At 49.1% G+C, this 122,344-nt stretch overlaps 1 protein-coding gene across 2 annotated transcripts; it reads left to right on the plus strand.

Annotated features, from left to right (window-relative positions):
• Window positions 1-20,542: 20,542 nt before the first annotated feature.
• On the plus strand, window positions 20,543-112,370 carry CALN1 (calneuron 1). 2 transcript variants are annotated; one of them, XM_062012519.1, is made up of 6 exons: window positions 20,546-20,663; window positions 58,587-58,730; window positions 71,205-71,317; window positions 105,211-105,364; window positions 107,307-107,309; window positions 112,243-112,370. In XM_062012519.1, exons 1-6 carry the CDS (start codon window positions 20,546-20,548, stop codon window positions 112,368-112,370), a joined length of 660 nt encoding a protein of 219 aa, XP_061868503.1. The 2 variants fall into 2 exon arrangements, with proteins under 2 accessions (XP_061868502.1, XP_061868503.1); XM_062012518.1 differs by lacking the exon at window positions 107,307-107,309 and having other exon boundaries at window positions 20,543-20,663.
• The last annotated feature ends 9,974 nt before the right edge of the window (window positions 112,371-122,344 follow it).

Genomic DNA, 122,344 nt, shown 5'->3' on the forward strand with positions numbered 1-122,344 from the left:
TAATGGGCAGAGCAGAGAGCTGCTGTGCACTGAACTCATGTCTGTGCTGGTTTGGGTCATGCCCCCCTGAAAGAAAGAGCTGTGAATAGGACATAAAACATGAGCCTCGAACCTCTGAACCAGCTTTTGAGTCTGTGAGGTGGAGACTGCAGAGCAAAAGCCGAGTACCTTAGACCTGCCTGTGACACCTGGGTGAAGTGACAGCCAGAGAGCCCTGGAGCATTTCCAGCCATCCATTAGGACTGTGCTCTCAGCAAGATTACAAATGTGTCCTGGAAAACTCTCCTTGGAGCTGCCAAGGAGCCGTGGTCACTTCTGGGCTGGGGAGCGGGGCCTGTGCTTGGGCAAACCTTGCGTGGAGCAAGATGGGGCCCAGCTGCCCCAGGGTGCCACGTGCTGGGAGGTATCTCTACTGCAAAGCATGGGGTCCATGCCTCAAGAGCTCAGGTCTGTGTGCTCCCACAGCCATTTTTAGGGTGAGGTCTGTGTCCTGTGTGTCCTTGGCGTGGGGAGGAGCAGGCCATGTCCCCTCCCTGAGCGAGGTGTGTGGCCTGACCTTGTCCTGCTGCAGCCTCACCAGTGAAGGTGCAGGAAAACACGTCTGGAGGCTCTCAAAGGTTTGGGGCCTGTGTGGTTTTTGTTTGGAGGCCCTTCTGTTGTTGAGTGGCTTAAAATTGTTTGAGAAGAACCTGAGAAGCAGGTGTGTTTGGGTTTTTTTTCAGCCTGGCTGGCTTGGAGGGCCACAGGCCCCGTCCTGAAATCTCCTTGGATTTGATTGATAAAGTTTCACATCCCCCCCCAAGTTTTAAGCTGCAAACTAGAAGGAGGTGTAAGACTTTGTAAACCAACCCCAGATCTATTCACTGACTGAAAAAGCATCTTCTTTGTTTCACTTTGTAAAAGTGAACTGAATTCTCCAGGGTACTTCAAATAGCCCTCACATGTTTGCCTCGGCGTGGAGAGATGTGGGTTGGCACTTGGACGTGGGAAGTTGGATGTCTCCCCCTTTGTTCTACCTGCTGCATGCCTGTTCCATGGTACAGAAGCTTTCTGGGGCATGAGAGAAGATGATGATGAGTGATCCTGGGACCTTCACATGTTCTATGTGCCCCAACATGTGTCTGGTTTTGCTTGGAGTCATCCTCCTCCTCTCTCTGTCAGATCAGACCTTGGTGCATCCCTGGGAGACCCCACTTGTGGCACAGGGCACTGCCCTTCTTGGTAAGCCTGAAAATCACTGCCCAGATCCTGAATGACATCCTGAAGTGACAAAAAACAAGGAAGACAATCTCTCCCCAGCAGGAAATTTGCCTATTAACACCCCAGACACAAAAGTCTCAATGGAGCTTTTCCCCTCCAAACCAGCTAAAATATCTCACTGGTGGGAAGTCTAAAAATAAGCTCCTTCTCCACAAACAGCTTAAAGATGTTGAAAATGAAAAGCAACAAAGGCTGTAGAATGTATGAGTCACTAAATTACAGGGCTATCTTTCTAAGAGCAAAACAAAAAACAACTTCCCCCCCCTCTCCCCTCCAAAATTCATTGTGAGTGTTCTGGGGTTGGTTTGGGGCCATTTGCCCTGCAGGGCCTGGCCTGATGGACATCTTATTTCTGTGGGCAAACAAAGGGCTGAGACCTGACCTGTTTTTACTACAGTGTGTCAGAGCTGCTCTGTTCAAGGGATATGCCCATAGCACATGGACATTTCTGTTGATGTTCTTGGCTGTGAACCCTGTGCATGAGCTCGCTGGGTGTCAGGCTTTCTGCTGGGGACGAGTGTAAGCATGCATTTGTCTTTACAGCCATGTCCTGTGTGACTTACTCTAGGTGGTCCTACTCTGGCAGAGGGGTTGGACTGGATGGTCTCTGGACATCCCTTCCAACCCTTAAGATTCTGTGATTGTATGTTCTTCTGGCCCTGGCTAAGCCAATAGTGTTGGGACTCTCAGTTGGGAGAAAGCAGGTTTCTGTGGGTGTGATCACATTTGTCTATAGCTTTAATGTGTTGAGATAGTATAATTAAAAGGAGTTCTCTGGTTGGGGTTTTTTTTTGCCTCCCTGAAGGTCTTGTTTCATGGTGAGCTCTGCTAGGGTGGACTCTGTTGAAAAACTGAAGCTTTTTCAGCATTTGCAGATGAGCTGGAATCAAAATCTTGGCATTTGAGGCAGCAGGAAAGCGGATGGACTGGCGCCAAACCTATGCCTACATCTGATGTTTGCAGCCAGCCCCAATCTCTCTAATAGCCTGAAATGAAACCTTGGATCCAAGCAGATGGCAGGGCTGGAGATGTGACTCTGCCAGTGCTGCCACATCTCAGACCTGCTGTTAAGAGTGTGCAGTTCCCCTGCAAGAGTCTGAAGGAGCTGGAGGCTGCCCCTTCATACCCATCACCATGGGCACCTGCATCCCTCCTCTTCCTCACTGTGGCAGAGGGAGAAGAGCAGCAGCCCCAGGCCAGGCTGTCTGAGAGCCCTTCCACAAGCCCATTGTGACAGCCAGCTGGCCCACTCCCAGCCCAAGTAACCCATGGATCAGTAAATCAGTTGCCTGAGTTGGCAGGTTACAATAAAGGCTGTGCACAATGATCATAAATCCTGTGGCAGAGCTCGCTTAGCAGTGATTTAATCTAGATCCTGAGTTCTGAAATACACTAATTAAACTTCAGGATGAAGCATCCAGTGCAGAAATGAGACTGAATAAAAAGGAATAGGAAAAGTTTCTCCTGGAATAATTAACCATCATTAAAACATAAAAATCCAGGCTAGGGAGCAATTGTATGTCTTCCACAAAGTGCTTCATCAGAAATAATGGGATGAAATTAAGCACTACACAAATGTAGGCTGAAAGTGGGACAACTTATCCCACTCGTGAGGACTGTTACACTCTGAAATGTTTCCAGACCCTCCCTGGGGAACAGTTGAATGTGTATTTCTTAGGATATTTAAAACTGGGCTGGACAAAAGCCCCCTCCTCAATGCTATGGGGGAGAATTGCAGACTTGTTCCCTTCAATGGGCCTGACAGACCTCCTTGAGTTTTAATTTCATTGGGTCATCCCTAGCTGAACAAAGCTCTTCAATTTCAACACTCTCTTATCTGAAGGACCTCGAAGTTTGACCCTGTGGGCCTTACATCTAGATATTATAAGGGATATTTTTAAGACACTAGCCTCTTCTTCTCCTGCACTGGCTTGCCCTGCCTTCCCTTGGATGTTGTGTTTATTGCTGGCCTGTTTATTGCATCCTCACCCAATGCTTTCCTCGGTCTCAGAAAAAGGCACCTGAAGCAAAATGGAGACCTTGCCAGTGCCTACACAGCCGTGGGTTTGCTCAGCATCTCCCTACGAGCTGGGTGGTACCCAAATGTAATCAGTCTGACTGGTGTACAGCAGCTTGAGAGCAAATTACATCAAGTGATAATCCACTTGTTATTAGAGTGACAGCTCAGCGCTGACAGTGACAACTATCCCCGGTCCCCACCAGGCAGCCAGGCAGGTCTCTGACAACAACCTTCCCTGCCTTGCTTAATTTTCCAGTGCCTTTCCTTTGGCACATGATGATTATATTGTCTCTTGCCGTGTCATTTTCAGGAGGGGGAGCGCTGGTTGCTGAGGGAGTCCTCTCCCTGCACGCAGCACGGGCTGCCATCGCCGCTGCAGGGCTGCCGTGCCACCGGGGCCACCTGAGGGACAGGGGGCTTCACATCAGCACCTGGAAAAGAGCAAAGGGCCACTATCTGCTCTTGTTTGTGCAGACACAGGTTTGGAGATAGTCTGGATGTATGTAGGGATTGATGAGAGCTCGGTCTTTGAACAGTGTTTAGTCAGAACTGTGTAAGGTCAGTGGATTTGCCAGCTACTGTTTCCAGCCAGTCTTCTTGCCTGATGTCTTCCAGAGCTGAATGAAAGGAAACAGACTAAAGGCAGGGAGTAACATTCTGCAAATGAGGGGCTTTACTCCAGCTTTGCTCACTGTCATGGTTTGACATGACAGCCGTTTCTGGGAAGGGAAGGGGCTGTAAAGATGGTTCCTGTAACAAGTTGCTCAAAACTCTCCCCAGCTCTGAGCCAGAGATTTGCAGTCTGTACAGCTCCTTCCCCCTTCCCAGAAACAGCTGTCATGTCAAACCATCACACTCACATAAGCAGCCCAGGTGAAGCTCAAGGGGTCGTGGGTGGAAGTTCCCTTATGGATCAAGATACAAAACATATCAATGGAGATGGGATTTCTAGTTTGCACAGGGAGCAGTGGAAGCAAAAACGCCTCTGCCTATGGCTCCTGAGCAGGTGATGGTGTTCCTTGTGATGGTAAAATCCCAGCACTGACCAGTGAGGCTTGAAGGGGAGAGGAAGGATTTTACATCAGGAAAGTACAACACTTTTGAGCCATAAAATCAATGCTTTGAAGGCTTTGTTCAATGCTTACTCCAAGTGGGAGTGTTGCCAGAGATGTGAGGTGGCTCTTTGGATCTAACCAGGGCAATTTTAGTTGAGAGTTGGGTTCCTGTTAAAGCAGCCAACTGCTTTCACCATCAGAACATCTCTCCTCCTATTTAGCCTGATGTGTCTTTAGTTAATTTCATCCCACTGATGTACCCTGGCCCAGCTTTCCCCAGCTGTGGCTGTTTCAGTGGGTTTGCTGATCCAGAGCAGTGGCCAAAAGCACGTGTGCCTCTGGTGCATTCAGAAGGGGAACTGGAGAGACAAGCTCCACTGCAGTAAGGAGAAGCATCTCCTGGCTCATCTGTGCTGGTAGTTTCAGCTCAGCTGAGAAACCTAAGGAGATGCTCAGTGAGCTGGGAGAGGTGCACCCCTTCAAGCATGTGTGTTTTCACTCTGGAGAAGTCAGGACCCCCCTGGAGCTGCCAGCATTAGTGATTTGGAGCTGCCAGCTCTGCTCCTCCAGCTTCAAGTTGCTCCAGGAGAGGTTCAGGCTGGATGTGGGGAGGGATTTCTTTGCTGCCAGGGCTGTCAGGCATTGGAACAGCTGCCCGGGGAGGTGCTGGAGTCACCGTCCCTGGAGGGGTTTCAGAGCTGGGTGGGTGTTGCACTGAGGGCAATGGGCTGGTGGGTGATAGGGCTGGGACACAGGCTGCACTCCATGGGCTTAAAGGGCTCTTCCAGCCAAAACGATTCTATCAACGGGGGTCTGGCGTGCTGGGCTGGGACCCTGCCTTGGGGCACACACGTGCAAGGATGGTTTCTTCTCTTCCATCGCTGTTTCTAAAAAAAGAGCCGACAGCTTACACACGCCCCCTGCAACCCCCCTCCCCTGCCCTCCGCGCTGAAAGGAGACCCAGACAGCATTCGGGGAACCAACTTTCTAAGGGGCTCAGCCCCACGTCAGTGCTTCCTTGGACTACTCGAGGTCGTGCTCATCCCCAGCCAGCTCCGGGAAGGAGGAAGGACGGGCGGTGGGAGCTGCCGGAGATGGAGCAGCCGCCGTTTGCCCCCATCCTCCCTCCCCTTGCCTTCCTCCCTCCCTTGCGTGCAGCATCCCTCGGGCTGGGGGGGTGGCTGGCGGCGGGTGCCGGCGAGGAAGGGGTTAGCGGGGCCCTGCGGCAAGGTGGCCGCGGTGGGGGCTACCGGGGGGCTACCGGGGGCTCGGCGGGGCCAGGAGGCGCTGAGCTGTCTCAGCACCCCTCACTCAGCCTTATTCTTCAACCATTTCTTTTTAGCGCTGTTGTCACTGGGGCTTTCTTTTTCCTTCCCCTTCAGATTCCTGTGCTTTATTGATTCTTTCCCCTTCGCTCCGCCATCCTCAGCGCCCAGCTCCCCCCGTGCCTCCTCCCTCCATCCTCCCTTTGAATAACGCGGCCAGGAGCGATCTGGAGGAGGAGGAAGGGGAGGGGGGGCGGGGGGGGGGGGGAAGAGAAGCCAAGCAAACCTGTGGCAGAGGAGCTGGCTGGTGGAGAGGTGAGTTGAAGAGGGGCTGAGAAGCCGGTGAAGGATGGGGAGCAGCAGCAGCCCCCCACCCGGGGAATGAGGCGGGGTTGGGGGGTGTTTGAAGGGAGCCGGCTGCGCGTAGCCATCTCCCTTCAAACACCCACCCCATCCCTTCCTCCCCGAGCGTGGGGAGCAGCCGCTGATCCACGGGCAACCGACCTGTTGGCCACAAGCCGGGGCTCATGCAGCCCCCTCCTCGGTTTGCTCAGAGAGGGTTGCGGCGGAGCGGCTCCTCCGCCGGGTGCAGCGGGGACAGGGGATGTCGCTGAGGGATGGATGTGTGTGTGTGAGGATGGATGCTCATCCCCTCCACTCTCACCCATGCCAGCCCCTCCACGTGTGCGGCTTGTTCACGGGTGGGTTTTAATCCTCCTCCTCCCCCCCCACCCCTCACCGTGCCGTTGGCTGTGTGCGGTTGTGGGGACACACACACACACACGTGTGTTTGTGGAGAGGGGCATGCAAGTTGCCATGGAGAGAGGTGCAACAGCACTTTTGCTGCTCAGAAAGCCTTTCCCTTCATTTGCAGGGCCTCTCTCTCTCCGGTAGTGCTGTGGGTGATGTAACGAGCGCTCGGTGCCGATGCGGTGTCCTGCTCGTGGGGAGTTAGCTAAGGAGGATCCCGGAGCAGAGCGAGCAGCCCCCGTCTGTCTGAACTGACGGCTCTTAGTGAACCTGTCAAAAATCAACACAGGGACAAGGTGGAGGAATTTGGCCCCAAACCCCTCCTGATGCAAAAGACTCCCAAAGACTCCTGCCTGGCCCCCAGGTGCCTCCTAATAGCTTTAATGTATTCAGCCCAGCCTGGGTTTTCTTTCGGCTCTAATTTCAATCACCAGGTTTAACAGCTGATTTGCAGTGATTGCCTCCTGATGTACCCACTCCAACAGCACAAGGCATGCATTAAGGAAGGCTGAGCTGCTGTGCTTTGCTGCTGTCCTGAGCTGTTTCTCCCGTTACTCACCAGCAGCTCAGACCTTTTTCCACCCACCAAGTTTTACTGTTTTCCCTGTAGCAGCTGCATCCCCCTTAGCGCCCGCCGCGCCGTGCCGTGCCGCGCCGTGCCGTGCCGTGCCGATTCCCCGGCGCCTTGCAAGCTGCTCTCTGCTCTCGGTGCCTTTTGGAGCGTGTGGCAAGTTGCTGGGATCCGGACGGGCTCCGTCGGGAGATGAGAGCGGGACGAGAAGGGCTCTCTGAGGGCTGCCTGGGCTGCGGCTGCCTGTGACTCCGCCGGAGGAGAGGTGCGTGATCCCATCTGGCTCTGCTTTGCTGGACCCACCAGAGGATCTCCCCATTGCTTGGGAAATCGGGGTGTTTTTTTTCTCCCCCCTCCTCCCTCCCCGTTGTTCAGCTGTAAAATAGCTACCCAAGGCCGTGATTGGCAAAGGACTGGCTCACCTAGTTTGCTTACATCACGTAGGCAGCTGCCACCGAAATGACACACTTGATTGAAGGCCAAAAGAACCATATACGTAACTGCCTGTGATTAAGCTCCATATGATGCCTCAGAGCAAGTAAAAAAAAACCCCTCCTTCATCTCATCTTGTTTGTAACGAGACGACCGTTGCAGGGATATCATTTGAGTCATGATGTGGCTTTGGGGGGATTTTGGGGGTTTGGTTTGGGTTTTTTTTGCTTCTGGCTGTAAACTTCCATGACCTGCACCAACCTGCCGCTGCACCCTTGTGTGATGCCCCATGAGAGCCTGGTGCTATAGGTGTGCCTCTAGCTGGGAATACAGATTCTTACCAGGTAAGAGCTCCCAATGCCATTCTTTGTGTTAACCAGGAGCATTCCAGCTGCCTTCTTTTGGGGGGGAAGAGAGAGGGTCTCTGTACCCATCCTCGCCTCGCTAGCTGCATGTGTGGCTGTTTATTGCTGGGAAGGGTTTGATTGGGGAAGCTTCATCTTTTCAGTTTGTGGAGTCTTTGTGGATGCTGAACTGTTTCCCCAGAGCATGTATTGTACCTGTAGATAAATCCTCTCTGCACTGCACCTGTAGATAAATCCCTGGCGCCCGTGAGTTTGTCTGTCTCTGGGCAGAATCCGCTCGGGCCGTGAGGGTGGTGGAGCCTGGCCAGACCCTGCGCTGGGTGAAGCTGCCAGGTGGGGTGGGGAGCACGGGGGTCTCCTGTGGGAAGGCTCCTGCCCTGGCCCTCTGGCAGTGTGGAGGCCTCAGCTGCTTCTCACACCACCTTCCCAGAACTTTTTTGGGTAGAGCAGGATCAGGCTGGGGCCCAATCCTGCAAACTGATGGATTTCATCGCTGAGGAAGAGCAGTTTGCAAACATCTCCCTGCCATGGAATCCCAGGGCCAAGCTTGTCCTGCAGAAAAAGAAAAGCCACTTAAAAAGGAATAGTTTGCAAAAATGTGAACTGAAACAAAATCCTTTCCCTTTCCCTCTGCATGGGGAGTCAGGGTCCTACCTCCCCTTTCCACTCTCACACTCTCTCTGGCTTCATTATCGTGCAGTTTTTGTCCAATCATAATGTGCTTGAGGATTATGCTGATGCAGCTTATTCCTACCATCTCATGATGTATGGGTATATATTAATATAGATGGATATCTAAACAACATTTTTGGGGCAACTTGTCCAGGCTTTCCTTCAACAGACTAAATCCCAGCCCAGCCACGTTTAAATGGCTGGTCCCATGCATCTCACACAGCCTCCAGAAAACCTTCCCCTGTAAGTTACAAGGCAATGCAAGTCCTCTCATTTTCTTTTTCTTTCAATGACCTAATTTCTCAGCAAAATCATTGCTTGACCAGTAGCAAGATGATAGTACTGTGCATGTTTTATCTTCTGGAGTTATCACAAGCTGAACAAAATACCCACTGAGAAAGTACTTGGATTAGAAATACCAGCAAACATCATTTCAGTCGATTTGTGCACGTATAACTTTATTGATTCAGTGTGAAATATGGCAGGCAATCTGTTAGGAGATGTAAAATGAACCAGGCAGAGCCTTTTCAGAATGTGTTGGTAATGTGGAATGGGTCTGAGCGTGTTCATTTGAGCCAGGTGGCTTGCTGAGGGAAACTGAAATGATTTGTTACGAGTCCTGTAAACAATACCAAGTCGGTTTGATTCCCTTTTGTGCAGTCCACAGCTAAAGATGGATTGGCTCAGCTGGTAACTGGGGGGATTGTTGTGTATGGAGAAGCTTTGCAAGTCTTGGGTTAGGCTTTAATTGTGTTTCTAACCTGTGAATGTGGTCAGTGTTAAAAGTGTAAGCCAGAGACTAAAGTCAATGCTGGCTATTATGCAATAGTGCTTGGGCTATCATGAGAAGAGGGCAATAGAAACAAGCTGGTTTCTAGGTCTGCTTTGAATTAAATGCAGCCTAGTTTGATAAAAGCAGGGAAATGTGAAAGTGGTTCTTGGCATAAAGATGTAATTAAAGCCATAGGGTGGATTTCATCTGTTGAACCTGAAGCCCATGTGCAGGACCCAGAAAATGGATAGAAATGCAGTGGGTGCTTCTAAAACTGCCCTCTCATTCCTTCACCTTAATACCTGCTTGTGGAGCCTTACTGGGCATCCCTGTAGCTACATTTTTACAGCATGATCAAAGAAAGCCTTAAACATCTGCACTGCATGCTGTCATTAGGTCTGTTGGTAGCTGGAGCTTTCAGGCAGCATCCACCTCCCTTTGCCATCCATTATTGAGCCATTTAGCTCGGGTGGAGGTTTAGGATCCACGCTGTTCGTTGCCTGTAGCCATACCCTGCTGTGTTGGCATCTCAGCAGCTCCTGTGTGTGTCTGCCCTGGTGCAGGTGCTGCAAAGTGGAGTGCCAAGGCTCAGCAGTGCCCATGTTCATCTCTGAACCCCCAGTAGTGAAACAGTGCTCAGCAGCACTGGGGATGGACGTGCTGGTTTGGAGCTCTCTGAGCTGTCTCTTTTCCTTACCCTCCTGTATTTCCATCTGTGTTTATTAAAGTTCTTCCCCTGTGATACCTGCAGATGGGCTTTGAATGTTTATAAATGCAGTAGGGGTTAAAATCAGCCTGCTTCCCCTTTTCCATCAGGCATCAGCAGAGACTGGGTTTACCTGTGGTCACTTAGTGTCCTGAGGATGCTTGTGTGGGCTGACAGAGATGACAGCACGGTGCATGCAGAGAGTCTGTGTGCAAATATGTGTCTTGGGATCTTTTATCCTTGATGCTGGTGAGTTAAACACTAATGTGAGTGAGCCTGAGAAGCTGGAAGCTTGTTTGGTGGAGGGAATGGCCACCACTGATACCCTGCACAAACTGCAGTTTGGCTGAACTCTTTCCCAGCCTCAAATCTCTTTGTACTCTCTTCCTGCCTGGGGCCTGATTCTGCAAAGAGGTCAGTAGGGTAGAGCCTCAGTGATGCTAATGAGTTGCAGCAAGCTTGTGGCCAGGCCAGGATTGAGCCACTTTATTGAGGTTTTCTTCACCCTCCTCTGTTTGCAGGCCCATAGCTGTTTGCATAGACACAAGCCATCGTTTTGAAGGGTTACCCAGTCCCTCAAAGCCTTATGCAAACAGCTGAGCCCCTTGGCTTGGACCTGCACTGCTGATGCTTGTCCCAGCACAGGTAACTGGAGTTTTACTGGTGTCTCCCATGATGTGGCCTCCTGAGGGGTTCTTGCTCTGTGTGCACACTTTTGAAGAGCCAGATGTGTTTGTGCAAGTTGGCAAGCTTCTCACAGGGCTTGAGGACATATCTAGAGGCTACCAAGGATGTCACACTAATGTATTCTCTGAGATCTATTTCTGTATTCATCCTTGACCTTAGACACTCTGTTCTGACACCTTTTAAAGCCTGCAGTTGAAGAAGAAATACCCTCTTTATGCTACTTTTTCCCTGCATAGTGTTGACCTCTGCCAGGGCAGCGATTTCCCCATGGAGAGCTGTCAGCACATCAGCCATTATGCAAATGAGATTCCAAATAGTTAATCATCCCTGCCAGGTATTAAGGTTGGGAGCAGCCAGCCCAAGAGCAAATCCCAGGGAAAACAAGAAAAATGAAGTCTCCATAACTGTTTTCAATTACTCAGCCTCACTGGTTCTTGTGTTTCAAGAAGAATCATGCAAATCTCTCTGGGTCTAGCCTGTTTACAGAGTGCTGGTGGGTTTAAAATACAGCCAGCATCAGATTTCTGTTGTACATTTCCTTCAAGTAAATACTGAAATAAAAATAAGGATGCTGTAATTTGTGCCACCCCAAGAGCTAAACACTGTGCTCCAGCAGGAAATGATCATTTTGGTTTCTTGGAACAGCTTTACTATAATCTTCCAAAGACCAGTAGCTCACGAAGAAAGTAGCACAGACTTTCTCAAGGCAGCTCAGCTCTTCCTGATAGGATCTGATTTCTTATGCATTAAGGCCTTGGAGGCTGAGGCACAGCAGCACGTGCTCAGATCCTGCTGAGGTCCAGGGATGCTTCGTCTCGTGGTGGCGTTGGAGCTCCAGGGCTTACCCCAGGAGAGGGGCCTTGTTGTGTGGTACAGAGGTCACTGCAGTTTGGCATCTCCCCTTCAGCTAAATGGTGAGGTGGTTGGTGTTAAACAGCTGCTCTGGGTGGGCAATGCACTGGTTGGTGGGTGCCCTGGATGCTTTCTCCAGTAGTGCCACAAGTGCTGTGTGTCCAAAGGCAGCTGGTGCTTCCAGTTCCCTGTGGGAAATAGTGCCATGAGCTCACCAGTCTCTGAACCCTTTCTCACCATAACCTGTTCCTGGCTTAACAGCAGTTCATAATCACCAGCCTGGTGGTTCTGTAACCTTCTTGTCAGGGTTGCTCTTCGTTTGGGTCACTTGATCCTCTCCCAGCAAGCAAACCAAGATACCCATTGAGTCCTGTTTTAGAGCTGGGCCATAGTGTGTGTTTGGAGCCACTTTCCCGAGGAGACCAACAGCCCTGAACGTTTGCAGTAGGGAAATGCTTGGAGTGTGTCTTGGTTTGGCTCTTACACTATGATCCACCTCAATTTAAGGGAAAATGAGTCCAGCCTTATGGCTTACCCTCACCTCTTTAATCACCTTCTGGCTCTTTATGTATGTTGATGGCTCCAGTCCTCAGAGCTCTTAGGGAACTTTCTGTAGGAACCATCAGCTATTGCTTTTCAAAATGAACCCTCAGCAGATGTCCAAAAAGCCTCTTTTAAAGAAGAGCCCTGGCATAAGTCACATTTATTGGGAGTAATTAATAGTCCTGTTAAAAAGCCTCAATGTTTTGGCATGTCATTAATAACACATCATCAAGCAAGGGGCTGTTTGTCGTGTGTTGCTCTGCTCAGGCTGCTGTGAAAGTGGCCCTTATTGATAGGTTTCATGTTTGTAATTACTCATCTGTGACGCACTCAGGCTGGGCTGAATAATCCACTGTATATTGTTGTCTTAAATGCAGTGCTTACTCAGTGTGCTGGAGAGAGCCAGGAGTCACTGCTTGTGATGTCTTCATGGCTGATTTATGCCTGTGAAAGTGAAGGCAACTGGACATGAGTACATGAAGAGAAGCATGCTAGCAAAACTCTTCTCCAGACACTCTGGATAAGCAAATGCTCAATACTTGGGAGTGAAGGAGGAAACAGTTTAAACAGGGCAGGGCAACATGTTGGAAATATATTGCAGGGGGCTAAAGATGCATTTCCTTGCTGTTTTCTCTTCATCTCAGATAAAAGCTCATATTGCCAACAAGGACTTTGTTACCCTGGGCCATCAGCTCTGCAGTATCTTCTCCTGTAGTATCTTTGTGTTTGAATGGCAGGGACTGTTGGGGGAGGTGGTGTAATGGTGTGAGCAGATGCAGGTGATGGTACAAAGCCTCTCTTGCACCCCTGAGCTGCCAGGAGTGCTCAGCTACACCTCCTCAGGGCTGACTTTGTCCCTACCCCCCATCCCCTGAGTGCTGGGGAAGCAGATTGCTGGTGGGTGAGCAGCAGAAGCCCCCACTGGGTGCTGGCTGGGGGTCACTGGGGCAGCCACAGCCTGGTCATTGCTCCTCTTGGCAGTAGGGACTGGACAGGGTTGGTAGGGGAAAATAATGATGTGGAAGGCACCTGGGACAGGACTGAGGGAGCTGGCAGGTCTGTCAGCTGCATGTGTGCTCATCCCAGCACCGACACTGCTCAGCTCCCTGGGCTGTCTTCACAGGCTCCTGGTTTATAAGGCCCAGGAGGAGTGTCAGAGCATCTAATCTGGGGAAAAAACATCTCCCAAGCCTGTTAACTCCAATACTGGGCTCGTGCTTGACTAAAGCGTCTTCCAGGCAGACATCTGGTCTTGTCTGAGAGACAGCAATGTGTCACTCATTCTGGTCATTTGTTCCAATGGTTAATCACCTTCCCCATTAAAATCTCATGCTTAATTTCCAATTTGCATGTTTATAGCCTTCAGCTTCCCACCACAGAAGCCCTTCACCTTGTAATTTCAGAGCTTTTTAGTAGCCTGCATTGTTTTCTTCTCATAAAACTCTTGCCATGTCCTCAACCAATGTTTTCTTGGATGATGCTCACCTTGGGTCCTGTTGTCTTGTAGAGAAACTGAACCCTTAGGAGGGGACAGGAGGCTGGTGCATGCACACTGCAGCCTACCCTGGGATTGAAGCTCCATTTCCAAAGCGATTTTGTCATGTTTCCAGGTGAATTATTAAGAGGGGGAGGAGAGGAAGGTTCAGAGGTTTTTGTTGTGTTGTTGGCTTTGACCTTTTAGTATCACTTCAGAAGCTTTCAAAAAGCACTGTGGTTTAGATGAAGATGGAATTTCTTTGCTAAGTCTGGCTAAAGTCAAGCCCTGCAGCCAAGGGCTGGAGGCAGCAGGAGCAGAGGGAGAGGGCAGAGAAGAAAGCTGAGGCTTGCTGTCTGCAAAAAGTGAGGCTGGGAGTTTGGATGATTGGATGAAATGCTGATGGGTCAGTGACAGTTCTCTAACTACACAGGTTTAAGCCTGTTGGGGAATGGACAGGGATCTTTATCCCCTTAGTGTATGATGTGCCTGGCCTGGAGATAGAGAGCTATCAGGTCATTGCAGTCCTCTCCTCCTGGCACTTGAAGCTGAGGATCAGCCTAGGCCATAGTTAAAAAATAACAAACAACAACTGTGGTTTTAAAGCTGTCTCACTGTGTTCTCACATGTTCAGCTTTCAGGGGGAAATGTGTGTATTTGACACTTGACCTGGCATCCTCAGCTCCTCCTGTCTGCCCTGCAGCACCCACAGGCAGCCGTGGAGCATCACTTGTTTAGCAATGGGATGTCTTTTAAAGTGACCTTCCTCTTCTTTTTCATTTCAAATGTTCTGGGGAAAGTAGGTGGGGAGGAAACAGCAAAAAAAACCCCCCCTGAAGCTCCTGTTGCTTTGTAGTCCTCAAACCTGGAAGTTTGTTGCTTGTGAAGTGCCTCTGTGGCACTGCATCCTTTAGGCTTGTCACTCAGACCTTCATTTCTGCATTTCAGAGGGCTTTTTTCTTTCCCAGCTACATCCTTGAATGCTGAAAATGGTTTAAGGTTTGTAAAGTCCTTTTATCTGTTCATCACCATGGAGAACATCATTGCTAGAATCCCAACCCACTGTGTACCAGCACAGAGATCTCCATTTCCCTGGTTGCTGCCTGAAACAGGGAGTATTTCCTTATCACATGCAACATAAATGCTGTGTGCAGTGGGATAAGGGTCAGGGCATGTGTGGGGATGGAGGGACAGGACTGAAAGTGGTCCCCAGGGCCAGTTCTAGTCTGTACCTGTATCACCACCAGCAAATGCAGAGTGAGCCTCAGGTGCATATCTGTGCACTGTGGATTAAGGTTTGCAGTCCAGACATCCTTGTAAAGGGTGGGAAATTAGTCTGGATGGGTTAATTTGCTGAAAATATCACATGTGTCAATGTTGTGTCTAGTTTCTGGTAAGCAGAAAGTGGGAGCACTCCTGTTTTCCAGAAGTTAAAGAAAAACCCTTTCAGAGGAAGCTTTAGGGCTCACCTGCATTCACAGCTCCATGACTCTGCATTACAGTCTGAGGGAAATTGGTTCCAAAAATGCTCCAGTGTATTTACTGCTCTGTGCAGGCTGCAGTGGTGGGCTGGGAGCAAGGGAGGCTCTTGGCTTTCTTTTCCTGCAATAGGTCTGTTTATATATAGCCCCAACGTGCCTTTCCATGTGTTTTGGGGAATTTGGCTTTATTGACATCAATACCCAGCAAATACAAACTTCCTCAAAGATTTTCCTCCCTGGGAGGATTTATTTGAGGGCTTTGTTTTAAGACTCCCTATGCACCAGACCTTATTTTTCCCAATCCCAAAGCTCCCTTCCAAAACCCACTTCCATTGATTCTGTAGCCACAGGAAAGCCATGTGCCTGAGCACTCTTCCTTTCCTGTGTCTCCTTACACACCTGGCTTGAGACTGACCAAGCAAGACTTCTGCACTGTATTGCAGCAGCTTAAATCCTCACACCTTGTTATACAGCTCTAGGTGTGCTCCCCTCCTCTGCATCCTCAGACCTCCTCCCAGTGCCAAAGTGAGAGCCTCTGGGCCCTCCAGACTTTCCTTTGGTGGCTTGGACTCATATTGCACTTGAAGTGCCAAGTTTTTGCACAAATTAACTTTAAAAACAGTCCTTAAAGCTATTGTTAGCAATGGTGAGTGCAGGTGACAAGGGACAAAGGGACTTAGTGCTCTTCCTAGCAGAAGGATTCTGCCAAAGTCATGGCTCTGCAATGGAACACTTGACTTGTCTTCCACTAATGATGCTGGCTCCAAACACTGACTCAGGGATTTAGTCCAGCTCAGTGGCTCCCAGGCTAGAGAGCACAGGCTAACCACAGCCTTCCTCCTTGGGAGAGAGGGAAGGGGCTAATGCATGGGCAGCAGTGAAAGGACAATGTACCAGCATTGCAGTGAAGACTCCCTGGGAAGTTGGTTGTGTCCCCTGCCTGATGTGTTGTGCCCAGAACACAATGGATTGAATAGCCCAGGAACTTCCAGGTGATACTCAGGAGTCTATTTGCTCTGCTCTTCCCTTTGGATCCAGCTAGATATAGTACAGTCTGCCTGAGAAGATAGTGGCAGTTGTTCAGCTCTGGGGAAAAGGAGGTAATTCCTTTAGAAGTCACTGCTCTTACTTGCCTTCACTGTTGTAACGTTGCTCTGCCCAGGGAGAGGCATCTTTAACACCCTTACTTCAGTTGATGAATCTTTAAAGGATTTTAGAGCAAGCTGGGGGACTTTACAGCTACTGTTCCAGTACCATCTGCTTGCTTCTTGGGTTTTATGTATTCCAGTATATTTTTTTAGCCTGGTTTCCCCAGAAAATGGAGCTCACACTGTTGTGCTGCACTCATGTGCTTGGCCACCCATGTGTGGTCCCATACTACCAGCCTGAACTCTCTGCTCAGTCTCAGCTGGCTTTGTGGGAGAGATGGAGATCTCAGTGGTGCTGTTTCCCTCTGTTTCCTCACCAGCATGTTTCTGCCTGGTCTGGTTGGTGCCTGTGGGGCAGTACCTGCAGGGCTGGTCTGAATCTAGGATGTGTTAGCCCAGGTCACATCCAGCCTGCTGGGCAGCAACCAGAATCCAGCTACCCAGAGAAGGCAAATGCATGTTAGTAGCCAGGCATTAACAACCAGGCAGTGCAAATGAGTTGATGTGTTTTGTGCCTGAGGCTCTAACACCAGGCTCAGCTCCTGGGCATGTTGCACTGCACAGAGCAGGAATGTGAGCAGGAAATCATTTCCAGATTGGTAACTACCAAGGGAGATCCAGGATCGATACAAATTGATCCTCATTCCATCTCCTTGACCGATCCTGAAGCTAAACCTTCCCATCTGAGAGTCGTGTGGCTTTTCAATTGGCTCTGAAAGCCTCTTTAAGAACCAGATCCCCAGAGCTGGTGAGGAAAGCGAACGGGAGCGAGCGGAGACGTGTGAGCAGCGTGGAGCTGCCTTTTTGGGTTTTTTTCCCTGACAGCAAATCACTTCTGAGCATCTTATCCATTTCACAAACGTGGTGGTGCTGAAAGGCAGGAGCCAGGCTGGCAGTGCCGCTGCCGGGCAGTACGGGGGCTGTAACCTGCTGCTGAGCTTGGCACGGGGACCGAAACCTTGGCAAGGTACCATGGTAACATTTCCACACACATGTTTATGGGTTCTTTGAGGGCTTTTTTGGTTAAATGTCAATGTTTTCATGATATTATCCAGGAGATTTCGTTGCTTCAAAATCCCACCATGCCTTTGGAAGCTGCTTTCAGTTTGCAAGTTGCTTGGTGGAGAATGTGTCTGTCTCGAGTGCTTGGAGCTGGAGAGCAAAGCTCACTGCTGAGCTGCCTGCTCAGAGGCTTGTACAGCTCTGCAGAATGGGGCATCCTCCCCATTCCCACCCTGTGCATCCTCCCCATTCCCACCCTGTGCATCCTCCCCATTCCCACCCTGTGCATCCTCCCCATTCCCACCCTGTGCATCCTTCCCATTCCCACCCTGTGCATCCTTCCCATTCCCACCCTGTGCATCCTCCCCATTCCCATCCTGTACAGCTCTGCATCCTCCCCATTCCCATCCTGTGCATCCTCCCCATTCCCATCTTGTGCATCCTCCCCATTCCCATCTTGTGCATCCTCCCCATTCCCATCTTGTGCATCCTTCCCATTCCCATCTTGTGCATCCTTCCCATTCCCATCTTGTACACCTCTGCATCCTCCCCATTCCCACCCAGAGGAGATGAAGGCACATTGCTGCAAATGTAACACATTGAAGAGACTGAAGCTGTTGAAGCTGTTGTCTCCCTGCACTCCTGCACCGAGTGCCTGGGAAGGGCATCCCCATGGTGGGATGGATCCCATCAGCACCACCACTTCTGATTTGACTATACACTGGGTCTCAGCTGGTACTGGAAAGTGCAGCCATAGCCAACCTTAAGGTTATTGTGTCTCTAACACAGACATTGTGGGCAAGTTCCAAAGGAGCCTGGGCTGACGTGGCTGTGCTAGGGCAGAACTCTCATTCCCAGCCAGGCTGTATATTTCCAGCAGGTTTTTTATCTATTCCAACATAGGATGCTTTGAAAAATGTGGTGATCCCTTATGATCCCTCTCACAACCTCCAACAGCTTGTGCTGCTCCTTTCTGCCCTTCCCTGGGCCCGTGCAGGGTTGGATTTGGCAGCAGGATCCGTCCCGTGCCGCAGCGCCGTGTCCTTCTCTGGGCATCTGGGGCTGCTGCTGCTCTGGGTTTGAGCATCTCTTGTGAAAACTGGAGACAGGCTGAGAGCAGCTGGATTCCAGCAGCTCTGCAGGGTTTCTGTTGAATAATATTGCCATTTAAAAAGAGGATAGCTATACCTAGGCAGGAGAATTTGAGCCAGGATTTGTCACTCTAGGACATTATGGGTCCTCCTCACAGTATAAAAAAGCAGTAGAGGATCCCAGGTGGGAGCTGATTTGAAGCACTTCAGCCCTCAGGGGAGAGGCATTCTCATTTTTTTTAAATGGTTGTAGAAGCAAAGGCACAGAGAGTGATTTCTGAAGTGTGCTAAATCCATGGCTTGCAGCTACTCTGGCCATGGGTGAGCTCAGAGAGGGTGAGGGGCTGAGCTCCCTTCCCCCAGGGCATGCAGGTGCTGGTATCAGTACCCAGCCCCAGGGGCTTATCCAGACATGCTCACCCTGTGGGGCTCTGCCTGGGCCACTGCAAGGTGTTGGAGTTAAAACACCTTTAATTTGACAGTGTTTTGCATTATGGCTTTTCCATTGGGCAGGTGATTATCGAGAGAAAACACAGACTGATGGCTGCCTGAGCACCCTGTGCTGGGACTGCAAGCTCATGATGGTGGTGCAAAGGGCTGCAAGCTGCTGATGGTGGTACAAAAGGCTGGAAGTGTCTCTCCAGCCCTGTTTGTGGGTGCCTAGAGCAGCACCAAAGCCTTCATCCCATCACCTGTGCAGCTCCCTGGGGTTGGTACCGTTCCCCTCTTAGTGCTCAGCAACACGTTGGAGCGAGCAGTCTGTCAGGGTGAAAGACATTAATTGGCAGGTGCTGGGAAATTACAGATATGCTTAATGAAAAAGAAACCCTTGTTTACAGTTTCTAATGTGCTGCTGAAGAAACTGGCTCCCAAATAAAAATACTTAAAGTTGCCATTAGTAGTTATTTGCATAATTACTGGCAAGAGAAACTCTGGGTACGTGCTAAGCAGTGAGAGAGAGACCTGATGGCTTCTCTTCTTCACCTCCCTGTATCTTGAGGTTACTTGGGGAGTGTATTAAAGCTTTTGCCACCTCAGTGAAGCAAGAAGGCATTTGTTGCAAGATGAATGCATATAGATGTGTGTATGTATTTGTTCTATTGACTGTGGTAAGAACATATGGCTGAGTGAGAGCCAGATCATCCTTGTAATTGTAGTGTTGGCTGGAGAACGATTCAGTAGGTGGCACTTAGCTCTTTTTGGCAAAGCAAGCTGCTGTCCCAGCGTGGCTGTAGTGAGAGTGCCCTTGGAGTTTGTTTGCAAGAGGCTGTGTCCCCCACTGCTTGGAGTGAGATCTGCCAGAGTTGCCATAGAAGTTCCTATTAATGGTCTGTTCCAGGCCGTGCTGCCCAGCGTGTCCTGGCCACCTTCCAGCCCCTGCCGAGCCCCCGGGCCAGATCCAAGGCTGATGTCTGGGTGGTTCTGTTGACTCTGCTGATTGATATCTGCTGGAAGTGTGCAGTATAAAATGCAATAGGCCTGGGATGGGGCTGTGCTGATTGAAACCAGCCAAGGGGATGACAAGTCTTCCTCTTAATATTTCAGCCGACTTTGGCAAACTTGCCTCTATCTTGTGGATCCTAAATCAAAGTGTAAGTGCTGCTGACAGTAATTCCCACTTTTGTCTCTGCAGATGGCTGCCCTTCACTAAGCTGTGGTGTTTATACCTGCTAAGTTTGCAAACACTTTTCTGCTCCAGCCTCCCATTGAGCAGTATTTTTCCTTAGCTGTCAGATTTGGGAGATGAAAATGTTCTTTGTTGGGCTCTGCTCGAATATGAATTTGCTTCTTTCAGGGAGGGCCACTGAAGTCTGGAGCAGAGGCACTGGTGTGAGATGTCTCCCTCAGCAAGGATGCTCTGAGTGGGGCTGGGGTGAACCATCAAAACCCATCTGGATGAGTTCCTGTGTGCCCTGCTCTAGGTGGTGCTGCTCTGGCAGGGGGGTTGCACTGGATGAGCTTTCCAAGTCCCTTCCAACCCTTAAGATTCTGTGATCATAGGGGTCTAAATGCTCTGGAGTTGGGTTGGGCAGCTGGTGTCCAGACTCTTGCACAGCTTTGAAAGTTGTAGCACTGGATCCTATGACTTACTACTTGCATCTCTAGGCTGAAAGCTGCAGTATGAGTGACAGAGACTCTTGTTTTCCTAAGGCACCACTGTTCTGACTCTACTGACTCTTGTTGGGCCTAAAGAAGCAGCTGCTGCTTTCTGTTTGGTTGGTTGGCTCCTGTGGTTGCCATTAAAGAGAAGCTGCAGTTCCTCAGTGATCCACCCCATTTCAGATGCGTTCCCTGCTGTAGGATGCTTTAGTCCAGCTACTCTTCCAAGGCCAGGCTATTGTACTGCTCAAATCAAGACAAAGAATTAAAAGAAGCCTTTCTTTTTCCTCAGGGAGAAGATGCCATTCCATCATGTAACAGCTGGCTTGTTGTACAAAGGCAACTACCTGAACCGCTCACTCTCCGCTGGCAGCGACAGCGAGCAGCTAGCGAATATCTCCGTGGAGGAGCTGGATGGTGAGACACATCCCTGAGGTTTTCCAAGGGAGGGGCTGGGGCTGGGGAGAGGCTTGTTTTCACCTTCTCTGTAGCTGTTATCTTGTGCAATAACCAGAGATCTTCTCCCCATGAAGCAAGGAGCAAAAGGCAGGTTGGGAGTGAGATTGCTCAGCAGATCAGGGACGAACAAAGAGCTCCCCGACCAAAGTTCTGCTGAGAGCTGTAGATGGATTTTAGCCTCAGATTCTGTCCTTCTGCCTAGAAATAAAGGCAGCTTTTTGAAAGAGTAAAGCTGCTTTTGTGGATAAAACTTTGCAAGAGGAAAAGTTAGGCTAATCTCTTTTTATAAAGCTGCCTTTAGCCTTTCCTGGGAAGCTGCAGGGCTCAACCTGCCTTCCTGGCAAGTCTTCTCATTTGCTTTGCAGCCTTTCAGAACTGAGGCTTCTCTCTGTGTTTCAATATAACAAGATGCATGGAGGTGGCTTGTGGCTTAAGAAGCTGGAAAGAGCTTTAACATTCCCTTTTTCAGGTCAACGATGGAGAGCACAGACAGACTGGCCTCAGGGTGCCAAAGGCTACCAGGAAGGTCACCCACATCTGCTGCCTTGTAGGCTCCTGTGATTTCCTCTCTAGAAGCTGGTTGATGTTAATCCCTTCTGCCCTGCAGATGGGATGTGAGGCAGGTAGACTCCCAGTCTGGTTTGTGGTGGGAAAGTCTCTTTTGTAGTCAAGTTGTGGCTCCCCAGGGTCATTTTCTAAGCAAATGTTAATATTGTTGACAGATGGTCTTTAAGGGCTGTGGAACAAATTGAAGCTCTTGGTTTGCTTCCCAGTGGACATTTGGTACAAGCCATGATCATAAGCAGTGGTCTTGATGGAGAACTTGATGAGGGAATGATGCAAGGTGGAATCAGACCTTCCAGGACAGGTTAGAGGTGTTTTGGCAAAACAGAAGGCCAACATTTCTGCCCACTGTCTCCCTTTTCCCATGTGCCTTGGTGAATCAGACTGTGGTTTTCAAGCCTTTTAAACTTGGACCCTTTGGATTTGGTTTTGTGAGCTTTGCTTTAAGTGATCTTGTGTACAAGCAGTGTGCTTTCTGTGTATTTGTAACTGCTTCCTTTCCTTGCAACGAGAGTGTGCTGAATGCAGCTCAGGTGAGAAATGCAACGTGAGAAACCACTTTCACTGCAGCTTAGCCAAGGCATCAGGAGCACAAGGACTGCAGAGGCATCTTCTGGGCTCTTCTCCTGGGTTACTGGAGCTTTGCTTGGAGGTTTGAGTTGGTAGGCAGAACTGAACTGGCTTAGCTTCCATGCATGATGACAAATGATGTTGTGAGGTAGAGCTTAGCTGTTGTCACTCTGCAGGGTGACAGGGGTTGGCTGAGCAGACAGAAGGATGTTGGATGAGGTCTTGCAGTTTATTTCAAATGCAAAGAACAAGGGATTTTCTACTGTGCCTACCCTGATGAGAGCACCTCTGCTTTCATTGCCATTTTGATTTGCAGACAAGTGTCAAGAGCTGATACCAGTGGCATCAGGGCTGCAGCCCACTGTCAGAGCTGTCCTGCTGCATGAGGGAAACTTGTCCTTGATCTGTTTTCTCGCTGTTTGCATGGAAATGGTCTGTGGTTGGATGTGGGAAGGAAGCCCAGGCTCATTTCCATCCCCCCCTGTGCCTCCCTGCTGTCAGCCCAAGCCCCATGGGGTGGTCTGTGAGCCCTCAGCATCGCTTCCCACCACGGGTGCCAGAGCAGGAGGCAGCAGAGCACAGCCCACAGCCAGACCCTCCTCCCCCAAGGAGAAACCACCACTTGAGAGGCTGAGGATCATCTCTGTTAATTAACAGCAAATGAAATGAATTAGGTGTAGAGGAGTTGCCTTTTGAGAAGGCAGCAGCTGAGTGCTGCTAATGTGAGTGCTGCATCCATTTAATGTGGTCACTGCCCCATTAGAACTATGCCATTCAACTGGAGAGCAGCACAATTCATTCATCTCTGTTCACAAAGAGTCTCCCCCTTGTTGGTTAGGGCTCTTTAACTAATCAGCCATTTCTTCTCTGCCTGTTAAGCACAGGCTTCTTGTTAGAATTTAGTTGTTTTTTCTCTGACAGCCTTTTGCTTTTTCCTACACTTGTTTTCCAGGGCTTTGTGTCTGGCATGAAGATATGCCCCAGTTCTCAGCCTTAGCACACAAGAGCTCAACCACAGGCCTTTTTTCCCCCCACTTGCAAACATGGAAGTGGTTACTGAACTGATTTGTGTCTGCTCAAGCCAGAGCATCATAAGGAGCTGGAGATACTTTTGTGTGCACCAGCCTAGCCACTGGGAATTCTGTGTAACACCAGGTCAACAGTCACTGTCTTACTGTGTGTTGTCACTAATACTAGACCAGTCCCTGGGTGTGCTGGCAATTGGTGAAGGTATCACTGTTCACTGCCCAAACCAGAAATAGTCTTTCTGCCTTTTTAGCATAAACCACCTCAGGGTGAGTAACAAACTGTTCTTCCTTGAGTAGTTAATGTCAGTGTATGGGGAGCTTGGTGACTGTAGCAAGCTGTGATAACTCGATGCCAATAACATATTTGCATTTAGTATGACAGAAAAGAGATTCCAAATTCTCCTTGGTTGCTTTTTCAATGAGCTTTTGGTCCTGAGGGACTTCCAGCCTATTGAGAAATTGCAGTCACACATAGACAACTATTAAAGGTTTGAAGCTGGGGATGTGGCTGGGAATGTTCTATAAGGCTCCTTTGCACTAAAGGCTCCCACAAGTGCCTCATCTGTTGGGTTTTTCCCAGCAGATATTTTTCTGGGAAGGATTTCTGTCAGTCTGGGCTCCAGGGTGCTGCAGGGCCAAGGTGCTGCATGGCCCAGCTGGGCTGCAGCCTGTCTCCTCTTGCACATCCCTGCAGGGAATGCCAACAAAGCCTCTGTGTTTGCAGCCTGGGGATGGAGGGTAATGTGGAGATAAGGGAGTGAAAAACATCTCTGACTTGAAGTAGTGTAAGGGGGAAGGAGTCTGGGCTGTCAGGTGGATGTGTGCCACTCAGAGAGGGGTGTGCTCAGGGTGCTGCTCTGCCTCTTCCCTGACTGCCTATTTTTCTCCTATAACTTTCCTGACTTGCATCAGCCATCTGTCAGCTTCAACTCCACTCTGGGTTTTTTCCACCCTGCTTTCAATACTACACTGGCAGCAAAGAAAGAGGTTGGAGAGACAGCAGGTCACTGTGCCCATGGCTTGTCTGCTCCTAGCTGCCCTCTTTGCAGTTCTGTAGTGGTTTTTAGGAGGGTTTTTAGGAGCTGTCACTGTCACAAAGGGAATTAACTGGCAGAAAGCTCTATTAGGTGATGCTTAACTTTGTAACAGCAAGGAAAGGAGCAAGTCAAAAGGTGGCAGGTCGTTCATAACCTGTCTCTTAGGGACTGTGAGTACAGGAGGGTCTGAGATGAATGTTATTGCCATATGCTTAGTGGTTTCTATGCATGGTAGTACAAATTAAGGCTGGGAGGAGCTGTTTTACATATAGATTTTCTGGCTATTGTTGCTTGACATGAAATCGTGGCACAGTTTGTGCATGCTCTGTGGGTGCCACATCCCTTTCTAAACCAGCTTCTCTCTTCACTTTATCAACTGCTAGGCTTATTTTTAATAAAAAATGGTAGATGGAAATGATCATGTCAGGCTTGAGTCATCCTCCTCCATAGGCACTATGTAAAGGGTATTGTCAGGAGGTAAAAACATTTCCATAGTAGGAATCTGACAAATATCACCTGAAGGGAGGCACATGCATTATAAGTAGGCTTTGCAAAAAAGCCTCTGTGGCATGCATGCTTGTCAGTGTCTTGCAGAGGAAACCCAAGTGTGAAGCCCAGCAGAAGCTGTTTGTCCATTAAGATGTTGTGACAGACCCTTAGCTGAGCCAGGTGCCTTTGGAAGCAGCAGTGCCTGTGCAGGGGGAGGCATTGCTGTGTGGTGGCAGGACAGCTAATGGCATCTGGTGCCTTCAGCCACAGAGTCCCTGCCCCAGGTAGGGTCTGGGGCATCTACAAGGGTTTATCTGAGAGGTTAATTTGTTCTTGTGGTTGTGGATGTCAGCATGGCCAGCTTGATGCAGTCCTGAACGTTGAGGTCCAGAGTGGAGATGTCAGGGCAAAGTTGCTGTCTGCAGGAGCTTGGGGTGCAGGAATCTGGGGACTTCCCTCACTAGGGGACTTCTTTCTGTCATTAGAGATGGTACATCACATTGCAGGATATGCTTTACCTGGTTTCTGCTTCTTGCCAGCAGCCTCCCTTCTGTCACCTGCAGAAGCTCTTAAGTGGGTCACCCTTCCCTGGGCTCCTGAGGAAAGGTCAACCATGAACAGCTTCAGTGTGCTGGGGAACAGCTCCTAAATTAATGTATTGGGCATGGGTAAATGATGCTCCATATGGATTTTAACTGACCAGTTGTCTCCCTCATGCCAATACTGCAGGCAGTGCCAAGTGGCTGAAGGTGTGTTGGGGCTGCAGCCAGTTGTGGAGTCCCAGAAGCACGGTGAGGTGGGCAGTCATGGTGGCACGCTGGGTCCCTGCTGAGGGGGGCACTGGGTAAAGCAGTCCCACATCACAAACACAGCCATGCCATCTGCCTCTGGAAATAAGGCCAACATCAGAGATGCTCATCCTCTTCTTCATGTCTGATATGGTGATCCTTGGATGTTGGAAGTGCTGGGAAGGGAGGCCCTGCGATGCTGCAGAGCGCTGTCACTGTGCAGACCCATTTGGGGGTTGCTATTTATGAGAAACCCTGTGAGCCAGGAGGATTCTGGTTGATTCATATCTCACTTCACTCCTGTGGTATCAGAAAGGTTTGATAAACAGTCCCTTGCTTGCTGGCAAGTTGGGGCTGCTGTGCAACTCCTGGAATGTGTCTCCAGGTGTTGATTTTTGCCCAGATCTGCTCGTGTGCTACCAGAGATTTTAATCCTGCTGATGGGTGTAGGGAGCAAAGGGACAGGCAGAGTCCCTCCAGCCTCAACAGCCAGCTACCTGCACCGTGTCACTGCCTGAGACTGATTATCTTTGCTGTCCCAAGTGAGATCAAATGGTGTTTTGGAGAAGCAGTGTGCTTGAGGAGACAAACCCAGGGGTGAGAGAGGCATTAGTCACTTGACTGACTTATGTAGCAGCAACAAGCTGAGTCTGCTCTGCTCAGCTTTTTGTCAGGGTGGAGAAAAACACATTTAAAGTGGAAAGAGAAATGAAGAGAGAGCATCCTGCTGGCATGCAAGAGCTGCAAGGATATTCTCCTGGGGTAGGAAACCATAGAAAGGGACCATGCACTGTTTGTAGGTTTGTGCATGGGTTCCCAAGTCCATGCTTAGACTGCAAGCAGCCTATTAATTAAGTGGATGAAACTGTATAGAGCTCATTTTCTCTTTTGCAGAGAGGTTTATCCATTGTGTCTCTGCTGTGAGTGATCAGGGCTGGAAATGGAATAATTTATGTCTTATATTGGGCTTCAATAGTGTTTCATGTCTCTGAATATAGAACTGCAGCAGCGCTGTGGAGATTCTTTTGTGGACAGGAGCAGCTGCTTCTCTCACTTCTGCTGAGCTCCTTCTGCTACTTTTCCAGCTACTTGTTGTAATTGTGGTATGGGTTTCCTTGAGATTCAGTAGCCTCAGGTGTGAAGCAGCCTCCTTACAAGAACTGCAAACACTGGTGCAGTGGGAATGTCCTGCACAGGATTCTTGTATTGCAGCGTGCACCTTCGCTCCAGGCAGTGCCTATCTGGTGAAGGAGTGGAGCTGCTGATGCCAGGCTGCTCTCAGTGATGGCCAGTGATAGGACAAGGGGCAATGGGTACAAGCTGGAACAGAAGAGGTTCCAAAGCAACACAAGGAAAAACTTGTTCCCTGTTGAGGTGAGGGAGCACTGGCAGGGGCTGCCCAGATGGGCTCTCTGGGGACATTCCAACCCAGCTGGATGAGCTCCTGTGTGCCCTGCTCTAGGTGGTGCTGCTCTGGCAGGGGGTTGCACTGGATGAGCTTCCCAGGTCCCTTCCAGCCCTTGAGATTCTGTGATTGTGGCTGCTTGTCCCAGGCTGTGTGTGGCCTGGTCCCACTGAGCTTTCAGGCAATGCACCGAGGGGAAGAGTTACAGTCAGAACCGTGGGCTGGCCCAGCCTCATGAGCAGGCTCCAGGTGTCAGCCCCTGCCCCTGTGCAGTGTGTCAGGAAAGGCCCAGTTCCCCTGTACAAGCTTTGGGGAGCTTCCCCTTCCTTGTCCCCTGGGCCTCAGACAAACAGACTTCCATCCATCCAGCCCCAGCACCACCAACCCTTCTCTCTTGGCCTCCCAGGATAGCTGCTGCAATCAATAGCACGTCTCCCCCCTCCCAGGCAATGCTAATGTTTAGACACCTGAAGTGGCTGAGCACAGGGAGATCTGGCTGCTCTGTGTTTCACCAGTGAGGAAGACCATGTTGTGAGTGTTTTAGCTGGTGCATTGCCTTAGGGACCATCAGGGCTTGAAGATCAGCACTGGGTTTTCTCCAGCATCCTCATCAGGAAGGGGGCAGAAAGCTCTGGTTTGGGGGCAAAACTCAAAAACCAGAGAGTGTTTCCACCTTCCAATGCTTTACAGCCCTCCACAAGGCACCAGTACTTTGGCAGGTTGGCTATTCAGGGGGACAACCATTCTTTTGGGTGCAGTCTTTGGGAAGAGGCTCTGCCAAGGGGGGATGTGTCACCTGAGCTCCCTGTCCCCAAAATACAAGGACAAGCATCAGCATCATCTCTGAGGAAAGAGTCCTCAGAGCAAGAGAGTATAAATAAAATGAGATTGGCTGCCAACAAATTAGAATTGCAGGGACACCATCTGGACAACAATTAAAGAGATTGTTTGAACTCCAGCTATGCTGATGTAGTGATAGGAACTGACTGGCAAGGGAGAGAGTGACTGGTGGTGGATATTCAGTTACCCTTGGCCAGAGGCTTGAGGGTTTCTGCCTTAGTGCAGGGGAGAAAGGAGCCTCTTCAAGCTGGAAGAAGGTGGTTTTTGGGCAGAGGGATGCAGGGCTGTGTGTTCATCCAGCTCCTTCCAAATGTGCTGGTTTGGCTTCTCACTGCAGAGCTGCTGCTGAGGCTTTGGTGCTGCCTGATGTGCTGGGAGTGGAGTGGGGCTGGTGCTGCTCCTGGTGTCTCAGACACTGCCCCTTGGCTCGTGGCTCTCGACTAACTCACTGTCTGCATCTCTTCAGGCTGCAGGAACAGAGCAAAGGGAGCTGAGGAGCTAAACATGCTTTAAAAGGCTTTTCAATCTTGCTGTGACACGTTTGTACAGATTTTAATATGGATTTTTAATTTTTCATGCAAGCTTCTAGTCTGGGTCATTAATTTTCCAAGTTGCTTCCATCCCTTGCCTTGAAACCCTGACTTTAGCAGCTTGCTCCTATTCCAGGCAGTGTTTCTGTGTAGACTCAGGGGTCTCATCCTTACCTGCTACCTTATTGCTCTGCAGATGTGTTCTTTAGGACTGTGGCTTTTAGCTGAGGACAGGAGCCAGGGTAGGGTCAGTGCAGCCCAGACCTATAAGGATGTGACACACAGCCTGGGATTGGAAGCAAGGGAGACTAAATTCCTCTGCCTGCTCCATTTTCCAGATGAAGGCACAGGGAGCTGTGGATGCAGTGGGACATTGGTGTGTTGGACACTGCACATCCAGCCAAGTGTCTACCTTTGAGCACACCTCTTTGTGCTGGTCCAGCTCCCAATGGGTTCCTTTGGGATGCAGTCAGTCTGTCCAGAACATCTTTCCCTGAGAGAGGGAGACATCAATTTGTGGCTGAAGTCTGTGGCTTTTGGGGCTGAGCAGGGCTGGCAGTGCTTGTTTTGACTGAGTCACAGAATCTTAAGGGCTGGAAGGGGCCTGGGAAGCTCATCCAGTGCAACCCCCCTGCCAGAGCAGCACCACCTAGAGCAGGGCACACAGGAACTCATCCAGCTGGGTTGGAATGTCTCCAGAGAAGGAGCCTCCACAGCCCATCTGTGCAGCCCCTGCCAGTGCTCCCTCACCTCAACAGGGAAGAAGCTTTTCCTTGTGTTTCTTTGGAACCTCTTCTGTTCCAGCTTGTGCCCATTGCCCCTTGTCCTACCATTGGCCATCACTGAGAGCAGCCTGGGAGTGTCTTACCCAGCCCAGAGATGGAGGTGATGGTGCTTCTTTATTAAAGCAGATAGGAAGCTTTTCTGCTGCCCAGCTCTGTCCCACACCACAGGGCCAGGCCACTCAGCTCTGCAGAAGTCACAGCAGCTCTTGAGAGACAAGCAGTTGGTCTGCAGCTAAAAACTACTCTCCTAAAGCCATTTCTTCTCACTTAACTACACAGAGGCACACACAGATGTACACACAGAGAGGCAGGAGTGCAGATACCTATTTGTAGGTCTTTGCTGGAATGTTTTGTCCATCACTGATCCTTTTGTGCCTCTGTGTCCATAGCAGCAGTAATACTTGTGAAGGAGCAGGAGGGCAATACATCCAGCACTGCCTGGGGTGCTGCAAAGCCTCTGGGTCAGGCATCATCTGTGGAGCTTGCTCTCCATGAGCAATGGCTTTGCTTTGACTCCCCAGTCCCTGTGCCACTGTACCTGTGGTCAGAAATGAGTCTGCTGGTGACCTGGGAGGAGGACTGGCACAGAAGGGCACAGGCTTGGCACAGCACTGCTGCAAAAATGAGAGGGAGGAAAACCCAGTGATCTGAAGAGGGTTTCATCTGTCTCTTTTGAACATCTCTGTTTTTCCAAATGCCATTCAAAGCAGTGTGATGTCAAGGTTAGTGCTCCTGGCCTCGGTCTGGCTGTCGGGGCATCTGCTCAGCAGCAGCAGGGAGCATCCTGGTCCTGCTGTGCTCCTGGGCAGCAGCCACAGCCTGCAGCTGCCCCATGAGGACCAGCTCTGCTGATGGTGTTTGCAGTCCCTGTCCTCTTGCCCCTTCTTCCAAGAAAGTGCATTTATCTTCCTGAGGCTGAGGCCAGTGGCTTGGCAGAGAGAGAAGTTGCTTAGCAGTGTGTGAGTCCAGTGGGAGGCAGATGACAGTGATGCTGGGAATTAAACCAATAAACCTGGCTGTCCTCTCCCTCTGGCTGAAAAGCTTTGTTTCCCAGTTTCCTTTGCCCAGCTGTGGGTCCTGAGACCATCTCAGCCTTTGCTGGTATGAAAAATAGATGCAAGGGTTGTGCTTATTGAATGAGCTGTGCAAGGATGCTTCCTCCCAGGGTTTGCAATGAGCTGTGTAAAAATGCTTCCTCCCAGGATTTACACTGTGTGGCTTTCCAAAAAGAGCTGGGCAAGAGTGGAGGGGGAGCAGGGCAGGGACGTGGGGCAGGGTGGGTGATGATGGGAGGGAGCAGAGGAGCAGAGTTTGGAGCTGGAGAGGAGCAAGAGGATAGGCAGATGCATCCAGTGTTGGATTTGTTGTTCCCAGAGCTAAATGAGCTGGCAGCCAGAGCTATATCAGCAGTTGTCAGCTTTCACAGGACCCTGTGGCTGCAGCCACCAGCCAGATGGATACAGGGGACAGAGCAGGAGTCCAGTGGGGAAATGCTGCTTTTTCAGCTTGTCTGGCTTTGGTGACATTAAAGAGGATCAGTACAAACCCTTTGAAGTCAGACTTAGCTCCTGCCTGCCTGAGAAAACAAAAGGGTGCAAATCTCCCAAGGTATCTGTGATGCTCTGGGGAGGTGGGTGCTGCTTCCCTGGTGAGGGCTGTGCAGGTGCAGTGATGCTCCTGGTGAGGCACAGGGAGAGCTCCACCAGCTTTGCTTCTCTGCTCTGACACTTGGTGTCAGGGATGTGTCCAGGAGCACAGGGTGTGCAGCAGAGCTCACCAGAGCCAGGCAGAGAGCAATAGTTCATATAATGCTCTGTAAGCCTTTGGTGCCAGAGCAGCCACTGCAGTGGAGGGTGCATGGGCAGAAATCACTGCAGTTCCTAAAGCTGATGCCAATCTGGCTCAGGTTATTCACTCCCCAAATGAAATGAGTTAAACTGTGCTGGGTTTTTTGGCAGGCTAAGGTTAGTCTGATGTCCTGCACCTCTTGTGTTGCTGGGTGATGCTGCTCCATGCAGGGCTGTGCTCCCAGGGCAGCAGAGAAGGCTCAGCCCAGAGCTCTGTGAGTGGGGGATCGTGTTCCTTGCACTATGTAGGTTTGTGGAGGATGAGCTGAGCCAAGACTTTCAAGCCTACCTTAGCCTCTAATTCATCTCCACAGTGAATGACTGTTGTGCCCTGGATCCAGCTGAGAGGACTGAAAGAGAGGGACTGCAGGGGTGCTGTTGGGAGCACCAGCAGGACCTGTGTGAGCATCCCAACAAAGTCAAAATGAGACTTGACACAAGACGTGGACCTCGGTGCACATGGACCCAGTGCACAAAGATCTGGCACTGTTCAACAGAGGGGAAAAGCAGACAGGGCCAAACATCAGTCTGGAAATGGAATGGGTTGGATGGGGAATGAGTTCTTTAGTGTCACAGCATGTCCTGCCTGGAGCTGAGGTGTTGCAGGCAGCACTGCAACCCTTTGCAGCAACAGCCACGAGATGGTCAGAGCAGGAAACAGCTCCCAGAAATGTCAGCACTTGGAACTTCCAATCCTCAAGTACTGGAGAACAGCACAAAGTCTTTCATGAAATGTTTCATTTTCATAAGAACTAAAAACATCTGGAGAAGTGGAAAGCCTTGGCAGTGGCAGATACTTGTGTCTCTCCTGTCCTGGAATGCACATCATTAGGATATTGTTTAAGAAAAGTTCCTCTGTCTAAAGAAGCCATCAGAACACGGGACTGTCAGCAACATGTGGCATGAGGCAGTATTTTAGGCTGCTTCTTTTGGGCAACCACCTGGATGAGGGGACAGAGCGTACCCTCAGCAAGTTCCCTGATGACACCAGACTGGGAGAACTGGCTGATTCCCCAGAGGCTGTGCTGCCAGTCAGTGGGATCTCAACTGGCTGAGAGTTGGGCAGAGAGGAACCTGCTGAGGTTCAACAAGGACAAGGGCAGAGTCCTGCAGCTGGGAAGGAACAACTCCCTGCACCAGGACAGGCTGGGGATTGACCTGCTGGAGAGCAGCTCCAGGAGAGAGACCTGGGAGTGCTGGTCAATAATAAACTAACCATGAGCCAGCAACGTGCCCTCGTGGGCAAGAAGCCAATGGTGTCTCGGGAGCATCAAGAAGAGTGTGGGCAGCAGGACCAGGGAGGTGGTTCTTCCTCTCTACTCTGCCCTGCTGAGGCCTCATCTGGAGTCCTGTGGCCAGTTCTGGGCTCCCCAGCCCCAGAGGGACAGGGAACTGCTGGAGAGAGGCCAGGGCAGGGCCACCAAGATGCTGAGGGGACTGGAGCATCTTTCATATGAGGAAAGGCTGTGGGACCTGGGGCTGTTCAGTCTGGAGAAGAGGAAATTGAGAGGAGATCTTATTAACACTTACAAATATCTAAAGGGTGGGTGTCAGGAGGTTGGGACATCCCTTTTTTCTATAGTAGCTAGCAACAGGACAAGGGGTGATGGGATGAAGCTGGAACACAAAAAGTTCCATTTAAACAGGAGGGTGTGGAGGCTCCTTCCTTGGAGGGCTTCAAGACCCACCTGCACATGTTCCTGTGTGACCTTATCTAAATGGACCTGCTTTAGCAGGAGGGTTGGACTAGGTGATCTCTAAAGGTCCCTTCCAACCCTACCATTCCATGATTTCTGTTTAATTTTTAGGGAGCACAGATCTCATTCGTTTCCTTTTAACTGATTTCATGAGTTGGTTTGTAAAGGGAGGGGGAAGAAACATGGCTGTGGGACTGATGGTAATTGCTGTTGCTTCCTGAAGGTAGAAAAGATTGGAAGCCTCTTGGAAGTTGGAAGATTGGAAGTTTTTTTTCCCTTCCCTGAGCAGTTTTTCATGGTTGCACATAAGGAGCAAATTGTGCTTTGCAGGGACACAGTAATTTCTGCCTTTGAAATGTGAAACTGTGTTTGCCAATGTCTCTGATGGATGAAATGTCCATCACAAGTACTTAAGTGCAGGTTGTCAGTGCTTTGTAAATTTGATTTCAGTGTTGCAGGAGGGAAAATGAGAAAATAGACTTGGAGGATGTCACCAAACCTGCCATTGTCTCCTGCTCTGCCTCGGGGAGGTGGCTGTGCCAGAGGGGCTTGGCTCTCCCTCTAGAAAGCATCAGAGGAAACACTCATATCCCTGGCTGCATGGGCTGGGGGAACCCACTGACACAGTCACAGAATCTCAAGGGGCTGGAAGGGACCTTGAAGGATCATCCAGTCCAACCCCTCTGCCAGAGCAGCATTCTGTGCCTTGGGCAGGTGAGAGCCCTGGGACAGGCACTGCCTCCCAAACTCAGCTCTGCATGTCTTGCAAATGGGAGACTTTTCAGTTCACCAGCAGCTAAGAAAAAAGACAAAGAAAGAAAGGAGCAGGAGGAATTAGGGGGATCCTTTTCAGTTCCTTTTCAGTCTCAGCCAAATCAGCACTTTTTTAGTTTTCTTTTGCTTTTTCCCCCTGAATTGGAAGCTGGGGGGGTGGGAGGAACCTCTCTCATCTGTTCCAAAACCAAGTGTTTCATTTAGAGTTTGAGCTTTTTTCACTTACTTCTGTTCTGAAGATGTGGCAAACTTGTAGGTTTTGGGCTCATCAAGCCTTGTGCTTCCATGACAAGAATCCAAACAACCCATTTAGTTTCAGCAGGAGCCTGGTCAGGCTGCACATGCAGCCCTGAGCTGATGAAGTGTTTCACACAGGCTGGATCTGTCTTTCCTATGAAAGCACTTCAGGAGGCAAATTGTCTTGTTTCTTCTCTGGCCAAGGCTAAGTGATATTCCAAAGCTGGGGGGGTGAGGGATGTGGTTTGATGGTAGCTGTGGCAGTGCTGGAGGAATGGTTGGACTTAATGAGCTGAAAAGTCTTTGCCAGCCTCAAGGATTCTGTGAAGATGGCCATGGTGGGATGAAAAGGAGGTGTGGATGGGGTGTGCAGGGCTTCTTCCCATCCTGGCCAAGTGGAGGAGGATCCCCAAAACCTGTGGCTTCATGTCTGTCTGTCAGATGGTCTCGTTAGTGCTGCCAGAGGTCTGTGAGCAGAGCCCAGCCTGCTGGGAGCCCACGAGCTCTACAAATAGACAAGGTTTGCTTTGGATTGAGATGCATGAAGAAAGCACACTTCTTCCCTCAGCCCATGTGGGGGCTGTTTAAGGGGCTGAGCAGCTACTGACTTCTTCAGAGTTCATTCCAGTTGCCTTCCAGGCTTGTTTCTCAATAGCTTTGTTTTGGTGTATTCCCCATCTTTTTTTTTCCCCTCTCTCTCTCATTTTTCACAGTAAAGGGTGGAATATATGAGCTGAGGAAATGGAAGCAAAGCAAATAAAGAGGCTAGTTAAATATAAGGCTCTGGAGGGAGGTTCTGGCTGGCCTCAGGCTTTCCTGCTGTCCTGCACTAAGGTCCAGCATTTTCTGCCTGCCATTTCTTTTTGTGCTCTGATAATAGTGAATGAGAGACATGCTTTGGTTTCTGTAACTCCTATCTATAGGGGTAGGGCTTACAAGTCCTTCCAGGAGGAGAAGGTCACATAACAAAACTGCAAAGGGATATTGGATTAGACAATCATCCCCTCACTTACAAGCTGCTCACCATTAGCTATTGTGTGTTTATAGAGAGGGGTTTATGTTTTGAGACAGCAGTTGGAGGATTTTTCCTGCAGGTGAAGTTTATTGCCTTCTGTCTGATGGTGCAGCAAGTCAAGGCTCCTGGCTGGGTTGCAAGTGCCCAATGGACACCTTGTGTGTGTTGCTATGGCACGACAGGAGTTTTGCTGTGGGAAAGTGCTGACTCTGTAAAGCACTGGGTGATGTCTCAGGTGGTGTTTATTTGCAATAACAGAGGCCTGGAGCTGCTGTTTTTAGGTATTTTGTGCAGTTATTGAGGCTTCTAACAGTTCCCAGGGTGTTGTGCAGCATGCACGAATTCAGGGTTGGAATGACAGTGTTAAGTCCCAGCACATAACAAACTCCTCTGCTATCTTGTTGACCTTGGCAGCATGTGTTTCTCCAGCAGAACAGTATTTAAAGCCAGACATTGCACATCTGAATTTCCTGACTTGGCTGCATGGAGAAGCTGCCCATGAAGTGCTTTCTTGAGAGACAGAAGGGTTGATGTCCTCCTTACCCCAGCCAACACAAGGGCTGCTTTCAGCTTGGAAAGGGACTTTGTCTCCAGAGTAGAACGTGCTGGTTTTGCAAATGTGAAGTTCTGACAGAAGGAGCAAAATTCCTATTGCTAGAGCTGAGCTTTCAGTCTCTGTAGCTGAAAAAAAATCAGATAACTGGCTAATCTCCTTAGTGTCTGTTTCTTTTTCTAGCCAAAAGCCTTTTAGTACCAACTCCTAGCTGAAGTTTCATCCTCATAGTCTGAGTTTCAGCTTCTCACACTTATTGCTAAAGGACTGGATGTCCCAGCTCATCATGGGGTGCTTTCTGGGCTGTTTGCATGTGTGTGTCTTTGCACATGAGCACAGGTCAATTGACATCTTGTATCTGCTGGCTGCTCAGGATTTATCAGTTCCTGATGGCAGAAAACCAGTCCCATCCCAGTTTGTACTTCACCTGAGCCTGTGGGAATGGGCCAGCCTGAGCCTGGTGTGGGTTTTTAGACTGAGAATTGATGGTGGAAAAGGAAGCAGCTCTTTTGAACTTTAGTCCTTTGGGTAATTAGCAGGATGATAATTCATGTGGTTCATTAGTAATCACCCTTCTGCATTCCCACTGAGCTCTTCCAGCACTTGCTCAGAAGGCCTCTGAGGCTTTGATGGGATGAGAGCAAACCAAATGAAAAGAATGGACCAAAAGAGAAGCTCTGAGGCAGGAGGCCCATGAAACTGTCTGCTTGAGCTCTAGAAGGGATTAGACAAATTGCTTTGATGCCACCTTTGACATTTGCTTCCCACCCATGCAGAGAGACGCTTTGTGTCTCCCTCACAGCCTCAGCTCTGCTTTGGCTGATGGTGGGTTCAGGCTCTCCGTGGCCTCTGTGGGAGCAGGTGGGATCCATCCAGAGAACCAACACAGACCTTATCCAAAGGAGAGGGAGAAAGCCTGGTGTGGGTCACAGCTGTGGGCAAGGGCCACAGTTAGGTCCTCACCTGAAGAGCTCGTGCAGACTTCCCAAACACCTGATCTTTGCTTGGCCCTGGGGACAGATGAGCATTTCCCAAGGAGCTAAAAGGGAGTGAGGCAGCCTGTGCAACTCTTTACAGTAGCTATTGAGGGACCCTGAGCTTCAGCTTGAAGTTATGTGGGAAAATGCTGGACAGCTGTGACAAGCTTTTGTGGATGTCAGCTCGGGGCTGTGTGTAGGAATCTTCAAGCCATAAATACTTGGTGAGTGCTGCAGTGACTTGTTAATTTTAGTGGGAAAACCAGAATGTGTCAGCCAGCAAGAAAAGTGATACAAAAATAGTAGTAGCCCTTTTGGGAAGAGGAAATGATATTCCACTAAGAACAGCAACCCCAATTAAATGGGAGCCTTTAAAGAAGCCACTAGCTAATTACCTAGATAAGAATGAGGCAGACTCTCACACATGGAACACAGATGTATTGGGGAACTTTTATCTATATACATATGTCCAAGATGATTTGTTTTCTTGCCACAAGCCCAAAATTGTCTGTGCTTTGTAAATATTGTGGTTGATGGCTGTAAGGATTCCCAATGACATCAAGTTGGAAAGAGTCATATGGTCAACCACACTTCCCAGAGCTAGAGAATGTCATGAATGGCTCCAGCAGCCAAGCAGATCTTGGAGACACGACCCAGGCACGTTGCAGCCCCTGTTTTAACTAACCACTGGCATGTGAAGGCAAGGGAGCTCTCTCCCTGTAACCCCTGTGGTGCTTGGTGGCCTGGCATGACTCTGTTGGAGCAGAGCAGGTTTGTGTTACAACTTGTTTGTGCAAGAGGGATGATGTGGGATGTGGCTCCTGGCTCTGCTGCTGCCACGTGTGGAGCAGGACAGGGATGTCTTTGTGCTGGCATTGTATGGGGTGGGAGTGGGTGTCCTGCCCTGTTGCAGGCCTCCCTGTACCCACAGGGTGTTCTTCCCTGCTGTCACCTCTTCTACTATGAAATGACCTCTCACCACTTTCCCACATCACCAAATCACTTCTGTTTTGACAGGAGTAGCAGAGAGTTTGGAGAAAGTAGTTTTGGCATCTGCTGATTGAATTTGCACCAACTTTCACGTGGAGTTTAATTTAGACTGATGAGAGAGGCAGCTTTATGAGTGTAAAACTCCATTAATTACAGATCCTGTCTTAATTATAAATGGCTCTATTTTAAAGTGAGTTTTACAACCAAAATTAAAGCTTGGAGCAGTTCAATCAATACAAACATCAATTAGACCTGACTTTGTACTCCAATTAATTTATAAAGCTTTGCAATGAAGTGTAAAAAGTGTGCCACTTTGTACTCCTCTTTCTGCCATCTCTGGGCATTGGGAGGGCTCTGTGGTTTCATTAGCAGCCTCCTAATGATCAGCGTGGATGGAATAACAAACCTCCCCATGGGCTGCTTTCCCCCAAATGAACCAGCAGAGTTAACTGCTGAAATGGCCAAACCTGGCACAAACAAAGGGGAAAACAGATGCTCTTACAAGTGCTCAGATTACATGTGTCTTGTTCATTTGACTGTGGGCCAGTGAAGTTTGGGGGGGTCTCACCATAGAAAGCACTTTGCATGAGATCCTGGCTGCTCAGAGGAGCTCTGAGAGATCCCAGGGTAGGACATGGTTATTTGTCACAAATATGAGCCTGCTTAAGCCCTGTTCAGGTTCAGTGTTACCATCCTGGTTTTACAAGACAGGTAGATTTATGGCACAGTGTTTCTCTTCAGCAGCTTTGTCTACTTGGAGTATTTGGTGCTGTAGCTGCTGATTCTGGGGATGTGTGTCCTTTGCAACCCACAAACCTACAGGAGCTGAGGACCCAGCCCAGCTGAGGAGTCAGGGTCTGCTCCTGGTGATGTAGCACTGCTTGCTGGAACCCCTGGTAGTGTCTTCAGCCTGCACTGCAGATGGTGGTGAGCTCTTCTCTTGTGAGGGTGTGTGACACAAGGGATGTCTCACCACCGAGAGGATGAGGTGAAAGGACCTGAGGAGCCCCACGGGGAACCTGAGCATTAACAGATGAAGTCAAGGATCTTTTTTGCTTCTAGACTGAGTGCAGGTCACCTGTGAGCTGCAGGGAAACAGCAAACCTCTGTTCCTATAGATTCATCTGGGCATCCTCCTCCCTTCAGCACAAAGATGCCCTTTGCTCAGGCAAGGGCAAGGTGTTAGGAAGCCATGGAGCTCTCTGTGAGCTTTAGAGGGCTCCTAGGTGTCTTCTCCCACAGCTCCTTGGGGCAGAGTCTCTGCCTCCCCATCCCCTGGGGCAGCAACTCTTGAACCTTCAGTAAAATGAACAAAAACCTGTAATTTGAGCACGTGTGAGGTCAAATGTAGGAAGTGGGGAAGGGATGGGGCTAGCTGTTAGCATAGTTAGTGGTTTGTTTCTGGTGAAACTGGGTGTTTCAGTAAAGCTCTGGGCTGTGTAACTGATGGAAACTAGGAACCAAAAAGGAAGAGGCAGGCAGGCAAACAAAGCAAAACCCCTACTCTGAATTATCATAAGCTTTCCTTGTTGTTTTAAACCCTCTCAAGCAGAGCCGTTTGTGCTGCAGCAAGTTCTCCCAAGGTATTTTTAGATGATATGAGCAGAAAAATATTACTCCATAGCAAGCTGTTTACAAATCTGCTATCCTTGTTTAGTGCTAGTAAAACTCTCAGCTTGGTGTGCTGTGGAGCACACTAATTACTTGAGAGAAATGATGCAATGATGTGTCTCTGAAGGGATGCACATGGGCTGGGCCCTGCAGCTGGGCCCATGTGCAGTGTTTTCTGTAATGAAGCCTGAATGTTTCTGCAGCTTTGTTGTTAAAACAGGGAGAGCAAGGAAGGGAAGAGGCAGAGCCTGACAATTACTGGCTGCTCTCTGTGCTCTAATGGGGCCATTCCACAAATGGAGGGTTGGGCTGTTATCAGCTGATTTGATAAGGCATCACTGGCCAAGCTGCTGCTTTGACCTCTACAGGAGGCTGATGGAAATGGACCATTGGGTTCCAACTGGAGATGGCCAAGGTGGATGGCTACTGCTGGCCCACTAGTTTAGAAGTCCAGGTGTTGCTCTCTGTCACTCCCTGGGCCTTAGCTGGCCATGAGGTAGAGATAGCAGCCATTCCCTATCACACCTTGATGCATAAATCACAGAATCTTAAGGGTTGGAAGAGACCTGGGAAGCTCATCCAGTGCAACCCCCCTGCCAGAGCAGCAGCACCTAGAGCAGGGCACACAGGAGCTCATCCAGCTGGGTTGGAATGTCCCCAGAGAAGGAGCCTCCACAGCCCATCTGGGCAGCCCCTGCCAGTGCTCCCTCACATAAAGAGCAATTCCACCACTTTGCCTTGTTGCCCTGTCCTTCCTGAAGAGGACATAGCCACCCATGACCACATTCCAGCCATGTGAGTGCATGTAGCAGGATGGTGTTCAGTGCTAAGCTAATAGGGTGTATCAATACACTGAAGAGTGATATGGACTCCTATGGATAGAAGATCCCAGTCCTTCCCAGTAGACCTCACTGGCCTGTCCTTCTCTTGAGTGTTGGTTATGGGGATGTAACCAAGCTTCTAGTCCTGGTGATCTGCTCACAGTGAGCCTGGGCAAGCTCCTGCTCCCATGGAGCTGCTTCCAGTAGCTGCACTGAGATAGGGTGGGATGTCCACTTTGAATATTTAGGGACTTGGGATTTGGGGCCTGGAGGCTTCTTTATTTTCTTCTGATGAAAAGGGCTCAGCAACAGATTGATGATCTTCTGAAGGCTTTGGTGAGAGCACAGTGTTTCTGGTGACCACTGAGTGTTTAGCAGTGGCTGGATGGGTGAGATGTAGTGTATTGTGTGATAACTACACAAAGGCTTTTCAGCCTGAGCACAGCTGAGGATATAGTAAATCTAAGTCTGTAACATGGTGAAAGGGTGTGGAGAATGAGACCAGGGAACAGTTGTTTGCTTTCTATTGCAAAATAAGAGCTGGGAAATGTCAGCTGGAAGTTGGAGAAGGTGTTTCAGAGCTGAAAGTGGATCATCACGTGTTGCTTGATTGAGCTGTGGAACTCCTTGCTACAGGACAAACAAAAGTAAATGTGACTCAAAAGGCACTGGAAAAACTTGTGGAAGTCTTGAAACTGAAGATGAGCTCTTGGCTGAGTATCAGGTCTACTCTGGCCTGTTACCATCTTTCATAGGTAAGGACACACACTGCTGCTGGGAGCTGGAGGTGTGTAGTTGTCCCCTGGTCAGTCTGAGCATTGCAGGACCTCCTTAGTACCCTTCCTTGGGAAGACATGAACTCAGCTTGACAAACACTGCCCTAGGTGAGCTTCATCCAGGCTCTGGGTTAACACTGGGGGTATGTGACCTGTTGAGAGCCCTCCCAGTCTCTTGCTGGGATTTGTGTAGCACTGCATATGTGATGGACTAGGTGGGACAGAAGAGAAGAGGGAGAGCAGCTGATGTGCTGTGGCAATGGGGAGCTGACCTGCAGGGGGTTTGTTCCTACTTGTTTTTTTTGCTCTTCCACACTGTTGCTTAAACACACTCTGAGAGAATCTCAGATGGTGATGAAGAACAAGTAGCTGTCTTTATCCTTCCTCCACCTCCTGGGTTGTGTTGTGTGGCTGTGCAGCAGCAATCCCCTATGGCCAGGATCCTCCAGTCCCCCTCCACAGGCAGCTGGCACACTGGATACAGCCTGTGGAAGGAGCACAGCTGGGATTTCCCTCCTCCTTGTTATCCTTGGCCACACTGAAATCCCCTGGAGCTGTTGGCAACCTTCATAACTTGCAGCAGCTTTCCTAATAGCTCTGGTGATGTTGTTTTAGTGTAATAAGGTCTCCAAGATAACAGGCAGGTTTTGTCCAGCACAGTGGGCTCAGCTGGAGAGGGATGTGGGGAGTCTCTGCAAGCACAAGCTGCATCACAGCTTGGGACACAAACCAGCAGCATGTTTTCTGCTGTGAGAGAGAAGCTGCTTTCATGGGAGAGGGATGGGAACATGGCAGAGCCTTCCACACACACACAGACACACACCCCAAGCCCCTTTGAAAACCTTGACCTTAGAACTGACTTAGAAACATTGCTCCCTTGTCACTGCTTTCTTAACAACATGCTTCCCTGCTCCTCCCTCTCCAAGGTGTTTTTATAGCATGCTCTGAATGAAGCTGTGCAGAGCAGGGTCCTTGGGCTGTGCCCTCTGGGGAGAGCAGCTGCACAGCTCTGGGAGAGCCCAGAGCAGCTACCCATGGGGCATCTTCCTGGGCATCCCCTTGCTTGGTTCAGGGAGCTGTGTGATGCTTGGGTTAGGAAAAAGATTAGTGCTGGAGCTTTTATCTTCCTGCAATTGCTTTCTTTGTGCTGGGAATCTAGACTAGGGACTAGGTTTACTTTGGATTTCATTATGTATTTAATGGCAAAGCTGCCAAGAGCTGTTGGATGCTTTTTTTGTCCCCCTTTATTATATTTCTTATGAATCTAAATAGATTAATATTTGCAAGAAGTACTTCCAGAGTAATTTTATCAAACAACTTCATTATTGCCATGGGAAATGCAATGCAATTTTAATGTGGGACCAGTTCCACTTGGTATTCTAGCTAGGTGGTGAGCTTCAGAGATAGGCATTGTGCAAGTCCCATGGCTGTGACACATATTGGATATTGTGATGATCCACTGAGCCTGCTGCTGTGCCTGCACACACTACCCAGGTGTCTGTGCTGATGTCTTGTGTTCACAGTTAATTAGTTAGCAATGAATAAAATCCTCTCTTTGTGTTGCACTAGGAAAAGCGAGCCAGGCAGCACGTGCAGCTGAGTGATATAATGACAGCAGCTCATGGGGATGAGCTACATGAGAGCTGCAGCTATGTCAGCCCCTCCTCAATTCAAACTTTAGCCATAGTGTGTGCTTGAGCAGTGAGTTGCTCCCCTCAGCACCCTGAGGCAGCAAATGACCGGTGTGACAGTCCTCGAGGCCCGCTGGCAGATTGATTACTTAAAGAGCATTTGAAACCAAGTGCTGTACAGTCAGCTCTAGATCATTTGGTGATCATTTGTCATGTGCCAGTAAGTAAAACCACAGTGAATAATATGGCCTGCTGAAAATGGGGAAGCTATTCCATCTTGTAAATCTGAAGGGACCTCACTGTCTTGTGTCCTTGAGTGCAAAGCAATCGCCGTGACATAAATCAGCACCTGAGCGAGGGCAGGGGATGCTACCAGGGCTGCTGTGGTGACTGCTGGAGGAATAAGGCTGGCAATACTTAGAGCAGCTGAAATCACAGCTGAAGTAGGGGCAGAGGTTGAATTGATTCCCTTTTCTTCCTATCCATCAGGAGAGAAGGGAAGGGAACAAATCTCGGTGCGTTTGTAAGAGCTTCGAGGGTTTGCCTGAGCCCCTTTGCATGGTGCTGGAGTGTCAGCTGCTTGTGGGCTTCTCCTGAGGCTTTTGCTTTCATCCCCTCCCAAGGCAGCTGTGGTGCTTGCTGAGCTGCTGGCCTGGAGCTCTGCATGAACTGCAGTAGTCAGTGCATGGCATTATCTGTGCTCTTGGCCACTGTGGCTGTGGTGGGAGACGTGGCTGCAAGGCAGCAGGAAGGAGCACAGCACAACTCAGAGAGCTGCTCCCTCTCCTTGCAGCCCAGAGCTTCAATTCAGATGGTTTTGGGACAAAGAAATATGCTCCTTGCCCTTACACTTTGCTGGCCACCACTAGCATCAAGATGGGTCTGGTCTGCAGTGCAGGCTGATGGATCAGTGTGTGGGACTTAGCCCCTGGGGCATTCATCTCAGGAGCCCACAGCAGAGCAGTGTGCCTGGTGCCTAAGCTCCCAAACTGGCCCTGTCTCCTGGTCCTCATATGATGAGACCCTGTGGCTCTGGTCCTGCTCACACTGCAGTCAGGGAGGGTGGGATTTCAGCCAAATCAAACCACCTTCAAGCTGAGTCGTGGGAGATGGGGAGAGAAGGTATGGCTTGGTTTCCAGGTGGGACTGGAGCCCTGCAGGGATGCAGAGACATAAGAAACCAACTTTACTCCCATCTATATTGAAACACTGTGTTAAGAAGTATGTTTCCATTTTGTTTTCTCTATGTTTGGGAAAGAAAATGCCCAGAATTGCTGGGTAGGCAGCACATGAGCTCCTCAGGGCAGGAGCTCCAGAGAAAGATGTTGCTTTGTGTTGTCTCTTCTACATTCAAAACAGTTTCATGTACATCTGCACCACCATCCCTTCCTGCAAAGGACCTTCAAGTGTTTTTTAGCCAAGGAAAGCTTACCAAGAGCATGAGCTTCTGTGTTGGGCTGGGAGAAGCAGATGTGAATGTGGGAGTTGAAAGCCCTTTCCAGAACTCTTGTAGGCTTGGAGAAAAAGGAGGCATCAAATGGCTCTTCCAGCAGTGGGCTGAAAGCATAGCAGACAAGAAAAGGTATCTCACATACCATAGGTATCTCACCCCTACCCACTGCCTGAAGGCCAGCACTTCAGTCAGACTCAGAGGAAAGAGACACTTCTTTCCATGATTCCACACATGTTTTTCTTATCACCTCTTGCTGCACCTTTTGATAGCTTCAGCTTCTTATTCCTTACCCAGCTCCTTTCTTCAATAAGATCTACCACACACTTACCTGCTAGCAATGCCCTGCCCTTCTGTGGAGAGAGCATATGGAATGTAGATGTGTGTGTGTGTGTGTATATATATATTCTGGGTGCATTTAAAATCCTAAAGGCAATCTTTCCAATCTTGTGTCTTTAATGGTTATTCACTGATTGGGTGCATGAAAGGCTCCAGAGGACGACAGTTCCACCGTGCTCAGTTTTGATACACAGAGTACTACGGTTGCTAAGAGACTGAGCCTTCAAGTTTGGAAATCTTCATCCACACGAGATATATTATCTGGGCAAATTGGACTTTCTGAGTTGGCAGCAAATGGGAAAGAGTAACTTTTAAAAATAGAGATAATTTCGATGACGTCAAAGACATCTGGTGTCCTTTTCTAGCAATGGCAGACTGATCTATTTTGCTTGTGTGTATAAATCACTCTGCACCCAGCATGAGGTTCTACTGGTGCCTTCATTTGAGTCTGATTTATTCACCAGTTCCCTTTATGTTGAAGATCTTTGTGTTTACAACAGATAGTACCTGTCTGTCCTGTGTACCAGCTCTGTGGAAAGCAGGATCTCACAGTGCCCAGAAACACCCACAGGGCTCTGCAGTGACTCACAGAGGACAGTCACTTATTTGCCTTCCTGGTAAATTGGTGTCCTCATCCCTGGCAGTGTGTGCTCAGAGGTGTGTGGCTGCAGACTGGGTCACCACCTTGCTATTGGGCTGCCTCTCTCATCCTGACTCCCACCCCTGAATTGGTGGGTGCAGAGAAAGAGGGGAGGTGTGTCTGGGCTTAATGATGACTTATCATTCCTAATGCATTTTGGTCTCTTGCTGAATGGCAAGGAGGCTTTGAATGACAGCTGCAAATCAGCTGGGACTCTCTTGTGCCATAGGTAAGAGAGAAGGAAGGATCTGGAGAGAGCTGAAATGAACAGCAGGAGGCTGATGTGAGGAAAAGGGAGGGTGAGCTGGAAGAAGCTCCATCATCTGCTGCAGGATTTTCCAGCCATAACCTGTGTTCTGGTTGCATCTTTCCAAGGGATTCATCACCTGAAGTCACACAGATAAGGTGTAGCTGCCTTTTGTCATCTTTGCATTAGGGCTTGGTGTGCTGGAGAAGGCAGTTCCCCCACTTCAGTTCTGCTTCCCAGACAGAGATGGATGGCTGGGTGTAAATGATTTCCTCCTAAGTAGAGCTTAAGCTGGACTTCTCCACAGTTGGGAGGAACTCATTTGAATTCTAATTTCAGCTCTGCAAGGCAGTTGCAGCCTGTGCACTTGATTATGTGTTTGGGTTGGGAGATTTGGGCTTATTTTTAGAAACATTCATTTGTTCCATGGAGCAGGAGGCACAGAAATGGCCACTGAAATGTGAGCATGGGATAGATTTTGCAAGTATCAAGTGAACACAGGGTGAAATGATGATAAAGGCAGGTTACATGCTTTTTCAAGCTTAGACAAGGCACTGTAATTGTATGTCAGGAGTCATTCAGGTTTGATATCATGCCAGCTAATTAAACCATCCTCTCTGAAGAGACTTACTGTACTTTTACTGTTTCCTTCCCAAGAGCAAAAAGACACTCTGAAGGCAGCTCTTGTGTTCAGTGCTCACATTGGCATTAGTTTGGATGGGAACCAGCCCATGGAAGCAGGAGCTGTGAGCAAATCCTCATCTTGTTTGATGGGTGTTAAACCAGATCCATTTCCAGCAAAGGTGCTGGAAGGAAGGGAAGGGCCACGTGCCATCCTGTGTGCTGCATGCATCTGCTGTCACTCATTTCTGATGCCTTATCTCCACTCAGATTGTCTGTGATCCATGACACATGAATCCCACTGGAGCTTTTGTTTCTCCTGAGTACATCTCCTTGGGTGTCTTTATCATGTTCCTTCTTCATATGTCACAAGGCTTAGTTCATAGAAGGTGGGCAGTGAGTCAAGGAGACAGCACAGGCTTCAAGGACCAGCATCTTGGACAGTGAGCTCACCTTGGCAGATAAGGGAGCAGCTCTTGCAGATGAGGAAAGGAAGATCTCTTCTCTCTCTATTACCAACATCTCCTTCCTCCTTTTGGTGGGATTCTTCTTGTGTTCACCCCTCCTGTTTCATTCCTTAAATGCCTGAAATATTTCTTTCATGGCACAGCAACACATTAGGAAGAGCCAGAAATGGGGAGCTGTGCTCCCCAGGCCACTTGTGGGCTAGTGGATGGTGTCTTGCAGGCTGGCTGGAGGCTACTGGGGGAAGGGCTGTGACTAAGAGGAGATGAAGATGGCTCCAAGCCTCTCAGGCTTCCTTTGAGATGTACACTTTTAGCATTCAGTGCACAGAGTGGGATGAGCCAGAAATGCAGTGGTGTGAAATGCCAAGTTCACTCTTAAAAGTTGGAAAAGAAAGGTTCTTTCTCAACTAATGGAGCCTTTTCTGGGAATTCTGGTGTCCTCACCCAAACACTGTGTGACCCCCATGGTGTGTACAGTGGGTCCAACCTGGCAGCTATAGGAAGACCTGGACTTTTGGTCACGAATGCCAAAGTGCCAGGCTGCCATGAGGAGGAGACTGACTGCACAACAGCTCCCCAGTGAGCACTGCCTGGAAAAAAACCAGGTCATTTTCTTGAAAGCAGGGAGGGAGAAGGTGCCCACTGAAAGTCCCTGTAGCCTTTTCTGTAACTGGCAGTGCCTGCTCCAGCTGAATGATCACAGTGGCTGGGGAAGTTTGGATGCCTGATGGGCAGTCCATGCTCTCCCAGCAGGCAGCGAGCTTGCTCTGCAGTGGGAAATGGATGTTTCAGCCTTAAAAAGATGCTGGCCTTTTTGTTTTAAATAGAGACAAAGTGTTTCACTGCACCAGCCAGAGGAATCAAACTCTGGGATCCATCACCTGTTGGCACTGGCTTCTTGAAAGCTTGTTATGCCTTAAGGCTTAGGGCAGGCTCTGTGGAGGGAACAAACTGCCATCTCCACCATCCTGTGGGTACCACTGTTGGAGGTGGGGAGATGGGCAGAGCTAGGAATGACCTGGGAGCATTGCTCTTGGATGTGATGTGTGGACTTTGGTGTGTTTCCCCCAAAGCTCATTCCTGGGAGGAGAGAAGCAGCTTCATCTTGAACTAGAGGCAAAAACCTTCAGCTTTCCCTTGTCTTATGTTTTAGGTGCTGTAGAGGGGCTTCTTGTGCTGCTCCCAGGTTTTGCTTAGTAAAGAAACATGACCTGGGGAGCGTTTAACATTCGTCTTCAGGGCTTCAGAGAGTGTTAAACCTTGGAGAATCAGAGCAAGGTTATTCTGTCAACTGCTGTCCTCACCCAGAATAATCAATTTGTCTGTTTTGGTGTCCCAGCCCATGCAGACAACACTTGCAAAGGGCCCAAATCTCATTTCCATCATGCTAGCAATGTTTTCCTTCATTTCACTAGAGGAGGAGTTGCCAAACTCATTCCTGCTTTTGGGATAAGTTAAAAAAAGGGGGGGGGAAAGTTGCTGAAAGAGAGAAAATGAAAATCAATGAGTTTTTCAACAGTATTTAAACCAGCTTTAAGGCTTGTAAGTAATGAAAACTCTTTGTGCCTGCCTCCAACACATATTGGACATCTGAATTCTCAAGGACTGCTTTCAGGTACACAGCACAGAGAAAGGCCAGAGATTTCTCCTTAGGAATGCTTTATGTGCCTTTGGTAGGTAGAAACCACAGATTCACTCAAATAACCAAACAGGAAAGAAATGGAAATGCTTCACTCTCTCTCCTGGAATGTTTTTAATCCAGCATTTTCTCCTGTTTTCTGCAAAAGATAAACACAGTGGAAAGAAAACCATTGAAGTTCCTCCTGCTCTTCCCATTAAGCACTTTGTAAGTCAAAGCTCTCTCTGGATTTGCAGGCAAAGCCTTTCACACCATGAGGGTCCCGAGCAGGTCTCTCCATATCTCAGTGACCTGACATGCTTCACTTAATCTCCATCAGAAATGTAAGTCTCCAGATCACCAGAGTAAATTTGTTCATAGCAGTGAGCAGCTTTCAGTTACTCATTTATATCTCAAGTGTTGGATGTTTTAAACTGGCTTCACAGCCTCTCTGTCTTAATTTCTTTGGCTGGAAATCAGGCTGAGCAAGGCTTGGTTCAGGAAAGCTCTGAGGCTGGTTGGTGGCCTTGTGTTTAGCCAGCATATCCCAAAGGAGGCTTGTGTGCATACACACCAGGCTTTTTGAGGTTAACTTAGCAATAAATATGCTGAAAATGCCTTTTGTTCTCCTCCCAGGGGCAGCCTCTTGGGCCATAAGGCATCCCAGCACAGCATGAGCTGAAGGAGCACCTCTGCAGTTCTGGGCAGGGTTTAGGAAGGAGATTTGTCTGAGTCTCCTCCTAACTCCTGCAGCAACTCCTCTGACAGGGTCACAGACCTGCTGGAGGAGCAAATTTCCAGATGATGGTTGAGTGTCTTTGAGCACCTTGAATTGACAGAGCTCCCCAGATGAGTTGTGTATGGCAGGGACAATGCCACGTCAGTGAGACAACAGGCCACCAAGATGATGGAGTGGAGCATCTCCCTTGTGATGAAAGGCTGAGGGAGCTGGGGCTCTTCAGCTTGGAAAAGAGGAGGCTGAGGGGTGACCTCATTCATGGTTACAAATGCATAAAGGGTGGGTGTCAGGAGGATGGAGCCAGGCTGTGCTCAGTGATGGCCAGTGATAGGACAAGGGGCAATGGGCACAAGCTGGAAGAGATTCCAAAGAGACACAAGGATGAATTTGTTCCCTGTTGAGGTGAGGGAGCACTGGCAGAGGCTGCCCAGATGGGTTGTGGAGTCTCCATCTCTGGGGACATTCCAGCCCACCTGGATGAGTCCCTGTGTGCCCTGCTCTAGGTGGTGCTGCTCTGGCAGGGGGGTTGCACTGGATGAGCTTTCCAGGTCCCTTCCAAACCTTGTGCTTCTACAAGTTGGGGTTGGCAAATGCAGAGCAATAGCCCATGCCCCAGGTGCCAGGATGTGTGGCTGGGTGCTGCCAGGGACAAAGGCTACAGCAATTCCATTCCCCTACAGTAGCTCTTACTGCACTATCAGAACAACTCATGGTGTTCCAGCTGTACCTTCTACCAGAGAGAACCAACATCTCAGCGTAGCTCCAGGGCAAAACTCAGATTTTGTTAGTGATTTGCAATGAGTTTTCTGCTCTCTGCATGAAGAAATACTTTGGAATTGCTAAAAACAACATTGAAGCTCTGTCAGCTTTGCATCCAGGCCAGAAGTGTTGCTGTGGTGCATTTCAGTGCTTCCCATCCCCAAACGAGCGTGTTCCAATGATGCTTTGCAGTCAGGGTGGGAAAAGCTTTCTCCTTTTGCTTTATTCTCTTTCAAAGCAATAAACTTGGCCCAAAAAAGCACAGAGGGAGCTGGGGGAGCTCAGGCTGATTGTAATTCTTCTGGTGGAAACATTTTTCCATCAGAAAATGCAGATTTGATTACATTCCCAGTTGACAATGGCCCTTTCAAGTGAAAATAACAGAAGAGGTTCATTTCAGTAATGTGATATTTCAGTTTGAATTTACAATTTCAGGTTTTAAAATATTAAATAGCACTGCCATGAAATATTGGGATTTCACTGTGGTGAGGCCTGTTCTGGAAACTGTTCCTGAAGGGAGTGATGGATGAGCTCTGGGTTGGTTAACTCTGCAAAGCCACTGAGAGAAAAGCAAACTGAAGGGCAGATTCTGTCAGTGTTTTCCTGCCTTTTCTTACTGCCCAGAGCATTTGGAATGAGCCCTTCTGGTCTGTCATGGTCTAAGCAAAGCTGATGTGAGGTTAAGGGAGCAGCAGCACAGCTGAGCTGCCCCAGCCCCAGCCAAGCACAGGATGGGGAATTTACCCCTCAACAAAGCTCAGGCAGTGCCTCTGCCACATCCCTCCTGCTCATATCCAGGGTTCCTCCATCACTGTTCTTTTCCCTTTTCCCACAACAAGCTCTCACATCACTGTTGAGGTGAGGGAGCACTGGCAGGGGCTGCCCAGATGGGCTGTGGAGGCTCCTTCTCTGGAGACATTCCAGCCCAGCTGGATGAGTCCCTGTGTGCCCTGCTCTAGGTGGTGCTGCTCTGGCAGGGGGGTTGCACTGGATGAGCTTTCCAGGTCCCTTCCAGCCCTTAAGATTCTGTGATTCTATGATCTATCTGCCTTACTGAGAGCTTGCAACCTTTGGTTGCATCTGGTCTTCCAGACAGTCTTTATCCAATGGCAATACTGAGACTGGGTGGCTAAGGGAATTTCTAAGAGTATTAAGTACCTATTTCTAAGTACTCTTAGTAATTAATAGGTGTCAAAGGGTTTGACACCTGGTGCTGCAGGGTTTGGATAATGAGAAGGGTACAGTCTGGCTCCTCTGTCAGGCTGTTACTGGTTTCTCAGGGGTGCAGGGACATATGAAGAACACTTTGAGGTCAAAGTGCTCAGTGGAGTTTGGAGACTATAGCAACTGTCTGACAGAGAAGATAAAGTGATACCTGTTCTTACTGTGCAACTGAAATTGGAAGCAAGGGAGGGAAACCTGACTCCAAGCAAGGAAAGCAAAAAAGAATTGAATTGACTGCCTTGGAGTTAGAGTTTCTGTGCATAAATGGCAGAAATCAGTTTGTCTCTGGCACTTGGGCCAGGACAGCAATTCTGGTATTATTTAGTGCTTCCCAGAAAGTTTCATTACAAAATAGAGCTCACTGTGCTTTCTCCTCCTTTTGAGCCAAGATTGTTGTTGGTAAGATGAAGCTCATATTCCTGAGCCTGGAAATGGTGAAGGGGGAGAACTGGAGAGGGTGTGTTCAAGTCAGATTTGTTTTGCTGAGCTCCTGTTCTCAAGATGTGCTCTCAGCAAAGCAATTTATGTGTTATAATCACTTTGGCTTTTAAGGAGAAAAAACTGTCTTTTTCCAGGCTGGAATAGATTCTGGGGGAACAGAAAAGTGCACAGGAAAAAGGCAACTTTGACTGAAAAGCATGAAATCACAGGTATAGCCTGGTCCTTCCAAAGGACAGCCTGTCACCTTGGCTGGTGATACCACAGGAACAAGGAGGAGGAATGAATCCAATGGCCAGGTAATACATCTGTTGACTTGAAAGGAGCAAAGGGGTTGCTGAAGGTGCTGCTTCCATCCCACCTGGAGGAGTAGATGGAAGAGCAATGGGAAGCATCTCACTATGGACTTCAGAGGTGTGTGGGCTCATCTAAGCCCTGAGCAGCCACCAAAAGGCTTCTCTGGCCCTTGGCAATAAGCTTAGTAAGGACATATTAAGTTTGGTTTAATGTGCCACTGGGTAACCATGAGGAAGTTAATTAAAGGCAGAGGGACTGGGAAAGCAATCATACTCCAGCAAAACTTGCCACAGGTGTTGCCTGTCCTGCCTGGAGGGTTGTTCTGTGATGGGGAGAAAAAAGCCAACTTATCCTCCTTGTTGGAGCTGCCTCGCCGGCTGTTTGAGATGCCTGTAACAATCCAGGCTCTAGCCAGCTGTTTGGAGGACATGATTCTAAGTGGTAGGTACCTATGGCTGAATTTTGGGAAGTAAATTTCCAACAGAGAGTGCTCCAAGTCTAATGAAGCCATCTTTGCAATGCCTGGGGAGAGAGCTGCAAAGGATGGGAGGGGTGGTGTTTCCTCCACAGTCATTGCCAGGCGAGACTGCAGGCTGAGACTCTCATTTGGGTAACAAATCCAGGAAGGCTGCTCTGGCAGTAAATCAGTGCAGGATACAAATGATATACATTAAAATAAATAAAAGGAAAGATGAGCAGTCATTATCTCCTCAACATTAACGTTGAGCCATCCTTAAGCAATCTGGAATCAAATCACTTCTTCAAGAGGCTCCGAAGCTCGTTACCTATTTATGTCCAGTGATGAACTGAGTATTGATGTCAATAAACTAAATCAACAGCTCCCAGATATTCCAGGTTTATGCCTAGGCAGTTTAAAAGCAAGGTGGTGAAGTTAAACAATTGTGCAGCTGGCTGAGCTGTTTGCAGGTGATGCTTCTCTGAGGCTCTGTGTGTTGTCATGGGAGGGAAAATGTGTTGTGCCCGTGGGATGTAAAGGATGAGGGAAGGGTAAAGATTGTTTTCTAACAAAAAGAAACAGTGAAAGAGGAGATGAAAGTTTCTTTGGAAAACAAGGGGAACTGCTCTCCTTAGTCACCTCTTTTGTAGCAGGTTTTTAAGTTGTAAACAAAAGTTGTCACCTGCTGCTTGGTGCTGCTGCCCGGAGAGGAGATGCAGCCACGTTCATGCCAAGGAGATGGAGCTTTGCTGTCCACCCAGCCTGCCCTCAGAGTCAATATCCCAAGGCAGCCCCTGGTGCTTGAGAGAACAGCTTCCATTTACCAGAGTGTCTAGGAGCAGCACATAGCCTTTGTGTTGTGGTTTGCATGGTCATGGAGTTGTGGTTTGTAGGATGGTGGCGTGTTCCAGCAGGTTGTTTGGCAAGTTTTAAATGCTGGCAACACAACCCCAGGAAATGTCATTCCCACAGAGCAGGTTGTTTTTCCCTGGGGAAGGGAAAAAGAGATGAAAATCTGCCAAGTCCTGTATGAAAAAATCCCTCTGAGGAAAAACAGGATGAGGCACTTAGTTTTGAGGCAGACCTTTCTGAGCTGAGGTGCTTTGTCAAGCTGGCAGGCAGTGGATGGCTTTGCCCACTCAAGTGCTTGTGTCTCTGGGAGCTGTTGGAGCACTGAGGCTGATGTTGGATCTGTGTATCTCCAGGTCTTGTCTGGCTTTAGGGATCTGGGTATCTCCAGGTCCTGCCTGGCTTTAGGGATCTGTGTGTCTCCAGGTCCTGCTGGCTTTGGGGATCTGTGTGTCTCCAGGTCCTGCTGGCTTTGGGGATCTGTGTGTCTCCAGGTCCTGCCTGGCTTTGGGGATCTGGATATCTTCAGGTCCTGCTGGCTTTGGGGATCTGTGTGTCTCCAGGTCCTGCCTGGCTTTGGGGATCTGGATATCTTCAGGTCCTGCTGGCTTTGGGGATCTGTGTGTCTCCAGGTCCTGCCTGGCTTTGGGGATCTGTGTGTCTCCAGGTCCTGCCTGGCTTTGGGGATGCTGACAGGACTCAGTGCCTGAGCCTCAGCAGGATGCTGCAGCCCTTCATGGAGACACAGCTGCAGGTTGCAGTGGGGACCTGTTTGACCTGGGGATGCAGAACCATTTTCCTGAGATTGAGGATAACCAAGTGCAATATTTTAATGCTTTCACTTGGGATCTGTTGAGGGGGGTCACTTCCATTAGATCAAAAATGTACTTATTTTGACTCTTTATTGCAATTTACAGCCAAAAACCCCCCCAAAGCTCAAGAACAGCAGATGGAGGGGTGGAAATTGCCAGGTTTTTTTTAAACAGACATAGTAGTTACAAGACTCACTTAACAGTTCACTCAAGGACATGCTATTTGCAGCTTTTAAATGGTTCAGTTTGTACTTTGGTGCCCAAACCTGCAATTAAGTGAATGAGATGACTTGCAAGATTTTGGGTGGTGGTATTTCTTCTCTTATATTAACAAAAAGAACCACATAGGACTGTGATTGTAATTCAGGTGCACTTCAGGTGTGGTAGCTACAGTGTAATTACAACATTCAGAATGGTGATGCTTGTAGCTGGTGAAATAACCTGAAAGCTGAGGGGGGCTGGTGGACACCTATGGCTCAGGCTGGATTTGTTTCCCAGACACTTGTGATTCATTCTCAGGCAGGAAGCAAAAGGAAAAGAATGATGGTTGCCTCTAGTTACCAGTCAGAGGGAAGTCATCTGTAAATAAATCTGCTGCTGAACATGGAGAAGGGATGAGCCAGGGCAGGGAGCACAAGGTGAGGCTCCTGCTTGCCCAGGGGCAGCTGGGAGTGTGGAGAGGTGTTTTCAAGGGCAAGGCTGGAGTGAGGGTGTTGGGAGTAGATGAGTGAGGACATCTTTTCTGGGTTCAGATGGAGATAGTTGATGACTTGCTGAGCTGGGTGTCAGGTGTGACTCTGACAGTGGTCTTGTTTATGCCCTTCAGAAAGGCAATGAAAAGAAAATCATCCTTTTACCTGATTCTTCCTTTTTCTCTCCCCAGAGGATTGGGGGGTAACTGGATGGTCACCCAACCATTCTGTGGTCTGTATTGAGGAATCTGGAAGGTGCAGCTGTTAAGTGTGAGGAAAGAGAGGAATGAATTAAAAGCACACATCCACACACCCTCCATGTGCAGCTTTTGAATGCTCAGATCCATCTGAGAGAAGAGTGCTGTGCTCTGAGCTCCCATGGAGTGCATGTCCTCACCTGGGCTAAGCTGTCCTGAGATATGCCTTCAAGCCCAGCTCTCCACACCTGCCTTGGCCCAGCTCATGCTCAGACAAGGGCCATTCTGCTCACAAATCTTGGCCAATTCACACAGCTCTCCTTCCTCCTTGCTGGACTCTTTGTTCTAGCAATTCTTCCTTCCCAGCCTTGTGCCATCTGGGAATTGAATTGATGTTGTGGCCACTCCTTCTTTGAGATCATTAACAAAGATGTTAGGATGGGGCCAGATGTTGATCCCTTCTCTCTCCTCCTTCACTTGAACCATGTTCAGCATTAAGCATTGTGTATGCTCCATCTGACACAGCCTCTCCCTGTGCAGCAGCACTGCTTGCAATGGTTTGGTGCTGCTCACAGTCCTTGGTTGTTGGGTGAGCACTTGTGTGCTGAAATCACCTTGTTTGGAGGAGCATTATCACTGTTCCCAGGGCCTGGAGAAACAGAGATGTGGAAAAGAGCACTCAGGTCCCAGCCTGGGCTTCTTGAGAAAAAGTGGTGTTTCCTGAGGCTCAGACCAGTGCCATCACCAGAAATAAATGGGCTGCTTGTCCTCTAAAGCCTTCTGTTTCCCTTTCTCTGATACAATTCTGTGCCAACCACTTACATTAAGGAGTGGAAAGCAAGATACTACATAGTGGAAATGGGAATAAATATTAGTATGTGCTGACACCTCAGGGGAGGTACAACCTGAGCACAAGTGCTTGTGTGGGTGCAGGGGCTCTGCCCAGGCTGGGCAAGGAGAAAGGCAGCTGCTGGGGCAGCACCACTTTCTCCCCTGCTCCCCCTGGTATCTTTTCCTTTTAAAGACAAAACAAGGCTCTGCCTTTCTTAATGAAAGCATCCCCATGCAGAGCACCTTGGAGCTAGAATGGAAGAGGTCTGAAAAGTTTCTCCCAAGCCCTGGCATTGTGTTAGTTGAGAGATTTACTCCACGGACTGTCTGCTCCCAGTTCTGAGGCAGGAGCATCAGTTGCCATGGTGACTTCTGTGGGAAAGTCATATGGGGAAAGTGCTGATGTATTTTTAGCTTTGGGTAATGAAATTTAACAGCTGGAAATAAAGGTGAGGGCCAGGCACAGTGGCACATGTCTGTGGAGTGCTGTTTGGGACTGTCTCTGACACTGCTGGCAGAGAGAGCTGGTGGGGGCTGCATTTGGAAAGGATGCTCAGGCCTGTGGCTCCCACCTTGGGTGCTGTGCAGGACAGCAGCCATGAGTACGTCAGAGAAGGAATCACTGTAAAGAAAAGCTGATAAGGAGGTGGTGTTACATGTAAAGATAAAGAGGAGGCACTGGCTGAGGTCATAGCTGCTTCGTGTACAGTGTGTTCAACCTATAAATAGCTCTTCAAATATACCTCTACACAAGTGGTATTTATAGAGTGACAAGTGAAAAAAAGCTCCATTTGATGTCAGGAGTTGATGTGTGAAGGATGTTTCAGGCTTGGACAAATTCCAGGTTTCTGAGAGGTGTGGAACAGAGCTGGACCCTAAATGTGGGGGGTTTTCTCCTCTGAGGGAGGCTTAAAGGTAGCAGTGCTGTGAAATAAATGTGCTTCTGAATTCAGTGTGTCTGGGGAGGACATTCACTGCATGTTGCCATTCAGAGTCCTGCAGCACATCCCCTGTACAGATGTCATTCATTTGTGTCATTTCACAGAGTCACAGAATCTCCAGGGCTGGAAGGGACCTGGGAAGCTCATCCAGTGCAACCCCCTGCCAGAGCAGCACCACCTAGGGCAGGGCACACAGGGACTCATCCAGCTGGGTTGGAATGTGCCCAGAGAAGGAGCCTCCACAGCCCATCTGGGCAGCCCCTGCCAGTGCTCCCTCACCTCAACAGGGAAGAAGCTTTTCCTTGTGTTTCTTTGGAATCTCTTCTGTTGCAGCTTGTGCCCATTGCCCCTTGTCCTGTTATTGGCCATCCCTGAGCACAGCCTGGCTCCAGCCTCCTCACACCCACCCTTGATGGATTTGTAACCATTCATGAGCTCACCCCTCAGCCTCCTCTTCTCCAAGCTGAACAGCCCCAGCTCCCTCAGCCTTTCATCACAAGGGAGATGCTGCACTCCATCATCTCTGTGGCCCAAGCCCCAGTGTGGACTTTTCTGAAGGTGGCCCCATGTTTTCTCCAATCCTTTCTCATCTCTCTGCAGTGTTTTTGGTTCTCTCATTTCCAGCTGTCAGAAGTTTATTTGAATATTAATTGATTTTGATGTAATATTTACTGCACTTCAGCTTCCAGCACAGCATATGAAAGTGGATTTCACTACAGCTGGCAGTGTCTAATGGGATTTGTTCCTATTCCAAAGGCTCTTTGCATTATGTACCGATCCTTCCAGCCGAGCTTCCTTTGAACAACCTCACCATCTTCCCCTATCAGCCAGCTTACACCAGCTTGGGCTGGCAGGGACACAAGGTGCAGCATTTAAGTTTAAAGAAGCCACACTTGATGCATACCTGAACATGAAGTGTGGGTATTACACATCTAGCCCAATATTCCTCACAATTAATAGGATCTTCCCTTTTTGCATCAGTGGGCTCTTGGGCTGGATTAAAAATTGATCCTATCTCATTATGGTAGCCACAGCTGTGGTGGAGATGAAGCAGAAGGTCGTGGCAGTGCCCTGGCACATCACCAGGGTATTACACACACAGCAGAAAGCAGCACATGGAAATTGGAGCAGATTTTGCTGCTGCGCTGTTGCTCTCAAGGGGGGTGGCGAACTTTGATGTGAGGTGATTTAAAAGCAGCCTTTGAATTGTGAAGCTTTGAATAACCTGTTAGCAAAGACGTCACTGAAGTCATTTCCTGGTGTGTTATGATGCCCCTGTTGCCTTTCTCTGGGAGGACCATCCATTACCTTTCCCTTGCCTCAGGGAGCAGAGGATGGGAGGGAGATACTGGCAGACCATAGCAGGACCAAGAAGATTCTCTTGTCTGAGGCTCTATGTCTGAATTACCTAGGGCTGGCCAAACTCTTTCCATCCCCCCATTTTCCTGATAAAGAATGGAGGTATTTTTAATTAGTTTCTATTTTTTTCCCCCAGAAAACCTGCTGAGTTTTCCCTCCCACTCCTCCAATGAGATGCTTGCATGTGAACATTAATCTACTCTGTGCAAAGTTGCAGTGAGCCCCAGTGTGCTGGATGTCCTTATATCCTCATTCCCTAAGGAGATATGATAAAGCATCCTGTGCTTCCACAGCATGGGGCAAAGATTGTGCCACTAAAACTAAGAAATCAGCACCTCTTTGTTTCTCCACCTCTAACCAAACCCTTTCAAGCAAACAGGCTTCCAGCTGGCTGAAACGTTAACGTGGCTCAGTTTGGCCTTTACAGCAGTCAGACCTGGGGAGGTTGGTGGTGGAGCTTTGAGCTGAGGGGTCTGTGAGGAGTGGGAAGGCACGTGGAGCCCTCAGGGGGTCCTGCTGCAGTGAGAGAAGCTCTGAAAGGCTGTAGTGGGGTACACCAGAATGAAGAAACAAAAGCAAATCAGATGTCAGAAGCTGAGCTGGGCTGAGGAAGAGTGATGGAAGTGATTCCTTTGATGCTGTCAGGATGTTTATTGATCTGAGGCTGTTTATTGCTGTAAACCAGTTATAAAGGAGAGAAAAGCTGTGAAAAGGATTGAGAGATGGAAATTGCCCAGATGTGCTTTAAAAGATGTACAACTGCATTTACCAGCCATGGGAGAATGTGCCTGTCCTGGCTGTGGCTGCAGAGCTGCATCCCCTGCACAGCAGCAGCCCCCAGCTATTCCTGTTCATGTAGATTTGATGGAGAAAGGGAGAGCTTGGTCTGCCTGTGGGATATAAAGTAAATCTGCCTTGTAGACATGCTGAGGGGCTTGGGGAAGGGCTGCAGGAGAGACCTCCAGGGCTGGGCTGGGCTGTGCAGCCCTATGCAGGGAGATTTTGATGTACATCAGGGTGGTTCACCCAGAGCAGCCCAGGGCTGATGGTGCAGAAAGAACAGAGTTCAGTGTGTAATGAATAAATGAAACCATAGACTCATAGAATTGTTTGGTTGGAAAGTCCTTTAAGCTCCTGGAGTCCCAGCCCTCACCCTGCCCAGCCCAGCACTGACCCCTGGCCCTCAGCACCTCAGCTCCAGGGCTTTGGGATCCCTCCAGGGCTGGGCACTCCCCCAGCTCCCTGGGCAGCCTGGCACAGGGGCTCACACCCCTCTCAGGGAAACAGTTCTGCCTCATCTTCTACTTGTCCTATCACTCGTTATTTGGGAGCAGAGACCAACCCCCAGCTCCCTGCAGCCTCCTGTCAGGGAGTGTCAGAGAGTGCTGCTGTGTCCCCTCAGCCTCCTCTTCTCCAGGCTCAACACCCCCATTCCTCAGCCCCTCCCCAGCCCCTTGTGCTCCAGCCCCTTCCCCAGCTCTGTGCCCGGCTCTGGCCACGCTGCAGCCCCTCAGTGTCCCTGTGGCAGTGAGTGAGGGGCCCAGCACTGAACACAGCCCTGGAGCTGCAGCCTCCCCAGGGCTCAGCACAGGGGACAATCCCTGCCCTGCTCCTGCTGCCACCCCACTGCTGATCCCAGCCAGGCTGCCCTTGGCCTTCTTGCCCCCCTGGGCACGATTTTGCCATGCTATTTAGCACAGAAAGCAGTGGGTGTGGGTGCAGCTGGATTTCCCTGTCTGCACACAGAGGGGTGGGTGAGACCACATCCATACACGTGTGTGGATGAACATACTCCAACAACACTGACGTGAAAGGATCCTCACCATCCTCACCATCAGCCAAGGCAATAGATGCTGCTTGTGTGTATCATGTGTGCAAATACCTTGAGCAGAGAGTCCTCTACCATGCCAACTGCTGTCCTCTTCCTTGTGCTTTACAGAAATCCGTGAAGCGTTCCGGGTGCTGGACAGGGATGGGAATGGCTTTATATCCAAGCAGGAGCTGGGCATGGCCATGCGTTCCCTGGGCTACATGCCCAGTGAGGTGGAGCTGGCCATCATCATGCAACGCCTTGACATGGATGGTAAGTCCTCACTGTTGGTTCTTCACTGTTACTGCTGGAGGAAGGCTCTCCCAGTGCTTTGCAGCTCACTGTGTTTGGCTCCCATGATTTCCAGTCATCCAGGAAGGGCTGAAGCTTTGCCTTTCCCCACAGCATGGAAAGGGCAGAGCACTGGGAGCCATCAGCCTCCTGTGGATAAACCTGCAGCCCACAGAAGGGAGATGGAGCATCTTTTTGTTTGACCTGCAAATGCAACTGGGTGAAGACAGATTAACTCTTGCAAATGATCTTTTGCAAAGCTCTTTGCATTTCTCTTTACATTCCTGGGCAGCATCAGGCCCAGTGACACTTACTGGGAGGTGATCTGAGTTGCCAACTAAGTTGCTGCCCAGTCCTGTGGCCTCATCTCTCCTTGCAAGTCCAAGAGGCTGTGGGTGGGAGCTGTGCTCTATTGCAATGAAGTGTGGATGGGTTTTGAGGAAGTTTGGAAGGGTGGAATGATTTTGAGCAGAGTCCTGCTGTGAGAGCTCCTCAAACAATTATGAAGAGGTAACCAAAGAAACAGAACCCACTGTTAGTGGGCAGAGAGAAATGCAGCATCAGGATACTGGAGCCAGGGAGGACTTTATAACTCCTACAAGGCTACAATCAGAGCTGATCACAAGGAGCAGGCTGGCTGTAAAATGCCCTTGGTCAGAGCAGGGAGGGAGACTTGCCTGACGTGTGCAATGAAGCTGGGCTGCAGATCCAACCTTCCACAGGCAGCCACAGCAGGCTGGAAACACTGTGCACAGTTAGATGAAACCATGCCAAAAGTGGATGCAGCCCTGGTCTGAGAGGGATGCTGGGGAAGCTGATGTGATGCCAGGGTCCATGGGGAGACTGCTGAGAGTAGAGATCATGGGAGATAGTGGCAGTGGGAGTGCAGCTCTCCCACCCCCTGGGGAAACCTGAGTCCAAGGGCCCATGGGATGCACAGTACAACTGCATTCCTCAGGCCAGGGGAAGTGGGAGGAGGCTGTCAGCCTGCTCAAGGGTGTTCACCATCTCCCCTGGACAGGGAGACAAAGTAATGAAATACCTGGCAGATAGAGAAGATCAGTTGTTGAAAGGATCCCATTCCAGAAGGGAAAAGGAGAGAAAAGGAAGGGAAAGGGAACCCATTGCCTTTAAAAGCATTTGCCTCAAAAGTTCTTGTTTGCACCTTGTGATGTTCTGCCTTTCCCAGCAGAGCAGGTGATTCCTCTTTAGGTTTTGCAAAGACCAGACTCAGCATGGTGCCAATTCATGGGGGCTTGGACTGAAACTCTGTGCTGCTTTGGAAAATGAGTGCTGTGGACTTGGCTTCCAGTTTTGATTCATCTCCAGTTATTCCCTGACTCTGTCTCACAGACTGGAGACTTTGGCACTCTTTGCTACACACTCCTAGTGTGCAGGGACCTGTAATGGGAGTGGAGGTGGAGTTCACATGCAGAGTAATGGGCTGCAGATGGAAGGTGTTAAATTCCTCTTTGAGACTTCTCAGAGAGCTTGGTGTGTTTTCTGCAGAGATGGGAGGTGATCCTCCATCTCTTCCAGCTCAACAGTTCCAACAGCTCCATAGATACAGTCTGGTTCCAGCAGTTCCAGCAGCTCCATAGATACAGTCTGGTTGTACTGGGTGTTTTTATCATTCACATGTCTCAGCTGCCTGATGTGGCAGTATTTTGAGCAGAGAGTTTGGGGGGCTGGACACAAGACTATCTGAAGGTCAAATGGGCCATACATTACAAAAAGACAGGGTAATGGGAAATTCCTGAGGCACTGAGCAAACAGAAATGTGCTGGGAAAGATTTACCTTGCCTGCAAATTGAATTAATGCTGTACAGCTTGAATTAATAGTGTGTAGCTTGTGGCTACTTTTTCTCTGATGGATTGTCTGATATTTCTTTTTTCTCTGGGATTTAACTTGAAATATGTAGTGAGAACCACCAACAGCTTCCTCCTTCCCCTCCCCTTGTGTGTGAGCATCAGCTGGTAGCAGGGCTTGAGCCCAGTGAGCTCCTGAGGGTGTCAGTCGTGCCCTGTGCTCCCAGAGACAGGGTTCCCCCCCTTCCCATACACCTCTGTGGGGGGCTGTTGGATTTTTCCAAGGCTTTGACTCAGCATCAGGTGGATGGGAAGCTGGGCTGGGTGGAAGGTCACAGTCAAGGAGGTCAGGAAAGCCAGAGGGGAGGCATCTCCCAGCACCTGACATGAGTGATGATGTGATGTCATTTCTCTGTGTGAGGCTGCTGCCAGTGTCTGCTAATAAAGAGGTAATACAATTGGCAGTGGTTTGTGTATAATCAGACCCAGCCTGAGCAGACCCAGTGCAAACAGATGGTTTTTATCAGGAATTACCTTGGGAGTGCACTCTCATTGCAGGATGGCAGAGTGGCTGTATCTGCCATGGCTTGTTTAACTGATGGGCTTCAAATAGTGAGCAACTGGAGCTGGTTTGAACTTGGTTTTCATTGCAAACCCTGTTTTCTGTAGGGATATGGAGGGAAACTCAGCCCTGCCTAGGTCAGGCTGAGGAGACACTCATGCTGTGGAAGCAGGGTTGCTGGGTTGGACAAGGCATGTTTTAAGAGGAGCAGATGTATTCTGGAGCCTAAACCGATATGACAAGACCATTTCACACTTCTGTGCCACCTTCTGCCACAAAGGATCTCACTGAGCTCAGGGAGTAATGCAGGGATCAACTCCAGAGACACCCAAGGACAGTTGCTTCTGGAGCTGGAGCCTGCAGCTGTTTGGTGACATGCAGTGAGCCTCCAAATCAGAGCAGAAGTGAAGGTGCATTTCATAATTCATTGCATTGGAATGCAAAATGTAGTTAGTTAGAAAAATGCTGCTTGAACTTAAGTGAAAATGACAATTGCACACCTTGGATTTTGCCCAGGAACTCCATGGCTCATGAGTGCTACCATCAACCTTCCCTCATGGGGGACATGCCAACAGCACTGGCATTGACAGGGTGGACATGAGTGCCATGAGTGGCCTTGCCCACAGAGAATGTCATGAGATGATGCTGAGGGTGCTCAAGAGCTTCCCAGTGTCCCCTGGGACTCCTGCCTGTTGGACTGGAGGGATCCAGACTGTCTCCTGCCATGGAGCCCGTGGCACACAGAGACTGGGTTACTTATCTGCTGGGCTTCAATGCCATGGCACAGCAAAGCTGCTGCAGGGCCAGGGAAGAGAGAGAGAAGTTTAGCCAAGAAGCAGTAAAACAGGACCTTAAGGTGGCTTGGGGATGGCAGAGTGAGGTGTATTTTCCTGTGCACAGGCAAATCCTACACTGAGCAGCATCAGTATTTCCAAGAGCTGACCATGTGGTTGCCCATCAAGTTGGCTTTTATTGCCCCAACAGCTGAGGTGAGTTTAGGATCCTGGGGCTGAAGTTTTGTTCCCATGCTGGGGCAGGGAGTGAATAGTGTGAAGTGGTGATGGGAAAGCCTCAGCCTTGGCCATTCCTTGTCCTACACACAGGCCACAGCCCTGCAAAGTACCCCACTCCCAGTTACATGTGCCCCTTGGCACAGCTTTGCTGAATGCACTTACTGCCAGTGAATATCAAACTCTAGCCCTCACTGGGGTGACCTGCAGAGGCTGGAGAATCCCCTGCATTTCCCCCACACACCATCTGCCCCTTTGCTTCCAGGTCCTTTGCTGCTCTGCAAGGTGTGCAAGGAACTATTGTAGTTGTCATGAGAACTGGAATTGGGGTGAAAGATGAGAATCTACTTGGAATATTTCAAGGTCTCCAGATAAACCTTATAAATCATCAGAACCCCCCTTTTGTATGAACTACCAGAGGATGCTGTGGCATCACTGTGAGGGGGGAGGTGAAAGGACTGAAACAGAACAGAAGGAAAAGGGATTTTCTGGAGAAAAAAAGCCTCTTTTTGGGAAGGAAGGTGAGCAATGGTGGTTCTGTCACATGCCTGAGCATGAGATTCACGGTAGACCAAAGCTTTGCTTACATCTTGGTAGGAGAGTGTGACAGTATGTCAGCAGAAGGCTGTTGAGCATAGCTGGGCATCTATCCAGTGTGCTGTGCCTTATGGGGATGTATTGTTTGCTTTTGGTCTCTAAATAGAGGTCAACTCTCACCTTAGTTTATACCCTTGAGTTGCTTTATTCTTAGATATAATTAGGTCTTGGATGCATGTAAACATTGCAGGCTGTGAGAGGTGCATACATTTCTGTCTGCAATCTGGAGGATGACCTGAAATGTTCTGCCAGTATGTGGAAAGCAAAATATTGTATATATTTATGTGCTGGAAAAGAAATTATTTGTAAATTCTTCCAATTGGCAGTAATGCTGATAAAAATGCAGAGAAATGGCTCATTAAATGTGCTGCCTTAGCTGGGATGCCTACACTTGAAGGCAGACTTTTGCAATGAAATAGATGAATGTGTGACTTAAGTGTCAAACTGTTTCATTACAACACAAGACACTTTTATCTGAGGAATAAAATAAGCACTCAGTGTACTAATTAGAGGAGCAGCTGGTTTTCAGGGCCCTGGAAAAATAACTTCAGGCTAACATGAGGGGGGCAAAACAACACCCCAGTGTGTCAAATTGTTTATTATAGTACAAGTAGGAAATACTTTGATCAGGCAAAAGGATGAGCTGGTTTCCTCAGCATACAAGGGAGCTACCTGTTACCTTTTATCCCATTATGTGATGCATCTGCAGTGGCAGCTAAAATACAGCTGTGACATCCTTGTGAGCAATAAAGGACAAGGAACAGAAGCCCCAGTTTAAGGTTCTGCATATTCCCAAGCTTCTTTGCAGTGGGGAATCAAAGAGGGGAGGAAAAAAACCCCAGTGAGCTGTTCACAGGGATCTGGCAGAAAAGGTTTTGACCTGCTTGAGCAGGGGGGTTGGACTGAGTGATCTGTAGAGGTCCCTTCCAAACCCTACCATTCTGTGCTTCTGGGATTCTATGATATGCAGCTTTCCCAGGTGGCACTTGGGAGGTTCCTGCAGCTTTGGGCAGCCCCATGGTGCCACTGGATTTATTGGCATGGGATTCTTTGGGTGCAGTAGTGGTGCTGCCCCTTGCAGTGAGGCACACACACACTCGCTCTGATCCCCTCTGGGAAGGGAATAAACCACAGCAACATAAGGGCACAGGGTCAAGGCATGGTGTCAGTGCACTGTCTCCCTATAAGTTAGTTCTCCAGGCTCTTGTGTTGCTCTTGGATCAGAGACATGGATGTTGCTTTGGTTTGCTTGCACTTGCTTCCCCAAACAAAGGAAGGGACAGCACATCTGGGTGCTCCCTTGGCTGCAGCGTTGATGTTGAGTGGCAGGGATGGGAATGACTGAAGGACATGGGCTGGGAGATCTGGAGAGTGTACAAATCTCTTCTAACAAATCATTGCTGAGCTCTCCTGTGTGGCCTGCAGAAGGCAAGTTCCTTGCTCTCAGATGCTGGATGGCAAAATGTTTACTTCTGTCCAGGAGACCATCTTGCACTGCCCTGTGTGGGCCAGTAGTGACATTCACAAACTGAAGGCATTGAATCTCTTTCTTTTGTCTCTCCCTCTCTTCTTCTTGTCTTTGCTGTGTTGGTTTGGGTTTGTTCCTTGCTTTTCTGCCATGGTTCATCCCTGTGTTTCAGCATTTCAACATGAGACTGTAGAATGGCTCAGGCTGCTGGAGGTAGGACCAGAAGCAGTTTGTGTGTTTAACATGCAGAGTTCAGAGGAAAAGCATGGACAGGTTGTTGCAGGCTTTGTGGTTTTCTCCTCTGCACTCAAAAGGCCTCAGGTTCTTCTCTGTGAGAAATGATCCAACAGCATTTCAGCATGGTTGTCCTTTAAAATGTGTTGCTGAGCTGAGAAACTCGGGTCAGTGAGATGGATTTGATGAGACTTTATTTATGGAGGCCACTTTCTTCCTGTCTGCTCTGATTTGCAAAGTGGAGATTTATCATACTCTGTGCTATTGCTGCAAAGAATGAAGAGTAATTATTGTTGCTGGTGAAGCTGGTAGCATTTGCAGGAAAAGGTTTGTAGGCAGTGTCAAATTGTGCCTTTGGTGCAGTGCCTGGATGTGTCAAATAGGCAGAACAAGAGGAGGCACTGGGAAGCAATTCCCTCCCTCAAACTTATCCACCCTGGGCTCCATTCATGTTTACCAATCCATCAGGGCTGGGTGTGAGGAGGATGGAGCCAGGCTGTTCTCAGCAGGACAAGGGGCAATGGGGACAAGCTGCAACAGAAGAGGTTCCAAAGAAACACAAGGAAGAATTTGTTCCCTGTTGAGGTGAGGGAGCACTGGCAGGGGCTGCCCAGATGGGCTGTGGAGGCTCCTTCTCTGGAGACATCCCAACCCAGCTGGATGAGTCCCTGTGTGCCCTGCTCTAGGTGGTGCTGCCCTGGCAGGGGGGTTGCACTGGGTGAGCTTCCCAGGTCCCTTCCAACCACGATTCTGTGATGCCTGTGGATCCCTGTGTATGCAGGCCCAGGATGTCCAACATCCAGCTCTGCTGGCAGCCTCCTTTCTGGTAACATTTGGGAACGTGGTGCTTTGTGCTTCAGTTTCCCCACTTCGAAACTGCTGTGACAGCATTGTAGCTGAGCTTTATCTCTTCAGCCAATTCATGGATGTCTATAACTAAAAGTGGTTTCAAAGTCGAAAGTTTCATGAAAGACTTAACCCAGTTCTCGTTGAAATTGTGGCTTGAGGCTGTAATTAGACAGAAAGTGTTGGGGTGGTGCTGAGGAAAGGGCCAGGTTGATGATCAGGTTGTTCTCCTCTGACCTTAAATCCCCTGAAACTGAAATACTTGTCTGGGAAATATCCTGTGGCCAGAGCTTTTCCATGCACATCACCTGCAGCATCTCCAGGCAGAGCAGCCACAGCCTTCACAGGGCTGTATTATTCCTGCACAGCTTACTTTCTGGTCACAAACAATGACACTGAGCAGGCCAGAATCACTGCAGCTAGCTATTAAGGGAATAAAAATAAACAGGAGTGCTGTGTGTGCCTCGAACCCAAGCTGCAAAAGACTAGCTCATTAACTTTAAATATATCACCTAGCTGCACTCTGGAGGTCAAACTCGAGCTTCAAGGAAGTGTGAATGCTTATCAGCCTCCACACAGCAGATCCCCATCTCTCCTTAAATGTGTGCCTCAGTTTAGTGCCATGACAAGAAGCTGTTAAGCAAGAGGGGGAATCTGATTATGCTGAGACTAGCCAGGGAACAGACTTATTTAGGAAGCAGTCAGGCTGGATTATCTGGGATTAATCTATCCCAGATTAATGCACAAGGCTCTGAAAACCAGGTGGAAGTTTCTGTTCTGCCTTTGGGTATGGGCAGTGCAATCCATGCATGTTTTCCCCCCTCTGTTTTTCTTTCCCTCTCCTGCTCTTTCTCCAGCCCAATGAATATTTAACCACATCCTCCAAGGGAGCCTCTCTGATGGGAGGCCTGTGGATAGCCAGAGGTGGGCTGAAGGCTCAGGGTTGGGGCTCTCCCATGGGAGGGAAGGTGAGACAGGTTCATGCTACTGCTCCTCTGAGCATTTCATTATTTCTCCAGAACAGAAGAGCTCTGGCAGGAGAGTTTGCAAGAGCCCAAGCACAGGCTGCTGCTACCTGGGACGTGGGGATTTGCTGTCCCAGCTCAGCCTGAACCCTCTCTTCTTCTCCATGTGGTTTGGGGGTGGTCTCCTGCACTCTCCCTGCCCAGCACATCCAACCTGGGCAAACCACTGCTCATGGCACATCCTGTGGCATCAGGACAAAGGCACCAAGAGCAAGGCCAGGCCAGGGCTGGGGCCATGCAGATGTGCTTTGGCTCGGTGTAAGAGTGCAGCTGGGGGTATTTTGTGCTGTGGTTGCCTTCCTTGGTGCCCTGATGACTGCAGAGCTCTGACTGCCCTCCAGCAAACACAACCTTCCCCTCTTCTCTGCATTAAAGTCAAGGGCTCTGAGGGAAGGCAAAGTCCTTGGGCTGAAGCTGAAAGCCCATCAACTCAGAGAGAGGGTTGTGGCTTTCTGTGCTCAGCCCTTAGAGACCAGTGCAGCACAGCACCTCCAGCAAAAGTGACTAATAGTACTTCTAAACCCCTAGCCTGGGGATCTGGAAGCACAATCCCAATGTGAATGAATTGGGGTTGAAGGCAAGTAGCTTAGGAGAGTAAATCCCCTCTCAGAAGGGCTCAAGGCTCCTTTGTCTCCATGCAGCATGTGTGCCTCACTCTGAGTTTACTCCCTGGCTGCAGAGGGATAGTTTTGCAGTCTCCTCTGTATGTTGAGTCACCAGTGCTTTAGCTTTTTCTACATCCCATTGGCTTGTTTAGAAGTCTTAATGGACAGGTCTTCTTTCAGAGGTGCAGACAGACTTTCCTTGGGGCAGTCAGGTCCAAAGCAAAGCTCCTTGTGCTGCAGTGTTTGGGAGAGCTGGAACAGAGCTTGGTTTCCCAGCTCCAGGCTGCTCTGCCCTGCTGCTCCATTGCCTTTGGTGTGCTTGGCATAAATGCCTCTTGGATTTATGCCCAAGCAGGGCCCAGCCATTCCCTGCCATTGCTCTGTGGAGCTCCGTGGTGGGAGCCAAACAGTGTGGCAAACACTGATGCTGGGGCTCCTCAAACTGAAATGATCCCTGTGAGTGAACAGTGTGTGTGTAACTTTGGCAGGTCTGGGACCCTTTTCTGGCCACACATGGTCTTTGAGCCCTGAGAAGGTTCTCAGAAGACCCAAGGATGTTGCTGGGTGCCTTCAGCACTCTCTGTCTGTGACACAGCAATTAGCCAGGCTCACACAATTGCTCCAGGAGCTGTTGACAGTGCACCTAGTTGCTATTCCTTTTTATTATCACATTTGCCTGGTTTTTATCAGAACAGAGAGAGTGTCTTTCAGGGAACAAACCTTTGTGAGTGTCTGGAAGCACTTCTGCCCAGAGAATGCTAAAGGACTGGTAATGATGCACAGCTCTGGTTTGCCTCAGTGATCTCCTGAGTCATAGTTTTAGTCATGCAGGGTTCAGCCACACGTTGCTAACCTCCTCCTGACTCTTTGACACTAATGCTGGCATTAAGAGGAAGCATTATGGGGGAGAGAAGTGTTAGAGCATAGCTGCAAGTACATAAATAAATGGTTTGGGTGCTTTAAAACCAGGGCTTAAGCTCAGCCCTGGTGTTTTGCACCCACACAAGCAATGACTGTCCCTTGGCTTGATGGGTGGGAACTTTGGGCTGGGGTCTCATCTGGATAATGTCCTGCCCAGAACCCTCTGGCCCTCACCCACCTTGCCAGCTGATGGCCTTCCCCTGCCCCAGCTGACCTGCTTTGCCATGCCCTGAGGTTTCCCTGCCCTTCCAGTTGGTCAATCAGCTATTGCAAAGAGTGTGTGGCCTCCTCACACTCCAGCATGGTTTGAGCCTGTAAACCTGGTGGGAGCAGGGAGAGGAGAATAGCTGCAGCAGTCACAGGATGGGGAGCACAGCCCAGCCCATGCTGGCCACAGCTCTTTGTGCCCCATCTGTCCTTATGAGGTTGTTTTCCTTCAGTGTGATGAGTTCTTGCTGAGCTTGGAGGCTGAAGGTGGGGGAAGGATGTGGACACCACACAAGTCATAAGTTGGCCCAGAGGAGGGGAAGGGACTGGGGCTGGTTGGGGATGCCAGTGCTGTTGAGGGCTTGGGTGGCTCGTGGAAAGGGGCAGAGGGAGGTGAGAGCAGCAGAGACAGCACACATGCTGCTGCCTGGCATTTCCCTCCCCTTCTCCCCATCCCTTAAACCCAACTAAAAGTGCATTTCTGAATAAATTGCACATTGTTGCCTCTGAGTTTCAGCTGCTGGAGCACATCTGCAGGCACAGCAAAGCCAAACCTGGGGGTGTGTGCAGTGTTTGATTTGCCTCCAGTGCAGATTCTTGAGCAGATGCTCGATGTGTATGTGACACACTGTGTATGGGACCATGTCACAGGGAGGAGGAGGAGGAAGGCATCTTTTGACTGTACCCAACACAAAACTCATGCTGAGCCCTCCCAGGATCTGATGGGTGGCCTTGTACATCCCACAGGTGATGTGGGTGTTGGGCATTAGCTGATTGTGCCATGACTGTGGAGCATTTTCATCTTGCAGCCCTAGAGAGTTGCAGCTGGGGGAGTCCTGGAGCTTGTGTTGGGTTGTGCAAGATTTATCTCTTGGCTGTTGAACACTGTGGAAGGAATTTTCAGTGAGAATTGTGAGTTGTCTTTCTTGCTGTTACGATGCTGCAGACTCCTGATGGCAGGAAGGTTTGTTTTCCACAGCTTAAATCAATGTTAAAGGGATATTTCTACCAGGCAAAGTGTTTCAGGGTCTAGTTTCCTTGCTAGTTAGCAGTTTTAATTGAAAAAGCATTCAATAAGGGGATAATGCATTTGGTAATGGCACTTTTCTTCTGAGGTTGTGCAAAATGCTGTAATGAAGCTGATAATTAAACCCTGGGAAGTTAGTTATGATCTCTGACAAAGGCACATAGAAGTCATGAGCAAGGGCTTTGCCCAAAGTTCTGTTTTGAGCCAGACACAGAGCCCAGGAGTCCTGGCACCCCCTTCCTCATGAGTCCTGTGTAGGTCTGGGTCCTGCCTCTCCTCTGTGGCTGGAATGACACTGTAGACAATGCAAAGTGGGTATTTTTGGGTCCCACATGAACAGACCAATGTATGCACAGGCAGGTCCTGGAATCTCTTTAAAATGCAAATTGTTTTCTGGCTAATCTGGCTAATTTCTGTAACCCAATTTGCATAATAGTGTGTGGTTTTGTTCCTGCCTTTGCCTTGAAGTGATGCACTGCAATGCCAATGGCCCTGAATCCCCTGTCACCTTGCATTACCTTCCCCACCATCCAACCTGCTGTGACTGATGTGACTTGATGCCTCTCACAGGGAAGCAGAAGGAGCACGTTTTCCCATCAATGTTTCAAAGAATGGCTTTCCAAGTAGGGAGGATGCTCACTCCTTTCCTTTTCTGCTTAATAAGCTGTCCTAGAAATGAGCTCCATCCTGCAAGAGCTCAGCTGGCTCTAGCCCTGCAAAGCCCTTTGCCATGTGCTGAGCCCTGAAGGTGTGAGCCACTTTAGCAGCTGGATGGGATCTTCCTGCAAGGTACAGGATCAAAGCTATTATGAATCCCTGCTGGGTTTCCTTTCAGAGGCCCCTATCACTGCCTCACCCTGAGGATATTCACTCCTGTCTTCAAGCAATTCTGGGCAGAGCCTGCAGAATAGAGATCAGTGTTCTGGCAAATGAGCATTTTGACTCTGCTTATTTTCACATTCTGTTTCTGTGAAGATAAGGGAACGTGGAGAGATTTCAATCAGTGCTGCATATGCTCAGATCAAGCCTCTGAAATGTAATGGAAAGGACAGAGAGCAGCAGGCAGTGCACGTGGGAAAGCTGTCACCCAAGGCTGCTGCAGGTACTGCAGGCAACAGTGACATTTTAATAGTAGCCCTTGCATTGATCTGCTTTAGTCTGGTGGGTTTAGACACTTCTAACACCTAATAATTTAGCAACAGCAGCTACATGGAGAGGGAGGGGTGGGTGCAGTCACTTCTAGCTCAATTTGAATAGAAACCAACCAACCAGTCTTCCAGTTGCTGATTCCATTTCCAGAGTTGAAGGAGGGCTGATATGTCCACCCATATCAATTGGCCTAATGATATGTAGGAGGAGAAGTCTGTGGACTGGTAGACAAAGCAGAGGCTTATAGAGACTGAACTACCCTGCTCAGAGAAGCAGGTATTGCTGAGATCCTTCAACAGGCATCAATTACTCCCTTCTTTCTTTGCCATTCCCATTAAGCATCACAGAAGTTCTCTGAGGGGAAAGCAGCATTTGATACAATGCTCAGCTAATGCTTCAAGCAGCCACGTGCCTCATTTACAAAACACACACTGTACTGCAGGGGCTTGGGGCTGCATAGGCTCAGCTCATTAATGACAGGAGCAGGCTCCTCTTCATGCTCATGGCACCAAAGCTGTGCCTCCACTGCCTGCTCTGTATGCCCAGCACACAGGGCTTTTGAGAGACAAAGCTGAAATGAAATGCCTTGTGGATTCACAATAGGCTGAGTCTTCCTTCTGCATGTGCTCCCTTCCTCTGAGGCTGGGGGTGGCCCTGTAAAAGCTTTGCAGATGCCTGTTTGCAGCTCTGTAGAGGGGAAGGGGCTTGGCCATGCTGCTGGCCTGCCAAAGTGGTTTCTTTGAGAAGTGACTCGCTTCCAAACTCCCTGGGGCTGGGAAATGACCTGCTCATCTCTATGTGCATCTCCTGCTTCTCTCCTCAGCTGTGGATGTGCTGCAACATGGGCCCTTTGTTGAGATAGCAACAAGTCTGTGTCTGTAGGCACCATGAAGCTGAGGTGCCACAGTGCCTGTGTGGGTCTGTGCCTTGCAGCACATCCACAGGGACACGTGGGGCATTGGCACAAAGTGACAACATCTTTCTGTTTCATTGCAGGGGATGGCCAGGTTGATTTTGATGAATTTATGACTATTCTGGGACCTAAGCTGGTATCATCAGAAGGCAGAGATGGCTTTCTGGGAAATACAATAGACAGCATATTCTGGCAGGTAAGTGGTTGGATTCTTTTTTACAAGCAACTTGACCAACTGGCAATAGCTTCCAGAACTGGTTTGTTGAGGAGAACAAGATGTGGGATGAAGCTGGAACACAAAAAGTTCCATTTAAACATAAGAAAAAGCTCTTTCAATGTGAGGGGAGGGAGCCCTGGCCCAGGCTGCCCAGGGAGGGTGTGGAGGCTCCTTCCTTGGAGGGCTTCAAGACCCACCTGGACACGTTCCTGTGTGACCTGATCTAAGTGAACCTGCTTCTGCAGGGGGTTGGACTGGATGAGCTCTGCAGGTCCCTTCCAACCCTACCATTCTGTGATTCTATGTGCAGTGTGAGACCACACAGGAGGGACTTGCTCTCAGAGAAACCCTGTGCAGGAGGAAGGGAAAGACCTTTTCTGTGCTGGGCTGCAGCTGAACACAGCAGATCACACAGTGATTTGTGCAGCATCTTTGGGGAGCATTTGGGAATTCATTTTTAGAAGAGAAATGTGTTTTTTCTCAATGAGCCTTTGGACTGGGGAACCTTGAACTTGTCTGGCTGCCCTCAGAAGCCTGTCCCTGCCAGCATGCCTTGGCTGTGGGGAGGGATGCTGCAGGCAGAGCGAGCTGTGCTGTGCAGCTCCCGGCTCATCACTGCTTCTGCAGCTCCTTCAGCTCTGAGGCTGAGGACAACCAGGTTGTGCCAGTGCAAGTTTTACTCAGGCTGCTGCCCTGTGTGATTTGATCCTGCTGGTCTGGGGCATTGGAGGGGAGGCAGGGCTGGCAGTGGGTGCTGCCTTACCTCTGTCACGCAGTGGGAGTTTAAACAGCGTTAGACCATGGCAAAGCAAGGGCAGTCCAGGCTGTTGTGGCAGGGATTAAAAACCTCCCAAAACACAGTGCTGCACATTTCTTGCCAATGGATTAAATTTGTGGCTTCCTGTGAGATTACTGCTCGTTTCATTGACCATCCAACAGCCTGTGCTTGCTAAGAAACTTTAGCTGTTACCAAGTTTATGTGAAACAAGAGTCAAACCTGGATAGAAACATTTCTATCTCCTTTTACTTACCCTGCAGCACTGTCCAGACTGAATTGGGTGGAGCTTTGTAAAAAATCTCTTTAAAAACTTATTCCTGGCCTGCTGGCATGTGATGGAAATGACCCTGGAACTGCTGGTCTGGATTGCAGTGTTCAGTCATCAAAGCAGGAGTTTGGCATTGGTGAAGCTGCAGTGGTTTGTAACGTAGCCAGGGGGGATGTGAGAGCCAAACACAAGCCATGAAGGGCAGGGCTGTGAGAATCCCCAGTGGTTTATTGTCTCCTTTGCCCCTTGTACCTTATCCTAGCACATGAGCAATGGGGAGAGGGGGAAGCAGCATCCCATCTCCCTGAGCCATGGGTGCCTCCCAGACCCCCAGTGAGACTGGGCTCTCTGCAGCCCTTCAAGGAGCAAAAATGCTCCTTGTGAAAATCAAGCTTGTGAGCTGAGCTCTTCAGTGGGGAAGCAGAGGAGTCTGGAGCCCTCCCTAAAACTTGACTCACAGCTTAACCATTTAGTGACCCATCAGCCCATGTATGTCTCTGCAGTGGCTTTCCTCAGAGGCAGTGAGGGCAGGAGGACATGTGCTCTGATTTTAGGGCTCCTGGACTCAGCTTTCACCCTGCTCTTTCATGCCTCAGGGACTGTGGTCCTTGTGCCAACCCCAGGCTGAGGTGGGATGAGTGAAAAGAGTGCAGAGGCTGCAGGTAAGGGGCCAGACAGTGGGAAGGGACAGCCCTGAGGGTTGTCTGCAGGCTGTGAAGCTTTCACTGAATTGCACAAGTGCTTGAGGGCCTCAGGAAAAAAAAAAGTGTTTATGGTCTTTTACTTGTAAGAGTAAAAATACATCTCTTTACATAGCACTTTCCTGGATTTCAAAGCCCTTGAAGACAAGGCTTCATCTCACATTTCTTTTCTCCTGAGGTCCCAGAGCTCACAAAGCATCCAGTAACTTTGCTGCTTATTCCCAAAGAAAAAGAAAGGCAAAAAAACCACATCAGGAAGTGTCATTCAGGGAAGAAGTTCCCTTTGCCCAGTCCTACCTGGCTTTACCTCAACTATCTGCAGGCCATAAGTCACCTCATCTTTAAGCAAAGCATCTGACAGGGGAGTTGGACTGGTCCCTTCCAACCCTTAAGATTCTGTGATGCTGATGTATGCATCTGCATTATCTCCAGCAGGATTAGTGGGGGTTTGAAACAAAGCCCTTGTTGGAATCAGAGCTTGGCTGTGTTTCCCATTCTCCTTGACATGCAATTTTCACATTTGCTGGAAAGGGATGGCAGGGAGAAGAGGGTCAGTCTGGGTTGATGGTAGAGTACATCACCCCTGCAGTCTTCCCCAAGGGATGATTTGAAGGAGGGGGTAGTGCTCACAAGCCTGTGACTGGTGCAAGGTGACAAGGACCCCTCTGGCTTGGCCAGATGGTGCTACCATGAAACCTCACCTCAAAGCTGTAGACAGCTAAAAGTGTCATGAAGAGGCTCTTCTATCAGTCCCAAGGGGAAAGAAAACCCATGTTGGCATCCAGAAAGTGCCTCCCCCTCTTCCATTCAATCAGCTTCCCTCCAGCTGTCCTGATTTTGGCTCTCGGGGTTATGTCTGCTGAGGGTTCAGCTCTGTACTGTGGCACTTCTGTGCCAGACCCTGTTCCAAGTGTGCCTTAGATAATGCCTTAGATAATGCACAGACAGGGTTAAATAATAAACAGCAGCAGAAGGAGAGAGGAATTGGAAGGAACAGGCGAGGGCCTGGAGATGCATTTGCAGATGAAGCTGTGAGCGAGTTGGTGGGACACAGGAAGGAGGTTCCAGATGGCAGAAGCTGCAGAGGGGAAGGATCTTACAACAACAGCAGTGGGGGCTTCAGGAGCTGGGGAGAGGGTAGAAGCAGTGGAAGAATAGGGATCCTGCATGGGAGAGGAAGGCTTGAAATAATAGGGAAAGGATGTATCCCTCCCATGGCATGTGTTGCCCAAACACTGATGGTCATCCTGGGAGAAGCAGCATTTGGCTGAGATCAGAGCATTGGCAGGTAGTAGAGACACAGGGGTCCCTCAGATGTATTTTCCCTCCTTGATTTCTTCTACAGGCTTTAAATTCAGTCCCATCAGTGTGTGTTTAAGGTGACTGACTTGCTTCCCCAGGTAGCCACGATCAGTACTGCTCCACTTAGGCTCTTCCTTATCCCCTCAGCCAGGCAGGGAGGTGTTTTAGGGGGAGGCAGAAATCACCCCTGCAAATACTGTTTCAGACTGAGTCCATATAGATCAATGATAGCAGAAGAGCTGAGGAAACCTGGACTCTGCTGTGTGTCAGGCAGCCTGTGAGATGCAGCGTGCACCGAGCTGTGCAGAACACCCCCATCCCCGCCTGCCTCCCCCTCTGTTTCCAAATGGTTTCTCATCCCCGTGCCAAGTGTGTGCAAATGGAAGTAACACACACCCATTCATAGACATCTTGAACTGTCTTAAATGTTTAAGGCAGTTTTGAACTGTCTGAAGTGGCTTGAAGGAATCCTTGCTTGGTAATCATTGCCAGGGCATGGTCAAAGGGAGCTGGAGGGCTGGAAGCACCTGCTGAAACCTCATCCTCCCTGATTTGGGCCAGACCTGCCATGGCAAGCTTGCAGCAACCATATAAACATCCCCTTTGCTTTTATTCAAAGCAAAAAGGTGAAGAGAAAAAAGCACAACTGAGATTTGGGGAGTACACATTGAACCCTGTTGTGGAAACCAAGTGGGAGAGGTGAGCCTGGCCCTGTGCAGGGGTGTTGGACCACCCATGGCTCTCTGCCCCTTTCCTTCTCCATCTTTTCCCCTCAGTACTTTTTAAGAGTGGCTACCCAGCACTCAACCTTCCTCTACCCACCTTCTCAAAGCTGCTGCTGCTGGTGCTCACACTCCTGGTTCCCCTCAGCAGTGTTTTTGCAGTGATGCAGAAGCCGTTTCATGGTCAGACAGATGCTGTTTGATCAAGTCTCAGGCAGGACAATTTGTTTCTCCAGAGCTCAGGGAATATGAATCTGGTTTCAGTGATGCATTGAGGGCTGTGTTTTGTGCAAGTGAGTTTTGAGGCTTTTCCAATGCATGGCCATTCAGGGCTGGAAAACAATTTAGAGCAAGAGCATTACAGAAAGGACAAACATCGCTACCAGTAAATATTAGCTCCTGTTTTGGCAGACTCCAAATCTGCCCACTGAGCCTTGCCATTCTGTGCCAGAGAGAAGAGAGAAACTGAGATTTCATATCAATTTACAGGGATTTTTTTTTGCCCAAATTGTTTCTTAAATGCAAAAACCTTCAGGTTCAAGTGTTAGATAAGTTTGCACAGGACATAGTGCAGATGATCTCCAGCCCTTGGGCTTAAGCAACAGGAACAGGAGTAATGATAATCATGGATTACAGGCTTTTAATTAAAAGAAACCTCTCTGTCATGGCTAAGATGCTTTTTGAAGTCAGAACAAGTGTGAATGGTTAAACAGCAGGGCTGCATCTGCATGGCATGCAGAGTGAGTTGTGTACCCAGCAGCACTGAGATTATTTTGCAAAGTCAATGCTTTGTGTGGTGGTCGTTTGAGAAGTGAAATGTTGCCTGCTGGGGTTTCTTTTCTTCTCTCTTTAGTGTGTGCACATGGAAGATGTTGGGTACATTTCAGTGCTTAATGCAAGGATATCTGGAAGCTTTGTCTTGCCTGAGAGGACGTCACAGTAACCTCTGCTCAGCTGTGGTGCCCATTCATTGTGTTAGCTATTGCCCAGTATCATTCACTGTTCAGGAGGAGGCTGTTTGGTTTGGGATAAATAAGGCTGCTTTGCAGGAGCAGGAGGACCAGAATACCACTGTGATCCTTCAAGCTGGGGAGGTGCTGCTCATAGATCTCATTTTTCCTCCATAGTGGCGTCCCTGCAGCTTTTGAGGGGGGACAGATGGGGGCCTGGGCAGGCAGGTCCTGCAGCAGAGCAGCTCAGCAACTGCTTATGTTTTCTGGGCTTGGGAAAACCTTTTTGTCTCTCCAGGTTTCTGCATATCTTTGCCAGGGGGTGCCATACAATGGGTTGTGTGATCTTTGGTGGATGAGTGACTACAGCCAAAGCAAGATCTCACAGCAGCCCTGTGCAAGGAGGGGAGGGATAGCCAGGGACGGGCCAGGCAGAGCAGCAAGCCCAAGCTCAGCTGCCTGCACCAAAGGGCATTCTATTCCCTGGCTGCAGGTAAAATAGGGCAAGAGCCACATCCAGCTGTGTGATATTGCTGGCTGGGGGGCACTCAGAGCTGTGTGTGAGCACAGGAGAGCAGAGGGATGTGGCTGTGGCAGGACAGTGCTGTTGCATCCCCCCAACACAACTGCTGCTGCTTCAGTGATTTGCTGCGCAGAGCTGCCCATCCGGAACCTTGTTTGCGGTTGTCACTGCGAATCCGACAGCGTCCCGGGGGAGAGATCAGGGCTCTCATGATCTGCTCAATCAATTAGTGCTTTAATAGAGTGAAATGAAGGAGAAAATGTGTGGGAACCTCTGTGGCACAGGGCAGGGTGTGGAGTGATGGTGTGGGAGGGAGGGCAGGGGATAAAGGGCTGTGTCAAAGCAGCACTTGGCTCTCTACAAAGGCAATTTTGCTTAGAGGGGGATGTTTCTTCATGAAGTCCAGGAGATAAATCTAATGTGATTGTTCCCTATATGTGAGTTTTCTCCCCTTGTCCCTGCAGAGGAGTTAATTTGATGAAGGTACATCAGCCTTGCTGGAGTTGCAGAGAAAATGTTGGCGTTGCTGTGTGCAATTGCACAAGGTGACAGATCCAACCAACCCCCCAGGCCAGCAGCCACGGCATGGCTGAAATAACAGCTCACCTCTCGGGGGGTGGATGGCCAGGGGTGGGGTGTATGTGGCCTCTCCCTTCTCCTCCTTGGCTGGTGTAGCCCCTCTGTGCAGGTGTAGGGGCTGGAGCACAGGGGTGCTGGGGAGGGGCTGAGGGAATGGGGGTGTTGAGCCTGGAGAAGAGGAGGCTGAGGGGACACAGCAGCACTCTCTGACACTCCCTGACAGGAGGCTGCAGGGAGCTGGGGCCAGTCTCTGCTCCCAAGTGACAGGACAAGAGGAAAAGGACTCAGTTTGCCCCAGGGGAGGTTGAGGTTGGAGCTGAGGCAGAACGGTTTCCCTGAGAGGGGTGTCAGCCCCTGTGCCAGGCTGCCCAGGGAGCTGGGGGAGTGCCCAGCCCTGCAGGGATCCCAAAGCCCTGGAGCTGAGGTGCTGAGGGCCCTGGGTGGGCTTGGCAGGGTGAGGGCAGGGCTGGACTCCATCAGCTTAAAGGTATTTTCCAACCAGAATGATTCTGTGGTTTTATTTAGTCCTTACACATTGAACTCTGCTCCTTCTGCCATTTTACACCTCGCACCAAGTTTCTGCTGATAGGGAGCTGCTCTGCTGCAAATATCTCTTGATTTCAGCATTTCAGGTGCTGTTGTTTCACCTTTTTAAAGAACCTTCTCAAATTGACCTCTGTGGAGGAAGAGAATTGGTTTTACAGTGTGGGCTACAGGGTGCTGCCTGGGGTCAGTGTGGTTCCCAGCAAGGCAGGTTTTGCTCTTGGCTGAGTCATGTGTAGTTTAGAGAGGGTAAGGAACTGCTGCTTGGAAAGCAAGCTGAGCCTCAGGGAGGAAGGACAGCCTTATAGCTAGTGCTCATGGAAGTGGCCTCCTTCTTGGTAACTGCTGTGGGGTTTAAATTTTAGGTTTGATGTGTGATTTCCCTGTATCCACGTTTAAAAGACTGTGGGATTTCCCACTGGAAGGATGCACAGGGCTGTGTTGTCCTGATAGCCACCCAGGTGGGATGGCTAGTGTACAGTCCCTGTCCCTGTGGCAATGAGTGAGGGGCCCAGCACTGAACACAGCCCTGGAGCTGCAGCCTGGGCACAAGTCATTTAAGCACTTAATTTAGGGGGAAAAAAAAAGCACCAGTTTGGCTCTGCATGAGCCTCAAAATAGAGGTGAAATAGGAATGAGCAAACCTGTGTGGGACAGAGCTGGACTGGTCCAGAATGACCTGCCCAAAGCAGCCTCCTGGGCTGGAAGGGGATGTGTGCCAGCTCTCCCAAGCCAAACACTTGGGTGTTGCTCTCAGCTTGCTGCGGTGATTTCAAATTGTGCTTAGGTTTGCGTCTTCTTGATCTGTGCTGGACAGATGGCACAGGCAGAGAAATACTGGCATAAATCATTCAAGCTAGGATCTTAGGAACTAAGGGAAGAGCTGAGTCTTGCCTATTTGTGCTATGCTCATTCTTCCTGGACTGAAATGGTGCTGTCATTTAGGTTAGCTGGCTAATACCTTAGAGAACAGTTATGCTGGTGATTAGAGATAATCAAAATGTTTTCATGAATCTAGTTCTATTGAACAATTACCCTTTGTGTTTTCCCAAGTGAAACTTTCATCAAAAACTCCTTGAAATTGCCATTATTTCCAGGATTTCTGCATTGGTTTTTTTGCTGAGGATGTGGCTATCTGTTATCAACATGGTTTAAAGTGGTTTTTACTCACAAGTAACATGCCATTCTTGCTTCTCTGGAGCATGTTTTTCAGCAAATCAGTTTTAACTGACAATGCTTCCATTGGAACCTGGCAAAAGGAAAATGACTCTTAATACATTTGATGTGGGTTTTTTCCATTTTTTAGACTGTTTCCCATGTTGGGCACAGTTTTTGGTTGCTAGATGTAGCCTGGCTGGCTACCAAGGCAGTAGAAACACACCTGATCTACAGCACATGTCTGTGGGACTGGTGGCAGATCGTTGCAACTCGTCCTGGTTTTTGAGTGCATTGGTTGTGTTGCAGTGATGAATTATTCTCTCTCCAAACTTCTTGCAGATCTCTCTGGGGTAAAGATGATCATGATCTATGTACTTGAAGAGTAATCTGTCCTCTGGCAGCCTGCATCTTGCATTTGTGACAGCCCCTCTGTGTCACTAATGTTGTTTCTGGCCACGGCCTAACAGGCCTCTGCCATGGCGGGGTCAGGGGAGGGAGCAGGGGCAGGGTTGGGGAAGCTTCAGGCCCTGCTGAGCTCTTCTCATCTCCTTGCATGGGCCAGTGTGATTACATTAGAGACAGCTGACTGTTGATTGCTGTACAGGAATTAGATTAGGTGAGTTAAAGGCCCGTATCAATCACCGTCATGCATACATGCATACGAAACGTGGGCTCTAAAGGTTTATGGTAATCAACATGGAGTGGCTGATTAAATCCATTAAAATTCACTAGGAAAAGAATCAAATCCACTCTCCACTTCCACCCTGGCTCTTTTCTGTTTGATAAGTCACTGCTGACTTCACTTATGATCCCCAGCAGAGCGCCCCAGGATCGGACATGTTGGTGCTGGCACCGTGAAGGCCCCGGTACGTGCTGTACACACACCTAGAAGGAGATGGGAAGCAGAGTCATTTGATTTACAGCAGACAGGTCATGGAATCTGCAGGCAGAAGAACCCTGACAGGGGTTTGTCACACACATGCAGCCAAGAACACAGAAGAAATATACAGAATCACAGAATGTGAAGGGTTGGAAGGGACCTGGGAAGCTCATCCAGTGCAACCCCCTGCCAGAGCAGCACCACCTAGAGCAGGGCACACAGGGACTCATCCAGCTGGGTTGGGATGTCCCCAGAGAAGGAGACTCCACAGCCCATCTGGGCAGCCCCTTCCCAGCCTTGGATCAGCACTGCTCCTGCTTTGTAGGGTGATTATTAGAAGTTACTGCATTAGAGTCTCTGTCTTTGGAGATATTGAAAGCCCAAGTGGACACAGTCCTTGCAACCTGCTGAAGCTGTGAGCAGGAGGTAGGGAGTGCAGTGGTAGGGGCTCTGCAGGAAAGCAAAACTGGGGAGGTATTGGCCAAGGCCACATTTGGGCACAGTTGTCCCTGTACATTTAGCCTCCCATGTTTCTTGAAAAGCTTTCTGGCACTGCACAGGCACTCAGGCAATTGGGAGTAGCTGCTCTTTGCATCAGTGGCATCTACCCACGAAATTCCCATGATACTGGTCCCACCCAGAGCCACAAAGATTAGCCATCCCTTTCCTCCTTCACAACTTCACTGAGACTTCTTTAGAAGTAAAATAGAGCTTTTTTGGCTCTCTGTGGTTGCAGCAAATGTGAAGATGTGATTTGTGGCAAATGTGACCAGGAGCTGGGTCTGGCTGTACCAGCACAGTAAACGCTACTGGAATGTGGCAGTCAACAGCCTCCAACCTTGCAGGCTTTTTCCCTTGTCCCCTCAGCTGGGATGCAGAAGCTGATGTTTGTTTGCAGCCTGGTTGGCAGGTAGAGCTGTTGTGCAGGCCGGTAGGCAGTGCCAGCCCTCATGAAGGAGCACTGGGAAGTGCCCAGACTTAATGGCATAGGGATTATTATATTCTGTGCTTGAAACTGAGATGCAGATTTCTGGCAATAAACTGGAGAACACTTTGGAGGGGTGATTTGATTTGTTGTGTGCAGTGTGCAAACATTTCCTCAAGTTTTGCAGAGCAGGTGGATGCACAAGAGCCTCTGAGGTGTCTCCTGGCTGTGTCCAGGGCTGCTGCTTTGGCTGTGTTCACTCTGGGTTAGTCACAGGCAGGAGATTCACCCCTCTGCTTTATAACCAGTGTTCAGTTATACTGGTGGATAACCAGAGGAGGTGGGACACAGCCCCAGAGAGTCCCTATTTGTCAGCAGATCCCACTGGATGTGCACAGAGCTCATTTAAAAGAACTTGATGTTCTACTTAAATACAAAACCCATGCAAGTGTTAGTGATCAGATCCAAAACCATGAATTGCAAGGCAAATGGCATATGGGGTGAGTTGAGGAGACTTTCATGTGTTTGGGGATAACTAAAATACTCAAGTACTTGGATTCTTGATGTTTGCATCTGAAAACTGGGAGCTACAGGTCAAATCCCCTACTTGCTACAAGGATGGAAAGGTTTCTTGTTAATAGTGCTGAAGGAAAGAGCAGAAAGGGGATCTATCAAATCAGGAACGGGGCCAAACACAAACAGATCTATAAATTCAAAGCAGACTGTTGCTAAAATTGAAGTCAGAAGTGGAGGGCCTTAATATTGGAGATGGACTCAGGCCTTAATGTCTGGAATCAGGTTTCAGGGTCTCTTGAATTGCTGGATCATCATTAGAAAAGGAATGTTAATTTAGGTGCAATTGAACATACTCCCCAACTGCAAAGAACGAGAGCTTTTGCTGTCAAGGTGTTTTAAGCCAATTGCATATATTTACTGAATTGGAGGATCTTTTGGGCATAATGACAATTGAATTGGATTTGAAGAGGCAGTGATATTATATCTCAATCTGCAGGTCATTGTGGGTGGCTGGATGATGAAGTCTCATTTGCTTTTAGTACGAACATTTACAGACTTTCAGAGCTGACTTAAAATATCACTGACAATAAAAAGGTCACATTCTTTCAATATGATAAACTCAGTGATTCATAAGTCTCTCTTCTCTTTGGAGTGGGGTAAGGTGCCTAACATGAAAGAATTTCCTGTGTTCTGACCTAGAAAATGTGCTTCTCAGTACATAGTGATGGGTAACAACCCTTGCTCTAGGGTAAGCACGATTTTAAGAGGTGATGGGGCCACATGTGGAAAGCCAGAGCATCCCAGTAAGGCACCTGTAAGCTGACAAAAGGCTGCACTGGGATGCACACCCTTCCATCAGAAGCCAGCCTGCGAGACACCCGTCATGTAACATAATCCCACGAGCAGATGCTGTCTAAGTAATTAGCTCTGCTGGTAGATGAAAGGCCCATGCTGAATCGTGCTAAGATTGCCTGCTTCTTTGCTATAATTGCTACAGTACAGCAGTGCAAAAGCAGAAGCTTGGGCTATTGCTTTGGAAAGTTCTTTCCATGCAGCTTCAGGGAGGGGAGTAAAGCAGTTAATGGTTTTAATTAGCAATCTCTTCGTGTCTTCCCCTCATTGTCAACGAGGAGCTCTGCAGGCATGGTGCTCTGCCCTCTGCACAGACTGCAAAGCCACACAGCACTTGAGCACACTGGGTTTTGCAGCCAGCCATGGCAGCAGGATTCCAACCTCTCTTGTGCTTTGATGCACCATACAATGGGCAGAAGCACCCGTTTTTTTCTGCCTAAAATGGACTTGGGGATCCATTTTAAGCCCTCTCTCCCATCTGGTCCATAAGCCCTCTGTGTCAGAGCCCATAGCTGGGCATTTCTTGTGGCTGCACTAATACCTCTTCCTTCCCTCATTCTACTTCTCCTCTGAGTACTTGGGGGAATAAGCCCAAAGTGCTGCACATTTGATTTCTTGAAGTCTATGCAGCAAGCAGGACCTGAACATCTCCTGGAGCACTGTGTGTAATAAGGCACTGAGGGAGCATGACTTGTGAAAGGCCAGTAGCTACTCCTCTCAGTCAGACAGAACTTGCTGTTGCTTTTTAGGATCAACGAGATACATTTTTAATTCCATTAGAATGATTCCTGGCTTTGAGAGATGCTTCAGGTTTCACAGTTGCTGAAAACAGACCATGTAAGATCTGAGTGGGTTTGTGCTGCTGAGGGACTGTGGTTATTGCCCCTAAACCTCCCCAGGCAGCCAGGATTGCAGAGGAGGGACAGTCTGCAGCCTCAGCAGGCAGTGGGAATGTAAGTGATGGCTTTGGGCTGGAAAAGGCTAATGGATGAGGTCATCTGCTTGGTGATCATTCAGAAACTCCTGTCACAACCTCCCTGAAATACCACCTGCTAAAGACTCAGGAGAAGCCTCAGGAATGCTTGAGCAAGTGAGCTCTTCTGGGTGCATCAGGGAAGCTTTGCATGGGCAGCTTCTTACAGCATCACCTCTCACACTCCCAGAGGTCAGCATCCTGAGGAGCATCTCAGCAGTGAAGCTGGTGTCTGGCACATAACCAAAGATGTCACAGCTTTGGCAGCATCACAGGCAAACTCATTCCTGTGGAGAGGGCCGTGTCCCAGAGTCCTTGACTGGTGTCTTGAGTCAATCTTGCTCAGGAAACCCTTTTGTCCCCAGCTCCTCACCCCTGCCTGCACTTGCTGTCCTGCCTCCATTCCTTCCCCTGCTGTCCCAAAGGGTTCTTGTGCTTATCAGTTTTTCTTGCATCAAAAGCTTTTAGCACAGACAGGGTGATTTTAATGCTGGCCATGTGCATCTTCCTCCCCCATCTGTTTCCTAATTGCATCTGAAATACTTCAGAGCAACGATTTCATCCTAATAAAACTAGAGATGGTAGTCCCTAGGAGCAGAGAGGAATGGGGCACCTGCTCCCCATGTGTGCTTCCAAATTGCCCATGGAGTGGATAATTGGGAATTATTGCAACTATGTGTGTATGTGTGCACATTTCTGTCATTAATAACCCCTCCTACAGGTGGTACAGAGCATCACAGGTTACTGACAGTGTGAAAAGATGCTGTGGTCTTTGCCTGTTGGAAAGCAAATTGTCCTCTGTCTCAACAACACAGTGTACAGTGAGGGATGTTAAAGGCTATCATTTTGAAGTCATCAGAAGGGATAACATGAAAAGGAGCAACTGGTAGACAGTGCTGACATTGCACACACTAAACTCTCAGCTTCTGCCACCTCCACGCTCTGGCCATTTCTGGACCAAGCTTCACCTTGGCCTGTTTTTGTAGGAGGCAGAGGAGGGATTTGCCACCTTGCCTTGTTCCTAGTGAAACAGGGAGTCTTTATTCTTCCCTCCAATCTGTCATTTTACCAGGAAACATTGATTGCTGGGGAAAAACATAAATGTTTCAAGTTTGCAGGTTTGATTTTGTTCCTCTCCTTGCCCTTGAGAGTAAACACTGTGCCTTGGATTTTGCTTAAAGCCAGCCCTGTGGAGATCAGTATGTTGCTATCATGTTTGTAAAATGATCTCAGATCAACAAAGCTATGTAGACATGTGGTCTTCTTTCTCCTGTAATGCCTACCTTAGCTCTGGCCATAGCCTCCCACAGGGGAAGCCCTGCTCCATCCCCTTCCAGTCCTCACTGGAAAGCATTGAGCCACATTGGGTTACTGTTTGGGTGATTTGATTTCCTACCACTTTGGCTGAGATTTCCTCTGTCTTTGGTTTCTTTTTTCCTGTGGACTTATATATGAAGCAAGTAGTTCTCAGAAGGGCTGCCAAGCAGAGAAACAGTCTCAGATAATAATAAAAGTTGTAAAAACAACACTCATCCCAAACCCCAGACGTTCTTGTCTTGCAGACATACTCAAGCTGCAAAATCAACTTGTTAGCTAAGCATTCAGTCCTGATTTCATGATTTTATGTTTGCCTTTTACACAGATATAATATCCATTTTCCACTTTCAGAACACCCAACAAAATAAAACCTCATTTCCCAATCCACTCCTATTTTGTTTTTGCCTATTTCCAGTCCAACTCAGCAACAAACCAGCTGCTGGTTCAGATGCATGTGTGGTTCCAGCCCAGTGGGGTACATTTAGGGGATTTCAGACCTACCACACTGAATCTGAGGTGGTTCCTAAAGCTCCTGTCCAGATGTTGCCCCTGGCTCACTGGAGGGTGAAAATGAAGCTTTGACAAACAGGCTGGTTTCTTCATTTCCATGTGAGGAATCTGAGATTTAGTCACAAGTATTAAATAGCACATTTTCAAAGCAAAGGTGTTATAAACTTTGAGGCTTTTTGACCAAAGTGATGGCTCAGGCTGGGTTCTCATCATAGTGTAATGTGACCAGCTCATGAGATCACAGAATCTTAAGGGTTGGAAGGGACCTGCAAAGCTCATCCAGTGCAACCCCCCTGCCAGAGCAGCACCACCTAGAGCAGGGCACACAGGGACTCATCCAGCTGGGTTGGAATGTCTTAGAGAAGGAGCCTCCACAGCCCATCTGGGCAGCCCCTGCCAGTGCTCCCTCACCTCAACAGGGAAGAAGCTTTTCCTTGTGTTTCTTTGGAACCTCTTCTGTTCCAGCTTGTGCCCGTTGCCCCTTGTCCTATCATTGGCCATCACTGAGCACAGCCTGGCTCCAGCCTCCTCATACCCACCCTTTATGCATTTGTAAACACTAATGAAGTCAAGTTTGCTGATGAGGGCAGCACTGATACCAAGGGAAAGTGCTGGGCCTGGATCTTTCCTTTGGAGGTGGACAGCAGGAGGGCAGGAGCCCCATTTCATGTGTGGTACCCTGTTGCATGGGTTTGTCATCTTAGTGGCTTCACTGTGTTCTCAGCTCCCTGGGAAGCATGTTAAGCAAAGCTCATGTGGTAGGCTGAATGCTCAACAGCATACTGAGTGTATGGGCCATCCCAGCTGGAGCCTTTGCTATTGCAAGCCACATGCAGCTGCTGGGTCTGTAGTGCAGATCAGGATGTGGGGAACAGCACTGCATGCTACAGGCCAGTAGAAGAAAGATGCTGTTCTTGTTGCTCTTCATCTGGTACCCACCTTCAATGACAAAAATAAGCAAGTTCTGAGTGACACCCAACCTTTTGCATATCGGGCGTTTTTGGAGCTTTAAGCTGGCTGTTACCACTCAGGAAGGAGATCTTCAAGTTATAAATAACAGATAGCTCTGTAAGAATGTCAGCACAACCCTCAGCAGCAGTCAAAACAGCAAGTGGAAAGCTGGGAAAGTTTCAGAAAGGAACAGGGGAAGAAGCAGAGCTCGTCGTTCCGTTGGTGTGAATTGGTTTGCATCTTGGATGTTGTTGCATTCTGCTCCACTGCATCTTGGAAGGGAGATGGTGGGATGGGAGAATTTACAGAGATGGACAAGGAAAATGATCACAAATTCCAGGTGGTGCCTCCTCAGTCGGGAAACTTCAGGTGGGAAAAGGAATGATGGGTGAGTGATGGGTTCAAAGTCCAGAAAGTGATGACAGGATCTGAGAAGGGTTCAAAGGAAAGGACAGGAGGCAGGTTCAGAACAAGGGAAGGGAGAGTTTTTGTCCTGCAAGGTGTGAAATGTCTTGATAGCAAAAAGTTTTCTGAGTTAGGTGATTACAAGACTTCCAAATGTAACTTGTCATATTATTCAGTCAAGGTATCTCTCCTCCCACCTAGCAAGGAAAGTACATTTTCTCCTGACATCTGCTTTTGAACAGTTGATACACTGAGATGTGGCCAACCATAGATGATTACACCATGTGGAGGAGAACTTCTTCCCAAGGAACAGGCTGGCAGTTTAGAGAATAGTCAAAGGAAGCATTATGCTCTTGGGGTAATATCATCCTTAGCTCTGGCACTGGAAGGCAGCTCTGAATAGTGGTTTTTAACTGTAAATCAAAACCCAGAGCTCCTGGGCTGGTGTCAGGACTCCCACCTGGCATTTCTACTGTGTACTTTTAACCAAAGCCTTTAATGCCTGTTCTGGTCTTGGAAAAGTGCCATGAGATAAGCAAATAACAGCTGTGATATACCATTGGTCTGAATTTCAGCAGTCCAGCCCCCGCCATAGTTCCCACCAGGATCAGTGCAGAAGGTGAGAGCTCACATTGTCTGAAAGCCAACACTTCACCTGCTTCATCTTTCCATATTCAGTGTTCAGTACTTCATAAGGTATGTACTCCTCACAGACCATTGCCCTGGAATGCCACTGGAGCAATGGGCTGCACATCTAAATATGAGGTGAAAAACCTATAATTCATCCTCCCAGAGTCAACAGAAAACTCCAGTTTAAGCAGTCACTTTACTTTTCTATTCCATACCTCACAAATGAGACTACAGAATAAAAGGGACAGCATCAGGAGTGGCTGGACATCACTAGTCTCTCTTAGCAAAGTCTACATCTTCCTGGCTAATTGCCACAGACCACTGACCTGGAGCAAGTCTCTGCCAAGGCTGGGGCACATGGGCTATCATTAAGGGTAGGAGAGATTTACTTGTGCTTGCTGTGGTAGCTGCTGGTGATGATCTTCTAAGGTAGCACAGTCCCAGCCCCAGCACTGCTATATGTGGACAACATCCATGGGCTGAGCTGGCAGCTTCTGGACATGACTTTGCATTAACCTGTTGGCTACTCTCCTATGCTTTGTTGGCATTTCCCAGCAAACAGCCCATGGTGCTCAGGAGCCTGGGAGGCTTTGGGAATCATCCATCAATCCCCTGCTGGGGCCACCATCAGCACTGGGATCTCATGCCTCTGGCAACTCAGACAGGCACAGCCCTGATGCCTCCTGTGTTGTTTTCTACACTAGTGTGCAACTCTGCTCAGTAAGTAGAATAAAGAGCTGAAAAGCTGAGTTTCATCTGCAGGCTGCAAATCACACATTTCCCAGCCAACAGCCATTCTTACAGCTGAACAGATTGGCCATGGCACCTACTACTGGCAATTAAGATAACTTGAAGAGCTTGTGCCAAGAGATGTTGTTTGTAGAACTGGGGCTATGTTCAGTGCCCAGATCTGTAAACCCAAGTCCCAAATCTCCTCTTTCTTTCTTTTTGAAGTCTACATTGAGGACTGAGCTTGCTTAAACTAAAGCTACCAAGCTGTGAGAGGACTAATGAGAAAACAGGCACCAGCCTCATTTGGAGATGATCACAAAGACCTCACATCTTCTCACTCCCCTGAACACAGACTACGAAGGCTTCCTTGGAAAGCTCATCCTTGCCAAGTAAGAAATCTTTCAGTCTAGCTAGATCCTTAATGCTTCTCTCTGTATTGATTGACTTGAGCTAGGGGCTAGCAGGCACAATGAGAACCCTTCAGCTGAAAAGCCTCTGGTGCCAGTGGCCTGGCTCCCCAGTGCAGAGGAGGCTACACAGCGCTGCTCAACCAGGACACAGCAGCTTGCAGCTTGCCAGAAGCTTCCTCAGTATTGGTTGCTTTGTTACTGCAGGTGGAGACATTTGAAGAGCCTGGAACATTTCTAATTAAACTCAAAAAGATTGAATTCTTTTGTTGTCAAGACTCCTCCCTTCTCTCTCTCTCTCTGTGTCTTCACTGGCAACTCATAAAGGGAATGAGAAATACATCACAGAGCAGTTCTGTGCCCGTGAGAAAGTGCCTCTTCTTCCAACAAGTCTTCAGGAGTGAAGCAGCTGTGGTGTAGGTAACACCCTGTAAGCATGTACCTGAGTGCCACAGGAGAGACCATGACCTGGCTCATATGAAGAGCTTTCAGCAGCTGCTGATCTGAGTCACCAGCAGGAATATGATTAAAAAAAACCCCCATGACAGTGGGAGCTGCTCAAAGTTCTATTGAAAACGTGCCAGATGTCACCCTTTTGACTCCAGTCATGTCCAGGGAGAAGGCAGTTTGCCTTCAATGCATTTGCAGTAAGTGCCAAAGCTTGGGAAGAGAGGGAGCAGTACAAAGATGCCCAAGCTGGAGCCAGATCTGGTAGCACTTGTGCCATTGGGTGACCCAGAGCTGCCTGGGGTCTTCTGGCAGTGAAGGCAGATCCATGGCCTTTGGTTTGTGCAGGGCTCCTGGTGGGCTGTGATTTGGTACATCTAAGGGAAAGGGAAGCAAAGAAAATTTCCAGGCACCATGATTTTGGCCTGACCTGGACAGATGGGCTGCATGGAGGCTCTGAAAGGACACTTCTCTTCCTTTGGGTTTGGTACTTGTACATCCCTGGTTTGCTGAGCATGGGAAGGTGCTGTTGGCATTCAGCATGATCTGGAGCCGGTCCAAACGTTGTGTTTTCTGGAAAGGAGCTTTATTGTGTCTCTATTTCACCACTTACAGTCCCATTTTGCAGTTCTTCTCGTTCTCAGTGGGAACACTCCAGTCTGGGATCATGACCACATCCACTGATTCCTGTAATGGGCCTGAATGATGGTGTTTGGGAAGAACTTACAAGGATGAAGAAACAAAGGAAATGAGCCAACAGCATAAACAGTTGAAATACTCTTAAATCAGAAAGGCCAGAGCTACCTGGCCAGCTACTATGTGATGAGTTATTTCTTTATGTCTAATGGCAACATAAAGGTTTTCCTCTGTGATGTTGTTTGCAATGGGATTTAAGGTCATCATAAGACACAGAAGAACCCCAGTCTGATAAAAATCCCTTTATTCCTCAAACCCACTTGTCACCTGTAGAGTGACTTCAGATAGATTTTCACCAAGCTTCATGATGGCTTGCAATTAGCTAACACACAGCAAACTGTTAGAAAGCAATTAGCTCGAGGAAATGTCTCTCTGCTGGTTGTGGGGCTGATCCAAGGAGTGACAGTGTTTTGCTGGTGGAGGCATGTCAAATGTATGTAGCCTGACAGGGGCCAGGCCCTGGATTTTGATAAGATCCTCAGGACTCCCTGTGCTCCTGGTAGTTTTAGGAAGTTGTGTGATTCTTCACCAACACTCTTAAAGACCCAGCTAGCAGTAACAGCTCTTCCTGGGGATGCTCTTCTCTTTTTCAGGGTACTTTGGCTGTTTCTAGGCTCTAAGAGAAGCAGATTCCTCTTTGCTCTCCTAGATCCTGAGCATCTCCTTTAGACTCATTCCTTTATTAACTGACATGGTGTATAAATTAGAACTTGGGGGTTATTTCTTCTTAGTGCTCATAATGTTGACTTGTCAGCTCTAATAACCTTTCTCTTTGCAACATAACTTGAGAATGATGCATGAACACTACAAACTACTTAACACATCTTTTGCAATGTCTTCCTTACAATTATGTTCACTTATTGTGTACATGTATATACATATATATATATATACACAGACACAGAGCAAGAGGCTGTGCAGATGCCATTGGGCTCAGCTTGTCTCTGAGCTCAGTGACTTGGCAACAGTAAGCTCCTGGGGAGACAGCTTCAGCTGAACTCACTCCCCTGCAGCTCTTACCAGCTTTTCCCTTGGAGAATTAACAACAACATCAAACTTCTCCAAATAGAGTGTGCAGGGGGAAGGAAAATGTTGAAGATGGAAGATGACAGAGTCTGCTGTGAACTGATGATACTTATGTTTTATTCTATCAACCATAATGGCAAAAAACCAAACCAAAACACATGGAGGGGGGAAAAAAGAGGATGGATGGTGTTGGCAAATATGCAGCCCAAAACATAACCTTTTCTTTGAAATTGTGTCAATCTCCTCCATCTCCTGTGTGGCCTTTGGAAGCAGTTGTGTGGTCAGGAAGACAAAGTGCAATTATTCTGTTTCAATTACAAGTTAACTCTGTTTCCTCTGGCTGGGACAAGCACTGCTGCCTGCAGCTTGTCTCCATGGGGTGAATGGTCCCAGCTTCTCTGCTGCAGTTTCATTTGCATAAAAGCCTTCCAGAAAGAGGATCTCTACCAACAAGTGTATCTGTAACAGGCTCTTAGTCCTCAGTCCAGGAAGGACTGGTCATTTGTTCATTTTGCCCTTAGTCTAATGCACATGAGGGGCTTGTTCAGAAGACCTCAGTGACATTAGTGACATGGAAAATTTGGGCACCTTTCTGAAGAGACCATCAGTTCTTTCACTGGAAAAAACCTCACATCAGTAAAAACCTGAATCATTTTGAAGCCTAAGCTACAAACAGATGTGACAGAGTCTTCTCAGCTTACCTCTCTGAGAAAATCCAGGTGCACTTGAGGTATTCAGGTAGAGAGGAAATATTCCAGCCTGGCTGTACCAGTGGCAGGGAGGTGGTAGCCAGCCAGCAGTGGTGGTCTGCACAGCTACAGGGACCAAGCTACCAAAGAGTTGCCAAGTTACCACTTGGTACATTTCCAATTGCTTGTTTCCTTTTGTTTTACTTTATCCACCTTTCATGAAATCAGATGTCACCAATTAAATGCTTCAGGGCAGCCAAGAACAAAGTAGCCCAAGAAGTTACTGCAGGAGCACAAAGCACATGGTGCAGGGACACCCCAAGGGCAGCAAGCCCCAGCTTTGCCTGCCTCTCTCTGTGGCCATGCCAAACAGATCAGAAGATGGTCAGAAAAGGAGCTAGTGAAAGATCCAGCCAGATATGGATTTCTCTCTCTCCTGAGGTATTTCAAAGCAGTATCACATGGATGAAGCACTCCCAAGAAAAGTGTCAGAGATGACAGGCTGACAGGAGCCAGTCAGCTGGAACAGCTGGACAGGGACCACAGCGTTCCTGCAGGGAAACAGCAGCTTTCTGAAGCATCTTTTGATGAGAAGGGAAAACAAAATAAAACCCAACCCACCTGGAAATGTGACACAGAGAGGTTCTGCTGCAAACACTGCAGAGCCACCCAGCATCACCACGAGTCAGCCCCTGCTCACATGGGTGTCAGAGTGGCCAGGCCCTGCATCACAGCTGCTCTGCATAGATCCTCATCTAACCCCAGGGTACTGATTCATTCCTTCCAGTAATTCCTCAAGTGCAGAACCTCATGCATCTGTTTCCCACCAGGATAATGCAGGCATTTTGGAAGGAGGTACATTCACTCAGCTTTGGTGAGGCCACACCTCCAATACTGGGTCCAGTGTTGGGCTCCTCTCTGTAAGAAGGACATTGAGGTGCTGGAGAGGATCCAGAGGTGGGCTACCAAGCTAGGAAAGGATTTGGAGCATGTCTCATATGAGGAATGGCTGAGGGATCTGGGGCTGTTTAGCCTGGAGAAAAGAAGGCTCAGGGGAGACCTTATTACTCTATATAACTACCTGAAAGAAGCTGCAGTGAGGCAGGGGTCGGTCTGTTCTCCCCAGTAACAAGCCATAGAACAAAAGGAAACAGCTTCAAGTTGCAGCAGGGGAGGTTCAGGCTGGATGTGAGGAGGAATTTCTTTGCTGCCAGGGCTGTTGGGCATGGGAACAGCTGCCCAGGGAGCTGCTGGAGTCCCCGGAGGGGTTTCAGAGCTGGGTGGGTGTTGCACTGAGGGCAATGGGCTGGTGGGTGACAGGGCTGGGACACAGGCTGCACTCCATGGGCTTAAAGGTCTCTTCCAGCTGAAACCATTCCATGATTCTATGACTAGTGAAACCAAGATCCATTCCAGGCAGAAGGCCACTCCAGAGCCTGTGGTGCTGCTGGTGTCCCTCACAACTCTTCTTCCAGCAACGAAAACCAGTTGCATTTTTCATGCCCAGGGTGAGCGTTTGCAGCCAGCTCGTGACTCAGCGTGTCAGGGCTGTGCTGGAAGCAAAGATCAACTGAGTCTTTCCCTCTCATTGGTAGGCCTCCAATTAATGAAGTTTTAATGAAATCAGGCTTTAGAAAGGAGACAGAGTTTTCATGGATCAGTGACATTTCCTATTAGAAAAAGAGCCCTGATCAAGCTAGTGAAAGTGCATGGGCTTCTGCAGAGCTGAAACAGCAGCTGATGACTCCAAGGCTTGAAACAGCTTGACTGTGTGAATACATTTCATAATTTGGTGAGAAAATAGGGATTGGCACCTCCAGAGCAGAGGACTTATTGCTAAGGTGCTTGATCTGGTGAGATGGAGAGAAATGGGCAGTTATTGCCAGGGGAACAGTCTGGTGTCAGGAGAAAGCAGTGAGTGAGGGACATTTTAACGTGAGGAAAAGTTTAATGTGTCCTCAACCTCATTTCCCACATCCAGAAGAGTGATGGATTTGAATTCCTAAGGCTGTTTCTCTTGGCAATGGAGTATGTCAGGGATGGGGGTGTGCAGGGAGCAGACAGGGCTCTGTCCCCAGGAAACCAGCAGTTGGGGATGGAGCATGGGGGGAATTTTCCACATTGTCCTGTTGTTCCTGGTCAGTCTGTGAGTGAGATGTGTCAGCCAGCAGGAACTTTGCTTCAGTCAGAGACTTTTCTGAGATAGAGCAGTGCTTGAAAGCTGCATGGCAAAACCCCCAGAGAGCAAAAACCCCAGAGGACATGGTTTTCTTTAATGCTTTTTCAAGCCAACATCTTCTTTCAGTGTTGGTTGTATTTGTTGGAGCATTTTGCTGGTGGTTCCTGGGGTAAGGTTACACGTGGCAGTCAGGGATATCCAGGCTATGGGTTCAGAGGGATCTTTTTTTCCCATACATAGTGAGTTCACACATCTTCTCATGTGGTTTGTTCAAAGGCACCATGATTCTCCCAAGAGGAAAGTGTCTTAGAGTGTGAAGATGATCTGTTCTCAGCTGAGACAAGTATTGTCCTTACAGGAGGTGTCATGGGGCAGGACAGTGTCTCCTGTGGTTTGGTGCACAGGGTTGTTGCTTTTCTGGCTGGTTTTATCTTGTGTCTTTTCTGTGGATTGCCATGGGTTAGGTCATTTATGATATGCCTAATAATAATGTACATCACCTTTGCTAGGGAACAAACATCCCATTCTCAGGGAATTGCCTAACCCTGCCAGAGATAGCTGTGAAACAAAAGCAGTTTTATGATTCTATGATCCTAGTTACCCAAATATTTCTGCATAAGTGCCAGCACAGTGGAGCAGGGTTGTGTTTGCTGGCTTTTCCATGTGCTGTGTCGTCAGAACCATCAGCTGGTTTTTGATTGGTGTGCATTTCTCACTGCTGATAAAAGTCAGCTTCGTGTTGTTACTTGAGTGAGAGAAAATTGCTCTGTTTCAGTGCACACAGAAAGAGGTTTAGCCTGAGGTGTCAGAGGCAGCACTGAACATCACCAGGAGTGTGTGGTCTTGTGTTTTACCCCTACAGACCAACACATGTACCAGCTGCATCCAGACATACTCCTGGGCTGCATCCAGACATACTCCTGGGCTGCCTGGGAATCACAGAATCTCAAGGGCTGGATGGGACCTGGGAAGCTCATCCAGTGCAACCCCCCTGCCAGAGCAGCACCACCTAGAGCAGGGCACACAGGGACTCATCCAGCTGGGTTGGAATGTCCCCAGAGAAGGAGCCTCCACAGCCCATCTGGGCAGCCCCTGCCAGTGCTCCCTCACCTCAACAGGAAAGAAGCTTTTCCTTGTGTTTCTTTGGAACCTCTTCTGTTCCAGCTTGTGCCCATTGCCCCTTGTCCTATCATTGGCCATCACTGAGCACAGCCTGGCTCCATCATGCAGCAGCAAAGCTTCACTATGTGAGCAGCCGTGTTCCTCCATGCATGGGGAAGCATTGGAAGAGGAGCCCATCATGGCTGGCTGCTGACAAGGGACTGTTGGGTACAGGGCTTGGGGTCTGGCAACGGACAGACTCATGTTGGGCTTTGTTTTGCCACCCAAGCCCTGTCCCTGGGCTCGCTGAGTCACAGGGTGTGCTGAGCACAGCTCCAGCAGCCACATGGGATCAGGGAGCTGAGCTGACACATGACAGTTTATTTTAGTGTGAGAAGAGTCCTTAAGCATCACTGAGCTAAATATTTCTCTTAATTCATGCATAACTTCAGTACAATTAGCAGCCTGATCTCACAGACCTAAGTCAGACCCCTCTCCCATGCTGTGGCTGTGTGTTGTGAGATGGGGAGGCAGCTCAGGGCTTGGATTGGGTTGAACTTCTCAGACCATTAGTGACAGCCCTCAAATCCTCACCAGCACATGCTGCTGCTACTGGGGAGACATCCCTGAGGCCTGGTTTTGCTTTACAAAGCAAATATCCCAGAGGATCACAGAGACTGGAGTAAGCTCAGGTTTTGGAGGATGTTTGCATCAGTGCTCCAGGGCTCTTGCTCCAGCTGCTTTGTCTGGAGGATCCATGGCTGGATCTGCCATGGAAGACACCCTGAAGCATCAAAGGCATTTAAGTGTTGTGTTACAGGACAGGAAAATCAAATAAACAGTTGGGACAGCTACTGAAGGAGTAGATCCTGAACCAGCTGCATCCTTTACACCCTCTGTTTTGAGGGATGTACCACTGGAGTAAAGCCCTGTGCAGTGACCTGGGTGATGCTCGTGGGATGAAGAGGCTGGTTACTGTGAGGGTTTCCATTGTGTTCCCAGCAGGCTCCAAACCAGCAGGGCATCTCATGCAGAGCTCTTAAAGCTGTCACCAAAATGCATCATCCCTTCTTGTCCCAAGCCTGAGTTGATCACCAGATGTGCTGCTCTTACACCATTTCACCCCCTCACCAGTGTGCATCCTCCCATGCCAGCCTGTGTTTTGTGGGCACTAGAGCCAAGAGAAGGGGAGGTTGGACTGGATGATCTCTAAAGGTCCCTTCCAACCCCTCCCATTCTCTGATTCTAAGAGCTCAGCTATAAACTTGCTGCTGTTCCCTGTGGCCTCCTGAGGTTTTCTGCAGCCTGGCAGCAGGTAGTGGCAGAGATGCTCGTTTGTCCTGGTTGGAGGTGCAGGTGCTGTGCCTCTCTCCCTGCCTCAGCCCTGCTGCTCTGACTCATGCATTCAAATGACTTCCCTGAATTTTATGTTTTTACAGTGACAGCTGATTTTTATTTTCTTCCCTCTCTGCTCTGATGTCCTGGTAGCTGGCAGGAGCTAGCAAATGCCAAGTGAATTGCTGGAGGGGACTTCAGAATTGATCACCTTGTTTTCACCATGGCAAGGAGAAAAAAAAACCTTCCTGTACTCCTAGAACTGAGCAGTTACTCCAGGCTTTAATTGAACTTTCTACCTCATGCTTTTCAGTTGGATTAATCTTGTTTCCAAACAATGGTCATTATGTGGAGAGCAAAACATTACATAAAGAGAATCCCAAAATGCAAATGAAACAAAAGACAGAGCCACATCCTGGCACAATGTGACAGAGAGAAACAAAGCCCAAGGTATCAGAATCACTTGTGTCCTTTCTTCATATCTTCAGAGTCTTGGTGCAGAAACACCAATTTTTCATCTGCTGTGCTCTAGAATTACTAAGCTGAAGTGCAAAAGGGGAGGGGGGTTAATTTGCTCTGTGGTTCTGCCTTTAGCTGAATTAGATATTCCAGACTTGCTTCAGAGCTTGTCAGGAAAGCTCCACAATGGGCACAAGGCAAGTGGGGATCTTCATCACCACCAATGCTCTGAGCTCATGTGTGATCATGGGAGCCCTGGGCTTTGGAGGCCAGACAGGAGGGATGTTAGAAGAGCTCCAGCTTCTACAAGTTGAAGGGGGGGGTTATACAAAGAGCAGCATCAGCCTCTTGACTTGTGCAGCTGCTGAGGGCCTCCAGGTCACTGGGCAGTCCCCAGTGGGGCAAACTGATGCAGGCAAGGCCATCTTCAGCTGCAGCCAGTGTGTCTGTCTGCTCCCAGGCCCTATTAATCACGTCAGAGACTTCTGGCATATGAATTTTGTCCTGTTTTTCACTTCTCCTGATGAAGTGATGGTTTGACAAATCGTTACCTTTACCTGCAGAGATTCATTTCTCATGCCCTGTGTGGATTTCTCACTCTGAACAAGAACAATTGCTTTTTTTAAACCTTACATCTCCCTCCAGATGAGAAAGTCCCAGTCCTGAGGTCACAGCAGCTTTTGGTTTCTAAAAGAGAACCATCTTTCCAGGCTCAAAGGTACCAACAAACCCCGTGGGAATTGTCAGAGGTCAAGATGAAACCCCAAGGCCTGCACCATAATTACCCCAATGAGATGTTTTTCCTGACTGCAGTTGGTGCTTTTTGCAGTTGGTGCTTTTTTCCCTCCCCTTCATCTTCTCAGATCCCATAGTCTCTGCAGACATGATCATTTTGGCCTAAATCGTGCAGGGAAGCACACTGCAGGTTGGGAAATACCCTCCCTGCTCTGGTTTCATTATGCAGCAAGGGAAGAGTCACTAGGTGGTCCTGCCCTGGCAGGGAGGTTGGACTGGATGAGCTTTTGAGGTCCCTTCCAGCCCTTGAGATTCTGTGAAGAGAGATCCCTCAAAGCCTCCTTTTGCTCCCAAGCAGGGTCCTGTATTTCACTAGATGCACTCTGTATGAGCTCTGCTGAATGTAAATGCACAGTGTAACTCCAGGAGTGAGGTCACATAAACACAAAGGAGGAGCTGACCTAATGATACCAAAGCAATTAAAACCAAGCAAGCAGTTAGTCATGATGAAGCTGTTCATCCCAGTTTTGTCAGTGATGGGAGCTGAGGAGTGCCAGGCACCAAGCACTGCTAGGCAGAGCCCCAGAGGCCAGTGATGGCAGTCCTGCCCCATCCACCCTCCTAATCACAGGCTCCTGTGACCTTTACAGGGTAAAGCTGCCCTTTTCTGAGCTATTCTGTTATGTGCTGCTGGTCTTTATCTCAGAATTTACCTTGGTTCAGTGGACTTGTTGCTGTTTCTCTCTCCTGTGCCCTGTGCAAGCTGATCTGTTGTCTTTCAGGAGACTCTTTGTTCTACATTTAAGGAGGCAGAGATTATAGTCAACCTGGAATAAATAATCCCATCTCAAACACAGCAGAGAAGTATCAGTTCTGTTGGTGTAGTGTGTCTTCTGTTTGTCACTCAAGTGGGGCATTTGAGCCTTGAATGGATAATACCAAAGACCCCAGGGACCAGGGTCCTATCTCCAACACACTCTTCCCTGGCTTGGCTCCTCCAGCTGCAACCAAAGTGCAAAGCTTCCCAACCCTCAGCATCTCTGTTTGTGTCTCAACTCCTCTGCAGAGCTGCCAACACAGCAAGGGGAATGCTGAGAGCTGAGGGGTCTCTATGAGGAAAGCCCTTGCCTCTCCTCAGTTTAGAAGTGTAGCTTCTTCTTAGCTGGGCACAGTTGACTTTCCAGTGCTGGCCATGCAAGAAATAGTCTTGCTAGTGAGCAGTAGCCCAGTAGACCCATGAACAGACATCTCACCATGGCAAGGGCAGAGGAGGAAAAGGAAGACATGGCTGCACCTTGTCCTGCTGCTCCCTTGCTGTGCTGCTGATCAAAAATGTGATAGGTTTTACAAGTGACCAGTAGAAGGAGCATTCAAGGACTGAGAAATGGGGATGCTCCTTTGCTTTCTGGCCAGGCTGGCAGTGGTGGTGGTTTTCTCAGCACTTTGGTTTCATAGCACAGTCCAGTAAGGTTAAGAGGTGTCTGTGGGGGCCCAAATGCTGAAGCACAGCTTGCAAAAGGCTCCCAGGCCTCAGTGTGCTGATGGGAACCCTTGCTTGCATCCCTAGTGATGGGAGCAAGTCAGAAATGATGTTTGTGCCAGCTGAGCTCACACTGGAGGGAGCATCAACATGTCATGTTTCCTATGAGTTGGTTTCTCTTTGGGACTGTGTATGGAATAAATGCCACTCACCCACCCCACAGCCACCCCCCTGCTCACCAGGAATGAAGCCTGGGGGGTTGCAGGCTGTGTGCACTACCAGATCTGCTGCTGCCTTGCACAGCCATTTCCCAGTTGTCTCCTCTTTATATGTGGTGATTGTCATCACCTCAGGACAAACCTGCCCCATGAAGCACCATTTACCCTGCCCCATGAAGCACCATTTACCCTGCCCCAGCTGCAGCACAGGGTGCCCTGCACTCATGTTTGGGACTGGACAGACCATCATGAGCTACAAAACAAGGAGACTAACCTGAAAAACAAATACACTTTGGCTAAATAGAGCAGCCTGAGAAGCTGCTTTCCATCTATCTCAGCCTTGCCTGGTGCCAGACTCCAGTGTTAGAATGTCTGTTTGCTGTCTTGTCATTGTGTGCTGTTAACCATCACCTGCAGCATCAAGGATCCCTCAGGTTTCTGGGTCTCCTCCTTTCAGTAATTCTTAGTGTCCTTCAGGTGGTTCAGGAATGTGTCTCACCTTCTAATCCACTTCTCCCAGCCTTCTCAAAACATTTGTAACACTGAAGTGAAAACATTGGTTTCCTTTGGCTAAAGGCTTTGTGGGGCTGCAAGGATGGCTCATTTACTTTGCTCAGGCTTCTGCTGCCTGATCTAATTCAGAAGCAGCTTAAAAATGCTTCTCCAGGTAGTGATGCTGCCTGCAGCTGCGTGTGAGAAATGGGGAGAGGAACAGTGGGTCGAATCCAATCTGTTTTGGGAAGCAGACAGGACAGGTTATTTTTGCTTGGAGTTGACTTTCCCTCACTGCATAATCCTTCTGTGTCAGCTCTGTCCTTATTGTCAAAAAGCAATAGCCCATGCTCCAGGATGTGAAGCTGCTTTGCTGACACCTTGCTTGGCACCAGCTTTAGCTCTGGAGCAGCTAACACAGAGCAAAATCCCCTCACACCCTTGCTCAGTGCATGCCTGGATCCAGATGTGAATGCATCTTACCTGCTGCAGTCCCCCAAGAGTCCCTTGGGGTGCAGAACCCTCTGCCCTCTCTTGATGGAGGAGCATCTTGTGGGGCAATGCATGAAGGGCTTTCTGTTTTTCACTTAGTGATCAGTCATTAAACTACTTTGGTGTGCTTTGATCAATTGAACTGGGAGGGAAAGGGAGCTGGGAGTGCTGGTGGGCAGCAGGATGAGATGAGCCAGCAACGTGTCCTTGTGGGCAAGAAGGCCAATGGCATCCTGGGGTGTATGAGAAGGGCTGTGGGCAGTAGCTGGAGAGAGGTTCTCCTCCTCCTCTACTGTGTCCTGGTGAGACCATATCTGGAATATTGTGCCCAGTTCTGGGCCCCTCAGTTCCAGATGCACAGGGAGCTGCTGGAGAGAGTTCAGTGCAGGGCCACCAAGATGATGGAGTGGAGCATCTGCCTTGTGATGAAAGGCTGAGGGAGCTGGGGCTCTGCAGCTTGGAGAAGAGGAGACTGAGAGGTGACCTCATGAATGGTTACACATCCATAAAGGGTGGGTGTCAGGAGGATGGAGTCAGGCTGTGCTCAGTGATGGCCAAGGGGCAACGGGCACAAGCTGGAACAGAAGATTCCAAAGAAACACAAGGAAAAGCTTCTTCCCTGTTGAGGTGAGGGAGCACTGGCAGGGGCTGCCCAGATGGGCTGTGGAGGCTCCTTCTCTGGGGACATCCCAACCCAGCTGGATGAGTCCCTGTGTGCCCTGCTCTAGGTGGTGCTGCTCTGGCAGGGGGTTGCACTGGATGAGCTTTGCAGGTCCCTTCCAGCCCTTGACATTCTGTGGAACAGGACTGCCTACAGTTCACTGCCTGCAGTGGGACACATAAGCATCATCAACCCAGAGCACATTTCACCTCATCCCACTGATGGATCCATTAGAAACTCCCTGTCTGTGGGGATAGGCTGAAGGCACTCACTCCCAAAGAGGAATTCTCAGCTTTAGCCCTAATTAAATCTTGTGAGTTTGCTCCTCTGAAAGGCTCCCACAGGTCTCACATCGAAGGTCAAGATGTTGCAGACCTATTTTTATATGCACTTTGATGGGGATCAGACTGGGAGCCTGTTGCCAAGGCCTTGGAGCTTTAAAACTAGGCAAAAGAAATCATTAGAGCCTGTTAATTTATACTTCAGCCTGAGAGCATTCTCTAATTAAAAGGAAAAAAAAAGAGCCCATCACTTCTCCATGTTTTACTTCAACTATTTAAACTTAATTGAATGGGCCAAGGATTAAATTCCTGCTGTGTCTTCTGCAGAGGTGTTACTGTGATTCACCTGTCAGGGGGCCTATTGCTCTTAGCCCAGTTTAATAACCATTAGCACAGAATCCCAGGATGATGGGGTTGGAAGGGCCCTGCAGAGCTCATCCAACCCAACTCCTGATGAAGCAGGTTCCCCTCCATCAGGGGGCACAGGAACGTGTCCAGGTGGGTTCATAGAAGTCCAGAGGGAGTCACAGAATGATTCAGGTTGGAAAAGGTTCATAAGATCTGGGTGAGTCCCTTCCAGCCCCCAGCCTTGGGGGATCCTGTGATGATTCTGGGAAGCTTTTGTTTTTGCAGCCCTGGTTTTCAAAACAGACAAAAGCTGAAGTGTGACACCTGAAGTGTGACCCAGCCTTGGTTTGCTTTTGCTTCCTGAGCTCTCAGCCTATGATTTGCTCATCCCACTAAGAAGGGGCCAGGACATCTCCAAAGGAACTTCAGGCTCTGACTTTGTTTGAAGAACCAGATCATGTCCAAACCTTGGCATGTCCCATGGGTATTAAAAACTCCTCTTAGCAACCAAAAGCCTGTTTCCCTGCTGCTGGCTCAATCTCCATTTTTTGCCCACAGCAGCCCAAAATGATCTTTTCCAATGGCTTGCATGGGAAACCTGTGCCCAAGAGGCTCATCAAAAAGAACTATCAAGTGTTCTCCTACCTAAAACTGTCTCTACCAGAGGAGCCAGCCCCACCTCTTGTTGAGAAGATCATGTTTATGGTCACTAGGTTGGCCCTGCTCACCTTGCTGCAGGGTCCCAGCCTGGCACTGGCTCATCTGCATGGCAGTGAGGCCAGCTGAGGATTCCAGAGAAGAGCCTCCCACTCCTTTCTTCAAAGCAGAGCTCATGTTAATGGAAATTACCATCAGTAATATTTCAGCATTTAGCTCTTCAAAGCAGGCAGCTCTTCCCACGGGGTCATTTCTCTGCACACAGCAGAAGGAGAAATGCCAGGCAGGACACAGGAGTATGTGAGAAAAGGTGCCAGGAATGAAGGCAGCGCCCTGCAGGCATGGCAGCTGTCAGTCACACACCAGTTGTGGCAACTGGGGGTAGGGAGACTGAAGGAACTGGTAGAGACTCTGCTTTCATCCCCAGCAGGAGGTTTAAATCAAGGAGGAGACGGGAAGCTACAGGCTCAATTGGATCAGATCCACTTTCCTTTCCATCATCCTCCAGCTCCTGGGGCTGTTTCTGCTGGGGCCAGTTACTGAGGTCCACCAGAAAGTGCAGTGGACAACTCCTGGTGCTCTCTGTAGAAGGCAAACATACCTGTGGCATACAGCTTTTCATTCAAGGCACTCACTGCATGCCTTGGGGCATTTGAGCCTCCCCATTAGGCACAGTTGGTTTCTATATCACTGCTTGCAGTGTATTCCAAGAGCACCAGTTCAGAAGCAGCAGCAGCATTGATTTCTTCTAATTGTAAATCCTATAGAAGGTTTGCAGCTTGCAGCAGTCTCAGCTTTCCCCTCAGTGGAGCCAATAAAAGTTAAGAGTTGCTCCCTGGTTACTGTCATTACAGCAATAAAAAGCCAGAGTAATTGAAAAGTGAATCAGGGGAAGTGCCAGACTGGAGAGCAATGAGAAAGGAAGAAACCACCTGGGAGCCCAAGCCCAGTGCACAGTCTTGTCTGAGGCTGCACTGAGCCTGAGCCCATTCTGGACAAACTCCTGTATCTAACAGAGGACGTGTGTCCTGCATGGAACTAGCAGAGCACAGGGCAAAGCATGACCATGTGCTTGCCAGTGCACGAGCCCACAAGGCTGATTTTGAACCCCATCTGAGATGGTTCCTCTTCCTAAAAGTCAAAATGACAATGGAATCTTAAAAGCAGGAGATGGAGATGCAGAAACATACTTGTCAAGAGAGTCATTTCCCACTGGATGGATTGACTGGTCCAGGAAGGCTCAAAAACCCACAAGTCATCACTGTTCCTGTGTTGTTAAGACTGGATGATAACCTTGGTTGTGTTTGTAATCTGGGTAGCTTGAAGCAATGCAACAGGCAGCACCACAGTAGACTCTGCAAAGGCTTCTTAGTGGCAATGCTGGTGTAGTGGGAGAGCAGCAAAGGCTTCTAAGAGTGAGGGGAAAGGAGCAGCATATATCAACATAGGCAATGGGATGTCCCAAGGTGAGTTTTCACTCCTGTAACTCTGGCAGCAGACATGAAGGGGCTGAGGGCTGATCAGGAGGTGTTCTTCCAACACAATCATCTTGGGACATAGTGGGGCAGATCCTGAAGCAGCCAATTGCCTTTTACTCTCCCCAAGGACAGGATACATCCAACATATTGTAGGTCCCTTTTCCTCAGCTACCCTGCCCATGTAAAGTCTGTGAACACTTCCAGTAAGTCTTAAGGCAGCTCACATATCCCTGCAGATATCCTTGACAAAGGATGCAAGAGCAGGGCTCAGAGACACTGCTCTGGGCTGTGGAGCCCTCACTATGGCATTGGGTGAACACAGGTTTTGGACAGAAAGAGCTGAAGGGAGAAAGAAACCAAACCTGTAAACTAAACAAAAGGAAAGTTTGAATTAGCCTCAGAGAACAGGAGGAAAACTCCCAACAGAGGTTGAACATCACACCCTGATAAGATGGAATGTGGGGTAACTGCATGCAGATGGGCTGCTCTCCTTGCTATGAAGTGACTAGTAGGGTGAAGTTCTGCTTTGGGCTCAGAAAGATGCTGGGGCTCAAGTTCAGGTTTGAGGTTCCACAAGACAAAGACCCCAAAGCAGTGCAGCATTGGGTGGTAGGTGAGACATGGTTGCTTTTACCCCTGCATAGAGCTGCTCTGCAGGCAGCCTGGGAGAGCTGCAAGCCTCAAGGCACCCTGCAAACCTCCAGCTAAGGACACCACTGTAAGGACACCAAGTGAATTAACCCCCATTTCCACACCTCTTGTTGCCAAGAGAAACACTTGTCATGCTGGTGCTGGTTGGGAGACACACAGCTGCCCCTTTGTCCTTGCTCCTTTGACATGAAAGCCAGCAGAATAGGTGAGATTTCCTCATGAACAACAAAGCAGGCTGCAAATCTATGACTTGGTGCCTGGGGGATTTGCAATCCAGCTTTGAACTGTGCAACAAGGAGCCACTGGTGACAATTGTGCCTTTGCTATTTATAGTTGGGCTGTGTGGATGCTGAGTCTCTGAGGAGCGAGGACAGCAGCAAAACAACCCCAAAGCCACCAGAATGGCTGTGCAGAGAACTCATCTGGGGCAAAAGCAGGAACTTTGACTTTTGCCTCTGCTGTGCACTTCTCTGCAGGTTTTCTGCAGCAGGTTTTTGGTTGTTGCACAAAATGGAGTTGTAGAATCAGTGCTTTTAAGGCTAGATGCATAAATGGATTGTAAGTCTGCCTGCATGAATCCAGGGGAACCTGCTTGAGCAGGGCATTGGGTTGGATGGTCTCTGGAGGTCCCTTCCAACCCCTACCATTCTGTGACTCTCTGAAACGTTTCAGGGTCTGGTTTTAAGCCAATTGCACTTTAATTTCCATGGATAAGCACTGTGAGGGTTACTGACTTTGCACCTGCCTGATGAGGTGTGCAGCAGTGGTCAGGGAAGACAACCTTAGATAAGGGGCTGAGCAGCTCAGGCTGATAAGGTTTGCCCTGTTCTCATCAGGCTTGGGGGGGGAAAGGAGGGGGAGTTTCTTGCTGAAGTGTCAAGGCTGTGCTCTGGTCATGTGCTGTGGCCACACTTGTGGTTGCAGTGAGAGGCACACATTTGTGTCACCTTTGCTCTACTGCAGGGTTAAACCAGAGGAGTTTGGCCTTTCTGAGGCTTCTGGAAGGTGGGTGGTGTAGCAGAGGGTGTGCAGGTCCTGGTGCTCGCTGCTGTTTTGGGCTATAGGGTCACAGTGTTGCCCAGAGGATGATCATCTGCAGCACAGGAGGAGACTGGGGGTGACTCAGAGGATTTCCATCTTGTTTTGCTGACTGCACCAGTGGCTCAGAGTCATCCTCTCACCTGGCATGCAAGCCAGCAGATGTGAATGCCCACTCTCCTTTACCATTAGCAGCTGTTGGTACCACAAACCACACGTGTGCAAAGCTCCTCTGCTGCAAAATGTTTCTACATATTCTGCAGGAATCATCTGGGTTTAGTATCTGGATCTGCAGCAGAAGTCAGATAACAGCAGGAGGTTGGACTGGATCATCTCAAGAGGTCTCTTCCAACCATTCTGTGATTCTAAGATGGAAATGTTCTCTGGTTGTGCTTGCCATGCAGGCACAGCTGGGGAGTTAGAAGGGAAACAAAGGGGCAGATAAGGTTGTGGCTCACAATAAGATGTAAGAGCTACCAGGAGAATCTCTGTTGAGATGGCCAGTACTGATAGCAGCTTGCTGCATCTCCAGCCTGGAAGACCAACCCTGGCATAGGGCTGTGTTTCTCCACTGCTGCCCCAGCATTCAGCTGGCAAGAGCTCTAGCAGCATCCATTCGTGGCATTCACTGTTAGTGTGGAATGAACCCAAAGGAGCAACATCTGCAAAGTTGTATTGAGATGTTGAAATGAGGTTGGAAGGAAAAAAGCCCATGGGTTGTGTGTGACATGCTCATGTGCCTCTCCTTGTGCTGGGAGCTGTATCTCACTCAGTCCTGTCCCCACAGTTTGACATGCAGAGGATAACCCTGGAAGAGCTGAAGCACATCCTCTATCACGCCTTCCGGGACCACTTAACGATGAAGGACATTGAGAACATCATTATCAACGAAGAGGAGAGTCTAAATGAGAACTCTGGCAACTGCCAAACAGAGTTTGAAGGTGAGAGAGAAAGTTTCTGTGTTTCTGTGTGATTGCTGTGTTTCCACTCTGTAAAGCTCACTCTGCTCTGTGAGGTGCAGTGGGTGAGGGGCTGTGGCATTAGCATGGAGTTGTCTCAGAGTAAGTGGCAGTGACCCAGAGCTCCAGAGCTGCCATTAGCCTTCTTCCCTGTGGTCTAAGTAAAGCTGGTTCTGATTCAAGCAGGAGGATGGAGAGTGCTTTGCCTTATGGCCCTCCTTCCTCTGATGGGATTGAGGCAGAGGCATGTGCAGCCTGTGCTGAGGTGAGTGCCTACAGCAGACTGACTTTCCTTACAGAAATATGCATATCTCAGCCCATCATGGAGAGGAGTTATTGGCACTGGGTGCTGCTCCTGGATGTTAGGCTCCACCAGTTTTCTGTTGTCTTTCCATAAATAGAGAAAATCTTCTGCTCTGGGCTCCCAGGGAGAGCTGGGGAGGGTCCTCTCTGTGCTGTAGCACCACTGGCTGTGAGAGCAAGGTCTGTGCAATCCTCAGAGGCAGCTAGAGAAAGGGAAACATTTGCTTTGGTATCATAGTGTCCTCTCAGCAGTGCCACAAGACCACTAAGTGACCAGCAACCAGCTTCAGACACAGCCTCAACCTCTACAGTGGATTTTGCACTTTGATTGGCAAAGAATAGTCCCCATTTTAAGGCAGGGAGGACAGGGAGCTGCTGGAGAGAGCTCAGCAAAGGGCCACAGAGATGGTGGAGTGGAGCATCTCCTTTGTGATGAAAGGCTGAGGGAGCTGGGGCTCTTTATCTTGGAGGAGACTGAGGGGTGACCTCATTCATATTTACCAATACATAAAGGGTGGGTGTGAGGAGGATGGAGCCAGGCTGTGCTCAGGGATGGCCAATGATATAGTCCCCGTTTTAAACCACGTTGGGAGAAGGATTTTCTTGGCCAGAGGAACTTGTGCTGCTCTGAAGCATCACTGGTTGCAACAACTAAACAGATGCAAATCATCTCAAGTGCAGAAAAGCCCAGAGAACCTCAGGGTTTGTGCATGTCACCTCTGGGACAGCTACTGTGCTTTCCCACCCACAGCAGTGCCACTTTATAGGGGCTGTTTTGGGGGAGATCTCTGAGAGGGCAACAAAAAAAGCCTCTGAAAAGGCACCAGGCAGAGATACTGAGGCATCTTTAAAACAAAGCAAAGGATAAACATAGTAGTGCAACTCTTAGCCTGGCTAATCAATGGGATTCAGCAGCTCTATCCAACACACTCACCCTCTGCTAAATGCTGCAGAAAAGATGTAGAAGAGCACAGCTGAATTTTGAAGAGCCTGCAGGAGGGAGGCGAGCAGCAGCGCTCCCAAAGCACGGCGAGCAACACTTTGTTCCTCCTGGAGAGCAGCAGGGAGGAAGAGATGCTTGCTTACAGGAATGGAGTTGTTAGTTCCCACTGACCTGCTGATTCAGTGGGGGCATGTGCCAGCTGTCCCCAGGGTGAGAGGCACAGGGGCCTCTTGCAGCTTCAGCCCTTGGGTGAATTCTCCCAGTCGCCACAAAAATCCCCACCCCAATGGGTCTGAAAACCCAAAGGCTCAACATGTCATTGGGGAAGTCCCAGCTTCCAAAGTACAGCAAGAACAGCTTTTTCTCGTGGGATGTTGGCACTTCTGGTGCTAGGCAGAACCTAGAAGGAAAACAGACTCATTTAGACGTTGTTAGAAATACACAAGTGCATGAAACCACCAGAGGGTAAAGAGAAACTGAACAGTGGCAACCAAGGTGCCAGGTTTTGCTTCAGGTCACAGAAGAAAGGGACAGTTGTGATCCCTGGCAGCTCTGACATGAGCAGCACTGGAACAGGCTGCCCAGGGAGGGTGTGGAGGCTCCTTCCTTGGAGGTCTTCAAGACCCCACCTGGACACGTTCCTGTGTGACCTGATCTAGGTGGGAGCTGCTTCTGCAGGGGGTTGGACTGGATGAGCTCTAAAGGCCCTTTTCAACCCCCACCATTCTGTGATTCTATGATTTCTCCCAGGAGATGCAAGCTGAGAGCAAGTCTCCTCCCTGCAGCTCTCCAGGCTGGACCTGCCACTACCTGAATGACCCATTTGTGCCCTCAGTGTTGCCCTTTCCCAAACACTAAGGTCCCCACAGGGCTCCAAGGCAGAAGTGACAGGGTCTGGTGGCATGGATCAGTGGCACTAAGGGAGAGCTGTCACAAGGGGTGGACAGCATCTCAGTCTGGCTGTACAGAAGTGTCTCTGTGTAAGTCAGGCACCTTTTACTCACTTCTTAATTAGTGAAGGAGCTGGGTTTTGGGTGTAATTCCTCATGCTTATTTTAGGTGCTACCTTGGGATGAGATGAATTGCACCTTAAGAAGAATTGCACCTTCTTTCAGCTGTAAGGGACTAGCTTAGAGGCTCACATCTATATTTAATGTACATTTCATCCACCCCAGTGAAGTGCTTTTAATTATGGATAAAGATGAAGCCAAAATGAGAGCCAGTGTTCTTCACTGAGCTTGGGAATGGCTCCTAAGGGAAGAGACATGGCAGATACTTTCTGTAGTACTTTGAGAAGAACATGGGGAATGATGGGGAATCTCCACTCAGTGTTACCTCTGGATATATTCTTGCCATCAAAGAGAAACCTTGAAGTCCCTCTCCATCCTGAGGACAGAGACATCTCCCTGTCTACACTCCTGAGGTCAGTTGGCTCACTCTGACAGGTGATAAACAGCCTGACAGAGGTACCATCACCATTGATACAAACACCTGCAAATCTCTCTCATTCCCACAGTTTTGACATCATAATAAAGTCTCTACAACTATGTGATGTTCTTCCCATAGCAACAGGGATTGCTGTCTCTCTCTCTCTCACACACACACATGATTTAACCCCAATACAATATCCAAATGATGGTCAGGGATGAGTTGAGGGTTTTGTTCAGTTCACCCTGAACATAAGAGTCCTTTGCAAGATCTCCAACCCAGACTTCTGTCACAACCTCCCCTCCTACACATTCCTAGGAGGTCTAAGAGTGCACCTGGTTGCAGTGACCTGTGCTGTCTGTTACATGTATTTCATCCTCAGCCCTGACAATCACATGAACTGGATGTACAAGAGCTGCTACAGGTGCCCTCCTTGCAGCTCCCACACAAGCACCAGGAGCATCCACATCTCAGCTCAGGGCTTGGGAGTGAAAAACTGACCTCTTAAATCCAGAATAAGCCCAGCCAGCCAGGGAAAGCAAATATCACTCACCTTTGGCAGGGTTATGACAGAGGCCTCTATAACTATAGACTCTACACTGTAGCTGCTGATGCTGGGAAGCCTTTTTCTGTAGGTGAGAAGGCTCTTGGTGCTTCCCCTGACCATCTCAAATCCACTGTGGGCATTGTGACCAGCCCACCAGCCACAACCTGTGACCCAATGCACCCCAAAATGGGCTGCACCCATTAACTCCACGTGCTGGTGGAGAAGTTTTAGTGCAGTAGCTCAGTCCCTGCCACTACTGACCCCATGATGAGTCTCCTGCAGCCTGTCCTCTGCATGACCTGCTGAAGTGTGACCCAGCCTTGGTTTGCTTTTGCTTCTTGAGCTCTCAGCCTATGATTTGCTCTCCCCACTAAGAAGGGGCCAGGACATCTCCAAAGAAATTTCAGGCTCTGACTTTGTTTGAAGAACCAGATCATGTCCAAACCTTGGCATGTCCCATGGGTATTAAAAACTCCTCTTAGCAACCAAATGCAAAACAGGTTGAGCATCTGGCCCTGTGGTGATGCCAGCTGTGGAAACCAGCAGGAGAAAGCACAGATGCCAGGCTCAAAGGATCTATGAATTTGGAGAGGGAAGTGAGGGCAAAAACTCACCAGGTAGCAGGGAGGGCAAATGGGTCTTTACATGTAAGAGGACAATCCACAGGGCAGCACATGGTTGTGTTCACAGTCAAGCAAGTCAGTGACTTCAGCTGCTTTGTCTCCCTGTGGAGTGCAAGGGGGCAGAGGAGAGGTTACTTGCTGAAGTAGCTCCTGCTGAGCCCCAGCCAAGAGAAAGAAGGTCTGTCTGGGTCTGCAACAGCTCTACATTTCAGCACATACCTTTTCCCTTTCTTCTGGAGTTATCTGGTAGATTACTTGGCTGTTTGGTGCACCTTCAGTCATCAAGGAGCAATAGCAGTGACCTGGATGCTGCTGCCTTAAAGCTCTATTTATACTTGATGGTATAACAGAAGACTGAAGAACTTGTTGAATTCAGGAATACTTCTGCAAGAAACAACATGCTTTATTCTTTTCCCTTTGAACAGGACAGTTGCCATCATAAAAAGCCTTGGCCAGTCTTCGACTGCTGCTCCCAGTGCCTGTATTCAGCACCAGAGTCCCACACTGAACAGCAGTGCTGGCTGTGGTGGCTTCTGTCACTCCTGGCTGGGAGGGTTTACAAAGTATGTAAATAATAGAAAAAATAAAGAAAGAGATAACTAAAGCTGTGCTTTAACAAGCTTTTCAAAGTGCTGAGGCATCGTGCACAGAGCCCAGGAACCACAGTATTGATTCTCTGCTCACTGTGAAAGCCAGCGAAGTAATGGAGGAGTAAGGCAGTGCAAGCAGAAAGCCAGTCATTTAGGAGAGCTGCTGTAAGGGGGATTTCATTAGCTGACAGAGCACAGTGAGTCCCTGTGAGCACTGGCAGTGCAGCCTTTCCCTGCCTGGGGCAGCCTGACTCAAAGTGCTGCCTAACGAGGGCTTTGTGTGCCTGCGGCGCTGAGCCCATGCGGGGAGCTGGGATTAGGACACAGGCACTGCTAAATCCTGGCCAGAGGAGATGAGGGAGCATGAAACAAGTGTGTGACATGCAGTATCTGATGCTCTCCACTCTCCCTGTGATGGGGGTCAAGCCTGGATCAGAATGAGGGGTTTTTTTTTCCCATGTATTCTCCTGAACTTTTCCAAACATGGGCACTTGTTTTTTGCTGCCACATTTTAGGCTTCTTGGCATTCTGAGCTTCTTGTCAGCCATCTGAGACAACCATCATCACAAATCCATCCATGAGAAAAAGGTGACAGGTACATTCCTTCTCAGGCCAAAAGAAGACCCTGTGTTACTGCCCATAGCTGCAGAGCAGAACGATCCATCCCACACCTGAGGGTCTCCTGGCTTTCTGTGGTGATCTTGGGAGACCTTCAGAGCATCTTCACAGTACTTCAACACAACACACTGTTCTGATGTTCACAGAATCCCTGAATGGTGGGGGCTGGAAGGGCCCTGCAGAGCTGCTCCAGCCCATCCCCCTACTAAAGCAAGTTCCCCTTGATCAGGGGCACAGGAACGTGTCCAGGTGGGTTTGGAAACATCCCAAGGAGCCTCCACACCCTCCCTGGGCAGCCTGGGCCAGGGCTCCCTCACCTCAGCAGGGAAAGAGTTTTTCGTTCTGTTTAAATTGAACTTCCAGCTTCTTCCCATCACCCCTTGTCCTGTCACTGGATGCAACAGAAAAAAGTGCTGCCCCAACCTCCTGACACCCACCATTTAGATATTAATGAGATCCCCCTTCAGTGTCCTCTTCTCCAGGCTGAACAGCCCCAGGTCCTGCAGCCTTTCCTCATAAGGAAGATGCTCCAATCCCTTGATCGTCTTGATGTCCTTGCACTGGTCTCTCTCCAGCATTTAACGAAGGGAACACAGGGAGGCTGGGACAGAGGCATGAACTGTCTTTAGCAAGTCCCAGCATGAATTCTCAATGATGAACTTAAAAAAAAAGAATGAAATAACATGTCAAACCTAAAGGATCCCAACTCTGCATTTTAACTGCCACAAATTACCCTCACCTCTGACAATTGCTGTGCAAGCACTCCTTTGAAAAGGTTCTTAACAAGTGTGATTTTGCTCAGGCAAAGAAAACCTAAAGACAGTTTGGAAAAAGTTACTAAGATGGTGTTGCATGCCTGTGGGAACCATCACAGTGGGGTTTGAAGGCTTGTCAAGGAACACATCTTGAATCTCTCTTCATTCCCAGTTGACCTGAATGAGCTTAAGGGATTCACAGCAGACCAGTGTTTCTCATTAGAGAGAACTTCTTAAAGAGCTGAAAAGAAATACACAGATAAACCAAAACACACCTTCAACCATTTGGAAGGTTTAAAAACCAAGATGGGAGAGGAAGGACTTCCTGCAGTGTGAGAGGGAGGTCACAGAATGGACCTGGAAAGCTCATCCAGTGCAACCCCCCTGCCAGAGCAGCACCACCTAGAGTAGGGCACACAGGAGCTCATCCAGCTGGGTTGGAATGTCTCCACAGAATCACAGAATGTAGGATTGGAAGGGACCTTTAGAGGTCATCTAGTCCAACCCCCCTGCAGAAGCATGTTCACCTAGATCAGGTCGCACAGGAACCTGTCCAGAAGGAGACTCCACAGCCCATCTGGGCAGCCCCTTCCAGTGCTCCCTCACCTCAACAGGGAAGAAGCTTTTCCTTGTGTTTGCCTTTCTCTGGAGACATCCCAAACCCATCTGGACGAGGTTCTGTGTGACCTGCTCTAGGAAGGAGTGGAAATGTCTCAGCAGAGAGAGATAAGACTTGGATCTTAAACATAAAGAAAAGCTCCTTTGGTGTTGAGGTGAGGGAGCCCTGGCCCAGGCTGCCCAGGGAGGGTGTGGAGGCTCCTTGGGAGGTTTCCAAGCCCACCTGGACACGTTCCTGTGCCCCTGAGCGAGGGGAATGTGCTGTAGCAGGGGGTTGGGCTGGGTGAGCTCTGCAGGGCCCTTCCAACCTGCACCATCCAGGGATTCTATGAGTGGGCTAGAGGGTTACACAAAGGATTTCTGAGCTCAGCTGGTGCCAGTGGAAAGCAAAAGCATGACTTTGAGCATCTCCCCTTCCCTTCTATCCCCCCGCAGTGCACGCCCAGAAGCAGAACAGACAGACCTGCGTGCGGAAGAGCCTTATCTGCGCCTTCGCCATGGCCTTTATCATCAGCGTCATGCTGATCGCGGCCAACCAGATCCTGCGGAGCGGCATGGAGTAGCCTCAGCACCACACTGTGACCACACCGCCCACGCATGCGCATGCTGGGGGTCCCACGGCGGCCCCACAACCCAACCCTGGCGGCACGGACAGAGGCAGGCACGGCGAGCACCGCTCGAGCGGGAGCCTCGAGGCCAGCGGCGCCGTGTGTCTGGCGAATCAACTCCATCCTCTGGCAGGGACATCAAAGGGCTGTCTTTCAATGCTTTAAAGAGGTTTCGTTTCCTAATGCAATAACAAAACTAAACACAGGAGTCCTGGATTATTGCTTCGGAATAGCAACGGGAACTTGGAAGGACCTTTCCTCCAGCAGCCTGTTTCAGGAGGCACAGTCTCGGGATGTGTTGCAGCGGGGCTGCCTTTTAACCTAGAGCCCGACTGGCTACTCCTGTGGGCTTCAACTCCCAGGAAGTTGATCGTAGCATCGCCACAAGCAAGGCCTGTTTGGTTCAGTTCATGTACTCCAGCTTCACTTTGGCTTTTGTTTTCTGTTTCCCTTATGACCATGCCTTTGAGTTGATGGCATTAGAGGGGAGCCACAGCATCCTTGTACAGTATTTTTAGAGTCAAAGAAAAAACAAACCACAGAGGAGAATTCGCCAGCATCGCAGGAAATGTCTGGTTTTTGCTTCCTAAAACACCACCTGTGACACAAGACTGTGGGGCAGCGTGAGGCTGTTTGCCATCCGTGCTTCTCCCCAGCCATGAAGCAGGGCTTGGGAAGCAGCTCCTGTTTGCAGACCTGGGCATTTCTGAGCTTCGTGCACAGTCTTCCAAACCGACTCTGCAACCACCAGCGTCAGTTTAAAACTCCCTCTGCTTGGTCCCCTCTGCATTTGCTTGCCAGCAGTTTGGCCCTTCTTCTCTATTGGTCTTCAATAAGCTGAGGTGAGGGAAGCTCTTTCTGAGCCCTCTCCTTGCTTGCACAGTATTTATTTGCTTCGTTCCACGTGCCCTGGTCGCACTCTGCAGTCAAAGCCCCGTGTCAGACACCTTTGTGTGGGAGAGGTTACATTTACACCTTCTTGGCAGTGGGTGCTTTTGCCAGGAAGCTCCAGTCCCTCCCAGGAGCCATCCCACCACCACCACCACCGTCCCATGGACATGCTCCAAAGAAGGGGAGCTGAAGAGCAGACTGCAGCAAGAGGAGGAGGAATCACACCAGAGCATACTGCTGTGTGTTACATCGTGTGTCAGACACTCAGATCCTGCAAGGGTGAGTTCTTTTTCCCTGGAAGAGGTTTTTATGAGCAGCAAAGGAGAAGATGCAGACTAGAGACACGACATGTCCCACAGAAAGCACAAGGACTGGAGCCTGGAGCCAGGATTACACCTGAAATCAGTTTTTGCTTTTAAACTTGACACAAATCTTTGCATTTCCCTTCAGAGGAACTGTGCACCTGTGTGTCACCATGGGAGACAGCTGGGTTCCCTGCCCTCCTGGGAGAGCTCTCCTGGAGCTTGCATAAGGAGCACTCCTGCCATGGAGGCACCTGGGCACTGGAGTTGTGGTGGCTTTGTCCTACCAGCTGGGCAAGCTCCAGGGACCCCGAGGAGCAGCGAGATCCTGCTCCTGTAAATGCAGACATCATGAGAGAGGGCAGGATGCTCCCCAAGGCACTGCAGACCATCAGCTTCCCTCATCCCACACAGCAGCCATTGCCTTCAGCCTGGATCCGACCCAAAGACTCATTGCAGCTCATTTCTTTGGTTGTAAGTTTGATTGTTAACATGTAACCTGTATTTTTTTACTAGCCCAATTTGAAAGTTGGCTCCCATTGTTCTGTCTCCCATCAGCCCTTTAAACACATTCCACCACTTCAGCTTTTGTCTTTAGGTGTGTCTCTGTTGCTCCCCTGCTGCCTCCTCCATCACTGAAGCCTTTCCCAGGGCAGCTGAGTGATTCTCTTCTGCTGTTCCACCACCACACGCTTCTGTGTCTCTGTTCTGCTGCAGCTGATGGAGGTCAGCTGGAAAACATGCCACAGAAATTGTTACATCTCTCAGAATATGGAGAGGTTTGTGTTCACCACAGGGCAGCAGCAGACTCCAAATGAGCAGCATGAAACCTTAGGCAGGCTTTGAGCAGACTGTGATGGGCACAGCTGGGAGCCAGAGCCCTCCCAGCCCTCGCTGCGCCGGGCACCGCGGGTAACGTGCTTGGACATCGTTGTAAGGGAGCTGCCATCCACGTTTTTAGGTCTCAGGGGCATGTGAAAGGGTGGCAGCAGCAGAAAAAAAGAGATGGCTACATGTTACTTGCCACTGAGTAATGCTTGCTGGGTTTTTATTCCCTAGGACTGTGCTGGGGTGAATGTGGGCAGCAAGGGCAGGTGGAGATGGAGAGTGGGCACCAGCCTGCCAGCCCTGCTTAGCAATGACAGAAACACAGGGCAGAGCAGTGTCTCTTTGCTGCTAAAACACACAGACCAGGCATTGCTCCACACTGCCCTCCCTCATCTGACAGGCTGTGCCAGGCAGACTCCAGCCATCCCAGCTGCCCTACAGAGATGATCTGTTGCGTTCCTGTCAGCTTTCTGGAGTGCTCCATAACCTCTCCATGCATGCTCCATAACAACTTGTGTAAATACAGTTCTTTTTTCAGTACAGTTCTTCACCTTGAAGCTCCATCTGTAAAACCAAACCTATAATGATGATATCTGTAAAAGCCATAGCCTGGTGTCAGTAGAGTTCATTGCAAACCTCCCCACTGATTTCACTGGATACAGCATTTGGGAGGTTTTGGGGGTTTGCTTTTTTCTGTAGTCAACCCAAACCATCCATTATGAATCAGTGTCAGAGGTCTCCTTTTCCTTCCTAGAGCAGCCATTCTCCATCTAAAGGTGCCTTGAAGAGATCCCTTCGTTAATCAGTCAGGCTCTTCTGCTAGATAGTGGCAATGCAGGGTTGATCAGGCCAAGCCATTTCATCCTTTGCTCTCACCACAACTTCTCTACTGACACCTTCCCCTCCTTCCAAGCCAGCATCGTTGGACCTGTCTCTCTCACCTACTTCCCTGGCTCCATTTATGTAACATCCATTTATCTTCTGGGTTTTTTTCCCTTCTTCTACATAAGGAGAACAAAAAAAGGGGCTTTTTGTTGCTTTTACAGACAGTAGGTAAAAATAGAGCAGTAAAATTTTGATTGGAACCTGATGGAAAAAGCTCAGGGGGAAGAAAGGAGAAGAATCAAAGAAATGAAACCCCACATCCCATACTTTAAGGAGGAAAAAAAAACCCCAGAACCTATTTAAGTGCTAATTAACATACTTTAAAAAATACCCAGACTGCAGCAGTGCTAGGTAGAGCTGTCAGGAAAAGAAGCACTAAACTTATGCTCTTGCCAGTTACATGAGAATTTAAGTGTCTCCTCAGCACTGCAGTTCTGTAGGAGAAGGATATTGCCATGGCAACCCTCCTGGTGCGTGACACGTGTCACAGACGTGGACAAACTGATCCCACATCAGCAGAGCATCAGTGGATCGTAAGCACCTCAAAGATGTCATTTGAGATTGAGATTCTTTAGGGTTTTTTTGACTGTTTTAGCTTGATGGAGGCTTTGGTTTGGTGTGGGAACACATCGAGGTGGCACGAGCCCTGCTCGATGCAGGGTGGCCTCTGCTTGTCTGGGCAGGTCCTTCCCAGAGGGGTCAGTCCCTGGTGGGAAGGATTTGGGTTACTGCTCCTGCAAGGCATCTGTCTGCATTGCTGATAACCATTGACTTTAACCATTGGCTTTGAAGACACATCCTGGTTTTCTGCTCCTGGAGAAGCTGATGGTGAGGGAAAGGCAGGCAGGTGGCACACTCACATCCTCTGAGGTCATGGAGAAGTAAATAACCAGGAAAAGCTGTTAAAGCAACACTGCTTCCCTGTTAGATCCAAAGCCACACCTTAAGGGCAGCCATGAAGAAAACCACAGTGGGTTTATCAGGCAGGACAAGTGCATCTTGATGATGGCAATGGCCCTGAGGTGTTCCCAAGGCTCCTGAGCATGGGAGGCTGTGCCACCCAAGGACTCCCCTGGGGCCTGACCCTCTGGGCAAGTCCAACACTCAGAATTTCTAATCAGAAGCAATATCAACAGTAATTTGAAGAAGTAAACAATGTGGGCAGCTGGGAAAACGTGGCTTTGTTGGGGAGAGTCTGGTCCTCATGCTGTTGGAGCTTGTATGGGATGAAAGAGGGCAAAGTAATTCTTCTTCATCTTTGATGGGTATCACCAAATGTGCCAGTTCCTGTTAGCAGCCACTCTGTCCTGGTAAAGGTGCTCATAGAACCCCCAGGACAAGGGTCAGCTGTGAGCAGAAGAGGGGAAGGTGGTAGGAAACCCACCTACCTGCCCCTGCTCCCAGGTGAGCCACAGCTGAGTTATTTGGGTATCATCTGGTGATTTGGAGCCATGTCCTACAGACCATCCAGTGGTTATTGGGAGCTCACATGTTGGATGCTGTGCACTGGTAGGGTTTGGTCTGGGGTGGTGTGACTATGCACCCACCTCTTCAAGATGGGGACAAATAAATGGTCTTTTTTGGCCCTTTTCCCATAAGAAATGGGATAGCAAGCAAGCACATGAGGAAAAAATAGGGTTGATGCTGCTCTGGGTGTCTGAAGTCTGTTTGACAGACTTGGATGAGCAAACCCAATTTTCCATGGAAAGCATGGGAGTACTCCTTCACAAAAGCCTGCAGAGGAGCAGCTCATGTCCTGGGACACCCAGAGAGCTGTGCTGCCTGTCCAAGGGCTGGTGCTGGCTCTGCTCAAGGCGAGGCCCTGCTCTGCCAGGTGCCTGGGACAAAGAGACTCCTCTTCCCCACCCAAAGCTCTCCACCAGGACGTGGATCCACGTGCATGGAGCCAGTGGTGCTGCTGAGGGCTGGCATTGCACACAGAAGAGCTCACAGGCCCGAGTCAGACTGAGATCTGTGAGGAGAGGAGCAGTAGGAGGAATACATTAAGCTGGCTAATAATGAAGCTCCCTGTTTTATCCACATGTGTAATAAATGCTTTAGTTCCTGCTTTATGGATGACTATCTGAAAGAAGAAAAACCAACTCTTCTAAAATGAGAATCCTTTTCCCCCTTGGCTCTGAATCACGTTTCCATTCCACAGATGAAGATGTACAGAACTTGCTGGGTTTCAATCTATTCTTTTACTGTACTGTGTTCTGACAGTGCAATTACATTTCCCTGGCATCACTTAAAATCTCTTCCTTCCCCATGAATTTAAGGCAGGGAAAAAGAAAAGGCTCACAACATTTTCATCTCTGTGTATTGGTGGTTCTCATCAAGACTGGATCTTGGTTTCCTCCAGTTCAAGTGGGACAGTTAAGGCAGCTCTAGGAACTGTAGAGTCTTTACCAAGAGCAAGATGGGCAGGAAATCTGACAACAACATTTGAATTGGAGGAGAACTCCACTCCTACCTCTCCAGTGGCAAAAGTCTGAAAAACTGACTCAATTTGTCATCATCTCTTGCAAAGAATTTCAGCCCCAGAAGGGAGAAAGGAGCAAAAAAGGAAATGCTCTCCATCTGAAGCTCAGCACTTGACACTTTGATGATGAAAATACCATAGGGCTTGCTGGCTTTTGTTTTTGTCTGTCAAGAGAGAACAAAATGCTTTGTAGCCTTGAAGAGCATTACTCAATGGAATTGCCATTTTCCAACCAATTATTTCCTACAGTTGTTCATGGACACTTTTTTGCCAGCATGATGAATAAGCAGCTTCCAGCACTGATTCTTTAGGTGAGATCCATAATACAACTTTCCTTTATCAGCTGGTTTTCTCTCTTCATCAGCCAACAAGTAGGCATTTGACCATCCTGTTTGAAGATGTTGAGCTTGCTCTAGTAGGTACCCCTCTGGTCTTGCCAACACTCAGATGTCTCACCTCTCTTGTGAGCAGCCCCACTAAACCTAAACCATTCAGACAATGTCTCACCTCTCTTGTGAGGAGTCCCACTAAACCTAAACCATACAAACAATGTCTCACCTCTCTTGTGAGCAGCCCCACTAAACCTAAACCATACAAACAATGTCTCACCTCTCTTGTGAGCAGCCCCACTAAACCATTCAGACAATGTCTCACCTCTCTTGTGAGGAGTCCCACTAAATCTAAACCATTCAGACAATGTCTCACCTCTCTTGTGAGGAGTCCCACTAAACCTAAACCATTCAGACAATGTCTCACCTCTCTTGTGAGGAGTCCCACTAAACCTAAACCATTCAGACAATGTCTCACCTCTCTTGTGAGGAGTCCCACTAAACCATTCAGACAATGTCTCACCTCTCTTGTGAGCAGCCCCACTAAATCTAAACCATACAAACAATGTCTCACCTCTCTTGTGAGCAGCCCCACTAAATCTAAACCATACAAACAATGTCTCACCTCTCTTGTGAGCAGCCCCACTAAACCTAAACCATTCAGACAATGTCTCACCTCTCTTGTGAGGAGTCCCACTAAACCTAAACCATTCAGACAATGTCTCACCTCTCTTGTGAGCAGCCCCACTAAACCTAAACCATTCAGACAACGTGTTTGCAGAATCAGGCCCCTGGGGTTGCCATTTGACATCAGTCTTCAAAGAAATCCCTCTATATTCATCTTGCACCAGCCCAGGAATGGTGTTGCATTTCCTACCATCTCTTTCAGAGGAACCAAAGTTGTATCAGCTCCACACAGCAGCTCTTGTTTTCTCAGATTTTAATTGGGGAGGGGTGGGGGGTGGAAGAGAGATTCAGTTCCTCTCAGACTCAAGGGTAAATTAGAAGTAACTCATTAGGGTTAATTGGCTTAAACTGGAATAAGCCCAGAATCCAGCCTGTTGCCATTCAATCCATACTAGGATCTAAGTAATCAATGCCTCCTGATACATCTCTAGGAGGTTCTTCATTCCTCCCTGCATCTCCTTTTTGTCACCATTCCATCCCTCAAGCCATTTACCATCCTTTGTTCCAACCTGACCACTTTGTTTTGGCTTGTTAACAAAAGACCTGGCATTTTAATTAAAGGCAAATAAACCCCTCACAGTCAGCAGCATCATGGTAAAAAAATAACAAACCCCACAAACACAGGCAAACAAACAAACAACTTTGTACAAAATACTGTAAATATGACTATAAATTAACTTGGCATGCAACTGAAATAAACCCTATGTTACTGCAAGTTACCCCGAGTGTATAGAGCTGTGTATAAAGGAGAACTGAATGCCATATGTATCAGCTGTTTCCTCTAACCAAACACTGCTGTAAATACAGACTCTGTATAAAGAGATTTTAATTTTACCATTATTTATGCAATAGAAATAAAGGTTGTTTTCTTTCTTTTGATGAGGGATGAAGCGTGGGGGTTTGTGTAACCTCGTTGGGAGGCAGGCATCGATGCCCGAGTACAGGAGCAAAAGCTGCATTTGCTTAGAATATGAGGACAGAGAGCTTCCTTCTGAGGGATACATGAACATTTGGGGGGGGTTAATTCTGCTTTGAAAATAGATTTACATATCTGAAAGCCTGTTACTACAGAAAGAGCTCGTGGCTGGATGGATGCCTTGGCAGTTCAGAGCTTGGAGGAACACTTGAAGAGGAAGACAGATGCAGAGCATTGTGCTCAGCGTCCCAAAGAGAGGAGCTGGACTTCTCTGGAAGGTCAAAGCCACAGCTGGTGTGCTTGGTGGGCACCACATGCAGATCTCAAAGGGAAAAGTCAGACCATGCCATCTGCTCTTTCATGGCCCTTTTCCCTGAGCTCAGATGGGCTTGGGATGAGGACTACAGGTTTTAATCCTGTCTCTTCTGCTTCCAAGGCTACTATAAGAACTGTTCTGTGAGAACAAACTGCACTTGTGTGTCCTGAAGAGCAGCTGCTCCTTTCACAAATCCAGATCTCTTCATTTCACTGTAGACCATTCTCAACAGCCACCAGTCTACTGTGCCCTACAAGCCATTTGGCTGGCAAAGATGAGGATGAGGTTAGCAACTGTCCCCAGAATTGACTGAATTAACTGTGGTTAATAATTGTCCCCCATAACTGCCTAAATTCAAGTGTAAAAGGAAAGAGCTGATGTAGGCAAGTCATCTTCACCCAGATGGAGAAGTCACAGTGGCAGAACTGCTGGGACAACCCCAAAGCTCCCACAAGGCCCATTTTGATTGGAAAAGACCTCTAAACTCATCAAGTCCCGGCCCTCCCTTCAGCACTAACCCCTGGCCCTCAGCACCTCAGCTCCAGGGCTTTGGGATCCCTCCAGGGCTGGGCACTCCCCCAGCTCCCTGGGCAGCCTGGCACAGGGGCTGACACCCCTCTCAGGGAAACAGTTCTGCCTCAGCTCCAACCTCAACCTCTCCTGGGGCAACTGGAGCCCATTGCCTCTTATCCTTGTTGTTCATTACTGGAGAGAAGAGACGGATCCTCAGCTCCCTGCAGCCTCCTGTCAGGGAGTGTCAGAGAGTGCTCCTGTCTGGCCTCAGGCTCCTCTTCTCCAGGCTCAACACCCCCATCCCTCAGCCCCTCCTCAGCCTCTTGTGCTCCAGCCCCTTCCCCAGCTCTGTGCCCGGCTCTGGCCACGCTGCAGCCCCTCAGTGTCCCTGTGGCAGTGGGTGAGGGGCCCAGCACTGAGCACAGCCCTGGAGCTGCAGCCCCTCAGTGTCCCTGTGGCAGTGAGTGAGGGGCCCAGCACTGACACAGCCCTGGAGCTGCAGCCCCTCAGTGTCCCTGTGGCAGTGAGTGAGGGGCCCAGCACTGACACAGCCCTGGAGCTGCAGCCCCTCAGTGTCCCTGTGGCAGTGGGTGAGGGGCCCAGCACTGAGCACAGCCCTGGAGCTGCAGCCCCTCAGTGTCCCTGTGGCAGTGGGTGAGGGGCCCAGCACTGAACAGCCCTGGAGCTGCAGCCTCCCCAGTGCAGAGAGCAGGTAAAGTACCTCTACCTTGTGTTTGGAAAGGAGCTGTGCTGCTTTCCCTGTACCTGAACACTGTACAGAAGTAATATTTCTGATTCCTTCATTTAAACTCTGAAAAAACCCGAGTGGTTTTCCCCAGCCAGTGCTATTTATCACACTCCATTTCATAGGCTCACATTATTTACTAACTGTAAGCATCTGCACAAAAGCCTGGCAGCACAGATATTATTCTTTGTTCCTGGAACCATCACCAATGGCCTGAGCCATTGTCTGGGTGTGGATTACCACTGCAAAGCAAGAGAATCAGGAAACTTCTGTTTACAAAAACTTGTCATCTAGTAGTATAAAGAAAAAATGATGCTGCACACTCCAGCTGACCTCTTACACTGGAGAGTGGTTTAACAAGTGCCTTAGGAGTGGACCTGACCTCAGGAATGAACTGAATGAATGGTCTGAATTTCTATTTATCATAGGAATGAATCAAAGACATTCCCTGCTGGAAGGAGAAATTCTGCACCACACAGGTGTCCTGTGAAAGCAGTGTTCTTGTGCAGATTGTTGGCACTCAATGAACTCAATGACACTGCAGCTTTTGTATCTGGTATTTCAGCCACCAGAAGCACTCAGAGACTGAAATTCACTGGTGTCATTGCCAGGACACATCCTCTCTGCCCATCAGAGGCTGAGCATGTCAGTATGACACACTGGGAAATCTTCACTGACTGTAGGGAGAAAACAAACTTTAAAGGAGAAAAACATATCACATTTGGCTGAGCCCAAACTGCTTTATCCCACCACAAAGAGCCCACAAACATGACCACTGTTCCACCCTATTTAACTGTCATGTTACCTTAATGCTGTCCATTCAACAGAGAAATACAGGGTAGGAAAGAGGGCTATCACCCAAAAGCCCCATCCTTTATCTGTGCCCCACCACCAGCTTTGTGGCCCTTGCTGCTGTGGGATGAAGCAGTGGCCACAGGCAGGAACAACTGCATGAGTCTAATCCATCTCCCCAGGAGTCAGTGGAATCAGTCCCAGACTTAGTGGGATTTGGATTAGGTCATCACACAGCACAGT

The sequence above is a fragment of the Colius striatus genome, chromosome 20 (genome assembly GCF_028858725.1).
Source record: "Colius striatus isolate bColStr4 chromosome 20, bColStr4.1.hap1, whole genome shotgun sequence".
Classification (NCBI taxonomy): domain Eukaryota; kingdom Metazoa; phylum Chordata; class Aves; order Coliiformes; family Coliidae; genus Colius; species Colius striatus.

Excerpts from the sequence above, each read along its gene's own strand:
- CALN1 (XM_062012519.1), top strand. The coding sequence starts at position 20,546 with ATGCCATTCCATCATGTAACAGCTGGCTTGTTGTACAAAGGCAACTAC. Across the intron at positions 20,664-58,586 it reads CTCCGTGGAGGAGCTGGATG|AAATCCGTGAAGCGTTCCGG; the intron begins GTGAGACACATC and ends TGTGCTTTACAG. Across the intron at positions 71,318-105,210 it reads TAGACAGCATATTCTGGCAG|TTTGACATGCAGAGGATAAC; the intron begins GTAAGTGGTTGG and ends CTGTCCCCACAG.